The sequence below is a fragment of the Mesocricetus auratus genome, unplaced genomic scaffold (assembly GCF_017639785.1).
Source record: "Mesocricetus auratus isolate SY011 unplaced genomic scaffold, BCM_Maur_2.0 Super-Scaffold_4256, whole genome shotgun sequence".
NCBI classification, from domain to species: Eukaryota; Metazoa; Chordata; class Mammalia; order Rodentia; family Cricetidae; genus Mesocricetus; species Mesocricetus auratus.
The window spans coordinates 24,527,241-24,671,419 of NW_024429182.1; the positions used below are offsets into that span (position 1 = coordinate 24,527,241).

At 42.2% G+C, this 144,179-nt stretch overlaps 1 protein-coding gene and 1 non-coding gene across 5 annotated transcripts; one reads left to right on the top strand and one right to left on the bottom strand.

The window, feature by feature from the left end:
* Positions 1 to 6,654: 6,654 nt before the first annotated feature.
* Pcgf5 (polycomb group ring finger 5) lies at positions 6,655 to 117,090 on the bottom strand. 4 transcript variants are annotated; one of them, XM_013116283.3, is made up of 10 exons: positions 116,970 to 117,090; positions 52,718 to 53,003; positions 35,170 to 35,266; positions 32,850 to 32,905; positions 32,683 to 32,742; positions 29,183 to 29,331; positions 25,997 to 26,095; positions 23,150 to 23,239; positions 17,379 to 17,438; positions 6,655 to 12,004 (listed from the first exon to the last, which is right to left on the bottom strand). In XM_013116283.3, the coding sequence occupies exons 2-10, from the start codon at positions 52,827 to 52,829 to the stop codon at positions 11,957 to 11,959; spliced, it is 771 nt and encodes a 256-aa protein (XP_012971737.1). In that variant the 5' UTR covers positions 52,830 to 53,003; positions 116,970 to 117,090; the 3' UTR covers positions 6,655 to 11,956. The 4 variants fall into 4 exon arrangements, with proteins under 4 accessions (XP_012971737.1, XP_005063721.1, XP_021080567.1 ...); XM_005063664.4 differs by lacking the exon at positions 116,970 to 117,090 and adding an exon at positions 54,898 to 55,106; XM_021224908.2 differs by lacking the exon at positions 116,970 to 117,090 and adding an exon at positions 54,495 to 54,672.
* On the top strand, positions 97,860 to 97,965 carry LOC121135553. The gene has a single exon (XR_005872655.1). It is a non-coding gene; the product is annotated as a U6 spliceosomal RNA (small nuclear RNA).
* Positions 117,091 to 144,179: the final 27,089 nt, after the last annotated feature.

A 144,179-nucleotide genomic window follows, 5' to 3' on the forward strand; every position in this document is an offset into this window, starting at 1 on the left:
ATGTCAGTTTCTTCAGTTCAACAATAAAGACCCTGAATGATGAGAGGAATGGCAATGATAGGTTTATTAAAATAGAATTTTCTCTAAAGACAGATCTGTCTGAGGACTGGAGCAAAACAGTTGTCTCCTGAACACGACAGGATGGCTGCTCTTCTGAACTCACAGACCTGCACAAGATCAAGCCAGTCAACATTCCAGCATTTTGTGGGAAGGAGTCTGAAAGTTCCTGCCCTGAGGAGCTATGGACAGCTGATGATTTCTGGGCTAGGGAGAAACAGTTTTCTCTAAGTGCCACAGTACTGGGAGGTGGACCACACTCCAGTGGATGGCACCAAGTATATGGACAGCAAAAACTGGAATCAGTGGGTCATTATGTGCACACACACACACACACACACACACACACACACACGGGGGGGGGACACAAAATTGAGAAAGAGGGATATAGGGAGATCTGGGAGGAATTAAGGGAAAGAGTTGGAAGTAAATGTGATCAAAATACATTGTATGAAATTCTCAAAGAATTAAAAATCATTTAAATAGATTTTTTCTTACTAAAACTAGGTACTAAATGCTACTATGTTCCTGTCACTTTTCTAATCACAAGGCACATGACAGAGAAAAAAGAAAACATTGCTTGTGTGTAGTTTACATCCTAGTACAGCAAGACAGGAAAACAAACATCTCATTTACACATTGTTGTAGTTTTAATTTAAAATTCTTATCTTTTATTATGTACATATGTATGTGTCTGAGTTTGCATTTGTGCATACAAGTGAAATGCCCATGGAGGCTAGAAGAGAGCATTGGATCCTGGGAACTGGAGTTTCAGGCACTTGTGAGCCATGAAAGACGGGTGCTGGAAACTGAAATCAGGTCCTGTGGAAGAGCAGTACCCACTCTTAACCATCTCTGCATTCCTGCTGCGTATATTTACAGTTAGAGATGTGACCCTTTTTCATACCCTCAGCTTGGATAATCTATAGGAATACAGAACAAGTGATACCTACGTATCTATCCACATAGTTGGCTTTTGAGATGAATGGGTTGGAAACCATAAGGCCTTTTGGCTATAAGCATGAAAGTCATTTTCCTAATCACTTTGAACTCCTTCCTCAAAGACAACCATTCTCAGTAATGGTTTCTGACATTGTAATGGTTTTTCACACTGTAACGATTTTCTCCAGTATGTACTAATAGGTAATGGTAGGGAGGAAGCATGATGTCTACAACGGGCTCCTTCCCCATTAGCAAAACAGTAGGTTCAATTTCTCTCGCTGGAACACAGACCTGTTACATTCTTTATGGTCCTAGAGTGTGAACTTACTAATCCTCTTCAGGTGCTCACTTACACCGCCTCCGTTATCTTACTATTACAAACAATGCTACTGTGAGTTTCATTTCTATTACACACTTGCCATGACGGCAATGTTCCTCAAAATGGAATTCTTCAGCTAGGGTGTCCTGATACAAAAGCATGCATATCATAATTATTTGACAGGGAAGTAACTTTCAGGACACATAGGAAAGGAAAAGAGGGTTGGAGATTTCTAAAATGAAAGTATCAGCAAAATGACCTTGGGGGGGTGGAAACCCAGTGGAATAGGAGTGCAACTGTTCACAGAACATTATCGTAAATCTGTTAGCTTCTCACGAATCAGAAATGCCACCCATAGGATCACGTATTTGAACACTTGATCCCTAGATAGTGGCGTTGTGTTGGGAAGTTGTGGAGCCTTTAGGGTATGGGACCTACTTGAAAGAAATTAGTCACTAAAGGTGGACTTTTGAGGATTATACTCACTCCAGGTTCTTGCCCATGCCCTCTATGTCCTGGTTGACTACACTTTCAGCTGTGTGCCCCTGTCACTATGGATGGGGCCACTTCAGCCTCAATGTCTCCCCCACTTCTTCCCTGAACTGTTTAATCAGGGGTTTTCACCAGTCAAGAGGGAGGTAACCAATACAGATATCACAAGCAGAGATGGGGTGGGATGGGCTTGGGGGACTCTGGGTGTGCAGCAGCTGTAAGTAAGCACCACCCTGTCCTCTAGTTTCTCAGTTTCTCTGCCCGTCCCAGCAGCTACCTCTGGCCAGAGAAGTCTAATTGGGTGGTGTTTGATTCTCATGCAATTATTTGTTAAAGTTTCTATGTGTATGTGTGTGAGTGACAGAGGTCTTATATATATATGTATATATATATCTTCTTTGGTCACTTGGCATCTTATTTTTTGAGACAGAGTCTTTCACTGAACCTCACTCACCAGACTGCTTTGTCAGAGAGCTCACCTGTCTCTGTCCCCTATCCTTAAGTGCTGGGCTTATAGATATACATCACCATGCCAGGATTTGTTTCACAAGGGTGCTGGGGATTTGAACTCAGGTCTTGATGTTTGTATGCCAAACACTTTATCAACTGAGCTATCTCTCTAATCCTTACAAAAATTCCTTGAAAGAACAGGAGAAGACACACCTTTGTCTTCTTTGTGTTGTGGTGCTTGTAATGGATGGTGATAGGGGTTGGCAGGTGGTGGTAGTTTTGATGGTGGTAGTTGTGATGATTGTACTTTCAGTAGTTACTGGGATCGTCAAAGAAATGCCCTTCCTTCATCCATACTTCTATTCGTCTTGGGTCTCACTGACCTTCCGTGGGGGCCCATTTGTGTCTTCCAGCCTGGAGTCCTGCACTAGGGAGTGTGCACCATGGTATATTTGGTGCTGGTGAGGTCAGAAGAGAGCACTGGCTCACCTGTAACTGGAGTTATGGTGGTTGCGAGTCACCATGTGTGTGCTGAAAATCAATCCGGGGTCCTCTGCAAGAGCAATGCATATTCTTAAGCGCTGCACAATCTCTCCCGCCCATTTCCTGCTTTTACATAATGCTGGGGAACAATGGGAGCAGGAAGATGTCTGTTCCACTATGTTCATAGCAGCATTATTTGTAATAGCCAGAACTTGGAAGCAACCTAGATGTCCCTCAACCGAAGAGTGGATAGAGAAAATGTGGTACATTTACACTCTCATTACAGGAATCTTATCCCAAGTGGGCAATGTGTTTATGAACTGAAGGCATGCTCACTGGCATCTCTCATTCTCACCTCATAGATATTCTCAAGTAAAGGTGGAGCCCATGCCAGAAGGAGGCAATGGGCTGTGCTGAAGGCTCCTGAGGTATCAGTCACTCTGAAATCAGCTTCATTCAGTACTGTTTACTTCTGGTTATGGTGCAAGTTAGATGTGTCACATGAACAATACCCAGCAGTGGTTTTGAGGAAAGTGCTATGGGAGTAAGACAAAGTGTGGTCAAATGTGCTTGAGGAGAAATAGGGCACTGTAAGTAGGTGCAGGGGTTTGTATGAAAAGCAGGGACTTCTAGGGACAAGAGGAGCTTTTGTTGGGCACAGGTAATTTTAGTATTTTTCTTTGAGTCAGGGTTTGTTCATGGTATCTAGACTCATCTCAAATGACTGGGCTCAATCACTCCTACTGTCTCAATCTCCTAAGTGGCTGAGACTTCAGGCACACATCACTTCTCCAGGCTAGGGCATTTCAACAGGACCAGGGGCTTGTAGAGAAAGACAGGCCTCACAGGGAGGCGTAAGATACCAGAGAGAAGCAAGGCTTTAAAGGAGTGGATCTTGTGAAAAGCAGCACTCCTGGAAAGCAGAACTTGTAGAAAGCATGGAGTCTGTAGCAAGTGAGAGCTTGCTAGGAGGAACCAAGGCTTTTTAGGGAGCAGGCATGGTTTGGAGAAATGAGCAGAGCTTTAAGGATGGGCCTAGGCCGTGCTAGTGAACAGGATGATCCAGACCAAGAGTGTGATCAGAGCTTCCTAGGAGAACCCAGGTCACACAGGAGGCATGGGACTTTGTAGGCTATGTGCAAAGTCAGCTGGGGACTAGGAGAAAGAGATACAAGGAGGACTGGAGCTTTTTGGAGTATTGAAGCTTTGAAAAAGGAACAGCAGCTTCATTAGGGGAGCGGGGATCTGTGGGTGGACACAGTATAACCTTATAATGGATGGTCTTATAAAATACAATCTAAAACTCCAGGAAACCCCACAGGTGAGGCCGGCTTGCAGCCTGGGCACCTGTTGGAACCCCTCGGGGATAGACTTATCACAATCACAACAGCATACATGATTAAATGCACATGCTTTTACTTCCTGGCTTTTCTTTCATCTTTTCTATTGTAACATTACTGCAGGAAACACAAATAAGAAAGTTTCTCTTCCCAGTTCTGGCTTCCAAATCATGAACAAGCTCACCTCCACTTACCATTGTCTCCTGGTTTTCTCCTGAAGAGGCAGCAGTGGACTTCAGGTCCCAGTACTTTAAGCTCGGCCAGGAGCAGGGCTTCTCAGGAGGGACAGTGTGAGGAGCAGGGCTTAGTATGAGGATTGGGCTTGGTGTGGAGGAGCTACTTCCAGAGGAGTATGGCTTCCTGAAAGCAAAGACGGGGTGGGGGATGGAGGCAGCAGGGACTCCACTCCTCCAGGAGCAGGGTTGCCAGTGACAGCGTTTCCTGGGTGGCACAGGGCTTCCTAAGGAGGACAGAGTTCAGAGAGAAAAGCAGGGCTTTGTAGGGGGGCTATGCTGTTTTGTGAGCAGACAGGGCATGGGAAAGAAAAGCCTGTCTTGTAGGGCACGGGTTTGCGGGAGCAGCAGGTTGTTCCACAGGGGTGTGGGTTAAGAGGGCTGCCATCTCCAAGGAGGGACTGGCTTTGCAGAAGCAGGGTACTGAGGATGCAGGCTTTGAGGGAAGGCTGGGGCTTGTTAAGGAGGATAGGGGATTCACAAGGTGAGCAGGTAAGGAGTGGGCTTCTGTCAGAGGGGGCACGACTCCAAGGGAAGCTTGTGGCTTTAGGAGGAGCAAGGTCAAATGAGTATCCCCAGGCTTTGAGGGTTAACTGGAGCAGCGAGAGGTGCTGTACTGGCTAGGACTTGGAGGTACAGGGTACTGACTGAAAGCAGCTTTAGAGGGTGAGGACCCAGGAGTGGGGAGCTTAAATGAGCAGGGTTGTATAGGAGCAACGGGTTCATAAGGAGACCTTGAGGTTGGAAAATAAAAGACTTTTAAGAGGAGGAACCCTGAGTTGCCTGTAAAAGCAGCGTCTTCTAGAAAGAGTGGGTCTTCCCAATGAAGGTAGTTTGAAAGAACAGGATAGTTTGTGCCATAGCCTACTTAGCCTTGTTGGGCATGATTCTCCATCTGGTCTCAAGGATAGCTATTCTGGCACCAAACTCCACAGCAGGAGTTTGAATGCTAAGGACCCTTTGACCTGGCTTCCAGAAAAATATCACCTGTAAATCCCAGATACATAAGAAGCGAACTCCCCAGGTCCAGGTCCAGCCCAAGCAGAAGCCCCTCCATATCCTTCTACACTAGAGATAATAGCTAAGCCAGTGTTGACAAAAACACTTTGAAGTCCCAGGCAAACTGTGACCCTGCTTCCTCAGATGCAAATGCAGAAAGTGAATATCGGTTTATGCTAAATGTGTTTTCCTGCTTGGGGCATGGCTTTACCAGATCTTCCCAGCAGGCTAACTTTTGGTCGATGACATGCAAGAAGGGTGAAGTGTGACATAGTTTGTGTACTCCCTCCCTGTGCAGGATCCTTCTTGTTCTTTTCCATCCTGAGCATTCATGGTGAAAAATGGAGATAAGAGGCAAGAGGTTGAATCCAGTCACATGGCACCTTACTAAGGGTCTGGGCTGTATTGTTACCTTCACAATTCACTAAAGTATCACTGGAGCATAGGGAAGAGTCTTCCCTCCTTTCTGACCTAGAGGTCTTTCTTTAGCCTGACTAGAATCTCTGAAGCAAGCAGCATGCAGGGTACAATGAGATGCAGCTAAAAGTTGACCTCAAAGCCTCTGGAGCCAGATGGCATAGGCCTAAATCTTCTTGCTACTTGAACTCTGGCAAGTGAGCACAAGTCCCATGTGCCCAAGTTTCTTTCCTTGTATAGTCAGGCTTCTGACACAACTTATCTTAGAGGGCTGCTATCAGAGCTAAATGATCTAATACACCTAAGAGACTTTAGAGCATCTTAATGTCCATTGTCATTGCTGTCATCCTTATTGTATATTTTTGTAAACCTTGCTTTGTCACCAGACATGTAAGGGTTGAAACTGGGTATAAACCCTAAATACAAGTCAAGCCTGTGTCATTAGCTATAACACTCAGCCCATTAAGCATTGCTTTTAAGGCCTTAAAAAAACAAAACAAAACAAAAACCAAACAACCCCACCTCTAATAACCAAGCATCCGTTCAACCATTCAACCAACGAACCAACCAACCCAACCAACCCAACCAACCAACCAACCAACCAACCAACCAAATAGTCCTGGAACTCTCAAAGCCAAGTTCTCTAACTGGTAGAGGAAACAGTCTCAGATGTCTTGAGACTTTTTGATCTATAATTACTTTTTCTAAAAACTCCCTGGGTTTGAATAATTTGGTTTTTGTGTGTGTAGACACCAGAAGTATTAGTTAAGGGGCAGACACATCTTTGGAAAAGTTCCTTAATACTTATTTATAATTTTAAGTACTCAATAAATCTCAATAAAATTTGCTATGGAAACTACTTAAAGGAACTTTTTTTTTCACAGTCTATACCAAGTAACACTAAACAGGCAAACAATAAATATGCAATCAAAAATTTAATAACAAAGATACTATTTTCAACATGGTCAAATATACATGGCTAAGCCCCGAATTAAAAAGGAAACATATTATCCAGCTCAACAGTACAGTCATACAGTTTTGTACAGAACATTCCATAGATCAACAGAAAATACATGAGCACAAAAATAAAAAATATTTAAAGACAATCTCTAAGCAGCATTTCTTTCTGCAAAACAGACATAGACCTTGTACTGATTAAATATCTACAAGTGCTTTTTCCTTTACAAAAATACATAGATTCTTAATAGATTACGTCATTAACAATGACCTGGTAATTCTTTCACTTCAATTTGAATGATTCATAAGCTAAATCTTACAACCACAAAAAGGTTTTTATTTGTATTAAGATGTTACCACTTTTGACAAAAAGCTTAAAATATTTCCTATTTCAAAATAAAATTAGCAACATAACTTTACAATATATTCTGTGCTAGATTTACTGTGAGGGCTAGTCTAAAAAATGATCGCTGTTCAGTTACCAGACACAGCCAAGTGAAGGAACACATACCCCTCCCCCCCGACGCTCTTGTCCTGGACCACAGCTTCATAAGGACACTTAGGCCCCCACGCTCATTCTGAAAACGACTGCAAAAGAAAACTGGCTGTCAACAGTGCCAGGGTGACCTCCAAACATGCACATGTGTAGAAAGAGTCACTTCTGGTACCCTGTCAATACACTAGACTGTGTAGAAGAGATGCCCCCAGAATGTTAGTCTTCATTTGTGCTACAAGACCGAAGAAAACTAGGCCTCATATTTAACATATCTGTTACATCTGATTCTAGACTCAAAGACAATTAAGATGAAAACACATTTCTGGAAAGCCTCCATTTTGAATCATGGGAAAGTGGCCTGAGGACAGACACATCGGCAGGAGAATTTAAAGCCATTATTTTGAAAAGTTTAATTCTTACCATTTTCTGAAGGTCCAAACATTTTAATTCTATTAGAAAATATGATGGTGCAAACTATTTGTGAAAATCATATTCCAGGAAGAGAAGCACATTCAAATGACCAGAGAAATACTACAGCTTAACACAATGAAAGCCCCTACAAAGGACATCTGATGTCTTTTATTTTAATCTCATGTTTTTGATCAAAACACACTGAACAAAGTCTATCAAGTAAATCCAAACAAGTGGTGATTCCAAAGGCTTCTAAGTCTTTAGTGAATCTGACACTGTCCAACTTCTCATGAAGCAGATCAGGCAGACATGCTATGTCCCGTACTGATTACATACATTCAGGAATTACATGCTAAAAACAATGCTAACAGCATTTCAAGTTTTTATGATTCTAATCCAAAAAAAGAGTTTTGGCAAATTCATACCGATATTTTGATATAAAGCATAGATTTCTAGACAATTCCTTATCCAATCAGAGGAATGGATGAGGGATCCGGCTCAGTTGCACAGTGCTTGTAAACTACACAGGACTATGGGCCATTTCATCCGCTCTGCGGATGGTTTACTTCAGGCTGATTTTACCCAGGAGGTGGTACAGGGAAACAGTGGTGCAGCAGGACATTTTTCAGTGCCCTATTTTGTCAAAATTTGGCCACATGGTTAAGCTGAACAACAATAAAGTGGCTACTGAGAAACAGAGTCACTTTTAAAGAAAAAAACAATCACAGGTCTTTATGGAATTTTGCTTTTAAAAATAGCAAAAGCATTTCTGTAAATCCAGTAGAATGTGCTGTGTCATACACAGGCAGGCCTGCCAGCACTTTTACTGAAGCCCATCTTCAATGAAACTTTTTCTACTTTTACTTTTACTAAGAACCCAGGAGCTAACAGGCACACCTTCCTTCATACCATCTCCACGAAATAAAAAGTTTCTTAAAATGTAAAATCTTGATTTTCTTTTAAAAAGAAGTTTGTATTTCTCCAATTTTTTTTACGGGTAGGATATTTGTTTTTACTTCTTTCTCATACTTGAGGATTTTCTAAGCTCTACCAGATGGTGCTGAAAAAAAAAGTGAACATATTTGAAGGGAAATACGCTGACTGTAGCAAAAAAGACATCCGACTCATCCCACCAACAAATCTCACTGCAGTGACTTCACTGGCAATGTTTTAATAAGCAATAAAGGTTGCAACCAATTTATAGTCACACCATAATCTAACAGTCTCCACCTTCTGAACTGCCCAAACTGTCTCTAACATGGTTATTAACAATATATTGTCTTTGGTGATACCTCTATTCTTACAACTCCTTTAAAAGACTACTGTAGTTTATTAACTGCCCATTTAGAAATGAAACCACTTATAAGACAGGTACAGATAACTGGAGACTTACTCAGGAAACCTAAAACAGAAATGCACTTTAGCAATGAGGCACTTTCTTTTAAATAGTAAAGCTTAACAGTTCACGATATTATATAACACACTGGTTTTCTTAAGGATTCATTCAAACGAATATTAGTGGTCACTATGTACAATGTGACAGATGAGTATGAGGCAGAAGCTTAGCAAGTAAAGAGTATTTAAAAGTTGTCAAAGAACATTATCCTAGTCACCCAAACCTCAGACTTAATATAATCTCCCAAATGAGTCTTTTAGTTTATTTTTTAAGCTTGAGAAAAGGACACTTTCATCTCTATTAACTGATGTGATCACTGCAATTTAAAGTGATTCTTACAGACCACAGGCATTCTTTATTTTTCAAGATTCCTTGCCCCTTTATGTCTGATTTCTAAGGCAGGTAAAACAGGTAACAAAATCTTTTCTGGAGTAAAGTTCCTTAGTTTATTGCTTAAGGAGCAACAGGTTGAAGAATAACGTTCATTTGTTCTTGACTGTATGAACTCAGAGAGTTATTCCTGAAGATTATTTAAACAGAGGGCTTTGTTAAGCAACCCTGTTCATGTAAAGCTGGCCACGAACAGTGCCTACTCATGTTTCCTACAATCGGTTCCTTACAAGGGCAACTAAGTGGGAATTTGGTACACATCACACATCAGACAAGAAAGTGGTCCACACCTGGCTGATATAACAGAGGAGGCTGGCTGAAAAAGCCTGATTCCACTAGCAACCCATTACTCATGTTCCCAAAGGACATCAGCCATTCTTAATGGTATGTTTTGGCACATAGTATATTGCATGTCAGTGAAAATGTTAATGCATAACAGTAAATAAAGGACTTTTTATAAAACTGCTTTGTTTCAAAACCATTTCCTATGTATCCCTCAGAAAACAGTCGTAACATATGATCAGGCAATAAGCAAAATTTAAAGAGACCTTGTACATAAAATTCACCTATGGCTCCTAGTCTTGGTTGGGAAGCCCAATAGCCAAGTCTTAGTGTGTGGCTTTTGGAATTGATTTTTGACTTTTTAATTAAAATTAACCTTCATATTTAAAATACACTTATCTAAATGTGACAAATCGTAGTATCTTTAAATTTTTCTTAGGGATAACTAGTAACTAGGTTTTACAAAACATCAAAATAATATCTGTAGTTAGTAAACTTAGTTTTTGGTCAAGTATAATGCTAAACTTCTAAGTAAATCAACAGCCTTATAAATCCTGCTCATGAGTTCTTCCAGGAACAGCCAATCAAATAAGGTAAGTTAAAGAATTGCTGTGGCCTTCTAATACAGCAAAGTTTAACACACTTTTTACTTGAAAACTACTCACAAACTTTCAGCTGTTTATATGATGAATTACACTGGGACTGAGCTGCACTTGGTCTATTTCTTAGAGCTGTATAAATTTTTATCGCTATAAGCTCTCTGGACTTCAGGAAGCATTAGTCCGTGAAGCATTCTACTGGAAAACGTAGAATACCTGTGTTCACAGTCTAAAAACCATGTGTGAAACACACTTGGTATTCTTACCAGATTTCTAAAACAAGTCATTTTTCCTAATTTCCCCCACCTCTCAGAAGTTAACTTGTTTGTTTCAAAGCAACCAATAGATGTAATCCACAGTTTTATTTTTGAGCTATCTATTTTACAAGACCCAAGATGTTTTTCATGTAATAAGCTAACAGAGGACCCTGATTTACAGGCTAATTTCAAAATGAACGGAAGACTTAACCAAACTGTTAACATGAAGGACATCTCTCTTCTGATACACTCACCTTTAAAGAACTCCCAGTTAAAACAATAATCACACTTCCCTGTTTACCACAGTATCTAAAATAAAATATCCCCAAACCACTAATTTTGGTTAGAACATTTAACTACTACATGGCATTTCTTTTGTTTTGTGCGTATGGTTTGGAAATGTGATATGCAACTAACAATCTGGATCAATGACTTGAGATTTTGGAAGTCCATGAATGAGCAAATATTATCTAAAATCTTACTATTTAAAACCATCATACCTAATCCTCTACATGCCACAACATATTGCTAAGGCCAACCTAAAAGAAACAGTGCTTTCATAAAATGGCATTAACAGTGCCATGATGCACATACAACATGGGCTAGACAATGGAGATTTGTGAAGCAGCACCCACTTGCCCTAAGACAGTAACTAACGGTAACATACTCCCACATTAATTTTATTAGAAGTTGGTGTGATCAGCTGCCAACATTATGAACTTCAGTTGTTCAAGTCATATATTTTTTCAATGTGAAGGGCTAACATGCCTTCCTGTGCAATGGTAGAGACTACCCAGACGTTCAGGATATCTCCAATTGTAATGTGCTCTGGTCAAAAGATAACTGGAATTCTTCACAAAAGGACTTGCACACTCAAGAATGAGCTGGCATATTGGTTTTTTGGTTTTTTTTTTGGCTGTTTATTCTTTTTTACATAAAAGTTTACCAAGAATAGGACAGTGGCTCAGAAACCACTTTTCTAAATATACTCTTATACAAAATAATTTCAAGATATAATTATACTAGGTTCTTGTACAGTACTCTATTTCAACAAGAATAAAAGTATTAAGTATGTGAAAACTGCAACACCACAAGGATTGAGCCATTTTACTAGTGTAATTAACATTATAACAATCTTGCAACAGGCAAGCAAAATATCGAGAAAGCAGAGTCACGGCTGCACACCTAAATGATTTTAGCCGTGCTCTGCACACTGGGAGACGAAACGAGTATCTTATGGAGATGGTCAGTAGCAGAAGGGCACTTGGATTGCTCCTAATAGAAACAACATGAAGAAAACTGACAATTTAGAGACAGACAATGGCCTTATGTGCATGCTGAAAATCAGACTGTGTCTCTCAAGTCCACACCGTGCAATCTGCCGACGAGTAAACAAATAGTGCAGGATTCGTTCAGTGCAGTCTGGGCCCCTTGGCCTATCCAAAATCAATTCTTGGTCGATACTGCAACACCATGGGGTATGACTACAAAAGAGAAAAGTACGAGTAAGACCATATTTACGTAAAAGCAATAGTTTACACAGAAAAGCTTTGAAGAATTGGGGATTATAATTTATATTTCCTGATAATAGTGATTTCAAAAGTTAAAATTTAAGTTGTCATTTAAGATTCTAGTTACTATTAGTACTTATCCCTCTCCTCCCCTCTACAGAGGGCTCGTGGAGGACCACAAGCTGCATCCCACCAGCAACTCTGTGGGCTGAGCATTTCAGCCTGGATTCTCCCAGGGCTGCTGCTGGTGAAAACTCACCGAATCACACAAGAGTAAGAGACACTATTCTGCAAATGGGTGAAACTGGAATTTCCACAATACTGTTCTTACATTTGATATCCCTTCCTTAAGTATTTTTAATTAATTTTTATTTAAATTAAAAATCTTATTTTACATACCAATCCCAGTTCCCTCTCCTGCCTCCCATGTCCCCCACCATCAGCTCCCCATCCCACTCCTCAGGGAGGGTGAGGCCTCCCGTGGGGGATCATCGAAGTCTGTCATATCATTTGGGGCAGGACCTAGACCCTTCCCCATGTATCTACACTGAGTATCCCTCCATTGGGAATGGGCTCCCAAAGCCCATTTGTGCACTAGGGATAAATATTGGCTCCACTGCCAGTGGCCCCATAGACTGTCCAAGGCTCCCAACTGACACCCATGTTCAGGGGGCTTGGTTCGGTCTCATGCAGGTTCCCCAGCTCTCAGTCTGGAGTCTGTGATCTCCCGCTTGGTCAGGTCAGCTGTTTCTGTGGGTTTCCACAGCAAAATTGACCCCTTTGTTCATCACTCCTCCCTCTCTACAACCGGATTCCAGGAGTTTTGCTCAATGCTTAGCTGTGAATCTCTGTTTCTGCTTCCATCAGCTACTGGATGAAGGCTCTATGATGGCATTCAAGGTAGTCATCAATCTCATTATAGGGGAAGGGCACTTAAAGTAGCCTCTCCACTGCTGCTCAGTTCTTCGTTGGGGTCATCCTTATGGATTCCTGGAAATTTCCCTAGTGCCAGGTTTCTTGTTAAGCGCATAACGGCTCCCTCTATTACAGTATCTCTTTCCTTGCTCTTTCTCTGTCCTTCCCCCTCACAGGCAAATGGATGGAACTAGAAGAAACCATCTTGAGTGAGGTAACCCAGACACAGAAAGGAAAACAGAGTATATACTCACTCATAAGTGGGTATTAGACATAGAGCAAAGGATAACCAGTCAACAAACCACAAGCCCAGAGAAGTCAGAAAACAAGGAGGATCCTAAGAGAGACATACATGGACACCTGAGAAGGGGAAAGAGACAAGATCTCCTCAGTAAATTGGGAGCATGGGAGAGGGGAGGAGGAAGGGAGGTAGGAAGGAGGGCAGAAGGGGAGGAGGAAGGAGAACATGAGGGATCAGGAAGGTGGAGTTGGGGGAAGAACTAAGAAGGAGAGTAAGAAAAGAGATACCTTTAGTATTTAAGATTTATTTTAAATGGTCTTCAGAAGTATTGAAAACATGTTCCTAACTGTTACAAATAATGGTGACAGTCTCCTTTTAGTATGATTTAGCGTTCACAGCTACTGCATGGCGTAAGTAAAGTAAAAGCTTTTACTGTCTTTGGTGTTGTTCTTTGTGGAAAGTCTCTGGCAGCCAGGTGTCTGCCACACACAGTTCTAGAGAGGAAGGGGCCTCCTGCAGATGGGGGCAGAGGCCACACTCCCTCTCCATCTGCTTCACCTTCACCCACCAAATCATCAGAAGCAGTCGAAGAATCAATGATTTTCCTCTTCTAAAAGCTGCAGGTTCCCACTTTCTAAGTGAGACTCAATGCGCTAACTACCAGAGAATCAAGAAAAGGCTGAGATGGTCACTACCCAATGTTCTGCTATCTCAGGGTAGGTGGGTGCAAAGCCTTCGGTACAGAGAACACTGTATTCTTTAATATAGAAAAGAGGCAGATGGATTCCACAATCCTGAGATGCTCTCTCAGCGCTTTTCATGCATGTCACACACTGAGACTCGATGCTAGTATGTCCTAACTGCAGCCAGAACAGGATATGGAGAGCGGGGAAGATGCCATAGGCCTTGTTCTCAGCTGAAGGATAAAGCAGGTGCTACTTCTAATCTAATGGGCTAGCACAGAAGTCTCTGACTTGCAAGGTTCCAATTGTCTTAGCCTTATTCTGCTTTTAAATTTTGTTTACTTGTACTCTCAAGTATTACTCCAGTCTTACAGAACCAGTTTACAACTAGATTAGTTGAGCACAAAGGTCTCTATTTCTGAAGCCACGTCAGATTTTTGATGCCATTGACACAGCCACCTTACCTGATTTTACTAAACCTGGTTCTATTTCTCTTCAACCCCTAATTTAACCCTTTATTACAGTCTTTTGAACTTTACTTTTGATTCCCGACTGAAGAATCCGCATATTCCTGCAATTAAATTACCCATTTTAGAATACATCATTATATATACAAGAGCAGCAATGATCCTACTGACAGTGAAAGACAGACAGGGAAGTAGAGGGCTTGGTGTCAATGGCTGAAGTTTTCTGTTTGGGCCAAGATTTTTTTTTTTGCCCTCTCACCCCCCCAACATTTGTGTTTGTTCTGAGAACACATGAAGTTTAATAATTTTACTGAAATGTGCAAATTCTTGACACATTCTTTCCCCTCTTAATTAGGTAATTTAACAAGCGTAAAATATTATTTTACTTTATTTTCTGACTTGTAAAAAGTTAATTACATGTGTATTTTATTTGTCAATTATATTTCCTTTCTGTAGCTTGTCCAATCATGGCAAGTTAAGCTTTTTCTTACAGATATATAGTAGTTATGTTTAATGGCATTAAACCATTTACTGTCAGATACTGCAAAAATTATGAGATTTCTGCCTTGTACTTTTCAATATTAATAGTTAAGTCACGATTTGTATCCTTTAATTTTCAAAGGTACAGTGTGAAAGATTGTCTCTGCTATAAAAATCACTTCCCCAATTGTATTTTCTTCTTCACCATTTATATTACCATTTTTAACAGTTATTGCTTTGATCCCTCAGGAGTGTGTTCCTGTATTAACCTGAGGTTTGGGTTGAAGTACCTTGCTGTGGTCTTAGGACAATTAATGAAAAAAGTTCCAGATCTGCAATCAACCTCCAACACTGCATCTTTGACTGTACTATTTCCAACCACACCCTCCGTACTGTCTGCTCCAGTGCTACTGGCTTCCCTGTAGATCCTGAATGGCGAGACACACCTGTTTCTCAAGGTCACTATGCTGTGTTCTCTTGACTTTAGTGTTCTCCATTATATATTCACGTGGCTACGTCTTCCTCACAATCCAAACCTACCACAATGAATTTTTTCTTTGGTTATCTTATATATAAAATATATTCTTGTGTGTGTATATGCTCATATAGTTGTACATGTGCCTGCCTCTCTCCCTCCTTCCCTCTCTCCATATGTATATTTGTAGAAGCTAAAAGTAATCATGGGTATGGCTTCTCTGGGACTGTCCATCTTATTTTTTGAGGCAGGGACTCTCATTCACCTGAAGCTAGCCAATTAGGTAAGGCTTGCTGGCTAGTGAGCCACAGCAATTCACCTGTTCCTGCCTCCAGAGTGCTGGGATTAAATGTACACCTGCCCAGTTTTATATGGGTTCTGGGGTTGAATACAGGTCCTCACACCTGCAAAACAAGCAGGTTACCAATGAAGACAACTGCCCAGCCCTCTAAGCTGTATTTATTTAAAGTTCCCTTAGGACACTAAAATTTCCCTGTTTTGTCTATCTGTTCTATGAGAGAAAAGCTGTGTTTGATATTTACTCCTATAGCCCCAGGGCTGAAGAAAGCCCACGCATACTTACAATGCTCAACAGCTATATGTTAAGGAGCCTTTCTGTCTCAGTCCTTGGAACCACTGCACTGGGTGACTCCTGTCCTAGAGCTTATTTTGGAGCACTGTCTCCGCATCCATGTGTAGGTCACCTGATCTAGCTTTATAGTGCACTGTTGCACACAGGCAGCAGTGACCACGATCATGTCCCATTCATTGCTTACCTGAAATGTGACTGACCAGAAATACCTAATTCCTAGTTCACATTAGTTTAACTAACTTTGCTCATTTAAATAAGAGCTTGGAAAGTATGCAGAGTTACATTTAACTTCATTACTTAACTTTGTGCAAAATCTGACATCTAAGATGCTATTTAGAGTCTTTGTGTGTGAAACAGAATTCTGGATATGCATGAGTAGGTCTTTGTTTTAAGGAAATATATAAGGATTGCAAAATTTTGTGATCATCTGTTCTTATATTTGGCTTATTTTTAACAGCTCTATTTAAAAAAAAACTAGGATGCAAACAAGGAGACAAAGAGGAGACAGAAAATGTGAAATATTAATTGATGCTCCCTTTAGGAAAGGATTTTGGTGAAATTTAATCTTTTTACAAGATTGTTATCCACCATGAAGTGTTGCAGAAAAAAAGGAAGTGAGTGTGTGGGTACAGATTTGTCTCATCCCAATGTTCTTCAAGACTTAGCATCAGAGCTAAAGAGCAACTTCATCTCTCAGGAAACAGACACCAACATAAAAAGAAAAGGTGGCAGTCTCTGATCATGGTTATAGGTATTATGATTTATCACACAACCACTTGGATTTTCCAGATTTCACTACAGCAACTGAACTGCTTTACGCACTCAGCCCTCTCCCTCTTCTGAACAATGAGAGGACAGCTTCCTTCCTGGGTGGCTTTCAGCCTGCCTGTCTAGATGGTAAGTTAGGTTACTCCATTTCTAAAGAACTAGAACTTAAACAATGTATATCAAAAAGCTCATAGTTGAGATTCCCATATCAGAGCACTAACAAAAGCCTGGGTGAAACTTTTGATTAGTGATTTTTACAAGTATTCTTTTGAAACACAATGTAAACTAATTTGTTTAAAATATGTTTTTATTAGGCAAGTTTTCCTTAGACACAAGTTTAAGTTCCTTGTGTGTTATGAGTGACCTCACGCTCTTTCTTTTGTGGTAACCCAGAGCAGCAGTTAGGGCTGGCCCCAGCAACTAGGTCATAGTTAGTTAGCCCTAGCTCCTATTTAGTCACTCAGTCTGACATTTCGTCTCAATATAGGACAGATTAGAGACTTTTCAAGGGCTGAAATAAATATTATTAAAAATTCTTGATTCATAAGTAATAGTTATCACACAATTTCATTTTAAGTTCACTAAAATGACAGGAAACTTGTTATTTAAGTTTGAAAAAACTTGGATTTGGTTTCACAAAGTGACATGTCTGAGAACTTGAGCTTGGGACGGGAGTGGTAAGCATGGCACTGGATGGTCACATGTACTGTCATGAGTGCCTCTTACCTGATACAAAGTGCCATCCTGACAGCAGACTTGCGAGGCTGAGCAGTTCAGACAGCAAAACTGCGGAGGAGATGAACTCATCAGATAAGAGGCATCCACAACGGGGCACATGTAAAACGTGCTATTTAAAGTAGTTTAATGTCAAACGTAAGTACCAACATGAGAAATTTAGATAGACACTGAGGTATGGTGTGGGGTTTTTGGGGGGTAAATATCTAACAACTTGGTGATTGGTAAATTTTTGCGTTAAGTAATTTTAGCATTTATCTATGAAGGTTTTTGTTGGTTTGTTTGTTTTTAATATTCTGCACCTACCAAGATGGTACCCTACCCTTTTCATTTCATTTCCAAATGTTAGTTTCTGGGGAATCCTTATCTCCTAGTATAGAGTACCACCATCTTTCTCCTCTTAGTGGAGTGGGTTACCACCTTTCTTCCACATGTTCCTCAGATTAATCTCTCCTATGCTTCCTCTGCAGCTACTCTGAGAGCAACATTATTTAAGATCAGAACTCTGAAGGGACACAGAACTCCATTCAACCTCAGAGGGACTGCTTCCTATTGCCCTTTTCCTTTCATGTCGCTCAGGTTAGAATCAACCCCCATGCCTATTTTAACTGCATTGGTGAGCGCCTGAAGTCTGATACTCATGTTTGCAGTCCTAATAGTTATGCTGTTAAGTTATACACATATTTAACTTTATACTCTTCCAAGTGGAAAAATAAAATGTATAAATAGCTGAAAAATTAAACAGAAAAATGTAAGTTTAAATTAATCAGGAAAAATTTAACTTCTCAAAGAAGACTTTTATTTTTTCCAGAGCTGAGGACTGAACCTGGGGCCTTGAGCTTGTCAAAGAAGACTTTTAAAGACTATACTTTACAAGATTTTAGATGTCACCAAGTTCTTTCTGGAAGTTGGTCTTTATTTTGCACAGTGATCACCATCACGCTCTACAGATAGTCTGCACTTCAGTCCTTTAATGACTTGGATGGGTCCGCAAGCTCTAACCTACCACATTTTGTCTGACTGCAAGTTGCAAAAATCATTCAGTAAGAATACAGAGTTAAGATATAAATAAGTGATTTTATCATTTTTTTTCTATTAATCTCTTTGGTATCAGTTACATGTTTTTTCTTCCCCTAAAACTGCCAGAGATTGAGATTGTAAATCAAGCAAGGAAGACAGGATGGTTGCTGGATTGACTGAGGCTGCAGAAGAGGGGGAAACTGCAAGGAGCATCTTGGGAAAAGCAGCTGGACTGAGGGAATGCAACCTACTCACAAGACAGTGAGCAGGAAGAACATGGGTCTGATGGGGGGGTGTCCTTTTGTATGCTGTGAATATATGTTTCTCTTATTGGTTGATAAACACAAAAGCTCTTTTGGCCAATGGATAGGCAGGATATAGCCAGGCAGGATGTATAGACAGGGCTACCAGGCTAGGAGAATTCTGAGAAGAGGAACACAGAGAAAGAGTTCTTAGAGAGACATCATGTAGTTATTGGGAAGATAGGACACCTGGAATTCTCTGGTAAGCCATGACCACATGGAGATACATCGAGTAATAGAAATGTTTTAACAATTAAGAGAAAGCTAGCCAGTAAGAAGCCTGAGCTACAGGTCAAACAGTTTATAGTTAATATAAGCCTCTGTGTGTTTATTTGGGACTAAATGGCTGCGGGACCAGAAACTCTGTCAACAGTCTGTGATGGAAGGGGGGGAGTAGAGACATGCTGACAGTAACTCACACAGTGGAGGAAGAGTGGATGAGGATCATAATGCAGCTTAACAGAGACACTGTTAGTTTTCTACATTTGTTATATTAGGCATTCTGCTAAATACTTTAGTGCATAATACTAATTCTTGCTAAATGTTCCTCATGCAAGTACTGTCACAATTTTAAGAATCCCAAAAACTGAAGAAAAATTGGGATAAAAAGAAGCTATCAGCATATACAGCAAAAAGTTGTGTTCAGAACATACAAGCAGTTCCTAGAAGACAACAAGATGACAAACTCATGATTAAAAGGGCGATGAACATGGATACTCACAAAGATGTTACATTACTAATATGAGTGTCAAGAAGTCAGAAAATGGGCCCTCTTGTATATTACCGTTATGACTATAACTTGTGAAACAGTTCACTGTAAACCTCGCAATGTAGGCAATGGATATACTTGTTCATTTGCAAAAATACATGACTTGGACTATATACAGCACTGCTTGTAATGTTAAAATGAAAATAAAACCCCAATGATCACCAAAATAGGTAATTAAATTATGCTAGTCACACAAATTGAATTGTACCAATATATTAAAAAGTAACTTGAAAATGTAATTTTTCCTTAAGACATATCAAATGAGGATAAAGTTGCTAGCAATATGTATGATTTCATTTATGTATCAGAAAACTGAGAAGCACTGGCACAGGCATTATGTAGAGAAATACTAGATGAATGGTAACATCAGGTGGTTGCTAACCCCGACTGAAACATTAATCTCTAATTCCACACGCTCAATTTGTAGAAGCCACAGAAGAAACCTGGTCACAGATCATGTCTCCCAAACTTTGCTCTAAAGATCAGAAATGTTCATACATTGAGTAGAGCTTTCTAGAAATGAGTCTCAGGCCTGTCCCAAGCCTACTGAGTAGAACTTTACTTTGTCATCATTCCTATGTCATTTGTATTTGCACTAAGATTTAAGTAGACTTATCCTACTAGTCAACAACAGATCAACTCCAACATTCAGCATAATAATCGTCAAGCAATGATACTGTTATGAATTATAAAATTTAAAGCAGCTGTTTGACCACATGTTTATAGGGAAAAGATATTTTAAAATAATCTACCATGACAGAGAAAAGGTCTAGAGGGGTCATCTTTTCTACAAGAGACTAAGTTTGATGGGGACCTAAGCTGGGAAAGGGGGAGCACAACCACAGAAGCTGGCGCTCCCCTACTGCAGAACTGGAAGGGAAACTCCCGTCCTTGACACTTGTCCTGGGAGGACAGAAATAGGAGGAGGCAGGGTGGATGCCACTATGGAGTACCTGGGGCTAATGACTCAGATGGAGACGAGTGTGACAGGAACGGAAGCCACACACTGAGTCACTGAGTGTAGAATCACAAGCAGACATTCCACAACAATGACAAGAATGAAAAACTGAAAAGATGCTAAACACAGCTAAAGTAACCCAGAAACACAGCCCAGTGCCAATCACAAACCCATTCAAAAGCTCATCTGAGAGAATAGGTAAAACAATGCAACATGATTTTAAAAACTGAATTTTTGTCTCAATAGCTACAAATATATATCATAAAGCTATATAGAAAGCACAACTATTTGCCGTATATAGGACATGTTAGGGCTTCAAAGAAAACAGGCAATTGAAAGGTTTAGACAGGAGTTTTATAAAAGCTGCCTTAGGCTCAGTGCTGGTTCAGAGTCATACCTGTGTTTGTTTGTTTGTTTGTTTTAGGAATGTCCAGAGCATACACAGACGTGTGTGTGCACTCATGCACAGATAACAGCAGCATCTTCAAACAACTTTGTTGTGTGTAAATGAATCAATCTTAAGTGAACTAGAGTGCTTACTATAACAAAGTCCTAGAAGCAAGTAAGAAATGTAACAGTAACTACCAGAGCAGGAACAAGCTGATGTTGCCCAGGGCCATGCTAGTCAACTGGCAGACATCCTAGTCTCCTGCTGGTAAGGATGGGGTGGCCAATCTCAGAACTACAGACCAGGCATACTAGCAAAAACCAGGCTTAGAGAAGAACAAGCCATCTCTCCAGGACCAATTTAAAAAACTTTAATAAAAGTATATTGAACTAAAAAGCTGAAACCTCAGAAATGTGTGATCAGAAATGTAATTACACCGAGACTGATTTAGCTGGCAATCTGTTAATAAAGAGCTTACATGAGTTAACCCTTTCATGCTCTGACATTAAAATAACTGGCAATGCTCACTGACTTTAACAACCCAGGCTTCTAATGAGTGGAGGTAGCAGAGTATCAGTCTGAGGCCAGCCTGTGCTACAGTGAGTTCCAGGACAGCTTGGGCTAAATACACATTCAAACACACACCATGGGCAACTTTCAGGAAAGCACTTGTGACAGACAGGTGAAGTTTAGGAGAGGTGACCTTTGACCTGTAGGTTGGTCTATTACAATGATGAGTTCCAGCACTCGCATGCTGAAATACCCACTGAACTAGCAAAGAAAGACAAAATTACATTTACTGCAGTACTATTACTGTAGAGTTAGAGTATTTGCTTCTAACAGTGCAGACTTACCCTCTGCAGTGAGCACCTGGCACCTGAAACACTTCAGGATTAAGGACCACATGGAAGCAATGCACTTGCAACCCTTGAAGTCCACATACAAGGCAGATTTTATTATGCAATACAACTATATTAAAAAGATGAATCCTAAAGTAGTCTGATGAGTTAACTCTTCAAGGACACACAACTAGCAAGTGACTGACACTAGAATGCAAGTTTCTCTTCCCGGTCTTGAGATATTTTTTGCTGGTGACTAGAGTACTGAGCCTCACCGTGATTTTTATCCATGTGAAAGTCAGATGAGAAAACAACAAAAATCCTGATTTAAGAACTTAGGTGTTTCAGTATTATCGTATCACCCATTTTCTTCTGAAAAAGCAAACAAATATCTTAACCACTATATAGCACAAGGATTTTTAAGGGGTTCTAACATCTCAACAGATGTCACTTAAATGTGATAGCAGCATACCTGTGAACTACTGAAACATGGCAACCACTATTATGTGTAGATACTACATTATCTATATTGTGTGAGGTAACAACTAAACTTTCTGCCGTATTTCATAATTAACATTTTCATAAAGAAATGTAGTAAAACCTGGTAGAGACATTATAATGCATGACATAATGTACTATAAACTGCATCATCAGACTCTTGATGTCTTATGGGTAAGCTTGGGTACTAACTGTTGCAGCTTTCAAATCAATCTTAAGGACATTATGTATTGAGAGCATCAGAGGAATCTGGCAGCTTTACAATAGTGTTCCTTATCCCCTGACGGGTTTGTAATACAGTACACAGAGTTGAGTGTCTCCAGCTTCCCTAACATTCCTAGCTCAGGTGCACTCGAAGACTTGACCTAAGCAAAAATCTTCACACACACACACACACACACACACACACACACACACACACACACACACACACACACACACACACACACACATTTTTTGGGGGGAAGGGGTTGATCTTAGGTTTTCTCCTATGAACAATTTCTCCCTCATCACTAGGGTCCAAGGCACAATAATGTACTCCTGGCATCAGAAACCTGCACTAATTCACTTGTCTATCCTTAAGGCTGACCTTACACTTCTAGTGATTATCTAATCCTACCAATCTGTTCTATCCATCAGAGCCCCAACAATTCCCCTTTCCAACTGTTAGTGCTCTCAGGGCAGAATGGAGTCTATCTGACCCCACTTCACACACTCACATTTCTAGGAGACACCAAGATTTCAAAAGCATACACTGCCTCTGCTCTCAGGCTAGCAAAATCCTAGATGTATTTGTTGCTGGACTTAAAAACTCACCTTCAAAATATTTAACACAGACAGTGATCTTGTACTTGGGCCAATTTTTAGGTGCCGGAGAATAAAGAACCAGTTTCTTTCTCTTTCCCAAACTAATTTCTTAAAGTTCCTAAATAATAATGTTAAATTATATAACTAAGTATACACATAGGTAAATATAAAAGCAATTTACATTTTCTCCTCTTAGTCGCCATCTGGTCATATAGATGAATTCCATAGTATGATCCTTCCCCATAATTTCACCATTGCACAGCACATCCAACTTTAAAAAGAATAATGGAAATATATCAGTCCAAAGAATATTTTAATTTATACATTTTCAAATTGTAAAAGATCCAACTAGTTATACCAACATAAAAGTACTAGTTTCAAAAGAACACTCAATTTTTATTCTCACAGAATGTCAATAGTTCAGATGTAACATGAAACAGCATTTATCTTGTGCCATAAAACCATATCGCTTCGAGGCCAGCCTGGTCTATAAGAGCTAGTTCCAGGACAGCCTTCAAAGTCATAGAGAAACCTTGCCTCGAAAAACCAAAAAAAAAAAAAAAACCAAACCCAAAACAAAACAAACCAAAACAAAACCAAAAACAAAAAAGCAAACCATTCGCAAGTTGATACACAGTTTATAAATGCAATACCAACCATCTCGAGTCATGTTTCTGCAATCCTCCGGGTTTTATCTGTAAACCTGGGACCACTCTTACTGAATGAGAAAAGTGTAGCACGTGTCATAGTGTGGAAAGTGTAGAAGGATAGCAAGCTCATTCTAAATCCACCACTGAGAATCCTCTGGAGTTCCCAGGATGGAAAGCAGTTTTACCTCTCCTTAGTCTGGGATCAGAGACAGGACATTACCATGGTGGCACACATCTGTGTTCAGGGTTTTCTGGCTCTGGTATACCTGTGGGTCCTCTTCTCACCTCGTATGAAACATCAAAGTGAACTGTACTTACAAGCTCCCCCACACCTTGTCTGAGGCTATAGGAAAACACCCCTAAAAGCTTCGAAAGAGCACAAGAACTTTGCGTGTGGTTCATTAATTCAACAAAGAATATATAATGAATGTTTACCAAAGATCCCTTTGAACGAGATGTCTGTTCTCTAGTTTCTAGTGAAAGAAACAGGTTATGATTTTATTTCAGATGTGGAGGGGGGGGAAATGAGTTTTAAATAAATGTCTATCTACACAAAGACTGCAATTTTGAGCTTGAAGTCTAACACAAAATACAGTCCCAATTACAATTACATTAGATATATGAACTAAATAATTTACATTTTAATGATTTGTGGTGATATATAAACTTTGGAATTTTTCACTTATGAACTCTTTTTTTTTCTTGGTTTTTACAAGACAGGGTTTCTCTGTATTGTTTCGGAGGCTATCGGTCCAGCCCGGCCTCGAACTCACAGAGATCTGCCTGCTTCTGCCTCCCGAGTGCTGGGATTAAAGGCGTGTGCCACCACCGCCCGGCCACTTATGAACTCTTAAGAGAACAATGTAGACACCTCTTTTCTTGCCTGTAAAACAAATCCCTAAGCAAAGATATAAAGGTGCAATTACTAATCAGGCGGGCTGCACCCAGTCATTAGCAATTTGACGTACCCTGTCCCAATTAGTAATGCTGCCATGGAAGATTAAGACATTTCATTAAATCAAAGCCCTATATGCAGGGCAGCAAAATAATGGGGGACCGGTCTATATCTTAAAGAAAGCAAAGGACAAGTTCTTTGATTGGGATAGATAAGTTGCTATCTTTTATGTTTACCAATGATTTATTCTTATTTTATGTGCATTGGTGTTTTACCTGCATGTATGTCTGTTGAGCGTGTCAAATCACTTGGAGCTGGATTATAGACAGTTGTGAGCTGCCATGTGGGTGCTGGGAATTGAACCTGGGTCCTCTGGAAGAGCAGCCAGTGCTCTTAACGGTTGAATAATCTCTCTAGCTCCATATAGGGAAGTTTTTAAAACCACACAATCAAACTAATAAAAAAATTTAACCCAGACTAGTCATCAGTCATGTGAGATATTTCCATTAGGTTCAAGGTCAGAAGTTTCCTCAGATACACGCCTTCCTTTCAAGGTCTGTGCTTAAATCCCATGACACTTCAGTGTTCCTTTAATAAAGGACTTACAGTCTCAGGAAATGTCACACATCTCAACAGTGTGCCTTTCCTTTGGCTGCTGTTCAGCTCACCACGGACGACAGGGAACCTGTTCACTATGTGAGATCTGTGCTTTGTCCTCCTCCCAAGGCTCCGGGGACATCACGGAAAAAGAGACAGGATGCAGAGATGGGACATGACTGCACTAGCTATGGACTTCCTGCAGCTATGTTACTCACTCAAGACCTGCACAGCTGGGCAGAGCATCATTTCATCAGAGATGGAAGAGGACATCATGAGGCCCATCCTACACTGAGTAACTATTGGCAATCAATGGTTGCCTAGGGAAGGGCTCGTTTTCTTTGGTGTAAGTTGTCCTTGTTCCAGTAATAATCTCTTACTCAGGCTCAGGCAAAAAACTCTTAGTAAACTCAATGAACCACAAATAAAAAGAAGGCACAAAAAAAGTAGGAGTAGAATGTACTGAAAAGGTTTCCAACCAGAGGAGGAGGGGATGACAGACGGGAGCGGGTAGGAAAGCAAGTCAGAGCCACTATATAAATGCATAAAGCTGTTAAGCAGTAAAACCAAAAAATCTAAAAAGTGATACATCTTAAAGCATGTTAACATTATAAAAAAGAAAACATTTAGCTATGAAATTTGTTTTGGGAGTATTTTATATAAGTTTTACAATATCTTCTTTAGCTGCAAATGCATTGATGTGATTTGCTTGGGATATATTGTTATAAAATATTACATAAATATTATATTCTAAAAATTATTTTTATATGGTATACATAATGAAAATAACCAGTTCCTACAAAAATTTGGATATATCCTTATTTTACTTCTTTTCCTACAGATCAGAATCATCAAAACAGTCACAATTAGATATTATTTTACTTACCTCATAAGAACTTGGAAGTTTTAGTTTTAAACTTAGAAACTTTTTAATAGTTCCTACAGTAACTCGTGTAGAACACCGAATGAATTTCTTCATGAGACCCTAAAGGAAACAATGACAAACTGAACACTCTAATTTGTTTTTACTAAAACCCTAGGCAATCTTGGACATACCCTTAGACAGTCACTCGTAATTCCAGCACTCAGAGGTTAAGGCGGGATTTGAGTTTACTTCCACCTGGCTGCAAGGCGAGACTGTCTCATAAGACCATCCCAAACCAAACTGTTCCACGCCAAAACCAAAGGCATGATTTTCACTATATGCTTTGAGTATTCTCAAAATGTAAAACAAAAAAACAAGCCAGGAGGTGGTGGCGCACACCTTTAATCCCAGAATTTGGGGAGGCAGAGGCAGGCGGATTTCTGTGAGTTAGAGACCAGCCTGGTCTACAAGAGCTAGTTAAAGGACAGCCTCCAAAGCCACAGAGAAACACTTCCTTGAAAAAACAAAAACAAAAACTTTTAAGTAAAATGTTCCTAAACATTACCTATTTACATGACATTCCTTAACAATGTATTAGTGTGTGAATTAACAAAATAATTTTTAAATAAAGAAAATAGTTTAAGAAAAAGGCCACAAAATGTCAACATTTTATTAAATGATGTGACTTTTACAAGCGGTAGGGACACTTGTTTAGCATAGTGCAGAACCTGGAAATAGCTGCAGAGAGCAGCACTTTCATCTACGCCTTGGAAGAAGCTCTGGACAGAGCAGAAAGCGCTGCTGTACACAGCACGCCTCAGCACCTGCCAGCTGTGCAGTGTGGGCTCTGGGCTGAGGAAGAGCATTCCCCAGGGAGGGGCTGCTGCATGTCACTATACATCACTAAGGTCTGTGTGCCTTCATGTGTTTCTTGTTTTACACGGAGACAGTGGCTCTGACTCACTCTTTAAGCTTGAGCAGAGGGAGGCCCCGCCCTCCAACTGCTCCTCACAGCAGCTGCCTATAAGTCACTAATAATTCAGATATGTCAGAGCAGTTAAAGGAATATTTTTAAGACAAGGTAAAAGAATGTTTCTATAATTCATAATTCAAAAAGTCTGACACAAATGTAATAAAATTTCAATCTGGAGTATGTGAAAGTTGACTTGGAAATACTTAGAAAATAAGCAATAAGCACTTTCTCTAGAAATACTTTATAATGAAACCAAACTAAACGTGCCCTGCTTCCTGATTTTGTGCACCTGAGAACTACCTTACAGACGTCTAGAAAGTGCTGACACCGTAAGAGGCAATGACGGACAGGTGCTGGGCAGAAGTCAGGATGGCATACAGGAGCTAGGAGCGGGGCTTCTTCTCACCATCTCCTTCCGGGAATATGGAGAATGGGAGCACTGTGCTACACCCCAGGGTTCACAGGAGCCTGCAGAGGGTGGGGGAGGAGGTCCATGTCTAACCCTACCCCGCTCAGCTGTCTAGAAAGGATCAGTGTCTTTGGAACATCTGCATATCTGAAGTAATACTACATGGAAGAAGACTGTTTTGTTTCAAGACTATCATCTTCCCTCCCCATGGCACCAACACCCTTACTCTATCCTGTTGTTCATCTCAAGCCAGAAAGTGCAAAATTCAGAAACGTCCCTTCCTTCTAAGCTGTTTTCTGAGGCCACAGTGTGAGCCAGCGTCTGTAGTGTCCCAACTCAAGCTACTTCAGGGCAGAAGTGGCTCAGCAGCTGTCAGAGGCTGATAAAACACGGCTCCTGTCTAACTTTGCTTCGGAAGAGTTAAAAGACTAAACACAAAATCTGCAGCAGTCCCTCCTGTGGGCCCTGAGGGGTCTGCAGTTCTATGATACGACTCAACAATTCTTCAGTTTTGTGGAGCTTTATAAAAACAAAAGTTAGCTTTTTAAGCCCAAATTCTTTATAATGTCTTCTTCTTACTTCTTTAGTATTATGATTTACATCTCTACCAAGCAAACTAATTAACAAGTGTGACTTTAACTTAAATTGAAATATAACACCACAAAGTCATTATTTAAAATGAACAATTTAGTAGTTTTTCTAGTTGTTCAACCATTGCAATTTCGAATTCAGATTCTTCCTTGTCCTCCAGAGAAACCCTTTACATATATGCAGCTTGCAGTTGCTTCCTAGTCCTGCTCCCACCCCACCTGGCACCTCCTTGTCTGTCTCACGCGACAGGCCTTTCTTTTTAAACCACTTTTATCATTATCACATCGGTGACTAAATACTCATTTGCTTACTGTGCTTCACTATATTCTTTCCTGCAAGATGCTGATAAACTGAAAATCTAAGTTAAAAATGACTTGATTTTAATTTCCCAATACAAAATGTCATTATTAGTAATACAATAGTAAATAAGTTCATCTGAAAGATCTACTGATTTACAGAGATGAAGCAAAACAAAATTATAAACAGAAAACATGAACTGATGCATAAAACAAAAAGCAGAGAAAAACCCTCAGTGACTGGTATGTGTTTGCAACAGTGAATTTTAATATCCTTTAGGAGGCAGTTGAATGATCAGACACAGGGAAACATGATGAGAAATTCTTCAAGGAGTTTATCAGTCCATAGGGACTTTATAACACAACTTTACTTCAAAAACCTACAATTGCATTAATAAAATATATTGGCCATGCCATTGGAGGTTTACAGAATTTCAAATAAAAGTAGAAGACTGAAGAATGTAATTCAGGGCTCAGCAGTAAGAGCACTGACTGCTCTTCCAGAGGCCCCAGGTTCCATTCCCAGCACCCACATGGCAGCTCACAACATGCAACTCCAGGGGACAACTCTGATAGCTTTTGCTGGCACCAGGCCCGCACATGATGTGCAGGCACACACAGAGGCAAAGCATATACAAATATAAAATAAAACTAAATTTATAAAAGAATATAAGGAAAATTAATAAAAAGGTTGGAGGTACTGCTTGAATCAAATAACCAGTCCTGAGTTGGCTCTTGCATTTTAAAAATTAGCCACTAGATGGTGGCATTGGCCCGGGATGGTTGGGGGTGGGATGCAAGGGGCCTGGAAAGAAGGTCTGGGTCATCCCAGTGTGGCACTGCAGAGAATGGCATTCACGTGCATTGCATTAACATAAAACCTTGAAAGACATCCTTCTGAGGAGATGGAAAATTAACAGTGAAATCTGTCCACTCACCTTTACTACATTGTCCCCCGACTGACCATTATTTCGTAAACAATCTAGACAGATAGCAATTTGTGGGTCACTTCTATGGTAGTCCTTATCATCTTGGTTTTCATCACCTTCTTCATCTGCTTTAGATTTGTCAACCTTTGAAATGTCATCTGTATAGTTGAAGCAAAGCCCATGTAACCCAACGTTGAAGTCAACCACCAATATGGTACTCATGAAAGGAACAAACATCCTAAAGTATTCCCTAACTGGTCTGAAGAAATGTTAATTGAAAATGTTAGTACTTTTTAAGATCTTCTAACATACTTAACAATGGAATATTCAAAGGCCATCAGAAACTTTACAGTGTAAGATTTCTAGGTATACTGGAAAAATCCAAATCAAAGATTCTGGACTAACTGTATTTGGTCATAAAAGATTGAAATTAGTGATTAGACCACTTTAGAAGGCAAATAAGATAACAAATATTTCCAAATTCAGTAACAGATGTGCTCAAATTAAAAGTCAAGTGATAACTTTCAAATTATATTCTCTCTAAATTCTTCAAATTACAAATTATTTATAAAATCAGCTATAGAAAAAATAAGAATTAGATTTTAAAAACATGCTTTGTAGCCACTTAGCATGTAAAAATTTACTAAGAAAATATGAATACTATACATAATATAAAATTTATTTAAAATGTTACATGGATGCAACTGCATTTATTGATGCGTTTATGGAATGCTCTGAACAGTGTTTCAGACACACGTTGTGCCAGGCCTGAGGTACCAATAATACCATTAAAGGGCATGATGTCTGAACAGGAAATAACTTCATAGGTTCATGTGCTGAGTGGTGGTGCTGTCGGGGAGGCTATGGAATCTTTAGGCGGGGGGCCTCGGGAGAAAAGAGTGGGTCTTGAGGTTTTACTGCTCAGCTCTAGTCCCTCCTTTGTGACAATGGCTTTAATGTGACTCCAGCTCTTGCTCTCATGCCTTCCTTGCTACAATGTACTTAACTCTCAGTCACAGACTAACCATCCTTCTTTTCTTCATCTTTCCCGGTCCCCTCCTGGTTGCTTCTTGTCAAGTATGTCACAGAAATAAGGAAGTAACAATACCAGGAGTTACCATCTTCAGCAGGTACAGGAAAAGGGGAAAAAAGGCAAATATAGGATGGGGAAGTAAATGAAATATGTGACCATGTAAGATTCAGGAAACTTTTTCAGATGAATTATATCTACCATAGCTAAATATGAAATATCAGCTAGTTCTACCAATGAGAGAACAGTCTTTGTTTAATATAGTGAAAGTCTTACACTGTACCTTATGAAAATGGGAAGATAGCTCTTTCTTGTTCCCATCCATATTTACACAGAACCCATGTACATGCACAGACATTGTCTTTCATGAACCAAACACCTAGGTCAACAAAACTCCCCCCGCCCCCCCATTAAAGACCAAATCCAAAAATATTTTGAAAAGGAGAAAATGGGAAAAGGGAGATAAAAATCACGAATCAGGATATAAAAATAGTCTATTTTGTGTACGACCCTCATATACAAAAGAAATCCTAGCTTAACCCTATTCTATAATTCTGACAGCAATTCCATGTGTTTCTGTGTTAGTAAAATCTGGGATACTTAATTGACTTTGTATGACCTGCTTTCTTTAACATCAAGCTGTCAAGCACATTGTACACAGGCAAAGCAAGCTTTTGGGTAAGCCATCTCAGCATCTTCAGTTTGTTGTTAGGTAGAAAAACAGCCTCTTGCTACCTTATTCCACTCATCAAAACTATTATCAAGGCTCCCCTGCTGAGGGATTAGTTCTATAGGCGAGTAAACTATTAAAGCCATTATCCCCATTATAAATGAGAAAAAGTGAGCCATCATTTCCTTGTCCATCTGAAATGGCACTGACTTTATGAAACTTGATGAGAATTCAATGGCTTTATGAGAAAATCAGGGCCAGGACTACGTTCACAAATGCACAGAGACTTCTTTGATGGTATTTAGGACATCCAAAATGAAGTCTGGAGTTTAAAAACATGAATTACATTACTTTATAACTTAGATATTCCTTTGTATGGATAATATACATACAAACAGCTCATTTTCAGTAAAGTAATATCTGTGCTGTAGAATATTATTTGAAGATGTGTTATATTTGTTTATGCTGTGGAACATTTGTTTAATGATGCAAAGATGGGTTGCATTCATTTTTGTTGCATTTGTTTAACTCTGCAAAGCTCTGCTCCTTTGCCTGTCTAAAAAAACCTGACTGGTCAATAGTGAGGCAGGAGAAAGGATGGGTGGGGCTGGCAGGCAGAGAGCATAAGCAGGAGAAAAAGATCAAAGAGGAAGAGGGAACAAGAAAAGGAGGAGGACATCAGGGGTCATCCACCCAGCTACACAGCAAGTCACAGGGGAATAAGTAACGAAAGGTACACAGAAATAGAGAAAGACAAAATCCCAGAGGTAAAAGGTAGACAGGATAGTTTAAGTTAAGAAAGGTGGCAAGAAACAAGCCAAACCAAGTCTGGGCATTTATAAGAAAGAATAAGCCTCCATGTGATTTGTTTGGGAGCTGGGTTGTGGGCTCCCTAAAGAGTAAAGAGTTGAAAAACTTTCAGCTATAATTTGCCACTTTGTTGAAATTATTGTTGTTACTGTGTGTAAATGTGTGAATGAGTGTGTGTGTGTGTGTGTGTGTGTGTGTGTGTGTGATGCACATGTGTTCAGAGGGCAAGACTCAATCTTGGATGCTCTTTCTCAGTGCTATCCACCTTGCTTTTTTGAGATGGGGTGGCTCACTGGCCTTGAACTCACTGACTAGGCTGGACTGGCTGGCTGACAAGCCTCGGAGACTGGCCTAGCTCTGCCTTCCCTGTGCTGACTTTTAAACATTGTGTGGACAGATCTCCAAGTCAGTTCTCTCTTGTCACATTGAGGGACCGAACTTAGTTATGTCTGTCCAAGTTTCTCCAGGCCCTGCTCAAACGGTTAATTATTACCTGGGTCCTAGAGAAGAAAGCTGGACACTTGGTCTGGTGATGGGCACACCCTGAGGAGCACACGAACACCTGCTGACAGACCCTAGGCCTGAACCATGAGCATTCCACCTGTGCTCCTTACAGAGCATCAAAGCACAGCAAATCCCAACTTGGCTCTTGGGCACATTTCATTTCTGTCTCCTAATAAAGTACTTTTATAAGTGAAGTAAAATTAAAATGCCCTCACATTTGAGGTGCACACTAAGATTATTTCTTCTATCATATTCTTCTGTCCTGAAACTACTGGTATTATCACCTATTCAGTTCTCTTTCACTTTTCTTTTTCCTCCTGAAGTCCAATTTCCACTCTCCAATTGCCTTCACCTGGAGTCATGCAGATCTTCACCGATTGAGATAATATCTCATGAAGAGCTGCATAAGTCTTGCACAGGACAACCATGAGTGTAGAAAGACATTACTCCACCAGCTTAACAACGAGAGGGTCAGAAACACACATAAAGAGTTACCTTGTCCATTTTCTTGAGGTTTATTTTTCTTCCAAAATTCCAATTCACGCTGAAGTTCTTCTAATTTGAAGGAAAAAAAAGAGAAAAGCATAGGATGATGAAATCTTTAATAGAAATACTGATCTCACAAAACACAAAAGGTCTGTAGAACCCAAAGGGCAACTTACGTTCTCGTAGTCCAGGTACCAGCTTAAATATAATCTCCTCCAGTGTATTATCCAGCCTTCAGGAAGGGTTGGGAGGATAAACAATGAAGATATCAAAATCCAGTATGTAAACAGTTGGGTTTCTTACCGTACTATGAAATACAGACTGCAGGTGACTTTTTTGTTAGACAACCTTTTGCATATGAAGGGTTGCCTTCATAAGGAGCATGCCCACTTCTAATAGTAGTCCCAAAGCCCCCAGCCTTTTCTACGTGGACACACTCTGAACATGCCTTTGCTGTTCTTCGCTTGATCAAGAGGTAGAGCCCAGATGTCTGATATTCACAATCCCAAGAATGGGGACTACACTGGAAAACCGCTTAGACCAAAAAGAATGTGGGGACAAGTAATGCTTGGACCTTGCCTAGGTCTTAAGAGGACCTGAATTTCTGCTGCATATTCAGTAACACTGCCGAGAGCACTGTACTAGCAGTCCACCCCAATACATGGCAGAACATCAGTTTAGAGGTGGTTTGTCATACAGCAATAGCTGACGTTCCCACTCTTCAAATCACTACAGCACTGGCTCTTCTCTAAATATGAATGTGCTCCATTTCATCTTCTGAAGAATGTAGACAGGGTGACTATTCTAGCTCCCCAGATACAAATGTATTTATCTCAGCATCTTTCTAGCTTTCTTTTCCTGATAATACATAACCCTTCTTCTTCCCGGCTCCACTCCAGCCCATTCTGCTGCTTCTGCAACACCTGCCCTTACTTCATTTTATCCTGCTAAACAGCATTACTCTTCTCTGACATCAAACATCTAAAGAAACAAAATCATTTCCTTAAGTGTTTGTTAAAGCTATTTCTGTAGTAGGAGAGATGGCCCAGCAGTGAAGAGCACTTGATGCTCTTGCAGTGGACTGGAGGTCAGTTCCCGGCACCCACCCTGGATGGCTCACAACTGTCCTATCTCTAGCTCCAGATCTAACACCTTCTTCTGGACTCTGCACATCTGCTGTAGACACAGCACACACAGAGACAGAGGGGCAGAGACAGACATGCAGGCAGACAGACACACACACACTTATTTTTAAATCTTTCAACCTGGAAAAATTTGAAGAGTACAGTCTGTTATTTCTGTTACATACTCTTAGTTTCTGCTTTTACCTTCCTGAACTCCCTGTCATCGATTCCTATGACCAGTATAGTGTCACAGCAATCTGGACTCACACAAACTCCATAAAATTCCCTTTCCCAGTTTTAATTTTTTCCCGTCTGTTCTATGTGCCTAAATATTTTTCTGTTAGGGAGCAGGTTCCAGGACTCTTCACGGACACCAAATCTGGATGGTCAAGTCCTTCATATAAAACACTGTAGGATGTCATATCTAATCCACATCTTTCTACAGCTTCAAACCAGTTTTAGTCTGCATATAGTAATACAATGTGAACGCACTAGTTAATTTTTTGTTTGGGGATAATGACAATTGAATGCAATTCTTCTTACAAATGTATCTGATGGGAGGCAGGCCAAACCCCACTGGAGACAGAACCCAGGGCTGAATATTCTGTGTTGCTCTCTGTATGTCACATACCTTCTTTCTTTCAGTTTTTTTCCATGGGCCATGTTTCCAGGTCCTCATCTATTTTTGTAGTTTGAAACTAACATGTGGACAGTTGTTTGTCTCATACCTTAGGTCTAGTCTGTATTTCTAACAGATGCTGAACAATTAATTCGGCCACCTCCTTTTACCCACTTATGTCAAGACGGTCTCATGAAACCCCTCCAGAGCAACACAGAACATCCCTTAGCTACCTAACTTTCTTAAAGTTTTAAATAATATTATAACACTCCTAAATAGGCTCAAAGTGAAAGGACTGGCTTTGTTCTTTCTTCTACTTGGTCCACACACTTTTCTCTCAGCTACTTCTTTGTCTCCCACAAATCCTTTCTTAGCCACCTCACCTCATCCTTCCATTCTTAGGTACCATCACCTGTCAGTCTCTTTTCCCCAGCATGCATTTCTTCCCTACTATTGCCTTCCTGATGATTTTATTACCAATACATTTATCCAATCTAGTTCATCTGCTTCTGAAAATAACTCAACTGAAGTCACTCTGAAAAACCCAAGAGAATGTTGTCATTTTAACTGCAGATATATTTCCTAAATATTACATAATCTTATTTCAAACTTTTATTAAAAGATTTAAAAATGAAGTAAAATGCATTAAAAACTGTAGAAGCCTGACTTATGTTTAAATAGCATAATAAATGATAAAGATTACAAATATATACAATTAAAATCAGACAAATTATAAAATATGTAAAACTTTACCTCAACATTTCTAATGGATTTGTTTCATGAACTTGGTTGCCACACCTTGGACAATCATTGCTGTCTTCAAAGTGCTGGACAATACAGGTCTTACAGACTAAGAAGAGACAAGACAGTAGGTTAAAATTAAACTCTACAAACTGTGTTGATATTTTGTTTATGATATAACAAATAAAGTTTGCCTGAAGATCAGAGTGCAAAGCTAGCCACGCAAGCTATCCAGAGGCCAAGCAGTGGTGGTGCACACCTTTAATCCTAGCACTTAGAAGACAGAGGCAGACAGATACCTGTGAGTTCAAGGCCACCCTGAACTACACAAAACACATTAGTCTAAAAGAGAAACAGAGCTCACACAAAGATGGTCTCAGCACTTGGGATCCCATGCCTTTAATCCCAGCTCTAAAGAGGAATATAAGGCATGAAAAGACAGGAGCTCAAGGGGTCTGAGGAGCCGTATACTCTGGAGATGTAATCTGAGGACAGGACCGCCCCTTCGGCCTGAGCATTGGTAGAGGTGAGAACTCTCTAGTGGCCGGCTGTTTTGCTTCTCTGATCTTCAGCTTTAACCCCAATATCTGTCTCTGAGTTTTTATTATTCATGCTATAACAAACTTCTAAAATTAATACTCTGGTTTCTCTTCAGATCATATAAATCTTTTGCCTTTTACTAAAATTATACCATTCAAATGAAGCCTAACTGAAATCAAATCTCACTGTCACAATATCAAAAAAAATTCCAATTTACTTATTGTTTCTATTAATATAAACTAAGTACATTCTATTCATAGCCCATTAAAAACTGGTCCATTTTAAATAAGTTTTTCTCATTTAAAGTTTGACAGAGAAAGTTAAAAACTGCTGATTTTGTTTTTATTTATTTGACTAAAAGTTGATCTGATTGCAATATAAACAGTTCTCAATAAAACTTGAAAGGCTGGACATGTAGCTCAGCGGTAAAGTATATTGTATCTGTGAGACCCTGGGTTTAATCCACAGTAATGGAAAAACAAAACTCTGGAGAGTTAACATGTTTGGCTAACTTAACTGCCAGGGTGGTTCCTGGGACAAAGAAACGGTTAAGACATAATTTCTGGGCCTTACAGAGCATGGTGAATTTGTGCTCATAGGTGCCAGTGTCACAAAGCATACAGTTATAGGAGATGGGTGTCATGTTGGCACAAAGGGACAAGAGGTGAAACTGGTAGCATGGCTGAGAAATGAACAAGGGAATTAGAAGATTCTAAAAGAAGAGAAGTTTGGAGCTAGTAATTTAACTTTAAAGTTACTTAGTACAATTGGGAAATAAAACCACTTATTTCATTTAATTTTCATTTATTTAAAGAATTGAATACCAGGTATTATACTAGAAGCTGGCCAATGCAGAAATGAACAACATAAAGTCCCCCATCCTTAAAGAATGTGTATTATGCTTATAAAGGCATGTGAATTTTAAGTGGTAGTCTTATCTTCCCTGCCCTTAAGAAGGTAGAGGCAGAGACCGATGTCTGGAGTTGTTCAGATGCAATGATCAGGGTGGGCCTCCTAAGAAGGTGCCACCTCAACAATCTTCTCTTGTGTTGTTTGGTAAGGGCACTTAAGTCCCATTCTATCTTTTTTCTATTGTAAAAGTCAAGGACAGCAATCTCTTCACTATAACGCTCCTGAAATCTAGATGAAAAACATCAGAAGACATATGTAAAAACCAAGATGATAAAAGTAGCCCAATGTATAATATAGAAGTAAATATCTGTCTTGTTCTTCAAGATATCCTGATACCTCAAGACTTCATACAATTTTTTGTTTGTTTGGCACAGAGCCTTGTGTAGCACAGGCTATGAATTTATTAATCTTGATCCTCCTGTCTCCAGCCCTCCAGTACTGAGATTACACATAAGAACTGCTTCACCTAGATTCCAAAAGGGGTCTCAAATGTTTGTTCAAAAGTCAAAATAATCTCTGAAAGGATCATCTTATTAAAACAGAATTCCTTTGGAAAATTCCTGGTATGTATGAGCTCGTTCCCAGAGTCACTAGATAACTAAAACTTAAGGGGAAAAAAAAGAGAGACAGATAACAAAAGTGTTTTGTTTTGTTTTTTTTTTGGTTTTTCGAGACAGGGTTTCTCTGTAGCTTTGGAGGCTGTCCTGGAACTCACTTTGTAGACCAGGCTGGCCTCGAACTCACAGAGATCCGCCTGCCTCTGCCTCCCGAGTGCTGGGATTAAAGGCGTGCGCACCAACGCCCGGCTTAACAAAAGAGATTTTTGATAAAGCCTAATACAGCTAATACTGACCTGGAACTCTGATTCTTGTGGTTCAAAAGTTTTATCACATTTAATGAATATGGTTGTCTACCAACCTTGACCAAACACGGGTACATGCCATGCCTGGAGCAAATCCTCATTAGACTAGCCAAGACACTAAGCTAAGGATAAGACCCTATCCTCCCAGGAACACCAAAGCTAATCTAAGTTATCTGATCAAAGAGACATTAAGGTTGAAGCATCCAAAGGTACACAGAGTTCTAAAAATAAGGTGTGTGAGCTGCTTGTGGCCAAAGCAGCACCAGTACCAGAACCCTGATGAGGAATACTTATCTAAATTCTAGATCTGGATTGTTCAGTATGGTAGTCATTGGTCACATGCTGTTACAAGGGCCTGAAATGTGGCTGAGATGTCCTGCAGTTGTAAATACACACTAGATTTACAATATTTAATATACAAATAACCTTAATATTTTTGTAATTACAAATGAGAATAACAATTATCTTAGATATATTGGGTTAAATATTAAACTTGTTTCTTTAAATGCGGCTATGAGACACTCTAATTTTTACTATTTTGTGCAGATGGAAGTTTTGTCTGCATGTATGTCTGTGCACATGTGTGCAGTGCTCTCAGAGGCCAGCGAAGGCCTCAGATCCCCTGGATCCCCTGGAAGAGCAGTCAGTGATCTTAAGCACTAAGCGACCTCTTCAGTCCTGTGCTAATACTAGATGATTTTAATTATACATGTGGGCTACTTTTTGGGGGGTAGTTAGGGGCTAAATCCAGAGCCTTGCTCATGGCAAGCAGGTGTTCCGTCACTATGTCTCCAGCCTTGTTTAAAATTTTAGTTTGAGACTGAGTCTCAGTAGCTCACAGTGGTTCAGGCACCATATGAAACTGTCCTCACCTGCCTCAGCCACTGAGGAGCTGGGATTACAGTCAGGAACCACCAAACCTATTGTGGATCAGTTATTTCTACTGAAGACTATGGCTCTAAATGGGCAGAAACTCCCTATTTTCTATAGGGACACTTGAGAATACTGTGGATCTTTTCTATGAATGGCAGCACTAACACCTACATGCAGGCTTTATGACATAAACTGGAACACTTCTAGAGGTTAAGGCTCAAAACTAACCTTAAAAATAATTAAAATTTTAAAATAAGTTTTAAAAGAATAATTTAAGATGTAGAACAACACACCAGTTTTACCCTAGTATTCCTCAATGCTCAAATGGCTTGATGGTGGCTGGATGGCTGTAATCATCGTCAGTACATGAAAGGAATTACATATTAGCCATCATCCTAAGTATGTATGTGTTTTCCGACTTCTATGTATAAATGTGTGTATCCAAATTGACAAGCAATTCAATACATCAATTCAGTGGTTTTCAACCTTCCTAATGCTGCAACCCTTTAATATGCAGTTCCTCATGTTGTAGTGGCCCCCAACCATAAAATTATTTCATTGGTACTTTATAACTAATTCTGGAGAGAGAAGTTTGCCGAGGGAGTTGCAACCCACAGGTTGAGAATCACTGAATTAGATACATTAATACAATCTAATAATTTGATTTTCACTACAACCCTATAAATTGGGTAGCAGTATTTGACCTCATACATGGAGAAATCGAACAGAGGACAAACTGTCCAACATCATGACAGTAAATGATGAAAGTGAGGGCTTGAACTCAAGAGTCTATTTCATAGCTAATGTATATCTGTATGATATAGCTCTTGCTGTTAACTCTTTCCTACTGGTCTATAAAATACAGAATGAGACTACCTTATTCATTAATTTGGGAGTTGTATGTCAGTTGACTTGTAGAATCAGATCTCCTTTAGTATATTACATAAATAAAATGCCCTTTTCAAATAGCTTATTTGTTCTTTTCTTTACAAAAACAAAGCTCCAGGAAATATACCTGCCTTCTGGCTTTTATAAGGTGCTAAGTAAGTACTGTGTTTATATTACACAAATGAAAGCTTGAGGAAATCCAGGCACAAAGTTCAATGACAATGGAAAAACATGAAATGGTGATACGGTTTCTAACATTTAACAACTTCTCATCACTTGGAAGCTGTCTGTGAGCCTCAGTTTAGGAGCTGAAATCCAGACTGGCAACAGAGCACACTTGAAGGTACCTTATAGAAATGTTCAACTGTTCTCCTGGCTAACTTAACTGCCTCTGAATGTTAGAAAGGTTCCAGTCTCTGGAAAGACTACGCATGGAGAGCACCAAGCCTTCCTCATCACCAGCCACTAAGCTAGCTGAGTCCTAGCAGATGCCAAGCTCTGGGCTCAGATCTTTGTATGGACTACATTTCAGACTCTGGCCATGCTCCTCAACAAATGAGAAATGTACTAATGATCCTGAGAAGACTGCCCATAGCATCCTAGCCATGCAGCAGAACTGGCATCCAAATTTCCCGTTTTAACACCTAAAGCACAGTGCAATGCATCTTAGGTTAGAGAGTACTTAGTCCCTGACCTCAATAAGACACCTTATTGTTGCTGCAGAGTGGTGGATAAACCCGGGACCTTAAGCATGCTAGGCAAGGACTCTATGCTACCCCTCCCCCACTTTGTATCTTTAATTTATTATTAGTACACCATAAACACCATTAGTGAAAACATTACTAACTGAATTCTTTACTCCTATCATTCTTTAGGTTTGAACAAGGTCAAGTATACAAATTAACAGGGAATGGCTATCATGCTGTCTAATACTGCTTTTCTAAATTGAGGTGGGCAGCTCACAGTGGGCCAGTTTTAAAGAGGGGATCTGCAGGCTCCCTTTTGAATTAATTCAACTGCCCTAAGACCCTAACTCTGCAAAGTTCTCTCACTGGGGAGGCCAAAGGTAACTGGGAAACATGGAAAGTGATGCACAGTGGGCAGAACCTGGTCACAAACGTCCTCCTTTACAGAACCTGGTAGACTGCCCCATTCTGTGGCTCTCTGCCACACTATAATCAGGAGCACTTTATCAACTCCAAGGATAAGTCACTGTCACAGGACAAGATACAATCAAATAGCATGTGAGTTAGGTACAAGTAGGGAGGCCAAGGTAGCACAGGATGGCCATTCCGGATAACCCTGCCACAGAATGCCCACACCTGACTCTCACTCCTGCCATTAGGCAAATGTTTGTTCTGTACTGAGTATAAGGAAGATTTAAAAAGGTATACCTTACTCAGTTGTTATGGGGACCAAATGTAATTACTGGTTTATAGTGTCGGATAACTTGTAAACTCTTGGTAAATGTGAGCTCCTGCAATTAGACTACGGGGTAAGCATACAGTCAGAACAAGGAGAATCAGTATCAAGTATTGAATACCACCAGACCATAACTGACTTAATATAATTGGAATGCCCATCACTTTGTGGTTAATATCCTGCAACCATTTCTATTCCAAGGACACTTTGTAACTCTGGTATGATGTGTTTAAGACACATTGATTGCTTCACCTGGAGAAAACTATCTTCTCATGCAGGACACTCCTTTTTCTGGAGCAAGGTGGGGTGGGGTAGGTTCTTGTCCATTTTCCCCTGAATTTTATGTTCAGCACATTTCAGTATGTAGCTCACAGTCACTTCCCAATCATTTTGAAGAAAACTGCTTTGATGTACTATTAAACACTGATTCCACAGCTGAATTATCCAAGAACGATCTCATTTCCTTATTTTCATGGCTTTGGGGGCATCTGCACAACAGGTACAAGGTCATTTGCTGGCCTATCTTGGATATACAGCTCACCCACATTTCTTATCTATCACAGAGCCCAAGTTTCCCAGCTTTGATATACAAGGTAATTCAGATTTCTCTTGCTGAGCACTAATTTTGACATTACTGACCATAAAATACTAATCAACTTTTCTCCCATATCTTTAGCACTGCCCAAGGGCTAACTTCTGTTAAAAACATCTAGTTGTACTGGTCTTATCTGCCAACTCAAAACATTTTTCCCTCCTCTGAGTGTACCACCTTATGCACCATTCTTTAAAAAGAACAAAAATAAAGCAAAAACAAAGAAACAAAGCAGTCTTCCTACACGGTTCTGGCTGGCTGGGAGCTGGTCTCTAGCTCAGAGGTCTGCCTGCCTATCTCCTGAGTGCTGGGGTTAAAGGCATACATAACCTTGTCTGGCTGTGCCATTCTTTTTTATTTTTTGAGTGCTGGAGGTCAAGCCTTCCACCACTGAACTAGAACCTTAACCCTGTAAGTCACAATGGGTAACATTTTTCATACTGTTTTTGTATTGAGGACTTTGTCTGCTAACAAGTTGTAAGTAGGCTATGACTACATGCAGAAGATGTATGTTTCCTGTTTTTTTTATAACATATATTCCTACATGTGTAACTCACAATTTTAAAATTCCCCAACAGCTTCAATTTATTTCCACGACCTTCTTGGTTTTACTAATGTAAGGAACAAATAAATATCTTTATTTCTCCTATGCTGTTACATATAGCTTGCCTCAAAAACACTATAGTGGTAACAACTGCATGGTATATATAAGAATAGCATTTTGGTTTTTTTCCTCCATACTTCCTAGAATGCTGTATCCCTTTCCCAATGGGACAAAGAAGCAGGCAGCAAGGGAAAGGTTTTCAACAAAGTCAGGACTATGTTTTATGCATAGTGACACTGAGTAGGAAGGGGACCCTCCTAAGCTTAGGAAGGCAGAAGGAGAGGGACTCCATGGGGGAAGTCAGGAGTTCCATGGATGCAGCAGTGTCACTATCTTCTTACTCTCTGCTAGGGTTTGGATGAGGTCTGCTCCCTCACAGTCTGTGTGCTGGAGGCTTGGCCCCTCAATGTGATGATGCAGGAGGTGGTGCACCCTTTAAAGGTGGGGTCCAGAGCAAGGTCTCTGCATCTTTGGAGGCACTGCTTTTCAAAGGGAAGGTAGCTCTAGCTATCAGGAGCTTCTACACTAGCGAGTTGATAAAACAGGAGCCAGCTTGGTCTCTGCATCCTTGTTCTGCTTCCTGATTTGAGATCTGACGTTTTGCTCCTGCAAATGCTTAGGCCACAGTGTGGTGCCATCTGCAGCAGTCACCAGAGGCCACACTCCAGAGGCTCCTGATTTAAACTCTGACTCTCTCAAGCCTCTTTTCTTTCAAAGTTGCCTGCCTGAGGTGTTTCATTATCATAATAAAACACGGACTAAAAATGCCCTTCTTCTCTCACACCAGCTCAATTAAACCAGAATCTTGACTCCATTCAAATCCTACATATTCTGGCTCTACATTATAGATGGGCATTGTGGAAGAAAAACATGAAACCATGCTGACGGATCTCTCATTTTCAACTTATGGCCATTGACCCTCATGCATGAAGTGGGGTTTTCATCTGCCAGGAAGCTATACTCAATGCTCACAAGTCCACTATGCTCTTGATTGTACACCTCCCCAAACTCCATCAAATCCTTCTCCCTTCTCACTATTCACCAAATACCTCACTTCCCATTTTACTTAAAAAATAAAAGTAGTAATAGAATCAAAAGGAACTGTACCAACTAGTTCTCCACTAGTAAGTACCACTACTATGTCCTAACCTGTTTCCAGAACATTCATAGACCTATCTCTGTAACTTCAATCCTGTGCACTGAATATCTTATCTGTCACCTGGCATATATAAATCCCTCCTAACGATTCTTACTAATATACAGGCAAATCATTCCCTGTAAGTACACTTTTATTGATTCAATTTTTTGCCAACTATCTTTTCATTGCTTTGTTCCCCTTTGTAATAAAGCTAGAAACTGACACCCCTTCTCAAAACTTATTTTTTTTATCCTGTCTATATATTTATTAAAGTTAAGCTTGGGTTTATTTCAGTGGTAGACTTTGTGCCTAGCATGTGTGAGGCCTCAGGTTCAATTTCCAGTATCACAAAAGAAAAATCACTCACAGTAGTCACTATGGTCAACTAGGAAATTAAAAGCTTTCTGTCTTCCCAAATGTACTCATATTTTCTTTCCTTCCACCTACTGGAACTGCTCTTAACCGGATCCGTACAGCCAAACCCGTCCTCTTAACTAAACACATGTAACTCAGCAAATTTCCCCTGTTCTTACCACTCAGAGTCCTCCTACCTCTTGGCTCCTCTTTACTGTCTCCAAGGTTAAGCCCTCTTTGGTATTCTATTCTGTAATCCACATTCATTTCCTTCATGGTTTCATTGTTTACATATGTTCTATATGCTGACGGTCATCATTAACAAGCATGGTCTACCTTCAAAGCATATTCAGAATCTGTCATTTTACCAGCATCATCACCATCTCTTTCCTGAAATATTGCAGTAGGATCCTGGCATCTCTATTTTCAACAAAGTAATTTAGGTGATTCTTTTGAACTATAACCCAGTTTGTATTATTCCTTTATTCAAAACCACTCATGAAATGCGCCTTCATTTCCCTCAGAAGAAACAAAACTGTCCAATTCCCCCTGACCAGTATGACATTCCCTTTATCTATAACATATAGTGATAACTTCATAATATACACTGTGATTTACCTATTACAAACTCTCCTGCCTACTATGTCCCAAGTACCTGAACCAGAATCTAAACAAGAACAAATTCAATAAATTTGTAGAGACAAAAGGAAGCCATAGGGGTTAGGACAGTAAAGGGAGCCCAGATTCCAGGACTACAACTGTATCACTGTAGTCAAGTCAGAAAGAAGCCTATGTCATCAACTCAAAGAATTCTGAGTTTCCAGCAACTATCAGAAGGCACTCCTTCCGATTGTAACTAATATCTTCAAGGAGCATTTTCTCTATCAACCGGCATTAGCGGATTCTAAGGAAGTTTTGTTTATTCCCTTAACTTTTTAAAAAAATAATCTGTTGAAAATTAGTATGTATAAAACAAAGCAATTGTGAAGATTCTTCAAAGTATCCACAAGAAATGATTTTCTACAATCTTAGACGCAGCCTTCAAGCTGCCTTCTTAATTGGTACTGTTTCTTCACCATTATCTCTAGCACTGCGGCCTTTCTGTTACAATCTTTGACCTCAGTCCAGCACTGGTATGGATTCTAATTCATTCTGGCCCATATTTACTGCCAGACATCAATATACAAGACCATTTCATGTTTTACATTTCTGTCATCCCTTAGTTTATCCATTTGTGTTTCCTACAATGCTGCTTTGCCCAGCGGTTTATTCCTCACTAGCTCATAGATTCAAAATAACAAACAGCTATGAGTTTAACATAATTCACCTTTAACATAATTAACATCTTGTACCTAAACTGTTTAAAATCAGCAACTATTTCTATTTCTAAGAGTCAAAATGAACAATGTAATCACTTTTATTAATGAGTGCCAAAACCCTACCGGAAGCTTTAACACCAGTATGATGATGGTTCATTTCCACTACAACCTATACATTGTATGCGCACCTACTGGAAATGTAATTTCAATTTGGATATTTTATTTTTCTAAATAAAAACAGGTTTTCACTCCCAAACTAAAAACCTTATTAAGCAAACATCAGAAACTTCATCAAAAATGATGTCTTTTATCATTAGGGTAGCTATTCAATTCAGAACTACTAGGAGATTCATCTCCTTATTGAGTACCTAGCAATATCTCACGAAATCAGTTTTCTCTCATATGTAATTAATGTTACTTAACAAAATATTAAAAATAAAGATAAGTAGACAAAGAAAGAAGACCTAGGGGAATGTCTTAATGCATTTGCAGCTGTGCCTGAGTCCGACAGCAGAACTGAGGACCTAGTTCTGGTATTTACTGGTTGTTTCTTATTTCTCAGTCCTCCTCAGCCTTTCTGTAGTCTGTGTCTTCCTATTCTTTGGTCTCTAATGAATAACAACAACCAAGAAAGGTCTTCCTCTGCATTGCCTCCCCCCACAGCATTTGTTAGATAAATACCTGAAAATCTTTTTTTTTTTTTTTGGTCTGTTGCCTGTCTGCTCTATCAGAGCATAGATTCTAGAAGGTCATGGGCTGGGTTTGTCATGTTTGCTTCTCTGTTTCCTGTGGCAAGAATAATGCCTGGCATATGTAAGTACCAATAAACACTTGGTGAGTGACCAAATAATACTGCCCAGCTATAAGGGGTCATGGTTAGATTAAATAGAAAAATGAAAAGAAAGCTTGAATTCCCATGACAAACATTCAATAAGCAATAGCTACAACTTCAATCTTTTAGTAGCATTTATTTTAATCGTGGTATGATTAAACCGTAAACTGTCTAATTTAAGAAATGCTAAAATGACAATGTCTGGTCAGAGTGGTGCCTGACAGACTCTCATATAACACAGAATCACCAGAGGCCTTGTTAATACATATTTCTGCTTATCCCCAGAGGTTCTGATTATGCTGGTCTAGAGTGAAGCCCAAGAATCTGCCCTGCTAATGAGTTCCCAGGTGACACTGTTGCTCATGGATGCTGATAGCCTGGAGACTGCACTTTTAAAGCAAGAGTATGGGACATTAAGATTTAAGAATGAGATGTTAGCCCCTATACCTAACGGAGTAATCAAATGGTTATGACATTCAAAAACAAAGTATGGGAGCTGGAGAGATGGTTCATCACTTAGAAGTGTGTACCACTCTTACAGTTACAGAGAACCTACGTTTGGTTCCTGCCTCCCATGCTAGGCAGCCCAATCTGCAACTCCAATTCCATGGGATCTGACATCCTCTTATGGGTTCTGTGGGTATCTACACTCATGTGCAAAACCTCACACAGACACATACATATACTTAAAAAATTACATCTTCAAAATAAAACCAATGAATAATTAACTAAAAATTGCCATCATGATTAAGCTACTTCTGCATTCTCTTACATTTACTTTGTCTCTGTGTGTATCTGTGTGAGGAATCCAACTCAGGCTTGATGGCAGGCACCTTAACCTGATGAGTCAACTCCGCCATTCTTGATTTTGTATCACAAGTTCTTCATAGTAACATCAACTGTATCTTTCAGTGAACCCACCTTCTTTGTGTAAGTTAAAAATTAATACAACAGTGTTTGTTCCAAGGGGTTACTGCAATAATTTCTGAAAGGGCAGAAAGAAATTATGTACTACTGGATTTTTTTCTAATACCACAAATTCCATGTCTATGAACACATTTTCTCCCCCTGAGGGAAGAACTATAAGCTTCCCACAGGAGCCTTGATCTAGAAAGGGTAAGAACCAACGCAATCCATTGATGACATCGGCACCTCACTCATGACATCTGTATTGCACTGCACGGATCTATCTGAGCTTTAGGAATGAAGCTCTTTTGTCCTGAAGTGATAAGCTTTTATGTGAAGTCAACAATGTATGCAGTCACTAGTATATACACCCTAGACAACGTCACACACTTCTTAGGGCCTGTTATAAGACAGGACAGCCTCTCGTCTAGGACAATCGCACACTGGTTCCTACTCTAGAGTCTATCTCTTTCTCTAAAACTCACAGGCCCCTGCCTTCGTTGGTTCTAGGACAGTTTTTGAAAATTCCTAGCTACTGGAATTATCCAACATTGTGTCCATGTCCTTCAAGTTATCTAGCACTGAAAGGAAAAGCACAGTAATCAATCATTTAAGCTTGTATTACACACTCACCAGATATGAAGGAGACACTTAACCTACATCTGTCTCTCTCGTTCTAGCTCCGTGTAGGAGAGGGGCATGGATTAGATGGAACTTAGTTAAAGGAGGGCTAACTGCTGGCAGAGAACACAGCAAAGGAAGTTCATGCAAGGAAGGAAGTACCTGAACCAAGAGGCTCCCCGTGTGTGACGCATGGAAAAGAGGCGGGGCAAACGAGTCACAGGTGAACAGCTTTAATTCATCCTGGAGGCAGCCGCATACCACTGAGACATTTTTTGGTCAAGATGAGAAGTAACAGCGACAGACATTATGTCTTTAGAAACAGCCACCCTGATACTGATTAAGAATATGCTACAGTGGGTCTGGTGAGAAGGTGGACTTGATTGAGAACAGTAGCAGGGGATGGAACTAAATGAACTGGGATTCTGTGACAGTCTTGCTGTTAAGGGTAAAGAGAACCAAACAACAGCTGTCTAACTGGACCACAGGGCCACTCAATGGGGGGAGAGAGAACCATGTCTGGTTCTGAACACCTACCTACCCTGCTTGCTTGAAATAGTGAGCTCAGGGTCACTGGAAAAGAATCTACTACAGATATTTTGCTAGCTAGGTCAGTGTCATTCCTTACTACATTCTAAGTCTTAGCCTTGGACCCACAGGTAAGTGTAGCAATCAGCCCTCATCAAAGAAGCCCATCTATACTAAATGGAGGTCATCACAGAAAGCCAAATGGACACAATGCAGAGATCAGTAGATCTTGGGAGACACACAGCTATCACAGTTCCTGTGCCTGTGGCTGGGGAAACATTGCAGAAGGGAGGGAAACAGTCAGAAAACCAGGAATTCTGCCGTGAAAGTCTCTCCTAGAAATGGCTGGTAAACAAGCTTGGAAAAATGACGATATCAATGTACACATCAAAGTGTACATCCCATTACTAGACAAAGAACTACAGCAACTGGTGACTGCTGGGAGAACTAGCCTCTCCTGGAGACGGCCCTCTTACAGGTTGTCCAGTGCAGAGTGGTCCTCCCTGAAACCACACACACACACACACCAACAAACGTGTGTGTGTGTGTGTGTGTGTGTGTGTGTGTGTGTGTGTGTGTGTGTGTGTGTGTAGCAACAATCAAAGAAAAGAGGTGGAAAGGACATGGAAGGGGCTGGAGGGAGGAAACGTACGGAGAAAATGATGTAATTCTATGTCAATTTAAAACATATTTTTTTTAAAAAAAAATGAGAATGAAGCCATTAGGTAGTGGCACACACCTTTAATCCCAGTACTCAGGAGGCAGAGGCAAGTGGATCTCTGTGAGTTCAAGATCAGCCTGGTCTACAGAGTGAATGCAAGGACAGCCAAGGCTACAGAGAAACCTTGCCTTAAAAAACCCAAAATCAAAACAAAACGAAAACCACCACCACCACTACCAAAGAGAAAGAGAGAGAATGAGGAAGGAGCATAGTAATTTGAGAGGAGGCTGAGGTATTGCCCAGGACAAAGCACTGCGATAAAGAATCCTGCCCCTCGGCAGCAGCAGGCCCAAGGGCATGTGGCCCCACCTGGGAAGGCCTAAGGCCCCAAGGATCTCAGAAATTCTCTAATTCCACTCTGCTCTAATATCCTGACCCACATTTGTGATTCTATCATATCCATTACTTCACTGTGCTTCTTTTACACATTTTTTAAAACTCGCTCACTCTTCTCCAACTTGACTAGCTAGGCCAGGGGGCAGATTCCATGTCTGGTTTTGCTCACTAGCCTAACTTCACTTATGTATTTCTCACTTGACTGACTAATGGGACAGAAGTCTTCTAAATTCCCACAGCAAGAATAAATGTCTACTCATTCTTTACTAATGTATCATTCCACTGTAGTTTTGTGCTGATATTTTAGTAAGACACTTTTCGTATAAAGTTAAGTCAACATCAAAAACTACAACCAAGTGTCGGTGTCACTTAATCTTTCAATTCCCGCCTTGCCCACTTGGCTGTTTTCCTCAATTTTATAGCCACTCCCAATCGTTGCACTACTGTCTCATCCTACATTATTACAGGTGAAAAACCCGGGCAGAAGATACCGACCCAGAATATGACCATCCATCAAAAGACCCCATGGAAGTCTAGCAATGTTGCTTTATGTTATCAACATAAGGAAATGGTTTGCAAATGGAACTATTTCCCCTAAAGGTTCAATATAAACAGATAGAGGACACAGAAATCCAAAAGCCCAAGTGTTAATAAGCCCCATGCTATGTACTATAGAATCCTCAGATCTCAGGCACCAGGCTGAATCCCCAACTCCACCGTTTTCTGTTCAGGGATCTCTGTGGATGATAAAGTCCACATTTGGGGTAACCATTATATTCTAATCAAAATTCTACCACTTCAACTCTCAGTAAAGGAGCCAGGCCATTGCCAAAGCGCTGTTTACACTAGAATGATTTGTATAGTTTGTTATTTACCTCTTTAGACTTTCAACTACTATTTCAACGAGCTATTGCCAAGGCTATTGGCTGCTCTCCACAAACTGATAGTAAGGGCCTATTGCTGAAGACAGTACTTAGATATCTCACTGAATACAGAGAAGCTGAGCCTAGGGGAAAACCAAATCCTCCTGTTCTGCTAAAGGAAGATAGCAATGAAATGACTCCAAATGACATTCTGTTATATCAATAGATCAGTGCTTCAATAAACCATCATCAGAAAAGCTTCTTCTTGCAACAGACCCACAACTGGACAGTGTGCACAGGGTCAGAGACTCTGGAATATTCACTCCTAAAAGGGATGTCTTTATCACTCTCTCCCCTCAGGGCTCAGGGACCTATGCAAAAAGACTGTAAAAACTGTCCCCAGACACAATCGGACTGATACATATGAACTCACAGAGACTAAGGAAGCATGCACAGGGCTTGTATAGGTTCAAGCCAGGGGATCCTCACTGAGATGGGGAAGTGGACATAAACTCCCACCCCTAACCAAGAAGTTAATGGCAATAGGTACCCAATGGCAAAGGAAACATCCATCTTCTCCAATGGAGTCTCACTGGGTATACTACCACACTTAGGAGTAGGTCCTAGGCCCAGGAGTAACAGATGCCCAACACAAAACAAACTCAGTGGTAATTTGCAGGCTTGTCTCATTACTTTGTTTGGGCACTTTTTGTCTTATTGGTCTTTTACTTGTATATTTTGGTTTCTGACTTTGCATTTTTGTGGGTGAGTGTCTTGGGGTTTTGCTATTTATTCTTTAAAAAGAGAAAGAAAGGGCATGATGTTGGGTGGGTAGGCAGGTAAGAGAAGAAGTTTGGGGAGGGTAAAGTGTAATCAGACTACAATATATGAAAAAAATTAAATAAAAAAAGGCAAAAAAAATCTCAGCTACTCTTTCTATGGAAAATAACCCTTTTCTTTTTTTTTTGGTTTTTCGAGACAGGGTTTCTCTGTGGCTTTGGAGGCTGTCCTGGAACTCACTTTGTAGACCAGGCTGGCCTCGAACTCACAGAGATCCGTCTGCCTCTGCCTCCCGAGTGCTGGGATTAAAGGCGTGCGCCACCAACGCCCGGCTGGAAAATAACCCTTTTCTACACAGTGTTTTAACAGTATATTCTTCAATGTTAAAATAAATGGTAAAGTGCTATTTCAAGTAACTAAATAAAATTTCATGGTTCATCAGGAACTGGTTATGTATACTTCTACAATCTTGGTTTTCTTCAGAAAAGAGATACTAATTTGGGATTTTATTTCAAAACTTGTTTTAGGGCATAAAATTTGTAGTAGACAGAAATTGGGAGACTTGTGCTTTTATCTTATTTCTCATAGTTGGTCATTTCTGCTGGAGAGATCCAAATACAAAAACAATGCACAAATGTTACAGTCGGCAAAACAAAACAGACTGTGAACCATTTGTAGGTATGTGCAGGTACAATAGGAAACAAAATGTGCTTGATTGCCTACTCCAGTGTATACCTTAATGGATCTTCTCCCAGAACATCCACAGTCCAGTCACGTTTCACCACCTCTATCCCAAATCTACCTTTCTTTGAAGCCTGTGCCCTATAGGGGGTGTGTGCGCGTGCGTTTGTGTGTGTGTGTGTGTGTGTGTGTGTGTGTGTGTGTGTGTGTGCTGTGTATACAGCCTTAATCGATCCAATGTTTCTTGAACCTGCCAAGCCCATTCTCTGGACTTACTTGCTATTCCCTGTCTAGAAAGTCCTTCATATCCCTACAGAACTCAATCTCCTAAAGTTTCTGTTAAGATGGCATAGAGAGGCTGACACAATGTATACAATAATATAAAATAATCCCATCCTTATCTACAATGGTTCCTTTTCATACCAATCATCACCAATATGGAACATATTTATTACAAGCTCCCTTTCCTAGAATGTAAAGTCCTTGATCAGAGATTTATTATTATTTTGAGAACTCTTGTATCAGCACTGTACCTGACACAGAATAGATAATCAATAAATGTTTTCAATGACAATTTATTAACTGTTCAAGTTAAATACAAGACAAGGACAAATTAGCTATAGAAGACATTTCATAGAACTGCTAATTGAACAGCATGAGCCAATTACTATCCCAGAGGAGTACCCATCAACACCACTAGACAGATTTTTCACAGTATATGTGAATACAGCTGATTGCAAGAACCAGTAGGCATCAGTATGTTCAGTTTTCAATAAAATTCTGCTTTTTAAAATTGTGATTAAATTATATGTAACATAAAGTTTGTCATTTTAATTTACATATGATTTTTTTATCTCATTTCTTTGAAAGAAACAATGAGTCTGAATTCTATCTGTTCATCAGGGGAGATGAGCTTAAAGGATCCTTTGAAAAAAAGCCACTGCTGCTATATGAGAAACTGAACAGGCTTTGGAGCTCAATTCAGGTCCAACACTCCGTAGCTGTGAGACAGAGTTGGAGAAACTTCCTTTACACATATATACATTGAGGACAATCTGAATACTCTCTCCCCTACACCCACTCCAAACTGCTTCAAGATAATGGAAAAGCTAAAATGATTTCAGTACACAGAGCATCTAGTTTAGAACACCTGATAGACATTAAACTGAGCATGCTGGAATTAGTTCCACTGAAGTCTAAAACTTTACTGGCAGAAAATACAGAAAGTATACACTCACACAAAACAAGTGGTTATAAAAATGTCTCCTTCCCTCTGGTAAGACAGGAGACAATAAAATCTTACAAGTTCTTCAGCCATGGCAGTATTACAATAGTTTCTAACTTGGCAAGCTTCAGAATTACCAAGGTAACTACCTAAAAGACAGGTAGTGGTCTGTGGACAACCTGCATTCCCACTAGGTTCTCAGGAAATGCTGACAGTGCTATTATTGGTGAAAGAAAGAATCAATCACAGGCATCCTCTAACTCCTTCAGAGTCATTTAAAAAACTGAAATAGTTCACTTTTTGCAAATTCATAACCAATTAAAGCCTTTTAAGAACATTTTACAATCTGGTTTTAAAAGTCAACATGTATTAAGATTCAACTGGTAGGAAAACCTCATGCTTATGACATCCCATTAATAAATATTCTGACAATTAACTTGGAAATAATTCCGAGACTGATTTTTAAAACTTAAAATCCAGACAAGACGAAGCCTGGTGCACCAGTCTTAAAGGAACAAACACAGAGATAAATTCTGATGAGCAGATGACATAAACATACGTACATGTATGGAGGCATTCTGTCACTGTTGTTGGCTTGATCAGGTACCCTTTACAAATATAGCAGGTGATGTAGGGGTTGAAGTCTTTCACCAAGTGTTTCCTTTGGGTAGCCATTCGTGGTTAGCTGGCTTTGGCAGTTCAGGCAAACAGGGGCACTAAGTGGATGCAAAGCTGGTCCCAGTGGCTTGTGCAGTGTTCTTGGTAGATGTCCTGACGCATGAGCATGAACGTCCCGCCTGAGCACAGACCACTGTCATCACTCCCTCTGACAGCCCTGCTTTTTCATACCTGTTTCAAAAACCATGGAGAGAAGGCGTCAAATTCCTTGGATTACATTTACTTATCAGTAAGCTTGTAGGGTCTAAATTTGGTGAGCAGAACATAACCTTTATTGTCCAGCTAACCTGTAAGTCAACTTAACCGAGTAACAAATTCACCCAGTTCTGAAGCCTCAATTATCACCGCCACTCACGGCCCCCAAAGTTACTGATTCAACCCGGAGTAGATGCATTCTGACAATGCAAGGTACGAAGACTCAAAAGTGAAGTCATTAACCCACCTAGCAAAATGTTCTCTATTTCTTTTGGCACTCTCCTTCAAGTTAATAGTCAAATCAAGTTGACGTCCATTTCCTGGCCTCAAAGAGATGCCTACTGCCCTCCAGTCAGACCAGCTTCTATTCTGCTACCAGGTTTATTCTACCCATTACATTTAGTGTTTCTCAAAAAAAAATGCCAGTCCCATGATATGTAAACCACACTCCTGATTTTAACCTTCAACACATCAGGTAGACTGACAGGATCACTCCTCTCCATCATGGATTCTGCAGGCTCGAATCTTACGCCTTTCCTCTTGAGAGCTACATCATGCTTGCCCCTGAGACTCCCTCTCCAATGCCATCCTCAGTGTAATCTCTACTAATGCCCACTTCTCCCTGGTTGCATTTTTTCCTTCATTTTGATCATTCATTCATTCATTCATTCATTCATTCATTCACTGTTTTCCGAGGTTGAGCTTCATACAGCCCAGGTTGGCCTAGAACCCCTGAAGACATAACCTTTAATTGATCCTCCTGCCTCATTGTTCACAGTGCTGGGATTACAGGTACTCGGCATTCCCAGCTGACACTGTGACAGTACAGTGCATGCCAGGCAAGCACTCTACTAACATTTATTCTTTCTCTAAATTAGACAGAAACTTTCTCAATAGAAACCAGCCACACATAACAGACATATACCCTGGGGAATGTACTTTCTTTAAGTCTCAAGTGGCTGTGTATTTTGTTGTTTATAAACTGTAAAATAACAGTAAGAGACAGTACACAGTGAAAAACTGAAGAAATGCCATTAATTTTCTTGCAACTAACTAGCTCATTAGGTTATTTTAAACGTCTTGCAAGTTCCTTACAAGAAAGATGCCCTTAGAAAACAATGCCAATGAAGATGTTTATTTCATTAAGTTCATTCTACATTAAGCTCATCCTTCAGAGGGGAACTTTTCTACTATCTTGGCTGTTAGCGCATATGCGAGTATAAAATAACTGGAAAGATCTAGAAGGCATCATTCCACCAGCACACACCCACTGTGAATGTTCAAGGTATAGGCTCTGAGCTTCTATCCCTTCGGGGAAATGGTGTTAAGGATGTGACAGAAGGTGTAATTTAATTAATTGCAATCTCAAGATTCTGGCCTTAGCCCTTCGTGACCTTCAGCAAAGCATTAATATCCTAGCCTGGGTCTCCGCTCTTAACTCAGCTTTTCCTTACTCCCAGGACTTACTCGTGCGCTCGCGGCAAACCTATGGGAAACGCAGTCCCGATCCCAAGCCCAGAGCCCTGTCACCCGGACTCGGAAAGGAAGCGAGTGCTTGCGGTGTCGCACGGGCGGCCGGGGGGCAACTTTTCCGCGTCGGGACACGCGGGTCCCGGAGGGTCAAACCCTCCCGCCGCTTAGCAGGTGCTCGGCCCGGGAGTCGGGGCCACCCGCGCGGGGACCGCGGGACAGGACAAGTTGCCGCGGGCCGGCTGGGCCGCCCCCGAGCGAGCGCAGACCCGAAACCCCGCACGCCCGCCCCGCCCCCGAGCGGCTCGGGCTCCAGCGCCCGGCGCGGCAGGTGTCTGGGACGCCGCGGCCGCCGGCGCAAACTTGGCGCGCGGCCGGGCCGCCCCCGCGCAGTACCTACCCAGCGGCCGCCGCCGCTCCTCAGTCCGCCGGCGCGCCCGCCTCCGAGCCCGGGAAAGCGAAAGAGAAACAGCGCCTGCCGCGGCCTGTCTGCTCCCCGCGCCCTGTCCGCCCTCCCCCAGCAGGCGGGAGCGCGCGGGCTCCACGGGGCCACTCGGCTTTGGCGCGATAGGGCGCGGCGGGCCTCGGGGCCAAGCCGGTGCCGCCTCCAAGGGCAGCTCCACCCACCTCCAACCGCCAGAGCCGTCCGCCCTCCGGCCACGCCCCATCCCACGCCCTTCCTCGTGGGCCCCGCCCCTCCTCGCCGGCCACGCCCTCAGCCCTCACTCGCTTGCCGGTGCTCCTCCTTGGCGCCTGGGCCACCCTGCGTTCCCTGCCCCCCACCCCTGTCGCTCCCGTGTGACACGTAGCTGTGGCCGAATTTTATCTCTGTTCTTCTTATCCTCACCACCCATCTCCCAGGCTGTTTCCATTATAACAATGACCAGTATGTTTTTTTTTTCCCTGGCGGGATCAAAAGCAAGGGTCAGTGTTGATACTGAGTCACCTCACTAAATTTTCTCCTTGGGTTCAGCGAGATGGCTCAGCGGGGAAGCCCTTTGCCATTCCTGAGCACTGAGTTCAATCCCCAGTACTCAAGAAGGGAAGAGGAAGATGGGAACCGACAGAAAAACTCCTGCAAGCAGTTCTCTGGCCTCCACAAGGGCAATCAATGTGGCAGAAGTGCACCCCCACACATCCATACAAATACACGATTTTTAAAAATATATTAAAAAGCTGTGTCCTGTGAGACCTTGTTCCTCACACAGAATCCACCGGGTTATTATAGTGGAGACGAAGACATAGCTTGATATGAACCTTATTTAGAAGCCACTACTGAACCCTTTAAGGTGGGTCCAGCAGTCATGATCACTGACAAATACAGGTGAACTGGAAATCTGCGTAGGGAGCGATGACGGTGAGTGGTAAAAATTTATTACTGTTTGCAAGGTTCTAAACAAACAAAAGCCCCCAGTGCTCTTTCTAGCGGACTTTGAGATTTCCAAGACACCATTCATTGAAGGACAAGAAAGATTCCTTGAAAGGCTTGCTGTACTCTTCATTCAATACTTTCCAACGCTTTTCCTAAACTCAAATTCCTACTGATACAACTGTGCCAAGCAATAGCAAGACCCAGTCCTTCCCTTCTTAGAAGACTACCCTCCAGGACACCTAGGATCCTAGGCAAATCAAGGTAGCCTTCACTTCTTACTGCCAAACATAAAAGGAGCATTTTCCAAAGGGCAAACTGCAAAGGCAACCTTCGATCTCACACACCAGAAAGAAAAAGAGAGCTGCAATTCCACCACCTTTTGTAAAAGCCGGAGCAAAGGTTGCTAAAGAATTCACAGAGAATGCAGAGCATTTGTGTTATCCCCTACAGACAGGCAGCACCTCTGGCTAGTGACAGAGAGCAGAGATGGCTGGAGGAACAAACCAACAAATCCAGACACACAGGTGCCCAGAGATATGTCTCAAATGTAAAACTCACCAAGTAGAACAAGAAGCTTTAAAACCGATCCACATTATGATTAAACTTCGAAAGTAAGACAAACTCATTTGAATATCACCACAGCAAGAATACATCTTCTGCTAGAGCTTTTAGTGATTTCTCTATAACCTTCTTAGCGGCCCCTTTGCAAAACTATGACTCCAGCCAGGATGGGATGACTTCTACAGGACACAACAGTCACAGTAAGCAAAAGAAAACAAGTCAGGTCAAGTGACTATTGGCTTCATGTCTTTCAATGTGAACATATCCAAATGGAAAAGGCCAACCTATTTCCAGTCTACTTAAAATATACAATAAAAAGTTCTACTGAAATATTAAACAGGGACTATCCTGCTGTATACACTGCAGCATATACAAAATGCCCTAAAGCCGGTCCAGTTTGGTTCTGAAATTATTTTAAATGTCTTTTTCAGGAGTAACAGTTTGTGAAACTCCAAGGGGAATGCAACTGGTGATCAATAAAGGAGCTATCCAGTATTTTCAGAAACGATCTTGACCATGGATTCAGGAGGATGCACGCTAGCACAGGAGGGAAGGGCTCACACTAACGTTGCAGGCAGTTCCTGAAGATGGGTGTAGAGGTGGAGGTGCCGCGGTGCTGGAGTGTCATGGCGGAGTTGAGACAAGATGGGGGTCCTGTCCTCTGTGAGGAAACCTGTGCTCCACGTCCCTACACACAACTATAGCCTGTCTTAGTCGTTGTTCTGTTGCTGTGAAGAAAAACCACGACCAGCAACTTGTCCAAAGGGGAAAGCATTTAACTGGGGCCCAGCTTAAAGCCTCAGAGACTTAGTCCGTTATCATCATGACAGGGAGCCTGGCGGCAGGCAGGTGTGGTGCTGGAGAAGCAGCTGAAAGCTTCACCCTGACCCTTGGAGGCCAAGAGAGAGACTGGGCCTGGCAAGTGTTTTTGAAACCTTAAAGTTAAAGCCCACCGCAGTGAGATACTTCCTGCAACAAGGCCATAGCTCTTTTTTTTTTTTTTTTTTTTTTTTTTGGTTTTTACGAGACAGGGTTTCTCTGTATTGTTTTGGAGTCTGTCGGTCCAGCCCGGCCTCCAACTCACAGAGATCCGCCTGCCTCTGCCTCCCGAGTGTTGGGATTAAAGGCGTGCATCACCACTGCCCGGCTCAAGGCCATACCTCTTAATCTTTCTAATCCTTCTCAAAAAGTGCCACTCCTTGATGACTAGGCATTCGAGTATATAACTGTATGGGGTCATTCCTAGCCAAACCACCAGTTTGCATTTATTATCTCTCTTCTTTAGCAACCACCTTGATTCTCTCACCCTCAAAAAGAAAAAAAGAAAAGCAACATACACACAACGTGCCCCCCCCCCAAAAAAAACCATCAAACACTAGAGCAACGGCAGGGAGGGCAGCATTCCTGCTGAGTGTGCATTCTAACCTCTGACTTCATTTTTGTAGCACTAGTTCTAGTTGGTATTAATAATAAAAAACCCAGAGACAGATATTGGGGTTAAAGCTGAAGATCAGATAAGCAGAGCGGCCAGCCACTCGAGAGTTCTCACCTCTACCAATGCTCAGACCGAAGGGGTGATCCTGTCCTCAGACTGCGTAGACTGCACTGCTCCTCAGACTGCATCTGTCTCCACCAAACCTCAGACTGCACTGAGCTCAAGTCTCTTCCTGCCTTATATTCCTCTCTAGTGCTGGGATTAAAGTTGTGGGATCCCAAGTGCTGGGATCACCTTTGTGTGGGCTGTTTCTCTTTTAGACTGGATCAATTTCGTGTATCGAATTAACAGAGATCTGTCTGCCTCTGTCTCCCCAGTGCTGGGATTAAAGGTGTGTGCCACCACTGCCTGGCTTTTATGGCTAACAAGTGTTGCTCTGATCCTTCAGGCAAACGTATTAAATCATAAACAAAATACTACCAAACATTTTACAGACACAAGACCAGCGCCCTGAAAAAGAGCAAACCTACAATCACAGCTGATTTGGGTTGCACCAAGTCTAAAATAAAAAAATGTCAGTTCAGTTTTATTTATACCTCTAAGAAATTCTCAAGTACAAGAAGTGATGGGATATATATTAAACGGAGTAACTTAGAAACAACACAAAAAAAGTATGGAGAAAGGGGAGGGAAAAGCAACAGCAGCTGTTTTCACCACTAATTCATTAGTGAGTTAATATCAACTGATTTTAATGGTATAACTTTCCTGAAAACTAGGGTGTAGACTCCCCTGACAATTTATTTGATGACACTGTGAAACTCCAAGACTGTGTTAATAAAATTAACCTTGGATCAGGGGTCAGAGCCAGGGACTAGTTGACAGGAATTAGCTGTAGAGAATAGAGAGGAACCAAGGATATGAACAGAGAGACAACAGAAAGAGCAGGGAGGGGCTTAAGGGACTCAACAGCCCTTTGCATTTGGGATGGAAGGAGAGAAGCTCTTTTGCTGGGTGTCCAGCCAAATGGAAGGTCAGCTGGTTGCTTCTCAGCCTCTCTGAGCTAACAGGTTTTCACCCCAGTATCTGACTACTGAGTCTTCACTGGCAAATAGGACAGCATAGATAAAAACAACATTGACTGCTGGGTGGTGATGACCCACGCCTTTAATCCCAGCACTCAGGAGGCAGAGGCAGGCAAATCTTTGAGAGTTCGAGGCCAGCCCGGTCTACAAAGCTACATAGAGAAACCCTGTCTTGAAAAGCAAAACAAACAAACAAAACCAACATTTGCCTTTTCATTATTTTAAGTACCTCAATATAGTCTTTTTAACAGAGTATCTTTAACATATAAGCTACCTTCTGTAATCTAGATGCCTTTCTATAGAGATTGCAGACAATATTAAAATTTAATGTAAGCATTCTATTGGGCCTAAGTGCCTTTATGACATAAATATTACAGACCCAAACCAATGGCCGCCTAGAACTGGTGATGAAGAGCTGGGGGCTGTGTGCGGAGTAGTGAATGAAGGAAGGCAGTCAGTCATCCTTGACTACGTCTCCTGTTGTCACTGAGCCCGTAGCCACCACCCAGTAGCTGCCAAGGACTCTCTGCCCCGTCTCTCAAACCCCCGCCCTGCTTGTTCAGGCCTCCAGCAGCTCTTCCCTTCATACGCACACACCAGACGCCGAGTCAGCATCCTTCAGAGCTGCTACCCTGGGGTCCTCAGCGGAGCCACAGGACTCCTCACTACAGTGTGCCACATCCTGACTCCACCTTTTAAAAAAGCCCCGTGTTATTAAGAGAACTCCAAAACACCTGATAAGGCCACCCCAGATCCCTGTCGCCTCCACAGCCCCCACCGGCTTCCATGATCCAAGCCTCAGTGGATCTCTTTGACCTCTGACCTGCTAAATGGTCTTCCTGCAATTTGGTAGCCCAATCTAATCCCTTCAGTCTTTCGTGTCCCTGTAAAGTCTGAACAGTCCTTATGCATTTTCTAGGTATCCACTTATTTTGAAGGACAGCTCCTGGAGATCTCCATGACACAGACCACACATGCATATATATGGCCACACATTTTCTTGCATGTGCCTGTGTGCATGGTGTGCATGTGGTTTCACCTGTGTAGGCACATGTGTACAAGTATGCACATGCATGTGGGTACGAGGCCCAAGGCTGATACTGAGTATGTTCCTTGATCACTTTCCACCATATTCACTGAGCCGTATTTCTTACATTTCTGGTTGTGAGTCTAGGCTTTAACGGCTGAGCCATCTCTCCAGCCCTGGAGCCACGTTTTTAAAGGAATCTAGAGATTGCTGATACAATCAGTGGGTCATCTGTCTTTGTCTCCTGAGCTCTGGAATTACAGGTGAGCTGGCGGAACTACCCAGAGTTTATGTGGACACAGGATCTGAACTCTGATCCTCGTGCTTGCCTGGCAAATGCTTTACCTGCCGAGTCACCTCCCCAGCCCTAGGCACCACATTCTTATTCCTTCAAATCACCTATCTCTCTGACTCGGAATGTTCAATTTATATAATGGTCTGAACGAGATGAGCCCAGTGCATTTGCATTTACCTCGGACTATGCACCCCCGAGTGCAGGCGACAGCAAACACTCAAAGAAATGCTTATTAAAAAAAATAAACAACAACAAAAACTTTACATTTGAGGGCAGAGACTATTTTTTTCTTTGATCCTTCATAAAGTATGATAAAGGTATAATCCCTGCCTTCTGGATGGTTAATTAAAATCACAACAGGGAGTGGAGACTGAGCCACAAGAAAGAATTAGATAGAAATACATCAAATTTGTTAGTGGCATTAAACAGTTCATGACCAAATGGCAAGAATGCCAGGTGAAAAAGGGCAGAACTATGTAGGGGTCAAGGGATCAGTCCCATGTGCCCATCCTTTCTGTTAGAAAGGCCACAAGGCCCAATCCCAAAGGCTACGGGTCTGAGGAACAAACGGAGAAGTCAGAAAGGAGGAGAGACCCAGGACACTGGAAACAAGCAGAGAAAGGCCGGAGTCGGGAACAAGACTAAGATTCGGAAACAGTAAACACATATTTTTGTTGTGTGTGCATGTGTATGTATGTGAGTGAGCTGACACCTTACCTTTTTGAGACAGCGACTCTCACAGAACCTGAGTCACACCAGTTGGCTACACTAGCTAGCCAGTGAGCTCTGGGATCCACCTGTCTCTGTCCTCACCGCCCTAATAAAACCTAGCTTTCACATGGGTGTTGGTGACCCAACTCTGGCTTCGTGACAGCTACTTTAACCACTGAGCCATCTCCCTGGCCCAATATTTTAAAGCACTAGAAATGTACTATGCTAAGATGAAATGTCAACATTTTTTTCCTTCTTTGGAAAGTGGGGGGGGGGGGTTGGGGGGATTGTGTTTATTTCATTAATGGCTGGATGGAGCAAGTCCCAGTAATTCTCTAAGACTAAAGAAGAGAACTGAGGAGCAGGAGAGATGGCTCATTGGGAAGAGCACCGACTGCTCTTACAAAGGACCTGGGTTCAGTTCCCTGTTTGAATTCCAACTGGTGGCTCATGACTGTAACTTTAGTCCCGGGGGATCCTATACTCTCCTCTAGCATCCATGGGTACTGCACGCATTTGGTGCACAGACATATATGCAGGCAACACACTGCCTCACACACACACAAAGAACAGAATTGGAATGGTTTCAAACTGTAAGGGAAACTGAATTTCTCCAATCTTCAGGCCTCTGACATTTCAAATCATCTTCATGAAACTGCAGGAGGTTAAAGTCCTGGGGTAGCAAACGTACAGGAGACTTAAAGGCAGAAACTGAGAATAACCCCCAAATCTCCAGGCAGAGTATTCTAAATGAGGAGACACTGCGAAAATCAGCGATCTCAACCACCAAATGTCAGAAGGATAAATTCCAGGAAAAAGGTTTGATTTTTAATGATAGCTGGGGAATTAGAATTAAAGGACAGATTAGTGACAAGAGATGAGTTTTGTTTTCATTTATTTAAAAGATTTAAACTTATTTGGCACACACACTGGCCCGTGTGAGCTCCTGTGCTGTGGAAGTGACCTACCTCCACAGTGAGGTAGTCAAAGGACAAATGTTAGAAGTTGGTTCTCTCCTTTCACCATAGGTTCTGGGATCGAACTCAAGTGCTCAGACTTGCATGTCAAGCACTTTTTCTTATTGTCTCGAGAACCCATATTTTGGTAGGGTAAATCAGTTCCCTTGGCTTGATATTCTTCCTAAGAAAATGGGGATTATTTCTTCCTTTGGTGAAGGGAAGTGTCTGTGATCAAATCTAGGACCTTATGCTAGGTAAATGCTCTGACCAATGAGCTTCATCCCCAGTAGAACACTGAGGCTGTATCATCATCTTAGCCATTATGCATGTACAGGGAAGAGCTTCTTTATATATCTTATTTATTATGACAAATATAGATGAAGAAAGAAAGCGATGGCCAGGAAGTACTCCTTCCTCTATTCCTGAATTACACTCAAGGTTTCCCCCCCAAGTCAGGATTTCTCTGTGTAGCCCTGGCTGTCCTTGAACCAGGCTGGCCTCAAACTCACAGAGATCTGCCTGCCTCTGTCTCCTGAGTGCTGGGATTAAAGGTGTGTACCACCACGGCCAAAAAGCTTTTTTCGACACCCAAGTTTTAAAACTAAGATGGGAAATTGTATAAACATTTCACTAGGAAAGTTGTGTCCACAAAGGTTTTAATAGCTAGATCAACATTTAGAAGGAGTAACACAGAATTTTCCCCCCCAGTAAGATACTGATTCTCCATATGGGGGTGGGGGTGTCAGAGTTAATGAGGCCTCACTTGAGCTCTGTCTATTGTTCCCAGATCTGCCAGGATTAGCAGACTCCTAAGTCCAAAAGAAGCAAGGCCTCAGTGAGGAGTCCATAGTTAGCAGTTGGCGGTCAGGGGGAAGAGGTGAACAGAAGGCAAAGCACCAACCTCTTCTCCCTCCCACTCACAATTCCATCTTGACCTTGAAGCTCAGAAGGCGCGGAGGAGGAAGGGGAAAATATCACTCTTGAAAAACAAGAGGTAAAATTAGTTTAGCTGTTCTTTTCAGGTATTCGAGTAGTTAATAACTGACTACAGTGCAGGTTTCTTTTTTTCCACTCTCTTTAGGTTTGTGGAAAGCCAGATGGGGTTTAACTTAAAGCAGGGAGGCCCTGGGCGGTGGTGGCGCACACCTTTAATCCCAGCACTCGGGAGGCAGAGGCAGGTGGATCTCCATGAGTTGTTCAAGGCCAGCCTGGTCTATGGAGCCAGGTCCAGGGCAGCCTCCAAAAATACAGAGAAACCCTGTCTCTCGAAAAACCAAAATAAATAAATAAATAATATATAATAAAAATAAAGCAGGGAGGCACGCACTAAAATATCAGATGGAAGCCTGTAACTCTTGAATTTCAGAATCATGAACCTCTGATGCCACCGTAACTACTCCAATGAAAAAAAAGAGCACCTGTCTTGAATGGTTACTTCTGTTGGGAAGAACTATTTTAGTCAACTAGAGAAAGTCTTTCCTGGTACAAAGTCTGTAATGTCTTCTGGATGAAAAGCCAGGAAGAATGCACCAGTTTCAATGCATCTTAAGTAAACTGGCTCCATGGGCATTCAGTGAACAGAGAGAGCACAGGCTCTAAAAGGCAGGGCATCTGCCACCACTGCCAATCCCTAAGACACAACAGACTCTTACTGAATGTTTGCTGAGTGGATCCACGGACGAGCAAACAAGGAAAGAAACTGCATCCGCCTTTGCAGGCAAGACTGCTTATGGTCAAATCACGACACAATCAACTATCCATGCCTCGAATTTTCCCATCACTTAAATGGCCCTGATAGAGAGAAGTACACATCACAGAGGAGCTATGTGGCTTATGGAGATCATGCCATGAATGGTCTGACTACAGAGTCAGTGGATAGACACATCTGAATTAACTTATAATTCCTACATCTGTACTGCTCCCTGCTACGGAGACACACCAATAATGGGACATTTGGGCATAATTTAAGTCCCTGGTTCCAAACAAATACATAGGACAATTTCTTCATAGCCTTTGCTTGCCTTTAGTATACAACAGGAAGAAAAGCTGGTTGACCAAATTTATCTACAGTATGTCTGCTTTCCACACTCCAGGAATTTAAAGCTAAGATCACTATTTATGAGGCAAATGAGTAAAATAAGTCTTGGTTAACTGGTTATCACAAGGTGAAATTGAGAACCATTTCTCAATTTATATAGTCTATTTTCACACATACTCAACACTGTATTTCCCTGCCTGGAAATGTCTTAGGGAGGCAGAACTGTTTGAAACATGAGATATTTAGAAAACCTAGCTATATCGTTATATTATTCCCTGGGAACTGTTTATGCAAACAGAAAAAGAATGGTCAACAAGGAGCACAGAAAAGGGGAACCATGAAGGACAAGATTTTGCCCATTGAGAAAGGGAAATAAAATAGTTATGGATGAGTCAGGGGGCTGGAATGGGATGATCAAGTGGGGAGAGGACAGGAGAGGGAAAAAAGGGAGGGGTATAGGCAGAGATGGCTAAAATGAAGGGCCATTTGAGGGGTAGTATGGAAACCTAAAACATACACATATGTGAAAGTGATCAGAATGAAATCACCAAATAATGGGGGAGGCAGACCCCCAACTGGCCGTCTCTTGCCAGCAAATCAAGCTTCCAGTACTAGGAATGGGTATACCTAATAGAATTGTTGGCCAAAGGGGTCCCACAGGAATATTCAAACAACCCAGGCAAAGACTACAGGTAGTTCTCCACAAACTTCAACAAGGCCCACCTGCCGAGGACAGCATTTACACAACTCACTGACCTTGAAGAAGTTGACCAGGTGCCTACCTAGAGCCTTCACCCATTTGTGCTACTGTCTTTGGTACAGGAAGGTACTGTGTATGCTACTAAGTCAATAAAGTCAACTCCAAGCCAGCCACAGATCTTTTGATCTACACAATGGTATCCTGGCTGCAAGATACACTAAGGGATCCAGCGGTGGCACAAAGCTTGTGAGAGTAACCCAACCAGTATCTGATTTAAGGCCAGTCCAAGAGACGAAACCCATACCTGACAAGTGTGACCAAGAACCAGAGATTAGGTAGCTCGGGAATTTAGGCTAAAACCAAATATTACTAGTGTAAAAAAAAAAAAAAGCCCCGGGCAGTGGTGGCACACGCCTTTAATCCCAGCATTCGGGAGGCAGAGGCAGGTGGATCTCTGTGAGTTTGAGGCCGGGCTGAACCGATAGCCTCCAAAACAATACAGAGAAACCTTGTCTCGTAAAAACAAACAAACAAACAAAAAAGCATTAAAATGACTCCTAAATGCTCCGCTATACTCATAGATCAGTGTCTTGCTCAGCCACCATCAGAGAAGCTTCCTTCTGCAGCAGATGGGAACAAACACAGAGACCCACAGTCAGACATTGTGTAGAGTGAAAGACCTTTTAACTAACACTCAGCCCTAAATGAAATGACTCTAGCAAATTCCTTTCCTCAGGGCTCAGGGAACCCTGAGGAACAGAAGGAAGAAGGAATATTAAGAGACAGAATGGAGGACAACAGGAGAACAAGGCCCTATAAAACACCATGATCAAAGCTCACATGAGCTCACACAGAGAGAGGCAGCACACACAAGGCCTGCCTGGGTCTGTCCCAGGTCCTCTGCATATGTACATGGCTTCCGGTTTAGTGTTTTTATGGGATTCCCGAGTGTGCGAAGGAGTGGGTCTCTGATTCTTGTGCCTTTTCTTGGGCTCTTTTCCTTCTGTTTGTCTTGTCCAACTCTGATGTACTAGTTTTCGTTTTATCTTATATTTTACTATTATCCCTTAGAAGCCTGTGTTTTTCTAATGAGAGGCACAAGGGGAGCCGATCTGGGTGGGAGGAGATGGGAGGAATAGAGGGAGGGAAAACTGTAATCAGGATATATTATGTGAGAAAAAAAATCTATTTTCAATAAAGGTAAAATGTAAACAAGAAGGTAAAACTGCCAACCAACTGTAAGTCCCCAGCAAGTTTTTTCCAAAACCTGGATTTATAAAATTCTTTTAGAATTGGGATAATCACTAAGAATCCTTCCAGATCTTCAATTACATGCTTGGGCAATCTGAAAACGTTACCTTGAGGAAGGACACAGTAAACATGGTGTTGCGTCTATGCTCATATGTCTGCATATACATGCAGGTGTGTATGCATGTGGAGATCAGAGATTAATGTCAGGACCCCTCCTCTGTGGCCTTATTCCACCTTATTTTTGACACGAGGTCTCTCACTGAACCTGAAACTCATCACTCTGTCTAGTGTTCTATTTACTTCCTAACACTGTAACACTCTGACCAACGTAACATGGGAAGGCATGTTTGATTTGCTTGTTTATATACCTCAGCACCGCCTGCCCAGGGATGGTCTCTCATTGTGGGCTGGATGCTTCCACATCTGTCTGTCTGTCTGTCTGTCTGTCTGTCTATCTATCAAGAAACTGCTCCAAAGGCTTAGCTATAGGCCAATCAGATGGGGACATTTTCTCAGTTGAGATTTCCTCTTCTCAATGACTCTAGATTGTGTCATGTTATTAAAACAAAACAATCAAACACAGCAAAGCTGGACAGATAATGAGCTCTTGGGATCACCCTTCTGCTCTTCTCCAGTGCTGGGATCAGGTGTCCAGATTTTTATGTGCCTTCTGGGGATCCAAACGTATATCCTCATGGTTGCAAGACAAAAACTTTACTGACTGGGCCATCTTCCCAGCCCCCACAGTGCTCACTTTAGGTTTTGAGGACCACAATAGTTTCTATGACAACTACTTAACTTTGCCAAGGTAGAGGAAAGGCTACGAAGCCAACATGTAAAAGTAGGTGTGCTCAAATAAAACTTATTTTTTATTTTTTATTTTTATTTTTTTTCGAGACAGGGTTTCTCTGTATTGTTTTGGATACTGTCCTGGAACTCGCTTCGTAGACCAGGCTTGGTCTCGAACTCACAGAGATCCACCTGCCTCTGCCTCCCGAGTGCTGGGATTAAAGGTGTGCGCCACCACCGCCCAGCTCAAATAAAACTTCATTAAGAAAAAAAAAGGCAGTAAACTAGATGCAACCCTCGAGTAGCATCTTGTTCATGCCTGATCTGAAGAACACTTTCTGTGGACAGTTTAACTGTTGGCAGTTAAAGTTTCTGACAATTCTGAAGAATTATTCATGACAATTTCAACTTAGAACATGGTGGTACAATGTCTATCATGTATGATTTCTTATTTCCAGGCAATGGATAAAGTATAGTGTTTCCAAATGATCTCATTATCATCTTCACCACCAAATAGCCCAGGGTGTTAGAAGCTATTGTTTTATTCAACTCTACTATGGTTTGCAATAATTTGGACTTTCTCCTGTGATATAATGAAGGAAATCTTTCAAGAAAGTAACGGTACATGTTAAACAAAAACATTTTGTCCTATTACCAAGGATCTTGACCTCACACCTCTCATTTCAAAATGTTCAGAAACCCTATTAATGTTTAAAGAATTCATTCTCCCATTCTGTATGGCATTTTGGCATAAGAGAAAGCAGGAAGCTGACCTTATCTCAGCAAGTCATGCTGGCATTCCTTTTGTGGTAGCTTCAGCCTCACCAAGGCCAGCTCCAGAAGCCAGATGCTGACTGAGAAGAGACCCTGGGGGCCAGGGAGGGGAGAACCCACCATCTCTTCACTTTTGAAAATCAGCTGAAAATAAGGACACTGAAGTTGTGGAACCAGATCTGCTTTGATTAGCTGGAGCAAGGAAGTATGTGATTCTCAACAAGGAGACTTCAGCTGTAGACAGATAACAACAGTCTCCACTCTTAGTTTTCCCGATGACTATAATATGCAATTTCAAGGCACTCTGTACATAATCACCAAGATGAAGATCCATTTATTACCTGTACTATTGATGAGTTATAAGAGGTTTTGATATAAAATAATTTCAATACTGCCATACTAATTTACTAAATTAAGAAAGATGCTCCCAAATTCAAAGAGAAGTAAATCCACATACTCTATCTACTTAGCTTTCAAAAAGCAAGTGTTAAGAGCTATTGGTCCTGATTTGCATTTACAATGATATGTCACTTTCTCAAATGCTAAGCAGACATCGAGTGCCACAAGCTGCCAGGGAAGTTCACTGGGACTTGGAAACTACAAGTTGGTAAACCATCATTTCCCTCAATGTCTCCTTAATTCTTTAATCCTTTTTACAGAGGAAGTCTGAAGTTTTAAGTGAAGCATTCACTTCTACTAGAAGGAAAACTTTCTGTAATTGGAAACGTAGAAGTGCAGACAGACACAAGGTCTGTAAATGCTGATATTTACAGATATGGAGTCTTGATGTCACTTTTACAGTTCACATTAGAAGCATCCAACAACAAATTGGTCATTAACAGGCCAACTAAGTAGAATTTAGCTTTTTAAGAGTTGACTTTTGTAATACACACACTTCACAGTTATACAAACATTTAATGTCTTTCTTCTTGGTTTACTAACCTCATAACTTTAACATGCCACATCAAGTGTTAAATGCTGTATGTACAAGTATCAACACAGATTTATTTCAAATGCCAGTTGTGGGGAACTGTGCGCTCTCCAAAAGAATTTTCAAAACCTCTGAGTCTGATTAACTTAACTTTCTTTAGAAATGAGTTCTTTAAAACGATAACCATGTGACAGTGAGCTGGCAATCGGCCTCTTACACAAGACCAGCACCTTCTAAGAAGGGGGAGACAAATGAGAGGATGTTAAGTGACAGCCCCAGGGATGTGCCCACCACATCTAACCGCCTTTGAGTTAGCAAAAACTTAAGGAAACCAATTAAGTTTAGAAGCACGGCTGTATGAACTGGGAGAGATCTGCCCAGCCACATACAACACACAGCCCCAAGGACCCTGCAGGATGGATCAGCACTGTGGCTGGTGTGATTTACAGACACATCAGAAAGACTAGAGGGGCATGGGGGATGAACTGACTGACCAGAGGGCTAATGGGCTGCAGATTCATACAGCCTACATCTGGAGAAGAAAACGGAGGCCATGGATCCAGGGGGCTTAACTCAAGTATGCAGAAATGAAGAGCTAGTGGCTCTCTGTTCGTATTAGAGACTACAAACCAGAAAGACTGCTGTGGAATCAAACTGTATCATAGTTACTTCCACATATCCTTCCGGATTAGTCCGTATCAATCACATATTTCTATTTGTCATGGAACTGATTTGCATTACAGATAGCCAAACAGTTACTGTAATTGCTTCAAGCATATTTACACATATTTCTTCATACATGCACAGTATAGTTTAAAGACAGATGAACTTTCTTAAGCATTACAGAGTATTTTTTTTTCTATTCTTGGTTTTTTTTTTTTTTGAGATAAGATTTTACTATGTTGCCCAAGTTGAGAGCAAGCTCACTACACAGCCCAGGATGGTCTCAAATTGGCACCACTCCTGTCCTTAGGTTCGGACATTATAGCTACTTACAATCAGTGACCACATTTTCAACTGGCTCATGATCTAGCACAGCAATATCAAGATGAGCAGCTTCCCGATATCAGAAAATGAGTGGTATAGTTGGAAGGTACTTGGATTTGTGAGTCTTGGCACTTAAAAGCACTTAAGTTGTATGTAAGAAAATTCCTTTGCTAGATATGAAATCTAATATTCAGAATAATTTACTATTTTCATCCTTACTCTAAAGGTATTTTTAAATTTTTTTATTATGTGTATGGGTGTTTTGCCTGCATGTATATGTACCACTTGGTGTGTGCCTGGTACCCACTGAGGGCAGAAGAAGGTGTTAGATCCCCTGGAACAGGAGTTACAGACATGTAAGTAGCCACATGCATGCTGAGAATGAAAAACGGGGTCCTCTGGAAGAGCAGTCAGTGCTCTTAACCACTGAGCCATCTCTCCAGCCCCCTCTAAATCATTTTTCACTTCCTAGTATCAGTAGTTTTGCCACTTTCTGTTTCTGTGGTCATTGGTGAAGAATTTTAAGTGTATTTCTCTGTGTCTGTTTGTGTGTTTCTGTGTGCCTGTGTTTAGAGGCCAGAGGTCAACACTATCTTCCCTCACTCCCTCTCCACCTTATCTTTAGAGACAGGGTCTCACAGAGCCAGGTGTTTATCTACTGAGCAGACTGGCTGGCTGGAGCTCAGGAGACCTTCCTGTCTCCATTCCCCCACCCCCAACAGCACCCGGGCTACAGGTAGCCTTGAGCACTCCCAAGTTTTTACTTGCTGGGAATCTGCCCTCAGGTCCCCATGCTTGTGAGGCAGGTGCTCTACTGACTGAGCCCTTCCCCCAGCACCATCAAGTATATTTCCATATCTTGTATAGTTTGGTATTGTTGCTGCCAAAGCACTTTGTTTTCTCTGAATGGGATGGGAGATTAAGACCCTCGGAGATTTCCAGAGATCTACAATGAGGACACCAACTGGCAAACTAAACAATAGTGGAGAGGCTACCTTAAATGCCCTGCCCTGATAATGAGATTAATGACTACCTTATATGCCATCATAGAGCCTTCATCCAGTGGCTGATGGAAACAGAAGCAGACACCCACAGTTAAACACTGAACTGAACTCCTGGAACCCAGTTGCAGAGAGGGAGGAGTGATGAGCAAAGGGGTCAAGACTGGGCTGGTGAAACCCACAGAGACAGCTGACCTGAACAAGGGGGGCTCTTGGACCCCAGACTGATGGCTGAGAGGCCAGCATGGGACTGATCCAGACCCCCTAAATTTGGGTGTCAGTGAGGAGGCCTCCGCAATCTATATGGCCTTGGGTAGTAGATGAGTGTTTATCCCTGGCATACAAATGGACTTTGGAAGTCCATTCCACATCAAGGGATGCTCTCAGCCTGGACACATGGGGGAAGGCGTAGGCCTTGCCCTGGATGAAATGATACTCTGGAGATCCCCCATGGAGGGCCTCACCCTCCCTGGAGAGCTGAGTGGGGGTTGGGAGGGGAATTGGGGGAGTTGGTGGAGGCAGGGAGGAGAGGAGGGAGAGGGAGCTGGGATTGACATGTGAAGCAAGCTTGTTTCTAATTTAAATTAAAAAAAAAAAGATAAAAAAGAAGACCTTCCGAATAAACCAGAGATGTGATCCAAACTAACAGATGCAAGCAACACAGAAACATGGGAAGCAAGGCAGAGTGACTTCTCCAGAGCATGGTAACTCCTCAGTGACTAAACTTACCCGCACTGAGGTAAGTAGAGTGCTGGGTAAAGAATCCCCAGTGCACTGTAAAAATGGCTGGTGAGGTGAAAAAGGACACAGACGGAGGATGGATTCGATCCAGGAAAGGCAACAACACACAGGAAAAAGCCAGCGAAACATATGAAAAAGTCCCAAACGGGGAGGACAAACACAGCAAGGAAAGTGAGACTTAGAAATGAATTTGAAATGTCAGAAATAAAAACTCAAAGAACCGGACAGAAAATAACGTGAAGAACATTACCAATATTCTGGACCAACCAGAAAGAAGAATATCAGGGATGGTTATACTACATTCAAGCATCTATAATGACAAAAATAAATGAACACAACCACACTGTATAAGAACTCTGGAATATAATCAAAGGACCAGACTTTAAAAAAAATGTTCAGGTTAGAGCTATAATAAAGCCTAAAGACTTGGAGAATCTATTCCATAAAATTATAGTAGAAAATTTGCAAAAGCTAGGGAAAGAAATGAATGCCTAAGCAGAAGAGGCATTTAGAAACCCAAAGACATGATCAAAACAGAGCCTTGCCATGACACATTGTATTCAAGATACCTAGAGCATACAGTGGGTGACACACACCTTTAATCCCAGTGCCCAGGGAAGGCAGAACCAGGCTAATCACTTTGAGTTCAAGGTTACCTTGGTCAAAGAATGACCTCTAGCTCAGCCAGGGCTTCCCAGTGTGACCCTGTCTCAGTTAAAACACACACACACACACACACACACACACACACACAAACACCAACTCATTTATAAAAGCAAATACATCGGAGTAATATCAGATCTTACAACAGAGGTACTAGAGACCACAAACAAAGAGCAATATATTTCAAGTTATAAAAACAAATACCTGCCAACCAAGCCTATTATATCCAGCAAAGCTTTCTTCTAAAATTGATGAAGAAATAGTAACATTCCAAGATAAGCACAAACGAAGGCACCGTCATATAAAACAGAAAGGAAGACAATCTACTAACCTAATTCATTCCATAAAGCCAACATTACCCTGATCTCAAAACTGGATAAGGGCATAACAACAAAAAAATAAAATTTTACATACCAATGTAAATGTCTCTGATGGACACAGACACAAAAGAAAAGAAAACCTCAATACAGTTCTCAAAAACCAAACTCAAGAAATACATTAAGAAAATCATACATCATAACTAAGGCGGGTTTATTTCAGGAATGGAAAGAAGACTGTTCAATAGATGCAAACTAATAGATATAACACAGCACATAAATAGATTTAAGGGCAGAAATCACACAATCATTTAAATTGATGCATAAAGGCCTGAGTCAAAGTTGAATATCAGTCCATCATAAAAACCCTGAAGAAAACTAGGGTTAGAAGGGACATATTCCAACACAATAAAGACATGTGTATTGATCACAGTTCTCTAGAGTAACAGAACTTAGAGCATGAATCTCTCTCCATACAGATTGAAAGGGAATTTGTTAGAATGACTTACAGGCTCCAACCAGTCCAACAATTGCTACCATTGAGCAGAAACTTCGAGAATCTAGCAGTTGTTCAGTCCATGGGTCTGGATGTATCATGTAGTCTCCAGTATATGCTAGGATCCTGAAGAAATGGGCTCTGTAACAGCATAGGAAATGGACTTGCCAGGGAGGCAAGAGCAAGCAGGCAAAGAGCAAAGACTTCCTTCTCCGTGTGCTTATGTGGGCTTCCAGTAGAACTGTGGCCCAGAATAGAGGTGTGTCTTCCTGCCTCAAATGATCTGGATTAGAAGTGGGATCTTCCCACTTCAAATTAAGCGAAATTTCCTCATAGGTGTGCCCCTCCATGTATGGATTTAGTTTATTACAGATGTAGTCAAGGTGACAACCATGAATGACCATCACACCACATATGACAAACCTATAACCAACAATATACTAAATGGATAATCTGGGCATTTCCTCTAAAATCTAGATTTACACAAGTGCTTCTACTCACTCTCAGCCAACACATGGCTTGGCTTAAAAGTCTTAGGACAATGCAAGAATAAAAGGGGTTCAAAATAAGAAAGACAGATGACGTGAGCCTACGTTTAAAAAACTACCAGCAAACTCAAACATTGATAAATATGTTCAATGTATTAGTGGAACAGAACATCAACGAGCAAGTCAGTGGCTTTTTGTTTTGTTTTTTCGAGACAGGGTTTCTCTGTATTGCTTTGGAACCTGTCCTGGAACTCGTTTTGTAGACCAGGCTGGACTCGAACTCACAGAGATATGTCTGCCTCCACCTCCAAAATGCTGGGTTTAAAGGCATGTGTCACCACCACAAGGCCCAGTAGCTTTTTTTATACACTTACAATGGATTTTCTGGAAAAGAAATCAGTGGGGAAGGTCAGTAAGGCAAGCGGATCTTTGAGTTCGAGGCCAGTCTGTTCTACAAAGAGAGTTCCGGAACAGGTTCCCAAGTTACACAGAGAAACTCTCAAAAAACAAAAACAAAATCAACGAGGAAAACTCCCTCCTCACTACAACGTGAGGCATGTAAGCGGAACAAGGGGACTAAACAGAAGCCATATGGAGTACGCTGTCATAGACCCCAAAAGAAGGACTGAAGACAGTCATCTCGCATGGCTGGATGGCGATGCTTTCAGAAGCAGTGGGTTACTGAACATAGTTCCCAGTCATCCCTGGGCATAAGATATCACCCGAGAAGTTGGTGAGGTAAGCCTGGGCCCCAAACAATACTGGCTCTTGTCATCCCTCTTCCCTGCTCTGCTGCTTGTTTTTCGTCAACTCGAAACAATTTAGAAATACCTGGAAGGAGGAACCTCAACTGAGGCACTGTCTCCATCAGACTGTCCTAAAGGCAAGTCTATGAGGGCACTTTCTTTATTAATGGTTGATACAGGAGGGCCCAGTTCATTTTTTTACCTCCTGAGCAAGCCATGAAGAAAAAAACAAAACAAAACCAAAAAACAGTAAGGAATGTTCCTTCCTGCCTCTGTTTTAGTTTCCTGCCTTGAGTTCCTGTCCTGACTTCCTTAATGATGGACTGTGAGCAGAATGTGTAAGCTACCTAAACCCTTCCCTCCTGTCTTAGGGTTTCTATTGCTGTGAAGAGACACCATGACCATGACAACTCTTATACAATAAAAAAATGTAATGGGGTGGCTTACATTTTCATAGGTTCAGTCCACTGTCATCATGGTGGGACATGGTGGCACGCAGGCAGATATGGTGCTGGGGCGTTAGCTGAGAGATCTACATCTTGGCACACAATAGGAAGTAGTCTGTCTCACCAGACATGGTTTGAGCATATACTTCCAAGCCCACCTCCACAGTGGCACACTTCCTCCAACAAGACCACACCTCCTAATACTGTCACTCCCTTTGGGAGCCATTTTCTTTCAAACCACAGCACTTCTAAAAGTTGTTTTGGTCATAGTGCTTTTTAATCACAGCGACAGAAAGCAAACCAAGGCAGTTTCCCGCCAGAGCTAGAGGATAAAATCGTATTGTAGAAGATACCACACACCTAAGATGTAAAACCTAGAAAAAAACAGGCGAGGCATGAGCTCCAAACTTCTTCCCTGCCAGCTAGCATTCAAACACCAATCTGAGAGGCTACTGCACAAGAAACGGCATCATCCATCTCCCGGTGCTGTGAACTCTATGAATTAGAGCCAACCTGCCAGGCAAGAGATGCCCACATAGATAACAGCTTTACTGCTGTGGGAAGAACCAACTGCCCTCTCATTGGTTGAGGCTTGCTCTGAGGATGGGGAAATTCATGCCCAGTACTGGAAACTGGGCTAACAACCCAGGTCGGGGGAAGTCAGTGGCCCAAATGAGTAATTTATTAATGTCAAAATTAAATTCCCTTCTAAATATCTATGCTACATCCCCAGACAAAAGCTGATTTGAGCCTTTACCGGAGTAGCCTCTCCTTACAATGAACACTTGTGAATATGGAGACTCATGATAGCCCAAGATGCTGAGAATAAGTGAGGGCTGTGGGCTCAGTGCTAAAGAGGGCATCTGAACCACCCCCTTTAAGACTCAGGGAACACTGTGGAAGAGGGGTTGGGAAGGCTGTAAAAAGTTGGAAGATGGGGTGAAGGGCCTGTAAAACACCATCCTCTGGGTTTTATGCAACCATCACAACCTTTAACTCATAACATCCATGACCACTGGCAATGGCCGGTACAGACTGGTCCTGTCAACTATCAGTCATGGAAAGGACAGAGGCTTCACAGGGATCCTACCCTTTCCTGATAAACTGTTGGCTACTGATAGATTCTTGGAGGGGGTACACAATTAAGTACCATTCTGCTGAGGCTTTCCACCAGCTCCAGTGAATAGTTGCACACCCGTGGTCTCACAGACAGCCCTGGTTAAAATCAGTAGGTCGCGGGGAAAGGGGTGTGGGCAGCATGCTAGGAAGGTGGGTGATGGTGAGGGATCAGAGTGGTCACTACTATATAGTGTGTGCATGTGTAGAATTGTCTAAGAACAAATTTAATTAGCTATAATACTTTTAAAAATACCTGGAAATAAAACTAGCTAATGGAGTAAAAAAAAAAAAGACCTATAATGGAAATTTAAAAACACTCATGAGAAACACTAAAGACAGCACTAGAAGATGAACGATCACCCATGCTCATGGATTGGGAGAATTAATATTGTTATAATGAGTACATTACTGAAAGTAATCTACAGATTTAATACAATCCCCATCAAGATCCCATAGCCATTCATCATAGAACTGGAGAAGAACTATCCTAAAATGCTTATGAAAAAAACTCACAAAACAATCCTTAGTAAAGGAGAAATGCTGAAAGTATCACAATACTGATCTCAAATTACATTACAGAACGACAGTAACCAAAGAGCATAATACATACACTAAAAGGAAACTTAGACTAGCAGAAACAGGACTTGGGAAGGAACCCATGCGGCTATAGTCACCTAACTTTTGACAAACATGTCAAAAATACACATCAAAGCCTACCTTTTTAGCGAATAATGGGGGCAAAACTAGATTCCCACCCCACGTGTGAAAGAATAAAACTACACCTATGTTCCCCAGTTTGCACATAAATCAATTTAAACAGACCTAAAACCCTAATGCAATGCCTTACACAGAAACCCCTAGGGGAAATGCATGTAAAACACTCGGAACATTGGGAATAAGTCCAAGAACTGAAAAACGGGACTGCATGGAATCAGAAGGCTTCTACTCAGCAAAGGAAGCCACCACTAGAGTGAAGACCCAGACAACAGAATGGGGAAAATGAGCCTCAGTTAAATGCTTTCTTTTATAAGAGTTTCTGTGGTCATGGTGTTCCTTCAAAGCACTAGAACACCAAGACACACATATTCAAGGAAATGGACTACACTGTACATTATGGTAAATGAAATAAGTACAACTCAGGAAGAAAAATATCTTTTTCTCATATGTAGAACTTAAAACTAAATTTAAATATGTACATATGTGCATATTCATGTATTTATACTGTGTGCATATAGAAGCTATGGAATCAGAAGAGGCACCGTCAGAAAACAGGAAGAGACGGACCTTAAGGGAGAACAATGGTACACACTGATAGTGGGGAAACAAAAGCAGAGACCAAGGCACAGAAGGGAACCAGTGGGTAGTTAAGGGGACCCAGGGTCACTGGGGAAAGGGGTATGAATTAGAACAGAGTATGACGTGTATGTATGAAAAAGTCATGGCAAAACTAATTACATTGCATGCTAACTTTAAAAATTAATTTAAAAAAAAACAAGAAAAAGAACTGTTTTCATAGAGGGAGCAATGTTCCATTTTATTTACTCCCCAACCAGAATTAACATGCATTAGTCATTAAAATTAGGATCTGCTATTCTTCTAGGGATACTCATAGTTATTTTCTACTTATATTTATTCAGATTAATTCTCTATCTCATCCCCTTAGTACAGGAGCTTCTGGGTATAAGGGATAATGCTTTTGTATACTGCAAAGATTTGTCACTACTATTGGTTTAATAAAACACTGACTGACCAGTAGTCAGGCAGGAAGTATAGGTGGCGTTATCAGCCTAGGAGAATTCTGTGAAGAGGAAAGGTAGAGATGGAGTTGACAGCCAGACACAGAGGAAGCAAGACGAGAATTCCTTACTGAGAAAAGGTACCAAGCCATGTGGCTAAACATAGATAAGAATTATGGGTTAATTTAAGTTGTAAGAGCTACTTAGTAATGCTGAGCAGTGGTGGCACACACCTTTAATCCCAGCACTCGAGAGGCAGGCAGATCTCTGTGAGTTCAAGACCAGCCTGGTCTACATCTACAAGAGCTAGTTCTAGGACAGCCTCCAAAGCCAGAGAAATCCTGTCTCAAGAGAACAAAAACAAACAAACAAAAAAAAAAAAAAACAAAAAAAACCAAAAAAAAACCAAAAACAACAAAAAAAGAAAGAAAAGAATAAAAAAACAGAGCTAGTTAGTAATAAAACTGAGTAACAGGACAAACAGTTTATAATTATTACAAGGCTCTTATGTTTATTTGGAACCAAACAGATGCACGATGGAGCAGGGCAAAAAAAAATCTCTTGTCTACAAAAATGAAATATTAACAAAAAGTAGAAAAAGCAAATAAACTTCTGGTTCTGTCCATGTCATTCACTTCCTCTACCTGACCAGAATTAAGGTTCTTCCAACAACCACAGTCAAATCATTTAGATGTGGTTGTTACTCAAGTCTGTGGCCTGCAGGTGTAGTGGAAACAGAACTGTCTTGCTCAGCACAGCACTCTTGCAAATCTCCGTACCTTCCTGTGTCCAGAACCCAGCAATCAGGGTGCCATTTCTCAAACCCTGTCTTTAATGCCACATAGGTCAATGGCAACCCCACAAGGCTTCAATCAACCCACACCTGTCAAAGCCAACTTTCCAAGGTGGCTTCTGCTCCTCTTCCTCGTCCAACAGTTAAGCATGAATGTGCTCAACATTTCCCCTGCTTGCTATTTCTTTTATTACTTATGAAAGTCCATGAGGTAAACGCAGTTGCTTTGTTCATTACGTGAACATGGCTATGCCAGCACTGCGAGTTTGTATGACAGCAAGGGTCACAGGCCTGCAATGGATGGAGGTGAAGTGGTACTTGTTCCCCGAGGAGTCAGCCCGGTGCTTCTCAGCCCCAGTCTAGGCATACTGCCCTAGAGCCTAGCGCTCATTCCTTAGCTCTGTGCTTCCCAACACAAAACCTTGCTTTTGAGTACCCCACACCGCACTCTCCCTCCAATCCTCCTTTCCCTCACCCATTTACGCCAGGTGGAATTCTGAATCATCCAAAATAGCTCCTTTGTCCTCTCTACCTCATAGGACTCTCTCTTCTGAGGACTGCTGGTGACCCATGCACTTCATACTTTAAGGAGTTTTGAATCAGTATCGATGCTCTTATTTATTAGGATCAGGGAAGGTGGTAAATAACTTAACTCAAGAAGAGGTCAGTGCTTGAATCTTGAAGGCGTTTGATAAACGCTGGCTGAATTTAAAATAGCCTCTATGGATAATATAACAGGTGAAATTAATACGGTGCATTGTCAGAAGGCAACTCTCTAAGTTACAACCTCAACACAGTTCAGGCAAAACTGAAGGTACCACTTAACTTTCTGGGGCAGCCTTCAATCTAGAATCAGTCCTCTAGCTAACTATGTACCGAGGACACATTTGTGTATTTGAACGTAGCAGGTCACTGTGCAGACTAGTGTGCACAGTCAGGAAGGGACTAATGTGCTCAAACAACACGGGGACATATTGAGGTGTTTAGGTCTGCAGGATCAAAGTTACACCTGGAAAAATCTCATGAGATGGGGAGTGAAAATAAAACGTACTCAGTTGTTAATCTTCCTGGTTCTGAGTTTGTGTTCAGTAAATACTCCGCAGACTCAAATGCACATTAAACACTATTTTGGGTACCATGAATGATGCTCCCATGGTCTTCTTGGTGTGTGCCCTCTCTCTCTCTCTCTCTCTCTCTCTCTCTCTCTCTCTCCCCCCCCTCTCTCTCTCTGTGTGTGTGTGTGTGTGTGTGTGTGTGTGTACGAAGCATCTGAGAAGTTTCCAATGTCAGAAAGGATTCAACATTTGTCTGTATTTAAATAGAGAGAATGGGTCAAACCTGATCTCTTATTTAGTATCCAGAGAATTCATCAACATTTCTTCAGAGCATATGAAGATACATGGAGATCTAGGTTAGAATCCGAAACGTTTCTGATTGTCAGTGTATTTTAGAGGCTAGCCCATGGGAGAGAGGATGGGAGCGACAGGACGGCGCAAGGCAGGTGTGAACTAATTGGTAGCAGGTGTCAAGCATTAGAGGCACTAATGTAGCCTTTCTGCTCGCCACAGGGCCTGGCATCCAGCCACAGGCAAGCTTTGAATACCTAGATCGTGGCTTGCACAGATCACAGGTTCCATGGCCCTGTACTTCTACAGGGAACGCTGGAGCCTTGTGGGACAATGACCTGTCATCAGATGGGGCTACATACACAGCTAAGTTCTTGACATCTTCAGGTGTCACCTCCAAACAAGAAGTCCTAACAGATGCTTAGTAGCCTAAACACTGTAGCAGACAATGTCCAGGTTAAACACCACTGAGGGAAACACAGGGAAAACTCCACTGACGACACACTGTTCAGTGGGTTTTGCAGGTAAGTGGTGAAACCAGGGAACAAATCACCAGGACATCACCTGGTACAGACGGGGACTCCAGCAGCAGGTAGACTCTGCAATGACAAGAATGGCATCTAACACCCAATTGGGAGAGCTGAGAAAGCAGTGGGCCACATGGAGTTGTAGAACATTAATGTCGCACACTGACTGAGCTTTTTAAAAATAGAGATGTCTAGTGTATCATCACCTATATATCTTAATGTCAGAAGCAGGAGAAGACCAGACAGTCCAAAATGAAAACAAAACAAACAAACAAAAACAAAAACAAGCACAGAAGGTGTAGCACCCACTTGGAAATCTTCTGACCCTGTTAACATTGAGCTGATATACGCATCCACTCCACTCCACTCCCTCTCTGGTGCTCATTTGTGGCTGAGGTAGTCAAAGGATCAGAGTTTAAACAGCAGGTGTCCTCTTACCCATCTTATCCACCAGCTGTGGCTTCTACAGAGGGAAAGAACGAAGTGTGCCTCACCTTGTGTCCATGAGTGTGCAAGTGTAAGTGTGCCTCACCCTGTGCTCACAAGTGTGCAAGTGTAAGTGTGCCTCATCCTGTGCCCATGAGCGTGCAAGTGTAAGTGTGCCTCACCCTGTGCCCACAAGTGTGCAAGTGTAAGTGTGCCTAATCCCGTCCCCACAAGTGTGCAAGTGTAAGTGTGCCCAATCCTGTCCCCACAAGTGTGCAAGTGTAAGTGTGCCTCACCCTGTGCCCACGAGCGTGCAAGTGTAAGTGTGCCTCATCCTGTGCCCATGAGCGTGCAAGTGTAAGTGTGCCTCACCCTGTGCCCATGAGCGTGCAAGTGTAAGTGTGCCTCACTCTGTGCCCACGAGCGTGCAAGTGTAAGTGTGCCTCATCCTGTGCCCATGAGCGTGCAAGTGTAAGTGTGCCTCACCCTGTGCCCACGAGCGTGCAAGTGTAAGTGTGCCTCACCCTGTGCCCATGAGTGCAAGTGTAAGTGTGCCTCACCCTGTGCCCATGAGTGCAAGTGTAAGTGTGCCTCATCCTGTGCCCATGAGCGTGCAAGTGTAAGTGTGCCTCACCCTGTGCCCACGAGCGTGCAAGTGTAAGTGTGCCTCACCCTGTGCCCATGAGCGTGCAAGTGTAAGTGTGCCTCACCCTGTGCCCATGAGCGTGCAAGTGTAAGTGTGCCTCACCCTGTGCCCACGAGCGTGCAAGTGTAAGTGTGCCTCACCCTGTGCCCATGAATGCAAGTGTAAGTGTGCCTCACCCTGTGCCCATGAGTGCAAGTGTAAGTGTGCCTCATCCTGTGCCCACGAGTGTGCAAGTGTAAGTGTGCCTCACCCTGTGCCCACGAGTGTGCAAGTGTAAGTGTGCCTCATCCTGTGCCCATGAGCGTGCAAGTGTAAGTGTGCCTCATCCTGTGCCCACGAGTGTGCAAGTGTAAGTGTGCCTCACCCTGTGCCCATGAGCGTGCAAGTGTAAGTGTGCCTCACCCTGTGCCCATGAGCGTGCAAGTGTAAGTGTGCCTCACCCTGTGCCCATGAGCGTGCAAGTGTAAGTGTGCCTCACCCTGTGCCCATGAGTGTGCAAGTGTAAGTGTGCCTCACCCTGTGCCCATGAGCGTGCAAGTGTAGGTGTGCCGCATCATGTGCCCATGAGAATATAAGTAAGTGCTCTTGAAATGTTCTCTTGTAAAAAAATTCTCTGTTCTTAGTAGGATGAAGTAAGGGGAAATAAAGTAAGACAACAGAAGGGTAAATGAAATTACCTCACAGAAAAAAGGATTACTGATTGAAATGCAAATAAATTGAAGAGGTTACTAAGCAACACAAATACCATGTACACATGGTATTTTTATTAATTTTAAAAAGTCATGAACTACAAATAGCCAAAGTGATAACAATAATTTGTCTAGAAATGACTTCTAAGGGGACTCAGGAAATTATTTGACCAAAATCCACGCCTGCATATCAACAAAAACATTTAGTTTTTGGTGCAGAAAGCTCAACCTGTCTAACTGTTGTCTGGGCATCAAGTTACGTTTGGCCAAGGAAGTCACACAGCCACTCCCAGGTCACTGCTGAGACACTGTCATTTATTCTGACAACTACATTGCTTCCACCCACCTTCCCCAACTACCCAGCAGCCTATTGCTCTGGACAGCTGGCACAGTAGTGTCCTAGGAAAGGGCCCAGCCTCCTTTGCTCCCTCAGTTAGTGAGACTATGGGGGCTTTCCCTCCCCACCTATCAGTCACCTCAGGAGATGCCTTCCTCCTGGCACATTCTCTGACACCTTTTAAATCCTCAACGCAAAAAGCTTCTCTTCAGAAGTTCCGAGAGTGTCTAGTCAAGGGTGGTTAGCTTGCCTTATATTTACAACCTCCAGGGTCTCTCTTCACAGAAGCCCCTTGCCTCCCAGGATGCCCCATATGCACCACATCACTCTCCTTCAATCCAGCTTGCTTGTCTTCCAGATCTGAACTCAGCTCTGCAGGCAAAGGGTGTCCTGTCCACTCTCTGTGGTGATGATAACGGAGCCAGACCCTAGCAATTCTTGGATATCAGTGGGGCTGTTGTTTACATCAGGGATTAAAAAGCCAACCTTTTAATAGTCTGATAGGAGTTGCCCAAGTGTTGGCTCAGCATGGCTTCCAGTTGCTGTTAGCTATAAGCACACTACTAGGGTTCACATACAATCCAGGGCGTGGTGCAGGCTATGGGGCATGGCAACCCTCAAAATTCCCTTGGATATTTATCATGATATGGAAACCATACATCAGATAGGTGTGGGCACTCAGGTAAAGCCCACCAACAGCAGTTTACATTATTTATATAGGAAGGACAAATTTTGAGCTTGGCTCAAATGATTACCTTATTGATGAACTTTGGCATATGGCTCTGTCACTTGTAATACTCACATCTGTGACTGGGGACATATTTTGTTCACAGATTATTTGTGACACATTTAGAGTTCCAGGGCTGCTGTGGGGAGGGGTGGTATATATTTGCTTTGCATTTGTTGAACTAAATGTAATTCAGATTTAAAAGGTCTGGTAGTGAGAAAATCGTCAGCATTTCCCTTGCATTATATGTGAGCTCAACAAGAGATGGTATGGAGAGGCAAAGAAGGGAAGCCTGTGGCCAGCTCAGTGAGTTAGGGAGGACAGAAGCGGGGTTTGACACTTTAAACACAACAGCTTGTGAACTCTGATCTCACTGGACAGTGATGGCTCTGATCACCAGCCCGCACTGCACAGAATTCAGTTTACCCACAAACGTTGTTGTTTGTGCAACAATTACATAATTACTAGATAGTTCACAGCTCTATTCCTGAATGTGTAAACCACATTCAGGAATTTTAAGAGCATCACCATTTCTAACATTTTATGGAAAAATTCGAACCTGAACATCAAGGGAAACTTTCAACACTATATAGATAACAGTATTCATTACATTCCTTGAACTTGCTGACCTTACACACTATCTATTCCAGGGAGGAAACTGAGGCAGTTAAAGCAGTAAGGAATGTGAGGGAGCAGGAAGCAGTGAACCAGTAATGGGGGATTCAATTCTGTGTCATTCATTTTTGTTATTCTCTGGGCTGACCTTCTTGGCATGTCTAGGTTCCCATCCTATTATCTAGACCACAGAGAACTAACAGCACCTGGGTAATATACCTCCACCACGTTCTTCATATCCAATTGCTCCTGGTCTGGATAATTTTCAAGCAGGGGAATTTTTTTTTAAAAAAGCACTGTAAAGAATTAAGTTTGCTACAGATGACCAATGCGAGAATCTTTAGGATGCTGAAAGTGTGGCAAAGCCCTGAACCAATCAGGTTCAGCATTTGAAGCATTCAAAATAATCTATTACCAAGTCCTAAAACCATTCCTTGTTTTGTGACTCCTGCAAGTGGCAAGTTATTCAGTCATCCCACAACTCCTTAGAGGACTACCTACCATCTACCAGGAACTCTGTGAGATGCCTAGAGCACAGTGCTGAATATACAAACAGGCCCCTGTACTCAAGGAACTTATGTCCAAGACGAATTAAGTATTTAAATTTAGTGTCTGCTAAATAAATACTAAGAGGATGTAAATTAGTCACTGGAACACAAAGTTTCTTGTTTTAAAATAATGTTGCTGTCATCATAATCATTATTATTGTGTACGCATGCAGGTGTGCAGACCATGATGCATGTACGGAAGTTAAAGGCTAGTTTCACTAGCCAGTGGTGGCGCACACCTTTAATCCCAGAATTTGGGAGGCAGATACAGGGGGATCTCTACGAGTTTGAGGTCAGCCTGGTTTACAAAGTGAGTTCTAAAATAGGCAGGGCTACACAGAGAAACCCTGCCTCAAAAAAAATAAACAACCCCAAAAAACAAAAACAAAAGGGCAATCTTCAGTTAATTTTCTCCTTCTACCATGGCTCCTGGGGATCAAACTCAGGTTGTAGGGCCCACATAACAAGCGCCTTTATCTCCATTCTACCAGCTCTGGAGTACTAGCTTCTAACAAAAGATGAGACGCTAAGTTTTCTTTTTAAAACAAAAGTCTTAAGCTGGATAGTCTGAGCTACCTTAAAGTGGGTAAATCAATGTCATCCAGTGTCAGAACCAATTTGTGGTAGCCTTACAGCTTACCCTCTTCCCTACTGCAAGTCTTGTTGGAATAAACAGAGTACAGTGGGCAGCTAGGCTGTGTGCCAATAATCACTTCAGAGAGAGAGGCAGGGGAATCTCAAGTTCAAGGACTGTCTGGACTACATGGTTAGTCTATATTGCAAAAAGAAAAATAAAAGGCGAGAAGAAAGATTTGCAAATGAAACATTTCACTTATGAGTCTAACATTATCTTTATCAAATCAAATAACTATTCAAAACCATGCACACTAAAATTTTATCAGTTAGTGCCTCATGTACTATAATTGTGGTCACTCAAATTCAAGTCTTTTTATAAGTTGGAGGTATGGTGTTCCACAAACTCAACAGCAAATGACAACTGTTTGTATCAATACTATGAAAGCTCCCTGACTATGTTACATTAGCTTATACTGATGGAACACTAAACCCAATATTGTGCACCTTACTGAAGTCGTTAGCTTCACAATTACAACCCAGAGCTATCAGGCTCAAACTTTAACTGGTGGACACGTTTCTGTTGTGCACAAAGTACCTACATTCTGAGAATGTGAAACCCACAAGATCTATACTCAAAGGGAGCAAACAAAACTGTTAGAGACTGTAGAAGACAGTAAGAAAGATAATTTATATTAACAAGTAGTCAATATGCCAGTATGTGATTTTCAGGAGATCTAAAATATGGCTTTTATACAAATACATACTGACTACGTGTTAAAATTTTACTTAATTCACCAATAAGGAAAACACCACATGATACACCTGTGTCAGTGAAGTGCAGGAGAGGCGAATACATTCAGCCACCAAAAGCCAGAATAATGAAATAAGATTTCTAGTGTACAGGGATGGAGGAATGGCTCAGTGGTTAAGTGTACTTCTTGCTGTTTTTGCAGACGATCAGAGTTCAGTTCCCAGCACTCATGTCTGGCAGCCTGTAACTCCAGCTCCAGTAGCTCTGATGCCTTCTTCTGGATGCCATGGGCATGCATGTGTATGTGCATGTACGTACAACACACACACACACACACACAACACACACACACACACACACACACACACGTCTTTTTTTAATATGGTTAATTCAGTTATCAAACCAGTTAATGTCCCACAGGACCAATGAGACTCTAACTTTAGCAGCTTGCTGTTAGCCTTTCCTCTGAGCTGAAACGTCTCCAGAAAGGAGGGGATATGCTCATGAGAGCCAGGAATAAACAAACTTCACATTTCCAAAATTCACAGGGGACCCTCCCCGAGCCTTAGAAGCAGAGAACAACAGTTGGTGGAGAAGACTCTTCCCTGCCAGTTACGCACAGAGCTCTGGGGATGGGGCTTTTGTCAGTAGCCACCCTTTGGGTGGGTGGATTTTTTTCCTTTGGTAGTGCAGCTGTTCTGGGCCATCCCTGCTCCTATAAGTAACCCCAATAAAACTCACTGTTCACTAAGTTGGAGTCTGGTGCAGCTGGTACTTTGTTGTGTCACGGGATTCCTTTATGGGGTAGGTAGACATCTGTGTGTTCTCTCTCCCCAGGAAAAGTCTCTCCCACAACAGAGTATCATCATGTCTGTCACACAGAAATCCTTTGTAGCTCACCAATTACACATGAAATCAGGGTTCTACTTAATAGTCAATAGTAACTTAAACAACATCATACTTAACTTAGGAATATGTCCAAGTGCATGTAACGGTTCCAGGAGAACACAGAAAGGACATGTAACCCACTCCGCCATCTCACTCCCGTTGCACACCTACCCCCTCAAGGTTTGGACTGTTCTCTCAAACATTTTAAACATGCAATGCATTCTGGCTGCTTCAAACTCCCCCGAAAGGTGCTAATCTTGACAGCAGCATGCTCTAGAGCAGTGGTTCTCAATCTTCGTAATGCTGAAACTCTCTAATACAGTTTTCTCATTTTGTGGTGACCTGACCATAAAATTATTTTCGTTGCCACTGCTATGAATTGTAATGTAATTATCTATGTTTTCCAACGGTCTTAGTCCACCCCTTAGTCCAGCCTGTGATGGGTATGTAATCAACAGGCTGAGAACCGCTGCTCTGGTGACTTAAATTACCCTGTAAAATTATTGAGAGGTGAACATTCACCTGCCCCCAAGAAGGCTGTAAAAGCCCTTATTTTTTTCTTGTTTTTTTTTTTTCTTGCTTGCTTTTTGCCACATATTTGGCTACAACAGAAAACCTGCTGCTTGCCCTGTTTCTAGTCATTTCTACCAATACATTTCTTTGCTGCTTTCTTTCCCTTGGCAAAAATCCTCCTGTATGAACACTAAGCAGGTCAACCTTCCCAGCAAAGCAGGATCCTTCAACACAAAAATTGATGCAAAGCCACGCCACAGTACTCTGACAAGTTATTAGCACACACGTGGCTAATCCTTCCACCCACCTACCTTGTACCAGCATCAAGCACCTTTCTCCTTTAGATCAGGAAGCTAACGACCTCCATTCGCCAAAGCCAATTACAGAACAAAGCAAAAAATCTCCTCAACGGCTTTTAGGAGCAAAAAATTATAAACTCTGGACTCTGTACAATAAATCAAGACTCTTAACCAGCAAGAAAGATGGGTGTCAGACAAGGACCACTCACTGCCTGCCACATGCGTGCCAACACGGGTTTTACAAAACTGTGTCCTTCTTCATCTTCACAGGAATCCTATGAACTAGTTTGCATTTTAGCCCCTCTTTTTTTTTTTGGATGAATAAATTCAAGTATCACAGAATTCACTTTCCCAAGGTCACAACGCTGGTGGGACTCAAACTCAGATTACTGACAGCTTCAGAGCTCATACGCTTAAGCACTATGCTACCTGACAGGAGACGACAGAAAAATCCTATAAAACGGATCCATCTCTACCACCTCCTCCCCCTCCTCCACCACCACCATAATCACCCTCACCCTTAGCATTCTTACACAAAATTGTTCTGAATACATGAAAATTTAAAATTTTTTTACTACAACCCCATTGAGTAAGTAGGACTACTATTCAATTTGTAGAAGAAGAAAAAAACTGAGACAGAGGTCAAGTGCCTGCTTGAGGTCACAGTACCATGGAGATGAAGGATGGGATGTAGTCCCAGACCCTACCCCCAACCCTCCCCACACCAGTCCACTGCTCACAGTGATCCTGAGAGCACAGGGCAGCCGGGTGTGACTACTCGTCAGGACCTCTGAGGCTTGAAAGTGCTACGCTAAAGTACAGAACTGTAACAGAGTGCTCATTTAGTATAACCAAAAATCATCAGGGTTTCCATTCTACTTCGCTAAGAAGGCAAAAAATGTTAACACACTTAAGCAGCTGCCCCCCTCTCCAGAAAACTTAGTCAATTCAGAAAAAATGAGCTGTTATGGTGACTTCTTACAAATCCTTCTATAGAAATTGGTTTTGTTTGTGCAACATTGGGGTTTCTCAGAATTCCCTTAGGGGGGCTATGGGTAGTTGGAGGAGGTCCCCAACTCTATGTTCAAATAAGTGGCTCTGTTAATGTGTTTTACATACTGGGCTTCCCCTGGCGGTTTTGCTATGAGATTTTTGTTTTAAGTGGGTAAGCCTTCTTAGCTGTGATGTCTTCCCTGGCCTTAGCATTTCTCCTTTTGCTTCCTGCATGCCATGTTTACCCACGCTCTGGCCATTCTCTCATCTGACCCTCCCTTTCCACTCCCTCCTGTCACTCATAATCAGCATCACAGCTAATGCTTATTCTATGGCAAGCTCTCGTTAGATTCCTTTCCACGTGAGTGGGGTAACTTTGGAGAGTGGGCACTCTCAAGTTGCCTGGAGGGACTGGGTTCCCAAGGCCCACAGAAGAGTCCTTCTAGAGCACACCCTTTTTGGGTGACTTTTCTCTCGTGATCTCACTTCCATATTTGCCTGATGACATTTTGGGGGCTGCTTCTCAAGTACTTGTGATTGGAGGGGGTCTATGCTGTGGGAGCCACGCTGAGATTTCCTTTCCCTTCTTATTACCCCATTTCTCCATTCGTCAGACAGGAGGGCTCCGTAAACATCTCTAAACCTTCATCAAAGGTTCAGTAGCAAACTAAAACTGACCACAAAGTTTATTTATTTTTCTAAAAAAAACCCCACTTATTTACTTTTATCTTTTATGTATGAATGTTTTGCCTGATGTGTGCCTGGTGCCCTAGGAAGCCAGAACAGGGTATACAATCCCCTGGACCTGGAGTTAAAGATCACTGTACCACCATATGGGTGCTGGGAATCAAACCTGGATCCTACGGAAGGGCAGTAAGAGCTCCTAACCACTGAGCCTTCTCCCCAGCTCCAGGGGTCACTACTTCTTAGTGCATCAAATCTTAGAGACGAGGCCAATTCTCACCCACAGTAACATGGAAGGTGCTTGGGCATCATTGGGAACTGGCAGGGGGGCTTTCATGGTGTACTTTCCTGAGTGCTTCAGGGCTCTGCAGGGATGGACTTTGTCCAGGTCACTTTGTCAAGGTGACCAACATGCAAAGATCGAGGGGGCTAGTATAAAGGCCTGGCTAATGCAGCCCAGTCAAGAGAGATCTGAAGAGCTATTCCTGCCCCAGACTTCCACTGAGACTGGGCCAGAAGCTTAATTGCTTAATTTCTTCTCTGCCTCCCCCACTCTGTCTGTGAGTGAATGAGAGAGAAAGAGAGAGAGAGAGAGAGAGAGAGAGCGTGTGTGTGTGTGTGTGAGAGAGAGAGAGAGAGAGAGAGAGAGAGAGAGAGAGAGAGAGAGAAAGAGAGAGGTGTTTATATGTAGCATAAGTACATATGTATATATACACGAGGCCAAAGGAAGACCCTGGATATCCCGTTCTATTGGCTTCTGCCTTACTCAAAGATATCCTGAGATATCTATGCCACTGAATTTGAAGCGAGGCAGGCAGCTGTCAAGCCTCAGTGATCCTGTTGTCTCTACCCCCCACCCACAGGACTGGGTTATACAGACAGACACAGACACACACAGAGACAGAGACACAGGCACACACAACTTTTTTCATGGGTCCTGAGACCCAAACTCAGCTCTTCATGCTAATACAGCAAGTAGCCTCACCCACTGAGATATTTTCCCTGCCCCTCCTTCCCATCTCTTATACAAAGAACACCACCTTTCATCTTCGAGAAGCAAACCTGTGACAAGCAAACTTTAAATTTTGCTTATTAATGTCTCCCAAACTGGACCATGTGGAACTTTCCTGGTGGAGGCAGAGCTGTCCCTGCTTGCTGCTCTGGAAGCATGAACTGAGTGGCAGAGGGGGAGAGAGGCAGCGGTTTTAACAGAATGGACTGAGGTAGACACAAACCTGTTAGGTATGAGATGCCGTTTCAGTTTCTGAACAAAACAAGAAAGACATAAAAGGTCAGAACAGCCAGTGAAACTGAAAGCTGTGCACACAGCCGAGGCAGCCAGACACGGTGACGCAAGAGAAGCATCCCAGGAAGGCTAGAATGGGCTCTCCGGCAGGGGACAGACAGGATACACACGGCCAAGACTCTTGGAGTAAAATCTCCCTGATCTGAAGCATGGCCCCTGACTTCAAGAAACTCTATCCAATCCACAGAGTATGGGCCACATGGGGAGAGGTCAAATGTCAGGTGGAAATTCCCAGTGCAGAGTTGAATTGGTTCCACTGGAGAGTCCAGGGGGATCCCCAGGGTGTTGTCACCAGGTAGGACCTTTACAGAGAACCTTCCCAACAGCTGAAGGGCACAGAGGAGCCTGGGTCCCCAGCAATGATCAGACTTGTTCTGTGGAGGGAGAGCTGTGACGCAGCTATGCTCGTGGTTGTGTCTACCTGCTGGCGTCCACCACCTCCTCTGCGGCCCTGCGGCCAAGAGATTAGAGGTGTGGAGGGGGTAGCAAAGTGATTGACACTTAAGATGATGAATCTGGGCAGAGTCCAAAAGGGGGTGAAGGGGTTAGCTGTATCTGAAGGAGTGTGGCTATACAAAGAGAAAAGGAAGTACCAAGAACAGGACAATGCCAGTGCCCAAGGTCCTTGACGTAAGGAGACCGGAGGGGCTGACTCATATAGGGCCTTCTGGCCCCCACTTGAAGAAGAAAAAACCATGAGGACTTATGTTGGGTAGAATGACATAACCTGACACTCCAATTTCCCTCGGTTATTGTTGAAATGTGATATGTACACCCCATCCAACCCCCCAACCAGGCTCACACATTATAACACTTGCTCCACAGTTGGTAGTGTTGTGCTGGAAAATGGTGGAACCTTCTGGAGCCTAGTTGGAGGAAATGGGTCACATGGGGTGGGACTTGGGGTTACAGCACCCCTGTTGGAGTTATCTCTTCCTGATACAATGTTACCTGCCACAGTGGAGTCACTCCTGTCACCAGGCCTTCCCTGCCAGGATGTACTGTGTCCCTGAACGGTGAGCCACATAACACGCTCCCCCTACTTCCTATCAATCACAGAAACGAGAAAAGCAAGGAACGCGCCCTCCCTACAGGATCTAGTTTTCACATAATATTCCTCACAACCTGACCAGTTAAACATGCTGTGAGTTCACTATCTCAACCCCCAAGGATGCGGGCTTTGTGAGAGGAGTCACTGTCTCTCCGCTGGGCCCCGTGGGTGGAATAATTCTCCCAGTCTCAGTTACAGTGTATAATTAACACAGTGAATCAACACATCATCCTGGAAAAAACCTGGGTTCCCTTCATGAATGGCAGTGCGAACCCAGACAAGGACATACAGATGTGTGTTTAACCTACTACTGTGAGGGCAAGACAACAAATATATGTCTTTGGGGCACTTAGAAGAGGTCCCTAAACCAAGTTATGTTTCTCTTTTATAAAGACTGATGGCAAGTTTCAGAGGAAAAAAAAATCACAGACCCAGTGGTCATTTTGGGAGGGGTTCAAACGTCTGAGACTCCTTCACTAATCACGTGCTCAGTAAGACTATCCAAGAAAGGCTCTGGCAGTGAGACTGAAGCAGGACAGTACTTTATTTTGGGGGGAGGGGATCCTGCTCAAGGCAGGAAGGGGGCGGCGGGGAAGGAGCAAAGGTCCACTTCCTCTCCCATCAGCACTAGGGCTTCCACTGACCCAGGCAAGTCTCAGGCGTGGCCTCTGCCTATAAAAAGTGTTTCAAATTCAAATTCACAAGGAAAACCAAATGAGAGATCTGCTTGCCTTTGCCTTCCGAGTGCTGGCATTAAAGGTATGTGCTACAATTGTTGATGCCTGATTTAAAAACAAAATCAGTTTGGGCGTCTTTTCATATTTAAGTTTCTAGATCAATTTTTTGGCTCAAATTATAGCAAAAGTGATTTATATTTTCAATGGAAAAATAGGAGTAGGAAAATATTATTGAAATGTGATTGAATAAAATGAAGAGTTTTTTTTTTGATCCTGTAAGGAAGGGAAAGGGGGGTGAGCTTGTACTGGGGGAGGCCCTGCCCAGAATGAGCTGGCAGAGGGACCAGTGAAGTGGAGATTCTTTATTGCTGGAAGCAAGGCTCCCACTGACTCTCCACCACTAGCCCTTTCATCCCAGAATTCAGAAGTCCATTGTGATCTTAAAACTGCCATTTAACCTCACTGACTCTCTATCCCCTCATTGTAAAAAACAGGCTACCTTATAAATCACACCTACTAGGGGTTAAATAATGTAACACAGATGTAACCTGGAGCACAATGCTCTCCATAAATGTCAGTGCTTGCTGTGATGCTGACACTGCCTGTGGAGATCTTACTTTCTGTGGCTAGACCTCAGTGAAGACACCCCTAGAAAGTAGCGTGCCACAGAGAGGTCGCACAGACAGGCAGGAACGTGACTGAAGAACCTGGGTATCTTAGATCAGGCACCACACACATCAACAAGCTGGTAGATGACTCCGGCCCTGAGCTGTTGCGCCTACCCTGTGAATACCGTGTGCAACAGGGCCAGGCCACACAGCCAAACTCCAGACTCAAGAAACTGTGGGAGATAACAGATGATTACCGGTGTTTGAAGTCATTAAGCTTTGGGCCCGTATGATACACAGCATCAGACGACCAGAACGCTGTGGTCAATCCAGTCCCTTATGCAGTCTTTACCTAGCCCGTCTGATGAAAAGATAGGAGTGCCACCTCATCTTGCACAGGGAACCAAGAACCTGGAGGCTCCAGGGAGGAGCAATAGCTTGTCTTACAGTGGGGTCCCATTGCCTCGCCTCAGTGGTCCTTACCCTGTAAGTGACTTCATCTGTTGGCACAAAACCAAACCATTGGGGCACCAGGCACGCATGTGGTGAGCAGACAAATACGCAGATAAGACATTCAATACACATTAAAAAACAAATCTCTAAAAATGTAATGTAGAACTGGTTAATGGCGTGTTAAAATTTTAGCAGAAGTTTTTTTTTTTAATTAGTGCATTTCTATGCTGGGCACCATTTACTCCCTCAAATCTCTCGGCACATTTTTTCAGTCTTGTCTTTGTCAGTATTTCATTTTAGCTTTACGCTCTTCTTACACTGTCCACTCTGGCCTTACCCAACCATCGCCACATGGAATAACCACCACATGGAATACCAGGAGAAGCCCACTGAACCATTTTGACACGCGCACAGTCTCGGAATAGACTTAAGACCCCATGTGGAGCACCTGGCCAGCAGGGGATAGGAATGGAGAAACAGATGTGGACTGTCTCTCCGTCCAGTCTCTACACGCGGTCCTGGAGATCTCCGTCAGCCAAGGCTTCCAATGCGAACTCTGTGCCTTCAAACTCCGGCCTCTCTCTTTTTACAGAGTCTTATATCCAACAGTTTGCTCTGCGGATTTTCTTTGGTTACTGTAGTAAACTACCCAAGTTAAAGTTTATTACTTTATAGTTTTATGGTCAGGTAGGCATTGGCAGTCTTGAGGATGCAGGGGATACCAGGCTTCTGGGCCATGTCTTCTTGTTAGAGGCCACACACACTGTCAGGCCTATGTCTTCCTCCATCTCCAGTCAGCAACAGTGCTTCTGGTCGTTTTTCCACATCAGCTTCTGACCACCGCGCAAAAGTTCTCAACTTTTAGGGACTGCTGCAAATAGGTGAGGCGACCTAGATGACTTGGCACCTAGAGGTTAACCCTTTCCGACCTCATTTCCCACCCAACCCCTTGTGTTCTGCATCCTAGTCACAGTGGCCACCTTGCAACTCCTCCATCCCTCAGGTGCACCTCCTTAGAACTTGGTTCTTGTTTTCTCTCTGCCTGGGGCTCTCTTGTCCAGTTCCCTAACCCTGTGGGTGTTCACTTACTGTTATATCGAATCTCCACAGAAGGAGGAGCCTCAAACATTACCACTTATTATGTCAGTTGTGTAGGTCACAAGCCTGGCTGTAGCATCACTTAAGTCTTTCGCTTAGGTTCTCAAGTGGAACCTTTCTGAAGTCCCATTGAGCATCTTAGGGTTGCTTCTGGTTTGGGGCTGGATTCAGTCTCTGTTGGATCTCTGGGGCCAGTGAGTGGAAAGCTGATCTATTTCCTCACGGCTGTTCTCTGTCCTTCTTATGCTTCCCAACGGGCCCTTTATGCTGATTTGCAATCAAACATGCCAAGTTCTGGATACTTCCACACACTAGCCAGTGTGATTTTTCTATTTTAAGGGACATCTCCTATTTTAAGATATTTAACTTTGATTGCACCCAGAAAGCCTGTTTAGCCTGGAAATTTAAACCTATTCATAGGTACTTAAGACTACAGCCAAGCTCTCCACTGCCCATTTCCCCTGGATTCCCCCTTTTCTGCTCCAGTTTTGATATTCCATAGCGTTTACTACCTTGTGAAAAGCCATCATAATACGTGTACTTACTGAGAATCCTGTTTCCTAATAGTAGAGAAATCAACTCTGTATAGTTAAGAATATCTGTTGTGCATAACAATATGCCACAGGCAACCTAGCAGACAACTCAACAGGCATTTCTTCAAGGAGTAAGTGGCCCTACTGTAGATGATTTTCTAACCCATTCCTACAGGGTTTTGTGGCCCTACTGTAGATGATTTTCTAACCCATTCCTACAGGGTTTTGTGGCCCTACTGTAGATGATTTTCTAACCCATTCCTACAGGGTTTTGTGGCCCTACTGTAGATTATTTTCTAACCCATCCCTACAGGGTTTTGTGGCCCTACTGTAGATGATTTTCTAACCCATTCCTACAGGGTTTTGTGGCCCTACTGTAGATGATTTTCTAACCCATTCCTACAGGGTTTTGTGGCCCTACTGTAGATTATTTTCTAACCCATTCCTACAGGGTTTTGTGGCTGTGGATCTTTTTTTCTTTTTTCCTTTTTTTTGGTTTAACAGCTTGGATAGATTCTGCACTGACGGCAGCAAGGTGGGCAAATGACAAACTCTTTCTAGGTGTATCCTGTAGCTGCTGTCAATAGCATTCAATTGGCTTGCTTCTCTTTGATAAAGATGTACAAAATGCCTGCTGAGGAAAAGGTGTTCAATTATAATTTCTGTAAAAATAAGAATGGTTCTTTTCAGACCATTTTCCAAGTATAAAAGTAAAACAAATTGAGTTGGTGAGTTAACCTCATCTCAACGTGACTAGAAAATAAATGGACTAAACTAGTAATAAATGCTTTCTAAAAATCTCCACAAACTAAAAAATTGAACCACACTGATTTAAAGACGAGCCATGAGAAACAAGGGGAACCTGATTAAATGTAAAGCAGACTGTTCCAGAAAGCTCAAATGAAGCTAGGAAGACTGGAAGGGAAGGGGAGAGAACAGGGGGAGACAGACATGACATGAACATAAGTAGGCTTTAGAACCAAATGCATTTTAGAAATAAGACCCAAACTTTATGAACAGGGACCTGAAACTCAGAGAGGGTGAGCAACCCTCTCATCTCACACAGCTAGATAGTGACACAACACGTCAAATGCACACACTATTGTAGAATAAAACAGTGAAAAGAATCAAATCTCTCTTCCTTGTTTTGTTGTTGCTATTAGTTTTGTGTTGCTTGTTTTGTCGCAGGGTCTCATGCAGCCCAGGCTGCCTCCAACGCTGGCCTAGAACTCTGGACCCTTCTGTCCCCACCTGCCAAGTGATAGGAGGGGCACTGCCAGCTGACTTTTCTGCTATCTCCTTGAGCAATGTCCATTTAATGATCTGAGTCTCTACTTTAGAGGGCTGAATCTGTCTGGAATATATGTCAGCAAACAGTGAGACACTCCTCTCTGTCTCATACTTGCCCCAACTAGGTCAGGATGCTCATGTCAGGAGCAGTGCTCTTGACAGGGCAGTCCCCAAGGAGCATGGCCTTAAGAACAAAATGGATGAGACCACACTTCAGCAAACCAAGAGGGTCAAATGCGGTACTATCTAAGTAGATTACCTAGACGCTAATGGAGAAAAATGACCATCAACGCGAGGATCTTGACAAAAATCTGTATTTATAGACACAAACTTGCTGCCTGTAGAAAGGCAAAAATGAAGGAAATCATATTTTAAGAGAATAAGTCATATATATTTTAATGAGATTCTCACATAAACACAAAGGCAGCAGGAACTGACGTGAAATAGTTTCTAAATTTATGAAAGAATCACCCATTGCTTTCTGAATACCTGCAACAGGGAAGAAAAACATCGCAATAATGCAGATCTCTAACACAGAAGTGAGAGCTCATTTGTTTGGTATTTCTCAACATTCTTCCATTCACTATTGAGCAGCTGGTATTTTCTTTTAAAAAAAAATCAAGAAATTGGTTCATTAGGGGAATACAAAGTGACTTAATCAATGGAAAGTATCACTGTTAGTGAGAAGGAGAAAATAATGTATTTTTGGATCTAGCCTCACCATGGTTACAGGCTGTGTTTCCTAACTTTCCCAAATCACACTTGAGTAAAAATGATCTTGGTAGTAATTTGAACCAAATCCCCTATCTCACACACAGAGAAACTAAAGCTTAAAGAGGACGTACACCCTAAGTCTCCTCACTACCCTGGACTGATGTGTGATCATTACACTTTATGACCTCAATGTCTGTACCCCTCAAAGCCACACGAAACCCTAGCCCCCAAGGTGACTCTATTAAGGTGAGGCCTTCTGAAAGCATCACCTCATGAGGGTACAGCTGGAACTCCCGCCTTTACCAAAGAGTCCCCAGACCAGCTCCATTCTGTCATGCAAGGTCACAGCCAAGAAAGCACAAGGTAAAACCCACCCCCCCCCTTCCCCAACCATGAATCTGCTCATGTCTTGACCTTGGGCTTCCCCATCACTGGAACTGTGAAGAATAAACTTTTGTTGTTTCTTAAGCCACCTAGTTTCTGGCATTTTGTTATAGCAGCCTGAATAAGCTAGAATATCACTGCAGAAAAAAATGGCAGACATTAATTTCTGTTTAGATTTTATTTATAAACTATATAAAACTGTTTCAGTGGTTAAAATTCCCATGGCTTTTCACATGATTGAAAAAATAAACTCTCAAACTATTTTTCATAATTAAAATTTTAGTGTAACTTGAGTAAATGTGTGTTCCATACTGGCCCTTGTAATTCTGGGGATTCAACTAGTTTGCTTTTAACTAAGCAGGCTTCATGAAAGAGAGCAGATAAACCATGCATATTGTGCAAACCTCTATGAAAATTTTTGGTTTTTGTTTGTTTTTTCTGAGACATGGCTTCTTTATGTAACTCTGACTGTCCTGAAACTCACTCTGTAGACCAGACTGGCCTCAAACTCAGAAATCAACCTGCCTCGACCTCCTGAGTGTTGTGATTAAATGTGTGTGCCACCATCACCTGGCATTTTTCTAGCTTATTTTAAGATATTGTTACCTCAGATATTTAATATTTCTGAATGGTCTTTGATGGTTTTTACTTTTCCCATTTTTATATAGATAGGTATATCTACATTTATGCATATGTATGTATCTGTTACTATTTGGAAAGAACATGTTATGAATTTATATTTGGTAGGGAAAGACATAAAAATTAAAGCATGTAACTTTCAGCTATATATTTCTCGGTTATAAACCGAGATTAAAAGTTCACAATTTAAGCACTGCTGGATGCACACTATGGCAGAGAGAGAAAAGCCTAACGCGTAGTTGTTTCATAAACGTACCGGCAGTGGGGAGAGGATGGAGGGAGATGACTAAGAATGAGGGGATGAAGGGTAACAAGGAGAAAATAGTCAGTAGCAGTCTCCACAAAAGGAAGGTGCGTGTGTGTGTGTGTGTGTGTGTGTGTGTGTGTGCTCACTTCAGCAATAGTCAGCAGTCTCCACAAAAGGAAGGTGTGCGTGTACATGTGTGTGTGTGCGTGTGTGTGTGCTCACTTCAGTAATAGTCAGCAGTCTCCACAAAAGGAAGGTGTGTGTGTGTGTGCTCACTTCAGCAATAGTCAGTAGCAGTCTCCACAAAAGAAAGGTGTGTGTGTGTGTGCGTGTGTGTGTGTGTTCTCACTTCAGCAGCACATTTACTAAAGCTGGAAGGCTACGGAGATTAGCATGGCCCCTGGGCAAGGACAACATGCAAATCTGTGAAGCATTTCATAATTTTTCCCAGTTAGGAATTTACAGCTGTATGTTTTTGTTTGATCAAAGAGTAACTCTGCTGTCTTAATCTTTGAAAGTATGAAGTCACAAACTTATTAAATGTTTTCTAAGCACCATCTTCTGTATGCTGACTGCTGGTGATAATAGGTCACTCTTTGCTGACTAGCTCTGACTTATCATTGGGCTTACTGATCCTTTATTCCTTAAAGATTACAAGAATTAAAACTGACCAACATTTAAGAAAAAAGAATTTTATTTATTTTTATTCATTTACTGATGTGGGAAGTCCTGTGATTATGTCAATAAAGCACTGTTGGGCCAATAGGGAACCGAGATAGGTGGGACTAGGAATCCAGAAGGACTCTGAGAAGGAGAAACACAGAGAGTCAAGATGTAACGCCATGGGGTAGGAAGCCCGGAAAGTTGTCTGGTAAGAGAAATACTTAGATTAACAATTATGGGGTAATTACTTACGTCAGAGCTAGCCAGTAAGAAACAAGCAAGGCCAACAGCTTCATAATTAATATAGCCCCCTGTGTGTTTATTTGGGACTGATGCAGCTCTGGAACCAGGCTGGCGGGAAGGCTTCTCTCAAGGAAAAAGCTTCTCTTTACAATTTACTTCTTATACTCCAATCCGTTCTCCCTCCTCTCCTCCTGTTCCCCTCCCCCTCCCCACCTCGAATCTGCTCCTCTGAGAGGGTAAGGCCTCCCCTAGGAAATCTAAGTCTGTTTCTTCATCTTGTTGAGGCAGGACCAAGGCACCTCTCCACCCCCTACACACCCCTGTGTCTAGGCTGAGCAAGGAGTCTCTCCATATAGAATGGCCTCCACTAAGTCAGTGTGTGCATTAGTGTTAGATTTTGGACCCACTGCCTCATGTATTGTCCCAGTCGCACCACTGTCACCTATATGAAGGAGTCTAGTCTGGTCTTAAGCAGGTTCCCCATTTGTCAGACCTGAGTCAGTGATCTCTCTCTCATAGCTCAGGTCAGCTGATTCTGTGGGTTTCCCCCTCATGGTCTTGACTCCCTCACTTTGATTGTACTCCAGGAGCTTGGCCCATTGATTAGTCGTGGATTTCTGCATCTGCTTCTATCTGTTTCTGGAAGAGGGTTCTAGCTTCTCTGGGGTTGTAGATTGTAGGCTGGGTACCTCTTGCTTTATGTCTGGTATCCACTTATGAGTGAGTACATACTATATTTGTCTTTCTGGTTTTGGGTTACCTCACTCAGGATGGTTTTTTTCTAGTTCTGTCAATTTGTCTGTGAATTTTAGGATGTCACTGTTTCTTACCACTGAGTAGTACTCTTCTATGCAAATGTACCACATTTTCTTTATCCATTCTTTAGTTGAGGGGCATCTGGGCTGTTTCAAAAATTTTCTTTTGCCTACTTATGGGACCCTTTTCCTACAGCTGGGTTCTCTTGTTCAGTCTTGACGTGATAGTGTGTGTCTGGTATTATAGTAGCATATTATGCCATATTTGGTTGATGTCCTTGAGAGGTCTGTTATTTTTTGAGAGGTGACAGAGGGAGGGTAGATCTGGGGAGAGTTGAGGTAGGGGTGGAGAGACTGGGGGGAGGAAAGTAGAAACTGTCATGTCAGGATGCAATATATGAGGGAAGAAAATTAAAATAAATAAATGATAATAGTAATAATAATTTTGGCAGGAAAAGATAATGTGTTTCACAGGGTGGTCCCAGGATGCACAAAAGCAGTTACCAGAAATGGGATGGCTTTGCCAGGTGCTAGCAGAACGCAAAGAATGTGAGGGTCCCTGGCCCTGCACCCACACCACAGAAGCCACACGCTCGATGGTCTCACTTTAAATCCAGTTATGAGGTCAGAGGACCGGTAATGGTGCCCAGTGACCACTCACGTCCCTGGTGTCACCTACAGTCCTTCTGTCCAAATCACCCTTTCATGTATCTGCCCTCCTCTGAGCCTCCACCATTTCCTCCCTAATTCTCAACCTCAGACAAGGACTCATCTGGGCAAGTAACAGGCCATGAGGGTGGAGGAAATGCAGACCCTGGTCAGAAGGCTCAAAATGACACTCGGGGATTCGCGCTTTATTCTCTGACAAGACGTGGGTGTAAATAGGTCTCCGCCTAGATGGACTTTTTTCTAAGAGACTAAAGAGAGGGTGGGTGAGGAAGTTAATTTGGATTTCAAATAATGAGTGACTGACTGAAGGAAGCGGCCTCGACAGAGACCAAGTTATAGTTGATGACTGAATAGTGAGAAGGCAGAGAAGTCCAACTTCTTTTAACATCTATGTGTGTGCATGAGAGAGAGTGTGTGTGTGTTTACGTACACGTGTGAGCGCACACACAAGCTTGTGCCATGGTGCGAATGTGCTGAAATCAGAAGACAGCAGGAGGGAGTTGGTTCTATCCTTCTATTACCGGGTTCTGGGAATCCAACTTAGGTCATCATGCTTGCAGTAAGAACCTTTACATGTGGGGTCACATTGCTGGCTCCAAAAATTCCAACTTATCAACAGCACAACTATATTCAATTTTAACCCATGAACTCTGAAGTGTTTTCTAAGAAGTTGTCATTAGCATACTGTTAATATAGTTATTTCCTGTTTTGCTGAGACTATTTTGCGGTAACAATGAAACAGTTAACTTTTGAACCGGGTCTATGGTTTTGAACAAGCTGAATCATCACTGTCAGAAGCACTGAAAGCTTCTGGAAATGGCCACAGTCCTTCCACCAGGTTCCTAAGTCATTAAATTTGGAGAGGAGAGCAAGTAAATGTACAGGAAATAGTCTAAAATGTCCTAAAAATTGGCAAAGGGAACATGTAAATGCTAGAATTCTGGCAATGTGGGAATTTCACCAGTGCATATATTTATACACACACACACACAGATGTAGTAAGAAGCAAACATACAGATGTTTCTAACGAAACTCGAAGCGTCCGAGTTGTGCTCATAACGCACTGTCTGCCTGATCTCTCCTGGTGCAGGGACACAGAGGATGAAGGGTCTCCTGAGCCTAGAGATACCACATTCACATTCACCCTAACCTCCTTCCTGTATCCCGGGACATCTTTAAGAAAGGACCATTTTTCTTTCTGGGTGTGTCCCCTGACAGCAACACTCAGCTCATCTCCAGGGATCGGCTAACTAAGAACAATCTCTTCTTCATAGACACATCCATAAAGTGACTGTACTCACATAAGGTCACCTAAGGTACCTCCTGGGTTGCTACAGAGTTCACACAGGATGATTTTTAGGTGTGAGTCAGCGCAAAAGTGTGCCAATCTCGTGGCAGTGGCTCTTAACCGTACTTGCACACGGGTGTCAAATCAGAGGCATCTGTAGGTGACTCATATCTATCAGTACACACACACTTCAGGGCCCGCCCTCCCCCATTCAATCACAGTCATTATAAATAGGTCCCAGTACCAGCCTTTTAAAAACCCTCAGATGATTCTGAAGGGAAGCAGCCAGGAGAAGCAGACACTAACCAGACCTTGCTTCTCATGTAGTCTGTTCCCCAAAAGTGCAGGCAGGCCCTGGGGCAGACTTTCAACTCCCCTAAGGATGTTATGCCATCCCAGTAACTGGGGTGCACAATCACCTGTGAAAAGCACTGTCCCAGACGTGTCCTGTATCAAGTGGGCAAACTGTGGACCTTGTACGAGAGGGTCAGTCTCCCACCTTAAGGCAGTGTTTCTCAACCTGTGTGCGGGCTGAACAACCCTTTCACACGGGTCACCTAAGACCATCGAAAAACACGGATCTTTACATTATAATTCATAACAGGAGCAAAATTAGTTATGAAGTAGCAACGAAAATAATTTTATGGTTGGGGTCGCCACAACACAAGGAGTGAATAAAGGGTTGCAGCATTAGGAAGGTTGAGAACCACTGCCTGAAAGCCAATGCTGGCCTTATTCATATTAAGTATGTATAAATAGAAAGCAATCTCTCCAGCAGCCAGCCTGGATTTTCCCTGATCATGGACAGAGTATCAGAAGCAAGACCTAGTCCTGGTAGGTCCCCTTACACACCTGACTCATGAGGTGACTCTTTGTCATAGTGAATGGAACTATGGAGGCATGGAGAAAACTTTTGTTTGCAACTTGTCATGAAAAGTTTTCTCTGTTGTCCCGAATATTAATGTCATCTATGCAAAAACATTTCTTCTTTTCCACATTTTTTTGTTTTGTTTTTTGAGACAGGTTTCCTCTGTGTAGCCCTGGCTGTCCTGGAACTCACTCTGTAGACCAGTTTGGCTGCCTCTGCCTCCCAAGGGCTGGGATTAAATGCATGTACCACCACCGCATGCACCACCACCACAGCTTCTTCAGTCAACAGTCCAATACAGCAAGCTATCCAACCTTGGAAAACCATAGTTTCTAGGACCCTTTCTTGAATATTTTTCATCTTTCTTAGAATTCCTTTGGTGAAACGAATTAGCTATGCAAACTTCCGGTGATGCCAACCACAGTTAGGATTGCTGTTCTTGGTGAGTTCCTGGCAGACCTTAGCTGGGAGAAATCAGACACAAACCACAGAGACAAAGCTGGAGGGTAACTTGAGGGTGCAGCTGAGGGAGCCCCGAGGAGCAGCACCGAAGGTGAAGACATGAGAAAAATCACAGTAAGTGCAGATTTACTTGAATGTGAGCCCTAAAATTTCTCCACAGAGAATCTGAGAAAGTTAGGCAGCTTTTGCAAACATGACCACCGGCCTCTGATAGTATATTCAAAGTGAGAAGAGGATGAGAGAGCTCTGGAGAGCAAGGAGGATTAAACGCCTTGGATAGAGAGGAGTGAGCCCTTACCGCAAAGGAGAAGTTGGAAGCTTTTCTAAATAACTGGTTCCTCCAGGTCCGCCTGAAGCCAAACACACCAGAGTTTGGGGCTGGGGAAGTCATTTGAAATTTGTAAAAGCTCGCTCCAGCGGTTCTTAGATGGGATGAGCCTTGCTGGAGTCAGGGCTGCGGCAGCCAGTGCTAACTTTCAAAGCAAATGTGTGTCTCATCTTTTAATACACACATCTCTAGAGCTTTGGACCCAGGTCAGTCTCCAATCCCTTTTGATCGCTGCATTACCTTTTCCTTACTGGTTTTAGTTTTTACTATACTGCCCCACAGAAATGAAGAAATTCAAAGTGTGCTATCAGGTTTAAAATGAAAAACAGCAGCCCCCCTTCTCACTCAATCCCAAAGGCAAACTAAACATAAACTTTTAACCCTTTTTTATAATATTTAATTTATATACCTAAACAGTATGTATATTCTAAAATTTATTGACATACTAATTTTAGACCTTTATTAATATAGTTTCAGATGTCCCACTATATGCTAGCTTGTCCCCTCCTTGTCATCTATAATACTCATCTTTTCTGGAGTCAAGTATGGCCAGGGGTAGTTTGTGGTTGATGTATCTTAACATAGTTGTCCCAATTATTATATAACACTTCCATAACAGCTGATGGTAGCTGGCGGTCTGACCTCCAACCCACCATTCCCTACAGTTCAGCAAATAAAGGGTTAACATCTGCTCCAGCAGGGACAGCCTTCAAAACCTACCTTTACTCCACAGCAGGTCCCTGTCCCAACTTGTCAGTGGCCTGGCTACCAGTTGGTTGCTAAAAATTCTGAATATTGCCTGTAGGTATGGCCACGTAATCATTCTTGCTGTTTGAATATAAGTGAAAGTGACGTACCACACTTTCAAACATGTCCCTGTTCTTACAATCTAGAACATAAACTCTGACTGACCAGCTTTCAACTCTATAAATGAGGGCAAGCTTTCACAGACAGTAGGGGAATGAGGTGGGGGGGGGAGGGAAGCAGGGGTGAATGACTGTGTAAAAGGACACATCAACCCCTCAAAAGGCTCGCTCACCCTAAACTGGAACATGGAATAAAAAGTTACTAACTTCTACTAACTACTCCTACTAACTTCTACATTACAATTTGGTAGTTTTTGTTATATTACAGCTGTATAGACTTTTTAAAAATTTTTCTAAAATGAAACTTCTTTTAGTCTTTTGAGACAAGGTCTCACTATGCAGCCTTGGCTATCCTGGAACTCCCTGCGTAGACCAGGCTAGCCTTGAATTCAGAGATCAAGTTCCTCCTCCCTGAGTACTGGGATTAAAGGCATGCACCATTTCTCCCAGGCAGAGCACAGCCTCACTTTTAACTAGCTCAGCAGTGATTTGCGCCTTTGGGACTTTTGTAAATACCAAGTGCTGAGCCGTTTTCACTTTCTTGTAAGGCGACTTATAATTCACCAATCTCATTTGACAGGTTTTCTTAATTGATAAGCCACTGAAAATAGCAAGTCCCTCCCCCTCCAAAGGGCACTTTACACTGGGTCAAAAGAGTCAGGCTTCCCAACAGTTTTGTTTTTACTTGGAAATTCGTTTCTTCCCCAAAGCCAGCTTGCTTCCTCTCTAACCTGGACAGCTTCCCTCTAAGGCTGCTACACTGTTTTCTTAATTGTCATTCTAGAATTTTCTTTGGTCTTTTGCCTTCTGTTTAGTTACACATTTCTGGAACACTGTATGTTATTTCTCCTTGATTTATTTCCACATTTTTTTTACTTAAAAATACCGCCCAGTAGCTTTTAGTGAAATAATGCAGAGAATAATTTATTTATATCTTTAATATGAAGTAGTAAAAAAGTTTTAATTTTTTTCTTCACTTGATACTTTGTATTTTTTTTATTTTTTGGTTGAAAATAATTTCCATCTGAATTTTTAAGGCAGCAATCCAGGGTTCATTTATTTATTTATTTAGACAAGGTTTCTCTATTATGTAGCCCTGACTGTCCTAGAACTCACTATGCAAACCAGGCTCACAGGTACCTGCCTGCTCCTGACTGTTGAGATTAAAGGTGTGCAAGAATCTAGTGTTGGTGTTAAATCACCTAATGCCATCCTATTTTCAATCTTCTGCATAGGACCTGTTTCCACTATATGATTTAATATATATCACTCTCTTTGTATATTGCTAATTTTACAGTGACTGTACATTAGGTAGGTAGGTGTGTGTGTGTGTGCCTGTGCTCTCATTGACTCTTCGAGATAATCCTGAAATGAATGTCTTCCAGTTCTGCAAAGTTTTCTTACATTATTTCTTACCTAATTCCCCCCTTTATCTCTCTCTACATTCTCTCTAGATGTATCATGTTCACTGCATAATACTTTAATTCTAATTTTTCTGTCCTGTTTTTCTTTATTTTTATTATTTTTCTGGTTCAACCCAATGAATTTTTTTTTGGTCAGACTAATGACTTTTTGTTATTGCTATTTTATGGTCAATTTCTATGATTAACTTATTCTCTTTCTCATTGTTACTTTTTCAGTCTCCACTCTCATGGGAGAAAGTTTCTTATCTCTCTACAGCTTAATATAGGCAGACAGCTTTGATGTTTATTTCCCTATTCTTCCTGTACTTCTGCCTCTCTGTGATTATTTTTCTTAATTTTTGTAACCTGTCTGTCTAATTACCTGGCTATTTGAGACCCAAAAATTTGGGAACGGTACAGGGCCTCGCTGCTTAGTATGTAGAATTTCATTAAATTTCTGTTTTTATTGATCATTTTACCCTTTTCTAACATTTTCCCAGTGATTACAAAGCCAGAACCTTTCATTTATTTCCATTCTGCAGTGAAAAACAAGTCTAGTCTTAGGATGCTGTTTGGGATAGAAGTAGATTTCTAAGTCCCTCAGGCTTTCAACAGTCCTGCGTCTGGATGCCTCTGTTTGCTCCATGGCCTCTGCTTCTCCAGCCTCTCCAGATTCTAGTGATAAACTGGATGCTTCTCCCAGGATTCATCCCATCCCCTCAGGACACGTAGGCGCCAACTTTCTCCTGTACCTAAGTCAGAACTAGTGGACTGTCTGTTCCTTATCTCCCAACCGTTTGCAGGTGTCTCCCTACCGGGGCCTCCTTTCGTGTTCACCATCATTGCAGGATATCTGCTAACACTGGATCTGGAGTACCTCCCGAATTCCCATGCATGGAGGGCACGGCATCATTCGGTGGAGTGGGACTATTCTGAAGCCGTGGGAGCTTGGGGCATCGTGAAGAAAGCTGGTAACTGGGGTGCGCTTTTCGCGGTACACTGGAACAAGAGAGCTCTGGTTTTTTTTCTCTCCGTGCTTCTTGCCCACCAAGAGAAGGGCTTCATACCAGGCTGTGCTTCCTGGCTCCTCTGAAGCAGGCCCACTTTCTTGAAGTTTACCTCAGGTATTTTCCCACAGGGACATCAAATTAACACAGCATGTCGGGAAGGGCTGCAGGTAAACATTATCAGTCCACCAAGTTTCCACATGAAGCCTTACTGACTCCAGCTCATAGGCAGAGGAGCTGCCGCCGAAGACAGGCCTTCTTACTCTTTTGACACTCCAGGGTTTGCTGAGGCCATCTGAGTAACTAACAGCTACTCAGTTACCTTACTATTTTTCAAGACATGGGAAAAGTCTTTTCTTTAGTAATCACAAACAAAATTATTCAAGTCATCATAATTCAGGTGCAGTGGCTCACAACAGTAATTTCAGCTCTTGGGGGGAAGAGGAAGGCAAATATAAGGGTGGCAGGGTTGCAGCTTCAGCAAATAAGACTTATTTAATAAATTAAGCAAATAAGCTAAATGGAGAATTCTTTTCTAGATAGCAGGAAAGACCTTTAGTCTGTTAATTCATCAATCTACTCTAAAAATAGGTTTTATGGCACTAGATTATTTTTCCTTTACTGAAAAGTAGATTTTTTTCTTACAACATGTTCTGATTATGGTTCTCCCTCCCCAACTCCTCTCAGATCCCCCCTACACTCCTTTCAATCCAAATCCACAACCTTTCTGTCTATCCTTAGAAAACTAAGAGGCATCTCAAGAATAATAATGAAATGACATAAGATAAAGCAAAAGCAAACAAATTAGACTAGGACAAAACAAACAAACAGAAGAGTTAAAGAAAAAGCACAAAAAACATGTACAGATACAGAGACACACATGATTCTATACACAGGCAACCCATAAAAAACACAAAGTTAGAAGCTGTAATATATACACAAAGAACCTGCAAGCTTACACACACACACACACACACACACACACACCACGCACGCATGTACACACTCGCACCCCTAGTTGGGGGTATGGCGGGGCATGCCTTTAATCCCAACACTCAGGAGGCAGATGGGCAGGCCAATTTCTAATTTTGAGTCTAGCCTACTTTACAGAGTGAGTTGCAGTATAGCCAGAGCTACACAAAAAGACCCTGTCTTGAGAAAACTACACATAAATAGATTTTTAAAAATTAAAAAAAAAAGATGTCGGGACAAAGCACTTATGGCCCTAGATCATTATTAAAGGTAATATGTGGCTTTTTGTGAGATAAAGCTTTTTCATGGAACCCTTCTTGCCACTTCATGTCTACCTAATGGTGACCTGAACTGAAAGGTGGCTGCCTTGATACAGTTAAGTGTTTTCCAAGAAGCTGTCAATCTGAAATCTTGGCTGGTTTGCTTCTAAAGACAGGAAAGGATGGAGGATGAGAACTTTACAAAAAGATAAGCATGAGGGCTGTTCTTACGTCCAGGGGAATGAACACAAATTAAAGGCACTAAGCCTGAAGATTTCAACCTTTAAGGCTAAAATCCAAGCACTTGTCTTAAACACTAAATTCACAACTATACAAAGTCCAAGACTAACTGGAGAGTAAAACGCTAATGTTACACCTTTGGTCTGACTCCACTCAAAAGGAACATACTCCAACCTGTCAAAACTTAATACCTGCCTTCCGCTCTTACTCACGACTCCCCCAAAGAACAAGTAAACAGACCAAGCATCTAAAAGGATAGACGTTTCCCCATGTGGAAGAAGTTAAATGGGCCTAGTTCTTGAGGTGGTAATTATATGGGTGCTCGCTTTTCACAGTTTATTAATGTGTACATTTACACTTCAAACGTTTTCTGTACATGTATTACATTTTACAATAAAAAGTCTCAAAATGCCAAAAGAAGAATACCTAAGGCAGAAATCCTACTTGTCAGGAAATACACGGCTTCAACCTCACGTAGCCAGTCTGGCATGGATAAAGAAGGAATGTTGCCATGACTAACACAAAAGGCTAAACCAATGTCCTACCAAATTTCAACAGTTGTCTGTGTCGTTTGTTCAAAATAGCTACTTGAAAAGGATGATCTTTGACTAGGCTGGCATTGCATTTCCTACGGTAACACTTATACCTTGACATTTGCATAACAGTACTTATTTACAGAGTTTTAACATCAGATCCGTAGAAGATACAGCAAATGAGACTTTCTCCTATGCAACAAGTGAGGAAACTAGAACTTAATAGCCAGTTAGCAGAACTAGAAAGAGTGGGCTGTGAGTGTACCTTGCCTTACATTCAAGGACCTGGGTTTGAGCCCCACCACTGGGGCAAAGGGAGGGCAGCAGCAGAGATTACAGATAGTGAAAGAATCAGAGAGAGGACGTGAGTTGGGGTGGGGTGGTGCCATGAACACATGGATACATCACGCACAAGCCCGACAGGGGCTTCTTAAATGAACACATGGATACATGCACACGCACAAGCCCGACAGGGGCTTCTTAAATGAACACATGGTTACATGCACACGCACAAGCCTGACAGGGGCTTCTTAAGTGTTTTGTGGAGAGAGCTTTCTTCATTTCCAAAGTTCTGAGTTCAGACACAGGGTTTCAAAGCTGGCCTTGACATCTGTGAGTTTCCTGAGATTCCCACAGAGGAGGAGAGATCCACTAAGTGTGGCCATGGAAGTGATTACAAAGGACCCAGGCTGGTCCTCATCATTCCAGTCACATCTAGTTGATGCAGTTTAACACTGCATCAGAGATCAAACTCAGATGCATGCAAGCTACGGACAGACAATAACCTTATACAAAGAAACTGATACCTTTTTTTGGCGCAAAAGGTTTCCAAAGTAAGGGGTACCCTAATGAACTCCGGAGCCTCTGTCTTCCACATTGCATTTCTCCTCATAGAGCAATTTATTTGGTGTGTGACTTCCATGGATCTGTTTCATGGGTATCAGTTCTCAAACAGTGGGGACTTGGGGGAGGAGATTTTTTAAAAACAAACTTACTAAGTGTGGTACTTAGTGTATTTTTCTTTCTACCTGAGAAGTAAAGATATTTGGGTAAGCGTCTTGCTGTGAAGCCTCAATCGTTCATTCTAAAATTCAGAGTAGGAGAGGTAGGGCATGACAAAGTCACTCTGAGCTCTGCACCAAGCTATCTTTTCCAACCAGGCCTTCACTAGTAGAGATCTGTTTTGTTTCTTCACAATTTTTACATGCTAAGTTGCTGCTGGTGCCCTCATCCGACCTGCAGCCCAGGGACTCTCTCCCACCGCACTGGTGGAGCTGCGTGCTAAGGAAGCTATCTCAGATTCAGTCAGCAGACACTTTAATACTTCGCCAGCAATTCTAACTAGAATTCAGAAATCCCAGGAATTATCAGTTCCAGCTCAGCCCGATGTCTGGGATCCTCTCACATCTGTACGAATCGTTTAAAAGGCTTCAGCACTTCCTCATCTTTTACATGACAGAATAACTTTCTCATCTCTTCCCTACCTTTTCTCTTTTAATCCTGTGGACTAAATAAACTGAAAAATATTTTAATGCATATATTCTCTGCTTGCTGGAGCAGATATTCACATTGATACATAATCACTGTGATACTCCAACCACACAGTTCTCAAAGACTACCTACAGCTTTCCACTTCCAACGGCCTGGTCCCTCCCCATCCTTTAGCTCAGCTTTAGGTTGAGTTTTTATCGTAACTCACAATGGATCACAACATAATTATAAAAACCTGAAAATTCCTCATGGTGTTCCCTCTCTACCCCTCCAGATCTTCCCCTTCTCCTCATTCTTGCTGCCATTACATTCACAAGTACTCCTGTTTACTCTCCCAGCCATCCCCAAACCATTTTCCCTTGACCGAGTGCCCATATGGGGTTGGCAGTTTCAGAGACATACAAGCCATCTCTAGCCCCGGTGTTCTGAGCACTGCTGGAGGAAGCTATGAACACAGGAGTGATGTTTCCTCCACAAGTACAAGCGCCGTCTCTAGCTCTCTTTGCCTCTGGATCTTCAGATGATGCAGGCAAACAGCTTTCCAAACATTTCCCACTCTGCCTCAGTTTCACACCTCACTCTTAATTTTCCAACACATTGGCAAAAGATGACCAATCCATTTCAAATGAAGCCCATTTACAAACTACTCTAAAATTCAGAATCCATCTATTCCTTTCTCTAACTTTTAATTGCATAGGCTACGGTTTTAGAGAAATGTAATGACGTGTATCATCATTATAGCATGGCAGTCGACTTCCAGTTTCAAACCCTCTGTTCTTCCTATTCAGCCCTCCCTGCACACCAACCCCTGGTAAGTGGATATTATCTCCCCAGTGCTTCCTTTTGCAGAATGACATTTAATTGGAGCCACGTGGGCAAAGAATATTTTAATAGGCGCAACTTCTGATATTTTTCCTCCATGAATTATGCCTTTGCCATCCTATTAAAGAAACATCCAAACTAAAGTTGCCTGCCTATTCTCCTCTGCTATTTTCTAGCAGTTTTATGTGACTAAACCCACGTTTCTGGCCCGTTCTGAGTTGTCTTTTGTTGGTTTTCACATAGAGCCCAGTTGTTCCAGCACTTGCTGAAAAGACACTTCCCCATCATGTTGCCCTTGTTCCTTGACAGCGATCAGTTGCTTAGCCCTGTGGGACCTCAGGGCTCCTCTTCTTGGTTTCGCTTGGCTGACCTGCGTGTTTAACCTCTTGCCAATGCCACGCTGCCTTGACCACCACGTCTTCCCATAAGTCTTAAAGTCAAGTAACACCAACCATCCAGCTCCATTCTTTAATACCGTGCTTGCTTTACTGTATAAACTCTACAATTAATTTATCAATGCTCATAAAATAACTAATGGAATTTCGTTTGAGACTGCATTGAATTTACAAATCAAGTTCAGAGGTCCTGATGATATCGAGTCTCCCTATTCAAACATGAAATTTCTACCTAACTTTTCCTTGATTTCTTTCAATACTATCCTCTCATCATACAGACCTTATACCTATTTTGTAGACTCAGAACTCGGCATTTCTTCTGTGTGCTAATGAAAACTGTAATGTGTTTGTGCTGATTAGTACTTTGTTAACGAGTTATGATCAACCAGGGAAAGAGAACTTCAGTTAAGAAAATGCTTCCATCAGAGCAGCCTGTCAGCATATCTGTGGGGCAGTTTCTTGATGATTGATTTGGTAAGGCTTAACCAACTGTAGGAGGTACAACCCTTGGGCAGGGGGTCCTGGATTATGTAAGAAAGGTAGGTGAGCAAACCATGAAGAGCAAGCCAGTAATCAGAATTCCTCCATGGCCTCTGCTTCCTGCCTCCAGATTCCTGCTCAAGTTCCTGCCCAGACCTCCTTCAGTGATGGAGTGTGATGACCAAGTTTAAGATGAATTACACCCTTTCTTCCCCAAGGAGCTTTTGGTCATGATGTTGATCACAGCAACAGAAATCTTACTAAGGACAATATTCTTAATTGCAAATTTCACTGTTGATATATAGGGAAATAGCATTTGTACATTAGCCTTGCATGAACTCTGCTGTTATTGTTTATTAGTTGCATGAAGTTTTGAGTCTCATGTCTCAAACAGATTAACTCTTAACTTCAACAACAGCTTTATTTCCTCCTTCAAAACCAAATATAGCTTTGGATTTACTTTTTTGCCCTATTGTCATGATTATTCAGAAATAACTTCATCAAAATCAAGATGATCGAATAATTTATTACTGAAAAGGGGAGTTTCCTTTAGAATGAGGATGGACACCCCCAACATGCAAATAAATAAAAAGGTAACTTAAAAAATTTTTAAGAGGGTGCGCTAGTCGTACAGCTAAGCCTGGCAACTGTAAGTTTGATCCCTGGGACCCCTATGGTAGAAGAAGAGAACTGACTCCTGTGGGCTGTCTTTTGACCCCAACCACAGGTCTTGGCACACACTACCTCACCCCCCAAAACACACACAAATATAAGTACAATTAAAAAAATAAAGAATGGGAATTATTTGTCCAAATAGTATCCTATAATTGAATCAGTATAACAAGTATGGGTAGACTGTCAATCCAGATGTGAGGTCACCTTTATCTGCTCCTGTACTTTCAGCCTGAGGAATGTCTGGTGCTTTAATAACCTTCCTACTCCCCAACTCCATGGGAAACCACTCCACCCACAAACACTTGGACTTCGTCTCTACAGTCTTTGCTTGTCTGGGACAGTGTTAGGGACTGAATTCAGGGCCTTGCACATTACAAGCAAGCATTCTAATGAGGAACTAATCCCAAAGCCATGGTTTGTTTTCAGGGAATCTTCATCCATTGGGTCTCCAATATTCTCAAGAGTATATGCCCAGTTTTACCATCCTCTCCTTAGTGATACCATTCATATCTTTATCTAATTTTAACAACACTGTGCATTGGGGATTCCATAAAAAATGAGCATATTTAAGTCCTGACTCATAATCACCTTCATTCCTTTGATCTATACTGATGGACTGCACACCACCCGGAGATACTCTACTGCAGCTCTTTCTGTGTGTTTTAATACCTGCCAATACCACCCCAGGCTTCATTCTGTTGTCTTCTCATCTCCTTCATCCAACTGGCCAACAAGTGGTGTTGCATTGTCTCCTATGGCAGCTCACTCACCTACCCACCCCCTGAGCCCAGTCTGCACTGCTGCTTTTCTGGAGATCATTGTAACAGTTCTCCCATTTGACGCTACATTGCTCCCCATGCAGACTAGCCTTAAAAATGTAACTTTAGATAACACTGGCCTGCACCTAGCATGTCTTTGATATTCTGTACTACAAACCCAACAGACTTCTTAGCCCAACATGTAAGATGCTTTATAATATGGCCCTAATGTTTCCAGGTACCCCCCTTTCCCGTTAAACTCTTCTAGCTCCTCAACCTTGAACTCAACCACATTTCTTCCACTTCTGGATATTGTCACATATTCTTTTCTTCAAATCTCAACCCAGGTCAGTCCCCTGCCAGATCTCTGCCAGTTCTACTCCTGCTCCTATGTAATCTTTAAGGTCTTATGCCAAATCCCCCAGTTCTTCCTCAAACTTTCTGTCTAGTAATAGATTTGGTTTTGTTCCTAAAATCTTTACAATTCTCTGACAGTTCCATGTGACACAGTCTTTGGTTATCTGTCATACCCTCTCTATGTAACTTGAAAGGCTCTCATAGCCTCTGATTAACCCATATACTTTTTACACTGTCTTTCATATAGCAAACTAAGAGAATGTTCAAGTTAATCTACATAATGAATAGAATAGAAATGGAGTTAATTTACCAATGTTAATTAAACAAATTCTTTGGAGGCCTAGAAACTGAGCACTTTTTTTTTTGCAGTTCATAACATTGTATTGGGATATTGGAATCACTTTAGTTAAAAATGCCCAAATGTAATTGGTTGGGTTAGACCTTAGGGGTCACTTAATCCCTCTGTGTCAGCCCCACAGCTACATAAATGTGCAGTCTGTAACAGTTGCCATTTATTTTATTTACTATGTACTTTTTACACCAGGATTCATCTAGTACAGGCTGGCCTTGAACTCACTATGTAGTCAAAGATGACCTTGAGTTCCTAATCCTCCTGCCTCAACTTGCCAAGTCCTGGGATTACAGGTAGGGGTGTGTGTGTGTGTGTGTGTGTGTGTGTGTGTAAGTTACACCAGCTTTCAGTTATCACTTATTAAGAGCCTCGTATTCACCAGCTCCTTTTCCATATGCCAGGCTCAAACAATCCTTCAGTGTATGCTGTGTCAACACCACCACTCTCTCCACCACACACACAGTAGCGGTGAGAGTCAGGGGCAGAGCTGAGGTTCAGGCTTTTCTACTGACCACTGTTACAAGCATTAGACCCACTACATGGCCTAACTTATGTCTCCTGGTGTGTCTCCAGATACTAATTATGCCAACTCACTGGAAACACACACTAAAAGTTCCAAGACACTTTCATTATAACTTAGAGACAATAAAATTATAATGTAGCTTCATCACTGAAAAACGGTGGAGTCATATCTTATTTGCCAGAAAACTTCTTTCCCGGTTTTTACTTCTTAAAAATATTTTCAATGGAAAAGTCAGTAGTTGTTGAATTCCTTAGATGGGGGAAATGAGAAGGTACAAATGTAGGTATAATTTTACTCTCCAAGGGTTCACAAGCAAGAGGCAGACAATCTACTAGTGGTAGGAGCAATTCCTCCCCACCTCCCCATGGACTAACCCAAGGGTGTCCAACAACATAAACTCCAGATTTTTGGTTCTAATTCTAGCACTGAATCTTGAACAACTCACTCCACTGCCTTAGTCTCTTCAGAGAGGGACCTGGAGAAAAGGCAGAATGTAGCCCAGGAACTTCAAGCTCTGTGGTGGCGCTAACTGTTCTCTGAACTCAGTCTCAAAGTTATTCTTCCAAAAGTGCCCTCAGTTACTAAAAGGGAAGGAGAATGGAAGGGTGACCACTCCTACTTAGCAGCGGACTGTGGAAAATCTGAGTGCCGACAGTCCTCAGATCAAGGCCTAGTAATAGAACTCAAAGTTTATTCTTTATAATACTTTATCAAGGTAGTGTCTTGGGGAGTATTAAATACTATATTCTATTCTTCCTTCCATAATATTGATGATTTATAGCTTTAGTCCTTTTATTATCCAATTGAGAACTTTAAAGGATAAATTTAAGCAATACCTCTTACCTACCATTCTGTGGCATTACCAACACGAACAAATTAGAGTTAGGGCCTCTGACAGGGAAAGAAAACAGGTTTGTTTAAATTAGCACTATGCCGTATTACTACGGGCAGTCTTCAGTACGGCTAAGTGCGAGTTTGGTCTACAGTAGGCAGCGGGAATACAGGTAAGTGACGGTTTAATTCTGCTGATCTCGCTTCACTATTGTTTGCGCTTTATGTCTACTGGTTTGCTCATTTGGCAATGCACTGTAGTGCCACAGCCTCACATGCTTCTTCAGCTAAGCACCTGAAGACAGGATGCTTAAGGGTTTGTCATACTGTGCTTGCTGTTAACAGCCTGAGGAGAAAAACAACCGGTCACGAGAAAATGACAACAGCAGAGGAAATCAGAACCGCGCCATATTGGTAGCTTGCCCACCAAAGGCAATGAATTGCAACTGTCACCATGGTCCTGCCAAGAATCAGGAAAACAATTTATTCATTCAGTATGCCAACAGGCATAGGGTGCCCCGAATATATATGAGGCTTTTTAAAATTATAGTATAGGAATTAATAAACAGGTGAAGTTCTCCCTTCTCTCCCCAGGGAGCATATGGTTCTTGAAGGGCCAGAATGTTCCAACAAAATATTATTAGCGATTTGGAGTTAAGAAGAAAAAAAGGCCATCGAGTAGTTGCGAGGGGATGGGAACACCAAGAACTAAGTAAGTAAAGTCATCTAGAGTATTTGTGGGGCCCTGCCACTGGAGGTGAGCCCCAAATGACGAGAAAACTTTGCTCTGTAGTCCTCCAAATGCGGGGTGGGGTGGGGATGAGTCAAGTTAGCATTTAAGAATGATGGCAGTAGGCAACATTGTGTATTCATGAATGAAAAATTAGATGGCCTTTTAAAAGTAAAAAAAAAAAAGCTAACTACCATCTACTTAAGAGACCAATTGTTTAAGATCAACTTTTTTAAAGATTCTGCTAATTACTCGAAAACTACTGAAGTTGACTCAATTACTAGAAGTCTTTCCAAACTAGAGACCTCCTTCACTTGACATCATTCAAATTCTGAATGAGACTGGACCGGGCCCTGCAGCGAATCAGCGCCTCCTCTGCCTCATTAACGCAGCTAGGTGGAATCTAGTTACCCTCCCACAAAACACGAAGCCAGGCTAGGGAAGGTAGGGGCGCCAGACACCCTCAAAGTTACTGTAGCAGGTTGAAAACACAAAACCCTGCCGCCCTCCCGCATGGGCTCCCCCACCCCTCCAGGAGTCATCACTCGCAGAAGAGCCGCTCTCCGGGGTCGGAGGCCCACGGCGAGTACGCGCGCGCGTGGAGCCCGCGTGAATCATCGGAGCGCGGTCCGCCGGGGCGATGATTCATTCACCGCTCCGGAGCTCGCGGCCACACGTCCCCGGCGTACTATGACGGCCGCACACGCAGCTTCCTTAATATTAAACAAATGTTTCAAAGTAGAGACGCCTGCATCGAGAAACGCCTAGAGCCGGGCGAGGTGGCGGGGAGCGAGCGTCCCGGGGGCGGCCAGGGGCGCGGTGGGCAGGGCTGGTCCCCCGCCCCGACCCCCGAGGCGCGCGGTGGCGCACAGGTGGGTCCCCGCCGCTCTCGCCGCCGCGTTCCCGCTCGCCCCTCGGCTCTCCGTGGCATCTTATATAATAGCCCGAGCCGATCCAAACGGAAGCGGGGCGCGCGCTGCCGGGGCCGCCGGGCAGAGGTGCTCAAGCCCCGAGTCCGAGGGGCTCCCCACGCAGCTCCCATGAGAGGGGTGGGGGAAGGCCCGAGCGCCGGCCCCACGCGTCCCCTCGCGAAGGCGCTCGGTCGTAGTCGGTCCCCTTCAGGAAGCTGCGAGCGTCACCAACTGCGTCAGCTTCTTCAAACACCGTGCCCTGTCTCTCTCCAGCCCGGGAGCCGCCGCCGCGGGGCCAGGGCCGCGGGCCGTGCTGGCAGGCGCGACTCGGGGGAGGACAAAGTTCCCGGAGACCCTCCCGTCGCCCGCTCGGCCCAGCCGCGCTGCCAGCACCCATACTCTGGCGTGGGCAACTTGGGACCCTCGACTACGCGCGGCCCCTGCAACCCGCTGATCTCGCAAGGCTCCCGCGGGGAATCTAGTCCAGGGCCCAGCGGAAGAACAGCCGCTCTAGAAAGTTCCAAAAGACGGGAAGCCACCACCGGGGTCCCCGAGCATCGCTCTTACCTTGCTCTCGGGAGGCCACGTTCCGGGAGGGCCGCACGGGGCGCGTGGTGCACGAGCGCGCGCGCGTGGGGCGGTAGGTGAGCAGCCCGCGCGGGCGGGGGCGGAGCAGGACCGGGTGGCTGGGTGCGAGCCGCGCGGGCGGGGGGTCCGGGTGGCCCCGCGGCAGGAGGGCGGGCTGGTGGGGCTGGGGGGGGGGTGGGAGGGGAAGCGGAGGACGAAGGCAGCCGAACCCGCGGTGACGGTGACGGTGGCGGCGGCGGAGGCGGCGGCGATGGGCGCGGGGCGAGCGCGCCAAGGGGGCGGAGGAGTTGCCAGAGGGTTTGTTTACGCATTGCTGCCCGGCTCGGGGCACAGCCCGCACTCCCTGATTGGACACAAACTGGGGCACAGCCTTTCGCCGCCGCCCGCCAGGCCTTCTGGAACAGCCGCCGCCGCCGCTGCGTAGCTCCCGGAGCTCCTGCCCGGCACAGCCCACCGCAGTGCCCGGCCTGGAGGGGGACGGTCGGGGCGGCCGGCAGGGTGGGCGTGGAGCGAAGCGGCCACCGGGCTCTTGGAGTAGCCCACCTGTAGTGGTGCGACCTTGGCAAGGAGGAACTTGAAACTTCTCTGGCTTGGAGGCTGCTTCTGCTCCACTGACTGATTAGATGCCCCCAACTCCATCCCCTCCACCGCCACCTCCCCCACTCCCACAGGAAGCTTGTCCTTGAGCATATAGAAAAGCGGCTCAAATATCAGCGTGTCTTTGGTCAAGTCGAGGCTTCTTATAGAAGGTGACCGTGGACTCTCGCAGTTCTCTTCTGCCTCCCGCTCCCCTGCTTTTAATTCCACGTCTTCCACATGACATTCAAAAGTTGTCCTCCCAGAAGTGACCTCCTCACCCTGGTGCTGAGCATCCTCTAAGGACTTCGCATGGTCTCAGCTTCCTTCACCGCCGGACCTCCACAGCTTCAGCCTCCTTGCTACTGTCCAACTGTCACCTCAGAACCTATGCCTAAATAGCATGCCTTGAATGCTTTGGTAGATTTGCATTCCCAGGGTCCTGTTCTGCTCTCTCCAGGGAGCATCAGCGTTCTGTCTACCTGGGCAGGTGTTCCAGGCTCGCTCCCTTCCTCTTTCATGTGTATTTAGTCTTCTGGGCTCTCTGGCCACTGACATCAGTGTGACCTAGGGATCAGTCGTGCCCCTATGCTGTGCACACCTCGCCTCCCATTCTGCAGATTTCTTAAGGAACGTGGTCAGGTTTCAGCAGGGCTCCAGCGACTGGGAGAAATGAAACTGGAAAGAATCCGTGTTGTCTTGGTGTCTGCCATTCTGCTGGGTCCGGAACACTTCAAGTCTGTGAAGACCCGAGGGCACAAGCCTCATCCTGTCCAAAGCAAGCGCTTCAGACCCCCAGCGTGTCCTCCATGGTTCCTGTCACTGTATTCACTCTCCATATCTAACTGTGTGCCTCTGTACCCCCAGCAGGCCTGGGGGAATGTGACTGAGTCTGCATAAGCGTCTCTAAGGCAAGGCCCATGGTGGCCAAAGTGAATAAAGTAAATAAACCATGAAGCAACGGTCACACATTCGGTCATTTCACAGATGACTAGGGCCACTAAGAGCCCTCCTGATGAAATCCATGGATTCATCTGTGACTGATGAAACACTACTTCTAATATATCATGGGATGGACCCCGGTCCTCCTTGACTCCTGGGATGGCTGAATTTCTTTCTCTAGATACGCTGTATATAGTCCCATTGGGAAAATGTCTGAACTCGGGAGGAGCTTCAGATGAGTGTTTGCTCTCTCTGATAAATTAGTTACAAACACGTTGCAAGAATTGCAGATGCAGCCAGGGGAGGGTGAGGCTACCCTGAGATTGGTAGCACCTAGAAGCAAAAGCAACTTCTCCCCTAGGGTCTGCAGCAGTGGAGCAGAAATCGTGGAGCGCAGCTCCTCCTGGAGACGCCTTCAGAGCAAAGGATCCTTTCCTCTGCCCTTTCTTCTCAACCTCCCCATTCAGCAAGTGGAGAAAGCAGAAGATAGTGCACGGGTGGCGAAGGCTTGTACATGACAGGCGTCAGGGAGAGCTGAGAGCATAGTGATGAGTGACAGGTGCCCCGGGCTGGCATTCAGCACCGGGTTGCCTCTGGGACTCATCCTCCAGGTCAGTTTCTGCCATGTAGCCAAACATCCCTCCCCCCCTCCCAGCCTGGCGCTTTGTTTTCCCCCTGTATCTCTGCTTTCATTCTCTTTGTAGCCCTCTCTTTCCCACTGTGACATCCTTAGGCTTTCCTTTCTCACCCCCTCTCACTTTTGTCTTTGTGTTTCCTTCCTGTCTCCTCCTAATCCCCCCCTCTCTGAGTTCTTATCATACCTTCCCTGTCTGCTATAGGCTGTGGTATGAAAGACTTGTCCTGTTTCCCATTAGGGCATTCAGAGTAGGCACCACCGTGTTGCCAACCTTCCCCACACAGTGCTAGACAGTTTGTATACGTCATCTTGCTTAATCTTCGCCATGCACTCTTTGGTCAAGCACCACTGGGTATAATTTGGTGGCTTGCCTATTGTCTGCCACAAAGGAGACTTCATTTCTTCGGGTCACTGTCCTCTTCCTGTTCTGGCTGGGGGTCCCCTCCTCACTTTCTTATCCTACACATTTTCCTTTCGTTATCAGAAACACCTCCCAAGCCCCAAATTCCAACAGTCCAGTACATCATTTTTAACCTACAAAGATTCCCAGCAGCTACTGGAGGAGATAGCATTCTGGTTTTTGAAGGGCGGATAAAATTAAAAAGCTGGAAATTAAGGAAGAGCATTTTTGGTGGAACAGTAAATACTATGACCCAACTCGGCTGAAGTGCGAAGGAAGGCAAACAGATTAGAACACGTTTCAGAAATGTATCTTTGTATCACAGTTCCCCCACAACGGTGTGTTCAGAAACACAGATTAAATCCTAAATATATGTGTAGTTCATGTTATCCAAACAATAGTGTTTTAAAGCCAAAAAGAAGTACTGTCTAGCCCAAAGTGTTTTAAAGTAAGAGACCTACAGCCTGCAAGATTCCAGTACCTGAATATCAAGGTGATTAAACAGGGCCAGTAAAGTCTACCCACATTCAAGATCTCTTTTTTGATAAATGTTGAGTTGTATGACCTTGAACTTACATGTGGTTAAGTTTCTTTCTCAACATAGTAGGGGAATGATGTCATGCACTTTGGAGGCTTTTATGAAAATTAGCATATATTAAACACTCTGGTCAGTTTGGACAACAATGACAAAAATAACAAACAACTTAAACAACAAATGTTTGTTTCTTAGAGTTGTAGAGGCAGAAGTTTGACACCAGGGTGCTATCGCAGCCAGAATTCTGTGAGAACATGTCTCTTTTCAGGACTGTACATTGTCAACTCCTTGCATCTTGGCAATAGAAAGAGAGTGAGTGAGAGGCTTACATTGAGAACCCTTTCCTTTTTAGTTTTGGGGTTTACTTTGTTTGTTTGTTCATTTGTTTGGTTGGTTTCTCCAAGACAGGGTTTCTCCATGTAGCCCTGGCTGTCCTGAAACTCACTCTGTAGACCAGGCTGACCTCGAACTCACAGAGATATGCCACCTCTGCCTTCCAAATGTTGGAATTAAAGGTGTGCACCACTACCTTCCAGCATACTAGAATCCTTCTCATGAGGGTACCTATCTCATTCTCACAAACCTTACCATTACCACCTAGACTCCTCCCCAAATCCTCACCTTCAATCCCATCACACAAGATGAGGATTTCAACAGATGAAATTGGAGGACCGCAGATACTCTGCATTATGAGTATGGAGCACAGTAGCTGAGAGGTAGAACTCAAAAAATATAGATGCATGTTTTTATGTATCCCATGCCATCAACCTAGAAGATGCTAGAACTAGAATGAGCCTCAAGCTTTTAGAGCCCTGATTGAGCATTTCTGATACTGGGAGTTCTAGTGTATAGTACCTGTTTGATACCATCTGTGAAAACACAGCACTCTGCTGTTTAAAGAGGGTTTCAGCCAGGCATGGTGGCACACACTTCTAATCCCAACACTTGGAAGGTAGATACAGGTGCTGGTCCACATGAGTTCCAGGACAGCTGGGCCTATGTAGTGAGATCTTATCTAAAAAAACAAAATGACAACAAAAAGGTCTCAGTTGTATTTCTTGCTCCATTTCCTCTGTATTTCCTCATCATCCCTGGCTGCCCTGGCATACTGAAAAATCCCAGGTGGAGGTAGGGAGCATGAAAATGAGTAATAGATATTTCATCACCAACAATAGTTTTCAAATTCTGATACAGCAAAACTTAAGTAATTTCCATGTCAGAAAACTCAAAGTCATTGAATTAGAGGTGTTTGATTTATACTATTCCTAGCCCGTGCAGTATCGAGCCCAGCAGCTTAAAATAGAAGTTCCATAGGAGATTCACTAGGACCATGAAAAAGCTTCAGACTGTCTAGTCTATTACAAATTACCCTCTTCCTCTCTTAGTCCCCGTCCTACTGTTCAAAACTCCCCTAGCCCCACAAGTATTATGTAGCCCACTGTCACAGCATAAACATTTTGAGACAATGAACCATCTGACCTTTTAGCACAAGAACCTAGTTCAGTATTGGGAGTAAGACAGATGCCACATGTCGTGGAGTTGTCTGGCATAAGCAGTGGCACACACTCTGGAGGAATCTCTTCCTCCCAACCCTTCTAACCATGTCTCCTTGGTGACTGCCCTGGCTAGATTGTACCCTACTCCACTAATTTATATAAAAAAATTCAGCTTCCAAGTGTGAGTTAAATGTACAATCTACAATATAAAGACCATTTGACAAAATTAATTTTAATGTTGTAAATCAAAGCAATAGTTTGAGAGGGGTTGGAAGGCATTTTTTAGCCACTGGACTTTTTGTAACACCTTCAAACACACAATACCAACTAAACCTTATCCAAAAGTAAAGGCTACTTAACTACCACCATTATACACTTAGATTGCTATCATTAATATAGAGGTTGCTCAGTTCTACATATGGCTATATTATCCTGTCAAAGTCAGTTCTTAAAAGAGTCATTTTCCTTAATCTTAAAGTCAGTAATTGTTCTACTTTTCTCTCTTACTTAAAAACCAAATTTATAATTCAATACTTAATCTCGAAAAGTTACATTATTTTCCAACTTCACTTACATGCCTTTTCTAGGAAGTTGGAAGGAAGCAAAAGGCTTAGCTCCAGATCAACTACTCATTTCATTGGAAAGAAACTGAGACACAGGAAAATGAGAGCGGCGTGATAGCTCCGTGGGTATCAGTGCCACCAAGTATAACGACTCCAGCTGAGTTCTTGGGACTCATATGGTGGAAGGGGAGAACCAGCTCCCACAAATTGTCCTCTAACTTCCACATGCAAGCTGTGGCATGTCTCTTTCTGTGTGTAGACATGTACACACACACACACACACACACACACACACACACACATACACACACACAGTAAAACAGTGGCAATGCAATAGTGGCAAAATCTTTCATTGTCAGAGCACACACTCATGCTCCATGTACTTATCAGGTGTCTTTGAAACATACCTGGTCATGAACCACATTGCCAAAGCGCTTCTCCAATTGCCTATTTCTATCTCAGTACCCACCCACTGGGGCCCTTTTGAATGGAGGTGAGTGACCTTTGACTCCTCTTTCTCTTTATGCCTCCACACTCTCTTCAGTTTGTCTCCCTTAGTCGTTGTCTTTTTGGTCTGAACTAGACCATAATTCAGGACATCTTCACTTTACAATTGTATTAGAACAACGGTAATGGCTTTTCTTTCTCTCACCTCTGTCTCTTACACTGTAACCCTAGAAGAACCATTTTAATGTGACCCAACTTTAAAATTTAACATGAATTTAAACCTTCAATAAAACATGCATTTGTGAGTGTTAAACCATTCCAGTTCTGAAATATATTAGTGACTAGCTGTGTCCTTGGATAGATTGACTTCTGGAGTGTCTTTAGATGGTAGCTGGTGATATTAGTATATGTGCCTAACTCCTAGGATGATTTGAGAACTAAACAATGGCATAACACATGTAAAATGTTTGAAACAATAGTTGTATTTATCGAGGTCTTGTCAAGAATTTGAGGTCTTCAGACGAATAATCTTATATCAAGCTTACAGCATAGATTCCACTACTGTTCTTGGATGAGAAAACTCAGGCCTGGAGGAATTATAAAACAAGGCCACCTATATTATCATTAGTAATGCCTTACAGTGAAGCAGAAACTCCAGCTCTACTCTCCTTTAGGTTTCTCTCTGAAATCCAGTCTCAGCACCAGTCTTGGGAGAGAGGAATATGTCACGGTTAAAGGCACCAGGTATGACTGTCTCTGCTTTTCAGAGGGGCAAGAAGGAAGGTTTCCTGAGTTGTCTGAACCCCCTCACTTCTCTTCCCCCATTTCCATTCTGCCTTCCACAGTAGTTTCTGTTCTGAGGTTATTCCTTGCACTTGCTTTGAGATGTAGCACTCTCGTTATTTAACTCTGTCTGTTCTACCCCAAAAGATTATTTAGGAAAGGCAATCTGTCCAGGGGCTTCCCAGCAAATATTTATTTTGTCTCTGAAATTTTTCATTTCTTTCCCTTTGGGTATATTGTGCACTATGGTTATGAAATGGTCCCACTTGACTGTCTTTGTCCTTTAATGATGCTAAAAAAGAAAAGAGTATCCCATGTCTGGTATTTCATGAATTCTTCTTTGACCTTGTATTCCTGATTGTATATGGCTTTCTGTATTTTCCCCTACTCTCTTGCTTCCTCTGTGTGTGTGTGTGTGTGTGTGTGTGTGTGTGTGTGTGTGTGCGTGTGTGGTGTATTTCCCCCTGAGCATCTGGTTGTTTATATTTGAACATCTGGCCTTTTTGATTAATAGCAAAAAATTGACCTTGGCCTTCTAATAATGAGATTTTTATAGATCCTAGAATCATAAAATGTTAAAGCCAGAAGGACTTTTGCAGATAACAGGGGCTCACACATTCCTTTTATAGTGAGAACCAAGCTACATATTAGAGGAATGCTACATGATCTCTAGCAAGAGGAAGCCTCAGACAATACAAAGATGTTACCTTCATTTCTTCCTTATGAGTTGGGTTAGGACATCTGAAAGTACTAACATGTAAAATTTATAAGTATCTTCTCCCAAAATGGTTAAGTTCTCATGTTAGTGATTTTTAAAAACTTTTTTTCACAGGGGGAAAGGAATTTCAAGAATGAAAAAAAATCATGCACAGGCAGATAAGATTTATTAAGAGCTGGGTCATATCACTTAATGATCATGATTCTTTCCCAGTGGTACCTACTACAGTATCTTAGGCATAGTACAATCTCAACAATGATAGAGAGTTATGACAGGGTCTCATATTCCTGTGTTCTCAGTCCTTCCCCAGTGTTTTGTTCTTATAATGGGACATGGGGTGGGAATTTAGTAGCTGCTGTCTATGGTCACAATAGTGATGATTTTAACTGACTTCAGATAGAAATCTCCGAAACCTTCCTAGATCTGAGATCTAGATCCCTAAATTTTACCAGTTTTTTTTAAAGAAGCAGTCTCTGGCCAAATAGTTTGGAAAGTATCAAATAAAACAAAATCATGGCCTAGGGTTGATTTGCTTTGCTTCTGGAGGAATTCTCAGTGTCTTTTAAATACTGATATGAATCCTGCAGATTTGTAAGTGGGAAGGACATTACTATATAGAATTATGTGAACAATTGGACCTTAAATCAATATCTATTAGAAGTGTTTCCAAAGGATTGGCGTCATATAGAACTAACTTTGGAAGTGTTCTTCTTTGGGCTTCAATTAGACAAATCATATATACTCAGTTTGCTCTAAGACTAGCTATTCCACGTGGTAAGATCCTTGGCCCAAGGATTTCTACTTCTCTTCCTCCTCCTCCTCTCCCTCCTCCTCTTCCTTCTCCTCCTTCTTCTTCTCCTTCTCCTTCTTCTTTTACTTCTCCATCTTCTTCGTCTTCTTTGAATAATTGAGACTGTGTCTACTCTCCTCCGTTATCATTTAAGAACTTAGGTGCTATTACTTCCTGGTTTGGAATTTCTCCATCAGGGAAGTCAGGTTATTTAAGACTGGCTCACACATGAGTAATCACGTCAGCTAACCTGTTTTAGTCACACTGTTTTCAGTGCAGACTTGTGTGTGTGTGTGTGTGTGTGTGTGTGAGTGTGTGTGTGTGTGTGTTCAAACTTAACTACAACAATGACAACTAGCTTTTATTGAATGTGCATTGCAGATCACATATTGTGCTAATGGCTTTACATGCAATGCACCACCTGATTATTACCACAGTCTTATAAGGAAGAAATAATAGTATTTCTGCTCCACATACAGAGAAACTTGAAATTAACTTAAGTAACTTTGCCCGAGAAGTTCCCACGTTTATGGGAAGGGGATAAGCAAGATTGGAGCCAGGACTGGAATTTTTGTTTAACTCCCATCTGTCCTGCCTTTCCATTGTTAGTTTGTTTTTGAAGAAATGTCTAAAAGCAGTGGTCTCCTGGTCCAGCCTTCAGTACTTGGCATGGCACCTGGTGTTTGGAGAGAGATTTAAGAAACTTGGCCAAACCATTCAGGCAGGAAATGATGGAGCCACATTTTGAAACTATATCCATCATACATTTTTTAATGTTTAAAAATTTTAGTTTTTACTTTATCAAACCAGTATAAACTCTAACTGCATTATAAATATTTGTCCTTATGCCCATCTGTAAGTGTTGTCTTGCCTCTCCTCAAGGGAACATCTCCTTGCAGCAGACAGAGCTCATGACAGAAAACCACACTCGATCACATTGCAGAACTGTGCAGCCCAGTCCCAAAGAATGCATCTACAAAACAACTCCTACACCTAAGGATCGGGGAACCATTAAATTTAGTCATGGTTTGTGTGTTACAGAAGGTGATTGGAAGCACCAGGAACTCATTAGAAAAGCCTAGCCCTCATGGGGCTTTTGTAGGAGAACTTGGCAACCATCCATGAGGGCCCTTGGAGCTGTAGTTGTGGTTGCACTCCAAGAGACAACAACCCAAATCCTCACAGGTCATGGGGTTGTGGGTAGCTGGATGCTTCCCGGCCAACTTTGATACATTTTCTGTTTTTGTTTTGGCATCTACAGTTGTCATCTCCAGCATCTGCCCAGAATTCTTCATGTATTTTTTTTTCAAAACTTTACTATGTTGGGTTCAACTGTCATTGCTTAGATTCTCCTCCACACACAAGAAATCTGGGACATCTCAATACACTGGCTCTAAAGTAGGGCAAAGCTGGGTCTGTAACAAGTAAGCTGTCTGGTTGAGTGAAGACAATGTGATTTTAACCCTGTAGAGGACTCTACTTGCTCTGTCTTTGGCAGGACTGCAGGGATATGAAAGGAATGTCTGTCCTAAATTTAATAAATATGGTGGGCACATGGAAAGAAGGAGTCAGAATGGCTTGCATGAGGTTGAAAATGATGGACTCTGAAATCCTGTAGGGGTCCCAGTCTTATACCTAATACCAACCTAACCAAGCAGAAAAGGAATAGCCAGGGAAATGCAGTGATCTACCTTGTTTCCAGGAAAAATACTTTGCAGCTCATAGTCATCAAAAAGACAGACAGTGGAACATGAGTAATTCTAGGGGAGATGGAGAAGATGGGTTCAGGAGTGCTTGGTACAACATACATCAAAGAGGAAATTTGGTGATAAAGCTACGAACTCTTTACCTAGGAAGGATAAGGAAACAACTGCACAGGTGATTCCGCATGAACATTTTGTGGCCTGTAAAGACTAGATAGATGATCCTAAGAACATGAATTATGCATGGATGGAGGCAGGAGTTATGAACTTCTATAGTGAAATAGGCAAAATAATGGACCACTTTCCCCTAAAGCTGACAATGATGTTAAAGAGGTAAACTGTGTTAAGGAGGTGAAACAGGCAGACATTACTGATATACTCAAATTTTACATCATCCACTTCCAACCTATTCACTTTGTCATGAAGTGAGGTGCCTTCTGGATAAGGGACCTGTGCCCTGACTGTCATGGATAAAATCTTGGGGTCTCAAGGACTTCAAATGAGCAAGGATTCTCACTAGACAGGTTGCCACTTGGGCGATTATTTCTCAAATTATGCACAGCACAAAAGGATTAGACAAATATAGGAGAATGGGATCGTAAATCTGAGGGTTATGAATCAGAAGAAGGAGAAATGAATGTTTTATACATTGTTTAAACCAAAGTGTGCAATTAATATTCTTTGAGAAATTAGATTAAAACACAGTTATTTTCTCTACCAGTCATAGCCTCTACTTCTCAACCATTGTGTATTGGTCAGTTCTTTCTCCCAACATGTCAGGATGGGACTACATCTGATATATAATCTGACTGTCAGGGGTGATACTTGTTTTCCAAATTTAGACACGAGGCCTTGCTTCAGTCACTGTGAGCAGTAGCTTTCTGGTGATTTTTGTTTTAGAGCCTTCATTTTAGTCTATAAGTATCAAATATTTATGAACCAGACCAAAACAAAAGGTGCAGCAACAAAGTGAGTTTAAGATCCAGCCCTCTGGTTATCATAACTGTCTGCATCTACTCAGAGCAAAATAAACTCAGGACATTGACTTCCTATTATCTTAGAAAAGGACCCCACAAATTCAGATCCTGTCATAACTCTTTATCAAATTTATGCAATCCAAGTCTAGTGAAAACATAATTTACTTCTCTTTTCTCTCAGTAACACCCCTGAAGTTCACTATACAATAGAAAGTGGTGTATATAGCCAAGTAGTAAATGGTAGCTGGTCCCGGATAGCGAGAATATGTGAATTCTAAATAGCAACAGTAGGTTCAAAACAACTTCCTCTCCTATCGTGTTACCTAAAACATGGCAGTTAATTTTATATACTTCACAGAGCAACACTGAGCTTGCATGACTGGGACAGTAGAGATTACTGCAGCAGTTGGAAGCCTCCTAAGAAGGCTACTTCGATAATAACCACTGACCCTTGTGTTCTCCTGTTGGTGTGCAAGGTCTTTTCAAGCGCTTTGTGCATGGTGGCTTATTTATTCCCAAGACTGCCCTAAGAGGAGAGTACAATCATGTTGCGTGTTGAGATAAGCATGCGGGATGTTCACTAGGGAGTGGTGACAGCATCCACAGTTGGGGAGGAGAGAGAAAATATTATGCCTGTTTTATGGAACAGAAGAGTGTCTATCTGAAGCATCTGTATAACTGAAGCATAGAGGTGATACAGAAATCGAGCAAAGTTACACAAGAAAGGGGTGGAACTAAAATTAGAGAGCACTAGCTATTAAGTGTCATTGTTACACTATTTTACCGTAGTCTACTTAATAACCACTCTCCGGTGGACACTGGGTTCCCTATGCACTGATACTTCAGAGAAAGTGAAATTACAGCTCTCTCTCTCTCTCTCTCTCTCTCTCTCTCTCTCTCTCTCTCTCTCTCCCTCCCCTCCCTCCCTCCCTCCCTCTCTCTCTCTTTCCCTCCCTCTCCCTCCCTTCCTCCCTCCCTCCCTCCCTCTCTCCCTCCCTCCCTCCCTCCCTCTCTTTCTCTCTCTCTCTCTCTCATGCACACATGACCAGCATCTCTTTTCTATACTTGAAAGACAGCTGCACAAGTCCACTGATTTTCCTCTTGCAAACTGATTTCATTTATGTGGAGTGATGACAGTTGTGTGTGTAAAGGTACAGCACTGGTCGTCCTTGGGAACACATTTCACACGTCACTTTTACTTGTGAATTGTACAACTGCTTGTTTTTTGGGTGGAGTCATTTGTCTTGTATATTAGCTTTCCTCAGTGAATTTTCAGGAGAAACATGCCAAGCCTTTATTTGAATAGATGATGTATCTCCTGGCTTGGAATGGATATTCTACAACTTCATTAGTTTTTCAAAATGTAAGCCCCAAAAATAATACATATACTTATACATGTTATATAATCATCGCAAAATATGAAATATTGAAAGCCTTATAACTCAAATTTATTATTTGTAGAAGAGAATGCTGCCACCGTCTCCCACTACCCCATTAGAGAACTGTTCTATCAATCTCTGCTAAATGGCACTAAAACCCACCCAAGTTGAACAAAAAAAAAGTATTTCAGAATATTTCCACCCTACACATGTAACTAATCAGTGACTTGTTCAAGTCTCCCTCCAATAAGCTATATCCAAAACTACTCACTACTTCCCACCACAGGTTTCCCCTCTGTCACTCTTGTCTTCCGGTTAGGAATTTTCCACCAAAAATGAAATGATATTTAAAAACAAAGTCTGTTATATCACATTCCATTCCCCGTAAAACCACCCAATCACTTTCATTTATACATGAACTGAAACACAAATTCCTCCCTGTGAGTGGCCTTCTTGTACACTGCAGTACCAGACTAACCTGGAAATGCTCACTTGGGATGGGATGGACATTTTATCCCCAGCACACGTCATGCCGGCCCATATCCTCACAGTTTGGTCTCATATAAATGATGCACCCTCTGAGATGTGCCCCTGAACACCATGTCTAGAATAGCTCCTCCAATCTTCTCCACCACCCTACTCTGTTCCTGCACAGTGTTTAGTACCCACTGAAATGACCTTGTACATTTTCTGTCCATCTTGTGAAAAGGTGAGTTCCTACATCAAGGATTTTCTGTAGTGTTGACTACTGTAGCCCCTCGTGTCAGCCAGTTATTTAGGGAGAATAACTGCTCTTGACAGTTTTCTATGTGCCCTTCTTGGAAAATTATAAATCAATCACAATGCATTTGGCCTGCCTTTTAGAAAACTTTTCATCTTAAAATAATTATAGTTATAAAAATAGTGCACAACATGCTCACACAACCTTTCACCCAGCTTCCCCAAATGCTGGAAACTGATGAAGAGTTTTTAAGAAACAGAACATTGTTATCAATCCAGCACTATTTATTACTAACCAGAATGTAGCTCTTATTCATGCATATTTTTTAGATTGTAGAGAACAATTTTTTTGATTGCAGACTACAAAGATTCTGTATTTGACTTAATTGTCATTTTTAATTTATTTGAATCTGGGAAAGTTCCTTAACTTTTGTTCTTTTATAATCTTGAATCTTCTATTAAAATTCCCCACAATCTGGATTACTGACATTTTCTCGTGAATAAAATAAGATTAAACATTTGTGGTAAGAATAGCATTGATGTGATACTGCTTGGCCAGACTGTCACATTGAAAACTTTCATTGTAGTCTGTTGTAGATACCAACTAGAATATGCTGTATTTTTAAAATGCCATTTTAACAGACGTGTGCATTTGCACACACAACTGAATACGTGTCTATCTACATCTCCCACTCTTCGTAAGGAACTTGGTAGCCAGATGGCTCTGGATTTTACAGAGTATTTTCTCTGTCCTTTTGCTTCAAGCTCTTGAGATGATATTTGAATCCAGTGTTATCCTGGTGATTTGTCTATATATGTGTGTGCATACACACACACACATACACACATACATATATACACACATCAATGATGAAACTAATCCACAAACACACTGACTGAAGGCAACTGCTACTTTGAAAGTTAGCAGAAGTGGATTAGAATGGTAGTTTTACTGGTTACAACTGACCTCATTCACTTGTCTTAGAACTTACAGGCTGTTGGCTGGTTCAGGGTGACCTTAGATGGAATGAAGAGCCCCTTTGTGCCACATGCTTCTCTTTCTCTGGGGATAATCTAGGTAGGTTCTTAAGGTGAAGTCAGGTGGAAGGCACCAAATCACTTCTCTGTATCCCATTGGACAAGGTAAATCACACAGTCAGCCCAGGTAAGGAAATTACTCCACTTCTTTGGTGAGAAGAAATGGCAAGTCATGTAGCAAAGGTTGTGGATACAGGCAGGGGTGAAGATTCAGGGCCATTTATACATGCAGTCATCCTAACCCATTGTTCTTTTTCCCCCTAACAGTTTTAGTAAGGTATAATTCACAAGATATAAAATTCACTCATTTAAAATGTATAGTTCATTGGTTCTGACTATATTCACAAGCTTGTACCACAGTCACTTTTAGAATATTATTGTCATAATATTCTGTTTCCATTAATCACATCTACTTCTCTCCAAAACCTAACATCTCTTTGGGTCTAAGTTCCAATATATGGATTTTGGAGGAATATATACATTCACATCTTTTTTGCTTATTCAATAATATGTCACCGTTACCCTACTCTACACGTTGACTGTAATGAATATTATTTTGCAGTAACACTCTCTGGTACTATTGAGGATACCTTAGAAAAATTATTTCAATAGAATTGAATTGAAAACTCTGATATTAACCCATACACCTAGGAACACCTGATTTTTGACAAAGAAGCTAAAGTTATACAATGGAAAAAGGAAAGCATCTTCAACAAATAGTGCTGGCATAACTGGATGCTGACATGCAGAAGGCTGCAGATAGATCCATATCTATCACCATGCACAAAACTTGAGTCCAAATGGATCAAAGACCTCAACATAAAACCAGTCACATTGAACCTTTTAGATGAGAAAGTGGGAGGTACCCTTAAATGAATTGATACAGGAGACTGCTTCCTGAACATAACACCAGTAGCACAAACTCTGAGATCAACAATTAATAAATGGGACCTCCTGAAACTGAGGAACTTCTGTAAGGCAAAGAACACAGTCAATAAGACAAAACAGTAGCCCGCAGAATGGGAAAAGATCTTCACCAATCCTACATCTGACAGAGGGCTGACTTCCAAAACATGCAATGAACTCAAGAAGCTAGTCACCAAAACACCAAACAACCCAATTAAAAAGTGAGGTACAGAACTAAATAGAGAATTCTCAATAGAGGAATCTAAAATGGCTGAAAGACACTTAAGAGAGTGCTTAACATCTTTAGCTATCAGGGAAATGCAACTCAAAACAACTCTGAGATACCATCTTACATCGACCAGAATGGCTAAAATAAAAAACACCAATGACAGCTTATACTGGAGAGCATGTACAGAAAGAGGAACACTCCTCCATTGCTGGTGGGAGTGCAAACTTGTATAGCCACTTTGGAAATCAGTATGGTGGTTTCTCAGGGAAATGGGAATCAGTCTACCTTAAGATCCAGCAATTCCACTCTTGGGCATATACCCAAAGGTTGCACATTCATACAAGGACATATGTTCAACTATGTTCATATCAGCATTGTTTGTAATAGCCAGAACCTGGAAGCAACCTAGATGCCCCTCAACTGAAGAATGGATGGAGAAAATGTGGTACATTAAACAATGGAGTACTACTCAGCAGAAAAAAATGAAATCTTGAAATTTGCAGGCAAATGGATGGAACTGGAAGAAAACATCCTGAGTGACATGACCCAATCACAGACAGACAAGCATGGTATGTACTCACTCATATATGGATATTAGACATAGAGCAAAGGAGTACCAGTCTACAATCCATACCACCAGAGAAGCTAAGAAACAAGGGGGACCCCAAGAGAAAAACACATGGTCCCCCAAGGGAGGGGAAAGGGATAAGAGCCCCTGAGCAAATTGGGAGCATGGGGTGGGAAGGGGAGAGGAGGGAAGTAGGAAAAAGAGAAGGAGAGAATAGTAGGGGGGAGGAGTACAAGAGGGATAAGGAAAACTGAGACAGGGGAGGGATAGAGGAGGGCAAGAAAGGAGATACCTTGATACGAGGGAGCCAGTATAGTTTTAGAGAGGTCTGACCCTAGGGAAATGCCCAACTAAGAATCTAGGCAGTAGTGGAGAGGCTGCCTTTGATGCCCTTCCCCTATAATGAGATTGACGGCTACCTTGGTTACCATCCTAGAGCCTTCATCCAGTAGCTCACTGAAACAGAAGCAGACACCCACAGCTAAACACTGAGCTGGAATCCAGCCATAGAGAAGGAGGAAGGATGATCAAAGGACCATGCTGAAGAAACCCACAGGAACAGTTGAGCTGACCTAGTAAGAGCACAGAGACCCTAGTTGTAAAGTTGGGGAACCAGCAATGGACTGAACCAAGCCCTCCGAATGTGAATGCCAGCTAGGAGGCCTGAGCAGTCTATGGGACCTCTAACAGTGGAGCCAGTGTTTATCCCTAGTGCACAAATAGACTTTGGGAGCCCATTCCCTATGGAGGGATACTGTTGCAGCCCAAATACACGAAAGAGGGTCTAGGCCCTCCTCCAAATGATGTGACAGACTTTGATGATCCCCTGTGGAAAGCCTCACTATTCTTGGGTAGTGGTTGGGGAGTAGGTTGGAGGGGCATGAGAGCTTGGGAGGGTGAGGGAATGGGGGATTGATATGTAAAATAAGATTGTTTCTAAAGTAAAAAATTTAAAAAGTATTGAATGTAATGCAAATTAATCATTTCTATTCCTCATCTTACACAGCTATTTCATCAGAGGAGTATTCTTTTAAAACTATTTCCAGAGCAATGAGGGTCTTCTGGTCTGTGTAGGTTATCTTTGGTAGAAAAGATATTACAGTTGCTTGCAATTTCATAAAGAACATTTCTTTATGGTTTCTCACTTTGAGATTCTTTTAAGGAGAATGTGGGAAGAATAGTTTTGATGGTTTGAATGTTATCTATGTTCCCAAATGCCCTTGTATTTTTATTATAGTGAGACACTGTTTCACATTCCAACTCTATATTCAAGTTTGATTTGGTTAATTATTTGCCAAAATGACCACAGTAAAAATTCACTCACTTTTTTTGTTTTGTTTTGCTTTTTGAGACAGAATCTCATTGTGTAGAGCAAGCTGACTTGGAATCCTCCTGCATCAGCTTCCCAAGTGCTGAGTTTACTTGTGTACAGCACCATGTCAGGCTCATTTTTTTAAAGTCAAATCTAATGTTCTTTATTTAGCCATTCACTGAGTTTTTTTTGCAATTTAAATATGGTAAATAGTAAAAGTAATTATACAGTTCTTACACATTGTTAAAAGAGAATTTCTTTAAAAATAAAATGCCTTGATTAGTTCCATTCATAGGTCTATTCGCAATTAAACAATTCACATCTTGACTAGTGCACACACTTGTGGTATACCTGACATCTAAGAAAGTTCCCCTTGTCTTTGTCATTCAAATTAGAGCCTCAACCCCACCCACCCCTCCATACACCCCCCTCTTCTTTTCTGTTTCTCCTATAAATAGACATAAGCATAGCAAGTGTGTTCCTCATGCAGTACTTAGTTACCATATGATCTGAGATGAAATTCTATAATTGATCATCTTATTTCATTATTTCTTTTTTTATTATTTATTTTTAAGTTTAAATTTAGATTAGAAACAAGGTTGCTTCACAAGTCAGTTCCAGGTCCCTCTCCCTTTCCCTCCCCTCCTCCCGTGCCCCCCCAACCCCCCCAATATCCCCTCATTTCCCCAGGGAGGGTGAGGCCCTCCATGGGGGTGTCCACAGTCTGTCATTTCATCCAGGGCAGCGCCCAGACCCTCCCCCAAGAGTTCAGGGTGAGAGTGCATCTCACATTGTTGGATGGGAGTCCAAAGTCCATGTGTATACCCGGGATGAATACTGATCTACTGCCCAAGGCTCAATAGATTACCTAGGCCTCCTCACTGACACCCCCAGTCAGGGGGTCTTGATCAGTCCCATCAGGCTCATTTTTTTAATAAGTAGTAATTTACTTCTTTGCCAGCTATGGAGACTCAGATGTCCCTTTCCTTTTGGATTTTATTGACAGGAACAATAACCAGTTCCCCAGGCTGCTTAGGACTGTCATGGTTGTATCACTGAATTTTTTGTATGCTGGAAAGCCCCTTAGTCTCAGGTAAACCTGGGCAACTGGTCTTTAGGAGTGTTTTAGAAAACAATAGTACTCACCGTGTGCCAGACATTGGAATTACAGTGGTGAGCAGTACAGACACAGACACAGTCTTCATGTCACTTAGATGGGTACCTAGACCATCTCTACAGCCTGGGGAAGTGAGCAACCAGGAATAGACTGGGATTTGACTGTGGTGATTAATTTTAAGTGTGTTATTTTCTAAGTGGCTACCGGTATTCTTCAGAAAGACAGGGTGATTTCCACTGGTTTTGTATTGTACACACGTTCAAATGTCTTAAACTTGTAGTGAGTTTTTGATACTCTTGGATGTTTCTATAGTACACAATCATTTAGCCTGTGAATGAGAAATTACTTTCTTTCAAATTCTTTTATGTCTTCATTTTTGTGACGTGCTGCACTTCTATAGTATCGCATATTGAAACAGTGGTCGTTGGGACTGGAGAGATGGCTCAGCAGCGCTTTCTGCTCCTGCAGACGACTGTGGTTTGACTCCTCACACTTCCAGGTAACTACAACTATCTCTGACTCAAGCCCCAGGGGATCTCATGCTTTCTTCTGGCCTCTGTGAGCACCTGGTTTGCACCCAGCCACAGACACGTAAGCATACACAAAAGAAAAATAACAGTAGCCATTGGAAAGGAAAAAGAAGTAGTGATAGTGTACTGCATAACCTCAGTTTTCTTTAAAGGAAAAATCTGAAATTTTATCACTGAACAGGTTATTCTGATGTGACTTTGAGGGAGGAGAACCAGTAGAAGACTAAAATTTCCTTCCATTACCAACTTGTTAAAAGTTTTTACAATAATTTGCTTTTGCCCCTGTCTGACCCTGGGGAAGTTGCTCCAATGTCCTCTCCAGAGGGGGACAGGTAGACATAGAGGTCATCCTAACAGCTGACAAAAAATGTCTGCTGGCTTCCAAGACCTCAAAGACTGGATGAAGTATTGCCCCAGCATCTAGAACATCAGTGATAGCAGGAAAGCAGTAGGGCCCAGCTCGAAAGGCCACGGCAGGGATGACCACGATGTGTAGTAAGTTCCAGGCACACACTAGAAGCAGCAGCACTGAACAGGGCCACTGAAGAACCAGCCAGAGGCAGCATGCTGGGAAGTGAGACTTCAAGAGATGAAATCTATCACTGCCTTTGCGCTACAGGGTGGGCTGCATAGCACACAGACTGATACAGTCAGAGAAAGGAGCTACGCAAAGAGGATTATTGAAAATCTTAAATGCAGCTGCCACCAAGAATGCAATTCTGCTAGCTGCTGGTCTCCTCTGTGGTCCCGGTCTTGTGTTTGTGCCGATTCCAGTTACTCCTGTCAGCCTATCTCCTCCATTGACTAAACTGGGTGGAGATCAGAGGGCCACGTGTGTTCAGACTTTTATATTGTTTTCTATAACACTGTCCCTCACAGCATTTATTCTAGCATGTGCTTGACATATAGTTGTTGAATTCAGTGAAGAGCCTGAGCTCTTAATTGCAGGAAAGAAAGAAGGAACAAAATTAGATCAAGTGATAAGAACTAGGGAGTAGCCGGGCAGTGGTGGTATATGCCTTTAATACCAGCACTTGGGAGGCAGAGGCAGAGGCAGGCAGATTTCTGTGAGTTGAGACCAGCCTGGTCTACTAGAGCTAGTTCCAGGACAGGCTTCAAAGCTACACAGGGAAACACTGTTTTGAAAAGCTAAACCAAACCAAAAAACAAACAAACAAACAAAAAACAAAAACAAAAACAAAACAAAAAACCAAAACAAGGGAATAACTAGGAAGGGTTGACTCATGTTACTATTCTTGGATCAGGACCACCTACCAGAGTGTGGAATTTGGGATGATACCGATTACTTTTAGAAAACCAGTCTTTAATCCCACAAGAAAATAAAGACAATGCATTTCATCCTGAGTGGTGATCAGGAATAGCTACAGAAGGCTACCTGTGGGTGAACTATTACATAACAGTGACCACATGCTTGAATCTAGAACTAGAGGGAGAGGAAAATAAGAAAAAACACCATTAATACACCAATTTTAAAAAAGAAACAACTCATCTACAGGCATACCACCCTGAATGTGCCTGATCTTAGAAGCTAAAAAAAGAAACAAGCCCCCAACTGTTAGGTTAAAATGAATTCTTGCAGTCACTGAAGAAAATAATACAAAAGGGAATCTGAAGACATTGAAAATACTTTTGTGAGCAACAAATGTCACCAATTTTGCAAATTAGATGTTGGGGGAAAAAACATAATGTTCACGTGCACAGTGGAAGAAAACGCTGAAGGCTGGAGGACTCCTGGGGGTGATGAAAGGACTCTATAGACGTCAGACACAGGAGCGCACGTAACTTCTAGACCAACTTCACATCAGGATTAGACCAGAGATAAGCTAGGACTTCAAATAGAATGTTGTCCTAATACAAGCATCTCTGACTGGGACTTTCAATAAGTCACTTGAGCGGCAAGAACAAGGATACTGAATTAATCATAAACTATTTGGGAAACTGTCCTCTAAGGAGACTCAGGGGGCATTTGTAAGAGAAACTGTGACCACAGTGGACTCTAACTGACATCAGCCTTTGATGACACCGCACTAGGCAGACAATCCCAAGCTAAGACTTTGTGAAACTTGGGGCAGAGTTTACTCAAGGGCAGGCGATTGTCTTTGAAACAGAACGTTTTTTATAACTAAAAAGATGCTTTTATCAGTAATAAGTGCAGAGGGCAATCTGACTCAACACTTTAATGGAGGGTCTGGGAAGGCAGATTCTCTGTGTTTTCTCATAACACCCAGCTCCTCTGTATAGAGCAACACAGCTGTTGCTCAGTCAAGCCTCGTGAGCCCATCAAAGCACTCCAGCACAGACAATGGTTAGATAGCACACATGGGCAAGATGATCTGCTTTGCACTCTAAAGATAGGGAGTGTATCTTACTCTGGGCCAGCCAGTCTGACCAAATAAGCAGCTCGGCAAATTGGGCTGGTCTAGCAAGTGGGTTTTGGTCCCTATGATAGAAGTTAAAATGTTTTGAAGAGTTCAATAAGACTCTGTCATTAATGTAAAATTTATAAATAAATCCATTACATATTAGTACAAATGAACAATTTTAGTAACCATATTTTTAAAAGCTAAAATGCTGCTGTTTTATATTTTTCTTTTTTTATTATTTATTTTTAAGTTTAAATTTAGATTAGAAACAAGGTTGCTTCACAAGTCAGTTCCTGGTCCCTCTCCCTTTCCCTCCACTCCTCCCGTGCCCTCCCCACAACCCCCCCAGTACCTCCTCATTTCCCCAGGGAGGGTGAGGCCCTCCATGGGGGTGTCCACAATCTGTCATTTCATCCAGGGCAGGGCTGTTTTATATTTTTCAATCTCTTTTATAACTGGACTATATAAAGTATTTCCAGTCTTTTTTATAACATTGTTTGGGCTCAATGATTAAAGAGCACATACGACTCTCACAGAGAACCCAAGTTCAATTCCCAGCACCTACATTGGATGGTTCACAACTACCTGTAATTCCAACTGTGAAGGATCTGACACCCTCTTCAGGCCTCCAGAGGTGTCTGTGCTTATGTGCACATATCCATACAGGCACACACACATACACAGAATTAAAACAAGTGGTTGTTCTTCTTTGATGATATACTAAAACACAATCATTATTGAATTGAAGATATTTGCATGTGTGTGTGTGTGTGTGTGTGTACGCGTGTGTGTGCATGCACATTCAGTCACATGTGTGCTCAAATGTCACTGCATCCATGGGAATGATTTATGGGAGTTGATCCTTTCCTTCTTTCATGTGTGTCCTGGAGATTCAACACAGACTGTCAGACTTAGCAATCACCCTTACCGGCTGAGCCAACTCACCAGCCCAGTATTACTTAGTTTTTTAAAAGTTAGTTACAGTGGGAATCTGAACCCTTAGTAACTGGTCATGTGCTATAAAAGTAAATGATTTGTCTTACACTTTACGTCCCTAGTCCCTGGTCTTAGGGGATACTCGAGTGTAATTGTGAAAGTGATTTCAGATTTGACGTTCTGTTCAGTAATGTGTGATTTTGTTTTGTTTCTGAGAAAGTTATGCAGTTCAGGCTGTCCTCAATCTTATGGGCCCACTTAGCTCAGCCAACAGAGTATAGGGATTACTGGGGTATGCTGCCATGTCTGGCTTTTCAACTTCATTTCTCTGAAATGACAGGTTTATTTCATTACCTTTGGAGAACATGTCTGCCAAGTCCTACACCCACATTTTGCCTGTGGTTCCTTCAAATTCAAACTGGTTCTCTGTGGGCAAGTCCACAATGGAGCCCACGGTTCAACTTCATGCTTGCATTTCCCAAGAAACCCTTAGATTCATAATGAAACAGTGGCGATTTGTGTGTAGTTCTCACTCATCACTTAGGCATTAAAAATATGTTATCAGTGGCCAACACTCTGTCAAATTTATAATCTTACTAATTCATCAAGGACACTCAGGTAAAACTGGCTTTAAAAAATGGCGAGTGCACAGTGTGAAGAAGATGATGACATTCAATGCTGAGGCCCCATGGGTTCTGCCCATCTTTGGTTTGGAATGTAAGCACTAATACTATGGTGACCAAAACAAATGGCTTTCTATTGTAATGAAGGTTGTTTTTATCTTGCTCCCTCAAGCACCCCAGAGATTATTGGTCACATTGCTTAGACTGAGCCCTGCACACACTGTTTCACCCAAGACAACCAAGAAAATGCAGTCTCATTTGCCTAGTATAGAAATCAAATACAAACCCTCCTAAAACTTAACTATCTGCTTCTTTTAAAAACATGACTCTTCTATATCTGAAATACATTTTTTTTTGCAAATAAGAATGAGTAATTCAAGGAGAGCATCTATAATTATTCAGGATTGAAGGAGCTACCTATAAGAGAAGAAGGAATAATTAGGGTCTTTCTTTGGAAAGCTGGAGAGTTGTTTAAAAATCGTGATTTCACTGGATTGGTATGTATTGAGCATCTGTAGAGTGTGATGTGTTATATAAGGAGGTGTAGATCTGGGTCTCTGCTCTGACAAGAACTGGTGTGCAACTAGCAAGCTGGAATATGTAACTGTGATAAGAGATAAGAGAACTTAAGAACTAAATATAGATAAGGAAAACAATATCAGAATTTGCCACAAGGCAATGAGATGCAAAGTGGTGCAGACATTTAGGGCTCTGCTGTCTTCAGTGAATCTCAATAGTCAGAGCTTCACCCAAGACCTGTGACCCTGATTCTGAGAACTTACCCCTGCCTTGGACACCCAGATCACCAGCTACACAGGAGTTTCCCACTGGCTGCTATGACAGGATAGCCATGTTGGCTAGTTTTTGTTAACACAAACTAGAGTCACCTGACAAGAGAAAAGCTCAGTTGAGAAATTGTCTACATTGTGTTATGTTGGCCTGTACTCATGTCTGTGGGGCATTTTCTTGGTTAATGATTGATAGGGGAGGGCCAAGCCCATATGGACTGTGCCACCCCTAGGCAGATAGTCCTGAGTTATATAAGAAAGGTAGCTGAGCAAGCTACGGAAGCAATCCAGTAAGCAGCATTTCTCCGTGGTCTCTGTTTCAGTTCCTGCTTTGAAGTCCTGCCTTATCTTTCCTTGATGATATACTGCAACTCATCAGACAAACCCATTCTTCCCCAGAGTTCCTTTTGATTTGTGTTTTATCACAGCATTAGAAATGGGAAAAGATCTTCACCAACCCCACATCAGACAGGACTGATTTCTAAAATATACAAAGAACTCAAGAAGCTAGTCGCCAAAGCACCAAATAATCTAATTAAAAAGTGGGGTGCAGAACTAAAGAATTCTCAATAGAGGAGTCTAAAATGGCTGAAAGACATTTAATAAATTGCTCAACATCCCTAGCCATCAGGGAAATGCAACTCAAAACAACTCCGAGATACCATCTTACACCAACCAGAATGGCTAAAATCAAAACCACCAATGACAGTTTATGCTGGAGAGGATGTGGAGAAAAGGGAATACTCCCCCATTGCTGGTGGGAGTGCAAACTTGTATAGCCACTTTGGAAATCAGTATGGTGGTTTCTCAGGAAAATGGGAATCAGTCTACCTTAAGATCCAGAAATTCCACTCAGGCATATACCCAAAGGTTGCACATTCATACAACAAGGACATATGTTCAACTATGTTCATATCAGCATTGTTTGGAATAGCCAGAACTTTGAATCAAGCTAGATGGCCCTCAACTAAAGAATGGATAAAGAAAATGTGGTACATTTACACAATGGAGTACTACTCAGCGGAAAAACAACAACAAAATCTTGAAATTTGTAGGCAAATGGATGGAACTGGAAGAAACCATCCTGAGTGAGGTAACCCAGTCACAGAAAGACAAACATGGTATGTACTCACTCATATATAAATATTAGACATAGAGCAAAAGATTAACAGCCTACAATCCACACATCCAGAGATGCTAGGAAACAAGGAAGACACTAAGAGAGACACGCATGGTTCCCTCAGAAAAGGGGAAAGGGACAAGAGCTCTTGAACAAAATTGGGAACACAGAGGAGGGAGGGGAAGGCTAGGGAGAAGATTAAGGAAGGGAGAAGAAAACATGAGGGATCAGGAAGATTGAGTCGGGGGAAGAATAGAGGAGAGCAAAAAAAGAGATGCCTTAATAGAGGGAGCCATTATAGGTTTAAAGAGAAATCTGGCACTAGGGAAATGTCCAGAGATCCACAAGGATGATCCCAACTAAGAATCTAAGCAACAGTGGAGAGGCTACCTTAAATGTCCTTCCCCAATAATGCAATTTATGACTACCTTAAATGCCATCCTAGAGCCTTCATCCAATAGCTGATGAAGCAGAAGCAGAGACCCACAACTAAGTACTGAGCTGAACTCCTGGAATCCAGCTGTAGAGAGGAGGAAGTGATGAACAAAGGGGTCAAGACCATTTGTGTAAACCCATAGAAATAGCTGACCTGAGCAAGTGGGATCTCACAGACCTTGGTCAGATAGCTGGGGAACCAGCATAAAACCAAACCAGGCCCCCTGAACATGGGTGTCAGTTAGGAGGCCTGGGCAGTCTATGGGGCCTCTGGCAGTGGAGCCAGTATTTATCCCTGGCATACAAATGGACTTTTGAAGCCCATTTCCCCATGGAGGGATACTCTCTCAGTCTAGATACACAGGGGAGGGCCTAGACCCTGCCCCAAATGATGTGACAGACTTTGATGATCCCCCATGGAAGGCCTCACTCTCCCTGGGGAGTGAATGGGGAGGTGGAAGGAGGGTCAGTGTGGGGCATGGGAAGATGGGAGGGAGAAGGAATTAAGATTGATATGTAAAATGAATTTGTTTCTAATTTAAATAAAAATGAAAAAAAAGAAAGTCAAGGACTACAGTAGCTTGGGACATTCTTTGATTGCATTTGGCCCCACTAAATTTTCCTTGATATCCATCCTGTAGGGAATTTGTAGTGTTATGCTTCAAAAGCCTAAGTATCTTGTGATCTTTATGCCATATGGCAGGTATGGGAAAGGAAAGATGTCGAAGGAGGTGGAGATGGGCATGGGATGAAGATGGGGGTGGGGAAAGGACTGATAAAAGAACAGGAGAAACATAGTGAGCCCAAAGGAGCTGGATGTGAGGCATAGAGGGAGGAAACTTGTGCCTTAGAAGAAACTAACATATATGGCATGAACACCATCTGCCAGGCATCATGTGAAGAGAGTCCTGATGAGGAATTTCTAGATAGTGCCCAGAGGATCTTGAGCTGTTTGAGAAAGAAAACCAGTTAAGTTACTGACTATAAATTCCTTTGCGTTTTGATTAGCTAGAAAGCTCTACTTTCCTACTGTCTATATGTCATGAAGCCTAGACCGTGTTTTCAATCTCTTAGGTTCCTGGAAACTTGGTGAGCATTTGCTAGAGGGGAAGTACCTGCAATTGCTCCTGGGCAACCCTGAAAGTCTTTGGGAGAGAGGTTCACAAGGCTATAGAGCTTAAGGTTTTTTTTGTGTCAAACACAAAGCAGAAAAATAAAATCCTGGTTGATAGGCAAGTACTTTCCTGTGTGGTGAGCTTTGCAAAGGTCTAAATCAGGGCAGAACTTAACAGTTTCCAGCAAGGTTTGAGTTACACATTTGACTTATTTGTCAACATGATGGTCAAATACATGCAGCTCGGGTTTGTCATATCTTGGAAGCAGGACCTAGCTGATGGAGAGAGAAGAAAAGTGATGAGGAGGAAGATGAAGAACATAAAAACCAACTGAGACTGGAAAGGACAACAGAGGTGGATCCCCAGTGTATGTGTGACTCCTTCTGCACTCCTTTCTCCTTCCTGTGTGGTGGGGTAGGATGATGTCTTCACTCCAGCTGTGGAAAATGAGGTCACTCTCTCTGTTGGCCAACTCATTCACTATCTCCAGTTGTAGATTGGCCAATTCATGGCACAACTTGGGGAACAAAGGACCTCTTCCAAGAAAGTAGGATTTGTAACTCTCTGAGATGTTGAGAAATGAGTGGGCATTCCAAAGCCTATTTGCACAAGTGCCTCTAGCTTAGCTGTACTTGACCTATGGGTTGTGACCCTTTTGGGAGTTGAACAACTCTTTCATGGCAGTCCCACATCAGATATTTACAATCCAATTTTATAGCAAAATTACAGTTATGAAGTAGCAATGAAAATAACTTTATGGTTGGGGGTCACCACAACATGAGGAACTGCATTAAATAATTGAAGCATTAGGAAGGTTGAGAACCACTGATCTAGCTGGATATAAAGGGAATTTTCCCCAGGAAGACTTTAGGTTCAAAGACAAGGGTTGTAGCCAGATAAGGGGGATGTTTTAAAATAAAATTAGTGGTATCAGAAAGAAATATAATTTGGCAACTGTAAAAAGTGGCCCATGAACTGGAAAAGAAGACATTTTAATAGAAGTGACTAGGTAGTATCTTGAGAGTATAAAGATTCCTTAAGAATAAATGAAAGACATTAAAAACAGTCAGAATGTTTACAGATTTTTTGGTTTTTTGAGACAGCGTTTCTCTGTGTGGCTTTGGAGCCTGTACTGGAACTCGCTCTGTAGACCAGGCTGGCCTCAAACTCACAGAGATCTGCCTGCCTTTGCCTTCCAAGGACTGGGATTAAAGGTCCAAGACACTACTGTCTGGCTAGTCTGCAGATATTTTATAGAATAATAAAGAGAAGTGATCAATAAGTCAATGGAAATATTCTCAACCCCATTATTGAGTAAAATGCCCACTGAAAGCAGAGTGACACACTAATCCATATTGCTGAATTGGAAAAAATAGATTTAAAGGGTCATTGTTGTTTTCGGAGTTTTCATAGGATGTTAGG

Excerpts from the sequence above, each read along its gene's own strand:
- Pcgf5 (XM_013116283.3), bottom strand. The coding sequence starts at position 52,829 with ATGGCTACCCAAAGGAAACACTTGGTGAAAGACTTCAACCCCTACATC. Across the intron at positions 32,743-32,849 it reads GGTACCTGGACTACGAGAAC|AAGAACTTCAGCGTGAATTG; the intron begins GTAAGTTGCCCT and ends CCTTCAAATTAG. Across the intron at positions 12,005-17,378 it reads AGGATGGCACTTTGTATCAG|TCATACCCCATGGTGTTGCA; the intron begins GTAAGAGGCACT and ends TCTCTTTTGTAG.